The sequence below is a fragment of the Miniopterus schreibersii genome (genome assembly GCF_964146895.1).
Source record: "Miniopterus schreibersii genome assembly, chromosome: 18".
Taxonomy (NCBI): domain Eukaryota; kingdom Metazoa; phylum Chordata; class Mammalia; order Chiroptera; family Miniopteridae; genus Miniopterus; species Miniopterus schreibersii.
In genome coordinates, this window is record NC_138121.1 from 2,194,538 (window position 1) to 2,308,981 (window position 114,444).

At 48.1% G+C, this 114,444-nt stretch overlaps 8 protein-coding genes across 25 annotated transcripts in view; 4 read left to right on the top strand and 4 right to left on the bottom strand.

Moving 5' to 3' along the window:
* Positions 1–3,007, top strand: part of NLRP12 (NLR family pyrin domain containing 12) — a 15,207-nt gene extending 12,200 nt beyond the window's left edge. The window contains exons 7-10 of one of the 2 annotated variants that reach the window (XM_081118272.1): positions 9–179; positions 1,004–1,174; positions 1,610–1,780; positions 2,447–3,007. In XM_081118272.1, the coding sequence (XP_080974398.1) occupies positions 9–179; positions 1,004–1,174; positions 1,610–1,780; positions 2,447–2,534 (601 nt within the window). In that variant the 3' untranslated portion in view covers positions 2,535–3,007. The remainder of the gene's footprint in view (positions 1–8; positions 180–1,003; positions 1,175–1,609; positions 1,781–2,446) is intronic. The other variant, XM_081118273.1, reaches the window with a different exon arrangement.
* Positions 3,008–23,164: 20,157 nt separating this feature from the next.
* On the top strand, positions 23,165–28,652 carry LOC308547992 (cationic amino acid transporter 3-like; the record flags this gene model as incomplete). Its single annotated transcript, XM_081119013.1, has 11 exons — positions 23,165–23,537; positions 24,560–24,715; positions 25,866–26,043; positions 26,123–26,235; positions 26,400–26,622; positions 26,772–26,911; positions 27,011–27,113; positions 27,523–27,725; positions 27,923–28,089; positions 28,283–28,391; positions 28,537–28,652. 11 exons carry the CDS (start codon positions 23,165–23,167, stop codon positions 28,650–28,652), a joined length of 1,881 nt encoding a protein of 626 aa, XP_080975139.1.
* Positions 28,653–33,650: 4,998 nt separating this feature from the next.
* On the bottom strand, positions 33,651–56,362 carry ZNF331 (zinc finger protein 331). 10 transcript variants are annotated; one of them, XM_081118330.1, is made up of 6 exons: positions 45,827–45,967; positions 44,633–44,699; positions 38,927–39,288; positions 38,049–38,132; positions 36,675–36,801; positions 33,651–35,445 (listed from the first exon to the last, which is right to left on the bottom strand). In XM_081118330.1, the coding sequence occupies exons 4-6, from the start codon at positions 38,055–38,057 to the stop codon at positions 34,238–34,240; spliced, it is 1,344 nt and encodes a 447-aa protein (XP_080974456.1). In that variant the 5' UTR covers positions 38,058–38,132; positions 38,927–39,288; positions 44,633–44,699; positions 45,827–45,967; the 3' UTR covers positions 33,651–34,237. The 10 variants fall into 10 exon arrangements, with proteins under 10 accessions (XP_080974456.1, XP_080974457.1, XP_080974458.1 ...); XM_081118331.1 differs by having other exon boundaries at positions 44,360–44,699; XM_081118332.1 differs by lacking the exon at positions 45,827–45,967 and adding an exon at positions 45,411–45,595.
* On the top strand, positions 50,406–51,877 carry LOC308547637 (vomeronasal type-1 receptor 4-like; the record flags this gene model as incomplete). The annotated part of the gene is made up of 1 exon (XM_081118341.1): positions 50,406–51,877. Exon 1 carries the CDS (start codon positions 50,939–50,941, stop codon positions 51,875–51,877), a length of 939 nt encoding a protein of 312 aa, XP_080974467.1. The 5' UTR covers positions 50,406–50,938.
* A 72-nt stretch (positions 56,363–56,434) lies between the features above and the next one.
* On the top strand, positions 56,435–68,435 carry LOC308547620 (uncharacterized protein). 2 transcript variants are annotated; one of them, XM_081118289.1, is made up of 5 exons: positions 56,435–56,899; positions 57,683–57,825; positions 60,150–60,276; positions 64,325–64,398; positions 64,946–68,435. In XM_081118289.1, exons 2-5 carry the CDS (start codon positions 57,811–57,813, stop codon positions 66,899–66,901), a joined length of 2,172 nt encoding a protein of 723 aa, XP_080974415.1. In that variant the 5' UTR covers positions 56,435–56,899; positions 57,683–57,810; the 3' UTR covers positions 66,902–68,435. The 2 variants fall into 2 exon arrangements, with proteins under 2 accessions (XP_080974415.1, XP_080974416.1); XM_081118290.1 differs by having other exon boundaries at positions 56,476–56,899; positions 57,687–57,825.
* Positions 68,436–71,970: 3,535 nt separating this feature from the next.
* On the bottom strand, positions 71,971–84,164 carry LOC308547629 (uncharacterized protein). Of its 4 annotated transcripts, none has more exons than XM_081118315.1 (6): positions 84,046–84,164; positions 81,330–81,455; positions 80,374–80,500; positions 79,669–79,764; positions 77,092–77,165; positions 71,971–76,487 (listed from the first exon to the last, which is right to left on the bottom strand). In XM_081118315.1, the coding sequence occupies exons 2-6, from the start codon at positions 81,342–81,344 to the stop codon at positions 75,090–75,092; spliced, it is 1,710 nt and encodes a 569-aa protein (XP_080974441.1). In that variant the 5' UTR covers positions 81,345–81,455; positions 84,046–84,164; the 3' UTR covers positions 71,971–75,089. The 4 variants fall into 4 exon arrangements, with proteins under 4 accessions (XP_080974441.1, XP_080974442.1, XP_080974439.1 ...); XM_081118316.1 differs by having other exon boundaries at positions 81,330–81,493; positions 84,046–84,145; XM_081118313.1 differs by having other exon boundaries at positions 81,330–81,627; positions 84,046–84,145.
* Positions 84,165–85,688: 1,524 nt separating this feature from the next.
* On the bottom strand, positions 85,689–109,444 carry PPP2R1A (protein phosphatase 2 scaffold subunit Aalpha). Of its 3 annotated transcripts, none has more exons than XM_081118312.1 (16): positions 108,742–109,444; positions 108,398–108,529; positions 102,336–102,426; positions 100,163–100,263; positions 98,561–98,793; positions 97,405–97,552; positions 97,156–97,311; positions 94,910–95,024; positions 94,743–94,813; positions 94,331–94,465; positions 92,951–93,124; positions 92,609–92,669; positions 91,745–91,899; positions 90,648–90,790; positions 88,172–88,263; positions 85,689–88,014 (listed from the first exon to the last, which is right to left on the bottom strand). In XM_081118312.1, the coding sequence occupies exons 2-16, from the start codon at positions 108,473–108,475 to the stop codon at positions 87,998–88,000; spliced, it is 1,770 nt and encodes a 589-aa protein (XP_080974438.1). In that variant the 5' UTR covers positions 108,476–108,529; positions 108,742–109,444; the 3' UTR covers positions 85,689–87,997. The 3 variants fall into 3 exon arrangements, with proteins under 3 accessions (XP_080974438.1, XP_080974437.1, XP_080974436.1); XM_081118311.1 differs by having other exon boundaries at positions 109,347–109,394; XM_081118310.1 differs by lacking the exon at positions 108,742–109,444 and having other exon boundaries at positions 108,398–108,611.
* A 2,155-nt stretch (positions 109,445–111,599) lies between these two features.
* Positions 111,600–114,444, bottom strand: part of LOC308547640 (vomeronasal type-1 receptor 4-like) — a 6,474-nt gene continuing 3,629 nt past the window's right edge. The window contains exons 2-3 of one of the 2 annotated variants that reach the window (XM_081118345.1): positions 112,472–114,444; positions 111,600–112,360 (exon numbers count right to left, since the gene is read on the bottom strand). The exon at positions 112,472–114,444 is cut by the window's right edge and continues 53 nt beyond it. In XM_081118345.1, coding sequence (XP_080974471.1) covers positions 111,877–112,360; positions 112,472–112,818 — 831 coding nt within the window. In that variant the 5' untranslated portion in view covers positions 112,819–114,444 and the 3' untranslated portion in view covers positions 111,600–111,876. The other variant, XM_081118344.1, reaches the window with a different exon arrangement.

Sequence of the window (114,444 nt, forward strand, 5' to 3'; positions counted from 1 at the left end):
TTGAACAGGTTAAAGATATGTCACCTCACTGCTGCAGCCTGTGAAGACCTGGCCTCCACCCTCACTGTGAACCAGAGCCTCATGGAGCTGGACCTAAGCCTGAATGACCTGGGGGACCCCGGGGTGCTGCTGCTGTGTGAGGGCCTCAAGCACCCGCAGTGCAGACTCCAGACGCTGCGGTGAGTCCAGCTTTGCCCCCATCCTAGGAGTGCGAATGCACAGTCCTTGCCCTTTCTAAGTCGGCTCACTGGCGCCGTGCTCCCTCTCCTCCTCTCCTGACCTCCAGCTCCACCTGCCTCCTTCCAAAGATCTTCCTGCCCCAGGGCCTTGGCACCTGCAGCCCTTTCGTCTTGGAATTCCTTTCTGTTCTGCTGTCCTGTTTCACCCTGATAGCATCTGTTTTATCTGCTAGGACTCAAAATAAATGCTTCTTCCCCATGGACGCTTTCCACAACCCCTTAATAGTTTTATGATGCCATATGACCTCATGCTTTGCCTCAGCATCCCTTATCTAGATTTGTCACCGTGTGTCTGAGTGTGGTACCCCAAACGTCTGGGCTGTGCCAACTCCATAGTCCAACCCCTGTTGTAAGATCTGTCTCAGAGGTGCTTAAAAATACATAGTTTTACATTTATTTACTGATGAGAATGAGAGCTTCGTTGTCCCACATATTTATGTGTCATTGGTTGCTTCTTGCATGTGCCCTGACTGGGGATCGGACCCACAACCTTGGCGTATGGGTTCAACGCTCTAACCAACTGAGCCACCCGGCCGGGGCCTCTTTATTCTTAATACTGTTCTTCCCGTGTTCCTTCCTTTTTTCCGACTTTTTTTCCTCTCTCTCCCCCTGCTTGCCAGCTCCTCTCTTCCTCCCCCCTCGTTTCTCTCTCAGGGGCAAACATGGAGTCTCCTTCTTTGCACTGAGCACAGTGCCAGAGACAGGTGACCTTTTCCCGGAGGTGTCCCCGGATGTCAGCTGTGCCCTTGCACCCTGTCCCCCAGGCTCGGCATCTGCCGGCTCAGCTCTGCGGCCTGCGAGGGGCTGTCTGCTGTGCTCCAGCTGAACCACCGCCTCCGGGAGCTGGACCTGAGTTTTAACGACTTGGGAGACCGGGGCATGCGGCTGCTGTGCGAGGGCCTGCGACACCCCACCTGCAGGCTCCAGAAGCTGTGGTGAGCGGCGGGAGTCAGGACTGGCGGGGGGGCGGCCCCTGGGTGCCCGCATTTGCTTGTCCTTGCTTTTGATTGATTGATTGATTGATTGATTTGAAGGGAGGGAGGGAGGAAAGGAGGGAGGGAGGGAGAAACTTGGATTTCTTGTTCCACTTACGTAGGCATTCATTGGTTGCTTCTTGTATGCGCCCTGACCAGGGATGGAACTCAAAACCTTGGCGTGCTGGGACAACGCTCTAACCCACTGAGCTACCTGGCCGGGGCCCCTGAATGCCTCTTAAATGCCCGGCATCTCCATCTTAACCTGGACTGCTTTGGTTCTACCCTGTTTTCTTCTAAACTGGTCCCCTGACAACCACACCCTGGCTCCCCATGAGCTAAGACTTTCCAAAAGCAGCCCTTCCTGCTGCCTGAAGCACTCTTTACCTCCCACAGGCTGGACAGCTGCGGCCTCACAGCCAAAGCATGTGAGGACCTCTCCTCCACCCTGGGGGTCAACCAGACCCTGACGGAGCTCTACCTGACCAACAACGCCCTGGGGAACGCGGGCGTCAGGCAGCTGTGCCAGCGGCTGGGCCAGCCCGGCTGCACACTGAGAGTCCTCTGGTGAGAGCGCGGCCCTGGCTGGGCAGGAGGCAGGCCCCCGGCCTTGGTGCTGGGAGCAAAGGTCTATAGCTGAGACCCCCAGTTTGGGCAGACAAATCCTTCCCCCGTCGGCTCTTGTGCCTTTACCCTCTTCTGGCTGCGTGACCCTAGAGAACTCGCTGAGCATCGAGTCCCTCATGTCACCTGAGGTTAGAACGGAGTGAGAATGTGGAATCACTCTGCCTGACCTCAAACCCCATCACTTTCAGTTTTGTGATTATTTATGCAAATGATTCAACCTCAGCATCCCTGACTGTAAAATGAGAACAGATTATCAATTAAGTGAGGTTACACCAGTGAGGGACTTAAAATGGTGTGTGGCTTAGAGTGAGTCTGTTTCCCAGCGGGATTTGGTTTCAGATGAAGCAGTGGAAAGTGGATCTTTCATTTACCGATGAGAGATTTGCTGTCGCACTTATTCATGCACCATTGGCTGCTTCTTGTATGTGCCCTACTGGGGATCAAACCCACAACCTTGGGGTGTCGGCCCGATGCTCTAAGCAGCTGAGGACCTGGCCAGGGCTGGAAATGAAACGACTTCAACAGGGCAAGCTGCGCGATGTTCGATCTGTCACCTGGATGCCACAGTGGCGGCCTGGAGTAATGTTTCCCATGGTGCGCCCGCAGGTTGTTTGGAATGAACCTGAACACCATGACCCACAGGCAGCTGGCAGCGCTCCGCGGGACGAAACCCGACCTGGACATCGGCTGCTGACCGCTCGGCTGTGGCTCCTGCTCCACAGAAAGACCAGGCTCCAGGTTTCCTCGGGACGCGCCCAGGCAGAAGTCCTTTCTGTCTACGTGCCGTGGAGCTTGGAGCTCGAGGTTGGGGGATGGTGGTGCCAGGAGGGACCTGCGGGCCGGGCAGAGGCTTCCAGCCCAGGGCGATTTTGCCCCCCACCCTGTGGGCACTTGGCAGCGTCGGGAGAAATTGGGATGTCGGGAAACCAGGGATCCTGCTCGACATCCTAAATGCTTTGGGGGCCATCTTGTGTGAAGGGGGAAGATACTGCTTCTGCAGATACACGGTGGACATTCGTGCTCTAGGACAACTCCTAAAACTCGCCCTCCAAATCCTGGCCTCCGACCCCTGCTTTTAACAGCTGCTTCTGAACCAACAGCCCATCCCCGGCAGCTGACTGAACAGGAAACCTGACGCAGTTACCCAATAAAACCCGTGGGCAACTTTTCTTCGAGCATGCATGTTGGGAGGTACCTGTGGTTTCCGGGAGGGAGGTTTCCTGGTCTAGCTCACAGGGCGCGGTGCAAACCCCTCGGTTGGAGTCTCAGCATCAGCGAGAGGCCCAGTGGCCCCGGCTCGGAGACACCCACTGAGCCTTGAGCGAGGTTTCAATTACCCATTCCTGGGCCTCCCATCCACCCACCAACAAAGGACCAGCAGGGGAATTTAATGTTAATTTACCAAGACCCCACCCTGCAGTAGGTCCAGCAATGGGTGGAGGGGGGTTAACTCGAAACACCAGAGCAGGCACCGGGTGTTTTGGCTTAATTGATGTTCCTGACATTGGTTAATAGGTGTCAGGCGCGCAGCGCTAATGCAAGGCCCGTGACTTGCCTCGATAAGCACCTCAATGCAGTCCCGTATCCCTGTGCATGCCTTCTGGGCCATCACGTGGCATTCGGGAATGTGCCACTTATCTAGCTCAGCGGGATAGTTTAATCCAGTAAGTCCCATGTTTTCTCAACCACTCACTATCGTTTCCAGCTGCAAACCTCATAGCTTTAGGAAGCAGACTTGTATCTCACGGCTCCTGTGTTGTGGGGCGGGGCAAGAACTACACAAGCCACAGGGAGGAACCTGAGCACCAATTCTAGTGATGGGCCCAGAGGAACTTTCTTTGCCAGTCCCACGGGAGAGGCTTGGCAACTAGGGAGGGTTAAAGGCCCCACTCTTCACCTCCCCCCTTCCCATCCGCATTGTAATTACAAGACTTCTAACAATCCCATTTGTACTGGGCAAAAAAAAAAAAAAGTAATCACAGATGCATGGCATGAATTTTAAACTTTATTTGCTGTACGTAAACATTAAAAAATGCCGGGCTCTGGAACGCAGGAGCTGCAACGTGAAGGCGAGGTTATGCATTAATTACACGCATGGGGGCCCAAGGAAACTGGGGGCTGAAAACAATTGCAATTATTTAGGGCAGCACAGGTGGCAGGCATTCCTTTTTTTTTAAATATATCTTTTTTTGATTCCAGAGAGGAAAGGAGAGGGAGACAGAGAAACATCCATGAGTCCTTGTCCTTGATCGAGCCCACGACCTGGGCATGTGCCCTGACTGGGAATCAACCCTGATGGCCTGGATCCTAGGTCGATGCTCAACCGCTGAGCCACGCCCGGGCAGGCATTTCCCTCTTTAAACCCTTTTTCCAAACAGCCTCCTCGGTGCTTTTCTGAAACAGGGATACACAAAAGGGGAGCACTTTCCAGTCCGAAGCACGGTTAGTGCCCCCATTTTGAGTATCACGCTCCAGGTCTCGGAGCTCGTCTCCGGAGGCCGCGGACACTCGTGTCGGGTTTCCCATCGAGACTCTGCTAGAAAAGGCTGGAGGAATGGACAAGAGGGGCTGGGTGACAAAAGCAGGTTATAGTCCAAGCTACAAAAGTTCTAGTGTTAGTTTACATAGTTCCACGAGGGGAGAATCGGGGTTGGTTTGTCAGGCCCCTTCCCACCAGCAGACACTCGAGGCCATTCCTCGGGCTCCGGCTGCAAAGCCCCCTGACCTCACCAGCCTGGGGGCCCTGGTGTGCCCACCGGCCACACTCAAATGTCGCAGCACTTTCCGCCTGGCACCCGGAGAGTGCGTCCACATTTGAGTGCCGCCGGCTGAGCAGCGCCCCCGAGCTCTGGCCGGGTGGCCTGGGCAGGCCCGCCTGCCCCGGAGACCGTCCCGGGGACACGGCGAGGGCCAGGAGCCTTGTCGTCCGTCCGCAGCACCGTCTCAATCGGTGGAACTCAAAAAATGGCGGCACTTTCCTCTCACATCAGAAAGTGCCCCCACAGTTTGAGTTGCACAGGTCGAGGAGTCCTGGACGCCAGCGCCGGAGGGGACGCCTGCCGAGGATGCTGAACGTCGCCCGAGTCCTCGGGCGTGGGAAGCAGGGCAGAGGCCGAGCTACGAGGGCATTTAACCCGGGAGACCCCCCACCTCCGGGAGGAGGGGGTCCCAGTGAGTTTAGTGCACGGGCCCACGTCACCCAGGCGAGGCTGCTTTAGAGTAGTTGTCGTTTCAAGGTCGTGGCCCGAGGTTTAGCCTAAGTGACCCCATTTTGGGCCTGTTGTGTCCCCTATATAGGGACTTAGGAGTCCGAGTTACGGTCAATGCCTTGTCCTTACGGCACCAAGGATGCAGAGTGAACAGGGGGTCCCCACTCCCAAGAGACCCAGGGACTCGGGAGCCACCCCACTCGCATTGGTCCCAGGCCCAAGAGCCCAGGAGGGAGCAGGGCAGACACGTGGCGCATGGGCCAACTTACAGGGCTGGGCGAGGAAGGGACGAGATGAGGGGAGCGGGAACGGGGTGCTGGAAGGCGGGGGAGCCCTGGTGGGCCTTCAAAGGCCGGAGGGCTCCAGGGGATCGAAGGGGTAAAGTGCAGGGAGGCCGGGGCAGGGTGGGGGAAATGCAGGTGATACTCACAGGCCTCTAGCGAGGAGCAGAGTGGCGTCTCTTCCCAGGAACTGGGAGGACTGAGATTCTGGGCTCCTAAATAAGCGGAGGACCCATCCAACCCACCCCCACCCCACCCCCACCCCCACCCAACTCGGGGACAAGACCACTCCCCTCCCCACCTCCGCCCAGACCCACCCTGCCCCCTTTCGACTAGCGCTCATCTTGGTCAGACACAGCCTCACGAAATCTTTAAACTTTATACATTTTTAAAAGTTTAGAAGAATAAAAAAGTAAAAAATTTTAGAAAAAGCTTTAAAAGCTTAAACTTTAATGATTAGGACTCTCTCTCATCATTGATGTTTCTATCTCTCCCTCTCCCTTCTTCGCCCTAAAAGCAATGAAACTATCTTATAAAAATAAACACTTTAATGATTATATTGTTAAGGACAACCAAAAAAGCCCACACCACAATGGTCAGTGGTAAAAAGATTATACTGTTTATTGTGAAATAAACAAATTCTGTTGTTCCACCTGAAGGACCTAATTGTGAACTGGGGAAATGCAGGGAATTACCCACAAGAAAGTAACTCCGCCTCCTGGGGGAACTGTAACAAATTGTGCTTGAGCAATCATTTCAATATCATATCTATTATTTATATCTACTATTTATATCATATATATTATTATACTTATTGGGCAAATACGATACGAGATGCTTCGCTAGTTCCATTAGGTACAAGGGGTGACAGGGCCATGGGGTTTGGAGTCTTAAACAGGGTTTCGATGGGCGGGGGGGGGATTTTTTTCCTTCCCCAGGAGATAGCTGCCAACGTCGGTGACATGTTTTTAGAGAAAGAGAGAGAGGAACATCGACTTGTTTTCCACTCATTTGTGCAGTCGCTGGTGGGCTCGTGTGGGCCCTGGCCGGGGATCCAACCCACAACCTCGGGGTAGCAGCCGAGCTACCCGGCAGGGCTGTTGATGCATATTTTTGAGATCTGAGGCATTGTGGCAGTGACTCGAGTTCATGGGAGTTGCTGCGGGTGGTTGGATGAAATTTCAGAAAATATATAAAGTAACAGAAAAAAGCGGTTGTGTGGCAACACAGAGCGTGCTTTTGCCATAATCCCATTAACCTCCTGCTGTGCGACATTTTCCATCTTTATGCCTTTAGGATTACGTGTTAATAGTGAACATTTTGGGGAGCAACTTGGATAAGAGAGGTGGCCTCCAGGCTAGCACGTTGCCTCCAACAACACCTGTGCCTCTTGACTGAGACGTCCTGTGCTCGGCCTTGTTTTTCTAATAAGTTGCTTACCGGTTGGTTCTCAATTATTTGTCAGTTTTTTATTTGTCTCCTGTGCTTAGCTTGGGGTGGGGTGGGGGGCAAAGGCTTGTCTCGCTTGTTCCCTTGTGTCTCCCATCCCCCAAAACCAGCCCTGGGCCTGGCATGCGGTAAAGATGCATCCCTTTTAAGGATGACAAAGTTTATTAAGGCAACTGAATTAAAGGAACATTAAACAGAGACAATATTCAAAGATGACTTTTAAGTACATTTAAAGCCAAAGACCCAATATGATATTTTTCCCATGATTCCCAACATTGTACCATGTTGTGCTCCTCACACTTTCACTGTTTTGATTTCACAATTCTAAGCTTGGTCAGCTCTTTGCTGTTTTGGTCATTTAACCCGTAGAGTTAAGGTCACGAGTTAACATCTTTCTTAAATGCATTTTCCAGGGTACTTTTCCCCAGCTTTACTGAGTTATAGTCAATTTGTTAACTACTGGTTAACGTTAAGTCTCCAGTTAACATCTTTACTCTTTCACGAGCAATTTTGAAATTTTATTTTATTTTTGGCTCAGGACGGAAGGAATCAAACCCCAAAGACCCAGGACAGGAGATTTGCTGGCATGGGGGGGGGCGGCAAGGACAGACAGAAGGACCTTTGCTTCCAGGAGAATTCTCCCTGCAGACCTGAAAGGCCTTCATTTGCAAATGACTAGATCTCGTTGTCATTCCAATCAGCCCGGACTCCCCACCCTCCCCACCCAGGTTTTAGCATTATCGGGCTGGTCTCCATACCAATAAGAACAGGAATTTTTGTGCGTTTTTTAAAAAAAAAACCACCCGTGTGTTTTTTTTTGAAATCCTTTTATGCGCAGCATTCACGCCCATCCTTCTGGAGAACTTTTATCTACACCCCGGGGGCGAGCGGGTGATAATCCAGTTTCTGAAGTTAAGGGAATTCCTCCCTGTTATCTAAATTTACTGCTACCTGTGAGATTAAGGATTAAAGAAAAAAAAAGTGGAGAAAGATGCTTTGCAGGCTGGATCGGAAGCTGGTCCAGGGCACCTGGGTGTCCCGGGAGCCTCCTGTTTACTGGTGTCTGACACCTCAAGATTCAATACACATCACGATATGCCCTGAGCCCCCAACCTGCGCCCCCCGCAGCCTGCAGTCCTCAGTTTTGAGTGCCTCGAACAAAATAATAAAAGATAAAAAGAAAACCCTGACCCAGGGGGAGGTTACATGCAAAGGAGTGAGGCCACATCGCGATTTTGTTGAAGCACAAGAGAAAAAAAGGTCCCCGTGGTGTCCGTGAAAGGCCCAGTCTTAGGGCCGCTCCTGCTCTTTTAGGGAATCCAATCTATGGCACCCCCCTTGCTCCCCAACTTGCACGGGGGGCCCCCCCCAGAACCCAACCGAAGCCTGAATCCAGTGCCCTTGAGACGGCGCCCCCTGGCTCCCCAGGCATGTCTCCTTGGCCTGGAGGACTCACAAACCTAAATTGGTCTAAGTGGTTTAGGTCCCGGCCCATTCTCTCCCCATCCCCGGGCAGAGATGGGCTGACAAACTGGCCCCTTTAGCCTGAGGTCTGTTTTCACACAGCTGAGAATTTTGCCTTTTGAAGTGATTGGGGGGGAAAAAATCCCCAAAGAATAACTGACCTTTCATGACTCATGAACATGACACGAAATTCAAATTTCAGCGTTGATAAAGTTTTATTGGAGCACAGCCACGGGGATGCCGTACAAGTCGCCTGTGGCTGTCCCCTTGTGACAAATGCAGAGTTGGGTCATTTGTGACCCTGTGGCCTATAAACCTAAAATATTTGCTCGGAGGCCCCTTTACAGAACTCGCTGGCCGGCCTCTGTGTTAGGGGGACTGTGACTAGGCTAAGATGACACGGCCGCCTTGCTCGAGCCTCGAGTTTTTAAGCACTAGGTTCGATAGGATTTATAATTTTGTATTAAAACAATGTGGCTTGTGGAAGAGAAATTATTCTGACTCATTCTGACGCTCGTTAAAAATGGCAAGATGGACTTTACTCAAGGCTTGCAATGGGGGGAAGGGAGGCAAACTTGGACCTTCATGTTCTTAGGTGTGTTTTTTTGAGAGGGAGCGAGAGTGAGGCCTCGCTCTGGGGTTCGGCTGAGTCACCCATCCGTTGGCTGTTTTCTGCGTTTGCTGTTTCAGGTGCTTTTCCCCCAACACAGTGGACATGCCCGAGTGGCAGTTGGGGCGGCCTGTTCCTAACTCGTTCAGGGTCAAGACCCCCTGGGCAGGGGAGGCAGGTGGGGCTCAGCTGGCTGCAAGGAGAAGTGGGGCTCTGTGGCCGAAGAGGAGGGCGAGGAACTGGATGTCAGGGTGGCCCAGTTATTCGGGGTGGAGGGGCGACTGACAGCAACTTGTTACCAAGGGGGGCGATGTGGCCAAGACTGGGCTGGGCCGGCCAGAGGCCAGTGAGGGGTGAGGGCCACGCCCTGATTTCCTCCCTTACAAATCCACTTTTTTGGACCTTGGGCCTCACAGAAAGCTGATGGGGGTGGGGATGGGGCAACCTGACGGGAAATGGGGGCCCTGAGGCAGAAATTCCTCCCGCTCCAGGACTCAGGAAAGACATTTAGACCCTCATTCAGGCCAAAGAATGAGAGTGGCTGGGCCTCGTGGAGAATCCGTGGGCTCTCGCGGGCACGGGGGGCGGGCAGGTGGCCGCCTGCTGCGAAAGGCGGGTTCACAGGCTGCCGCCGGGGCCGGGGCCGGGGCCGGGGCCGGGGCCGGGGCCGGGGCCTGGGGAGGGAGAGGCTCCCGTTCACTGGGTTTCTCAGACTTCGCCGAGCCAGAGCGCGTTCCCCGCCCCCCATGAATTGTGAGACGGGGTGTTTTTACTTTAGAAGAGTTTTTTTCTTAATAAATCTCATTTTTTAATATAAGTTTAGATTTACAGAAAAAGTAGTTAGTACAGAGATTCCCTTTATACCTGTTCCCGGTCTCCTATTATTTATATCTCACATTAGTATGGTATGTTACAATTAACAAGCCAACATTAGTATTATTATTGTCATTATTAGCTACAGTCCTACAGTCCAGTTGATAGCTCCTTAGTGGTTTTTTTTTTTTACCCTAATGTCCTTTTTGTGCCCGCCCAGGAGGCCACAGTCCATTTAGTTGTCATGTTTCTTTAGGGTTCACTTGCTTTTGAGGGTTTCTCAGGCTTTCTTTATTCTTTTAAATTTATTGATTTTTAGAGAAAGAGAGACAAACATCGACTTGTTCCACTTTTGCATTCATTGGTTGATTTCTTTATTTTTAATTTTAATTTTTTGATTTGAGAGAAATCGACATGTTGCCCCACTTACTTTTGCACCATTGGTTGCTTCTTGCATGTGCCCGGACTGGGGAACCAGCACCCAACACCTGGTCTCTCTCTCTGGAGAGTCTGTTTTTAAATTTCCAGACTCCACTTTTACTGGGTATATTCAAAGTCTTGTGATACATGCACTTGCTCAACAAGTATTAGTTGAAATCAGCGATTTCCCAGGCCCTGATTCAGCAGGAGGAAATGGAGATCTAATCCCTTAGTGCTTGGGGTGCACAAGCAGGAGCCCAGAATTTGAAATGGCCAAAACCTATAGCAGTCAGGGGGAGGGGAGCCAGTCCAGGGGTAACTCCCCGCGATTTGGTAAGTTTTACGAAAGAAACTCTGAACGCAGGTCGGGAGAAAAGCATCTCTGCCCTTCCACCTGGGTCTGGCAGGCGCGGGCCTCAAAATTGACTGACAATGCGCCGATTAGCAGGAGAAAAGACGGGGCTTGTTTACACTGGCCCGAGGGACCTCCCGGTCAATGGGAGCCTGGACGGGCGGCCCGGAGAGAGGTTTTTACCCATCAACTTAACAAAAGGAGGGTGTTAGGGCTTCCCGGGGGCGGACGGAAGGGTCTCTGGGCCTTTCTGATGCTAAAGGCTTTGGGCCGTCGGTGGGCCCCAGACTTGCCAGGAAACTCACTCCGAGGGGGGCTGAGAGCTGCTGTTTGTTGGGGGGGGAGGGGGCGGCACAAATGAAGGAAGCTCAGCTAAGATGTCTTTCTTTTTTTCTTTCCCCCCCAAATTATAAGAGAAAGTTTATTTAGAAAATTACAGAGGTAGTAAAAGTGAGCCGTAGAAGGCATGGGCTAAGGAGACAAGTCACAGAGGCAGAAAAAGGGCCCTTGGAGCTTAGGAGAGTTCACCCAAAAGAAGGTAAAGAGGCCTTGCTCTGGGAGAGACACACGGAGAGCGAGCTAAGATTTCTTTCTGCATCTCCTGAAGCCCAAATGTTTCCGGGCTAAAGACAACAAAATATTTTTAACTGATTTTAGAGAAAGAGAGGGAGAGAGAGACATGGATTTGTGGTTCCACTTATTTCTGCATCACTGGTTCATTCTTGTATGTGCCCTGACTGGGGATCGAACCCACAACCTTGGTGTATCGGGGACAAGGCTCTAACCAACTGGGCTACCCGGCCAAGGCCAAAATAGTCTTTAAAACAGTTATACATGTTCCGTGATCATAAACAGTTGGTCTATAAAGAAAAAAGCTTAAGAACTAGTACAACTCTTATCATGACCGATATCATTAGCTCAGTGGTTAGAGCGTCATCGGCCTGAGCACCGAAGGGCTCGAGCCCCGGCCAAGGGCACGTACCTGGGTTGCAGGCTCCATCCCAGCCCCAGCGGGGGGGTGCGGGAGGCACCCCCTCGATGTGTCTCTCGCATCGACGTTTCTCTCTGTCTCTCCCTTCCTGCCTCCCTTCCACTCTCTAACCATCAGTGGAAAAATATCCTCGGACGCCGCGAGGAGACTAGACGTAAACGTGGAGGAAGAGGCATAACTCCCTGGGAAGACAGCTGCCTGCAGTCACCCAGACATGAGTCACGCGTGTAGACAGAGGGCTTCTATGTCGTGGTGAGGTCACTTCTACCCGGTGCTTGGGCAACCGTGGGCAGTGCTCCCCTTCCCGACATCCTGGGAGTGACTCCGGGATGAGTCAGACACATCGCTGGGATTTTTGGCTTCGTGGTGGCCTCCAGAAGGCTGTCTGTCTGTCTGTCTGTCTGGATGGATGGTGTGTCGATATGATGCCCCAACCAACTGAGCCACACTGGCCAGGACAATAGTAACTCTTACAGTTACTGTGGACAAAGAAGGGGCCACGGACTAAACCGGACAAGCTCAGGGGAGGCCTGCATGGCGGGCCCTACAAATTCAGAGGCCAAAAGTAGCCATAAAAATTCCTAAAATAGTGTCGGGGCCGAGGCCTGTAGCTTCCTTGACAAAGGTCAATCTGGACCTTACCTGAGCCTGTCCATTGTCTTGGTGCTTCTCCGAGAACATACCTTTGAGACCCTTTCGTAGTTCATAAGTGGGTGACTGGGTGCTCACACGCTCGTAAATTGTTTTAAAAATTAGGAACCAGGTAAATGTAATCAAATCTGTGATCTTCTTTATTAAAACATAGAATAAAAGAAAAAAAAATTGGGGAGATGCTAGAACCTACGTTCTCGCTCTTGGAAATTCAGAGGGCAGCATCTCAGTATCCTGCAGGGTCCGAGGAGGACAGAGTCAGAGACCTGCATGACTTCATTTTCCACATTCCTTTTAGAAATACTTTGGGGTTTTTTTGTCTTCCTCTGGGCGATTCTGCATCTTTAGAGACATCACCCTGGGGCAAGAAGTTTCCAGGGAAGCAGTCAGCACAGGTCGTTTGTTCACTCAGGGGCCAGGACAAGGGCTGTTTTAAGGTCATTGGTGTTTTAATAACCAAAGGGTCATATTTACCCAAAACCTACCAGTGTTTGGCCCGTTTTCTGAAGGGAGGACACGCAGCGTGGAAGATACTAAAGGAACCCTGGAGCTGGCTAAGTGGTGGCCACGGGTTTTGAACCCAGGACTCTGCCACAGGATCCAGCCTTGGGAAGGGGTTTGGTTCCCCTCCCTCCAGAAAAGGAAACGTCCCAGGGGCCGGCTTCGCTGAGCCTGGCTCGCCCGGAGCGCCCCCTCCCGGCGGGAGTGGGGAGGCGCATCTCTGTTCACGCCACCTCTGTGTGCGTGAAGCCAGCCCGGGTGGAGGTCATACTTGGTTTACTGACCTGCGTCCCTGAGGTCCTTTGTCTGAGCTCCCGCTGCTAGGAAACCGTGTCCTCTACCATCCCCTGCCGTTGGACGTCCCAGTCCTTGAGAGTCCACCTCCGGAAATAGCCACCCAGCAAACACTTTCCTACCCCCCACTGCTTCCCGGGTCCTGGGGCCCTGGCTGCGGTGTCGCACCCCGACCACAGACCAGTGTCCCGTGCTGTGGGCTCGCCCTACCTCCACTCCGGTCTCCCTGGGGGATTTTTCTGGAGCTAGACCAGAGCGTTCTTTTCAAAAGGCAAGTAATTATCTTGACACAAACGCAGCTAAAAAGTACCTTAATGGGCCCCAGTGTCCCTGAAAAACAATGACTTTTTCCCAGCGCTGCCTAAAGCACCTTGTCCCTGTTTGGTTTTCATTGTGATCCCTCTCGCTGGCTCCCTCATTAGATTGCAGCCCTGCCGCCTCTTTTTGTTTCTGTTCTCACAGAGGGCCCTCAACGTGTGATTTTCTTTGCCTGGAACGCTGTTTGCCAGCTGATCACAAGGCCAACCTCTGTGCATCCTTTTAAGCTCGCATGTGATTTTCTCGGGAAAAGGTTGTTCCCGACAGTACGAACTGTTCCGATTCTTTTGCACAATAGACCACAATTTCTGAAATGCGCAGAGGTGTCTATTACGTAGAGCTCGGCTTTTTTTCTTCTCCTTAAGGGAATGAAATGCTACAAACATACCGGGTATACGGAGTCGGGACCAGTCCCTGCTGCGACAGTCAGCTGGGAGAAAGCAGGAACGTGGTGAGCTGTCCTGAGAGGCTCAGGCGGCAAAAGCCAGACTGTGGGAGCCTCTTACTGGTCCAGCGGCTCAGGTTCTGCAGCAAAGATTATAAAGAAGGGGATGTAATATTCAGAAGGTCAGGGTGGGAGAGCATCGGAAAAGAAGGGAGTATTATTATTTTCTTCTTTTTTAAAAAAAATTCTCACCCGAGCCCAGCCAGTGTGGCTCAGTGGTTGAGCATTGACCTATGAACCAGAAGGTCATGGTTCAGTTCCCAGTCAGGGCACATGCCCAGGTTGCGGGCTCCATCCCCACTAAGGGGCGTGCAGGAGGCAGCCGATCAATGACTCTCTCATCATTGATGTTTCTCTCTCTCTCCCTCTCCCTGCCTCTCTCTCTGAAATCAAGAAAAAACATTTAAAAAAATAATAAAATAAAAAGAAATAAAAATCTTCACCTGAGGATATGTTGTTTTCATTGACTTGAAAGAGAGAGGAAGGGAGAGGGAGAGAGAGAGAAACGTCACTGTGAGAGCAAAACGTTGATTGACTGCCTCCTGCATGCCCCCTGCCAGGGACCAAGCCCATAACCCAGCCTGCAACCTGGGCATGTGCCCTGACCCCAAATGGAACCAGCAACCTGGTGCACAGGATGAAGCCCAACCAACTGAGCCACACTGGCCAGGGCTTTATTTATCGACTGATTTAAGAGAGAGAGGAAGGGGGAGGGAGAAGGAGAGAAACACTGATTTGTCGGTCCACTTATTTACGCATTCATTGATTGACTCCTGTATGTGCCCTGACCGGGGATAGAACCCACAACCTTGAGTTATCTGGGCGACACTCTAACCAACTGAGCTACCTGGCCAGGGTGAAGACATGTTATTCTTGAGTTCCCCGTCCAAGCAGTAGGACAGTGTTTGACAAGGGGTATTGCTCAAAAACATTTTTCTTAATCAGTTCACTAAAGAACAAACCTCAGCATCAATCCACATAGACATGACCTAGATATCGATCCACTCTCCCATTGGATTGATACTGGGTTGAGTTGATATCTAGGTCATGTCCAGGTTACTCACAGAACAAGGAGAGCCTTCCCGTGTAGAGCCAACCTGCAAAGGTACGCACAGGACAAACAGGGCTAGAAGCTGCTGCTGCTGCTGGGTAAGTCTCTTTTTAAAAAAGAAAATAAATGTTTGTATTGATTTTAGAGAGAGCGGAAGGGAGAGGGAGAGGGAAACATCGATGGGCTGCCTCCTGCACACCCACTACTGGGGATGGAGCCCCCCAACCCGGGCATGTGCCCTGACTGGGAATCAAACTGGTGACCCAAGTCTTGGTGCATGAACCAACGCTCAGCCCACTGAGCCACACCAGCCAGGGCTTGCCTCTTAACTTCAGATGAGGACACTCAATGTCTATTTGCTTTACCAGGATCAAGTCTGTAATCCAACTCTGGTGCTTGGGACACGGAAGCCACTTGGAGGTGAGAATAAAGCTGCCTGCACAGACGTTATAACGTAGTCTTCGAAGGTGTGGATGAGAAGGGGCCACATGCTAAGCCTGACGAGACCAGGGAAGGCCTGCATGGCGGCCTTGCAAACTCGGAGAACTAAAGTAACCACAATGGTCTGCAATTAAAACTTTAAAACTAAAAGCAGCTGATGGTGGGTAGTCACGTCCTAAGGCAGTATTTTGCCCTAACAAGGTTAATTTTCACCTTAACTAAGCCAGTCTGTTGTCTTTTGCATCTGAGATAGCAAACCCGATTAACATGCCTTTGCAAAACAAAGTAATTTCCTGTTTTTCAGGGCCCTCTAGGCCCGGAGCTGAGACCACAAACCCCGTCATTATTGTTGTTATCATGTTAATTGTTGACTGTTAACTACCCTGCACCTGCCTAAGTAAAAGGTGTATGTTTACCCTATTACTCCCCCCCTTGCATTTCTGGGAGAGTGTGGGGGGGGGCACCAATTGGTTACTCCCTGCATTCGCCCTGACGGGGCCAGGCTTGAGCCTGCAACTGAGGTGCTTGTCCTTGGCAGGAATCGAACCCGGCACCTTCCAGTCGGCGGGCAGATGCTCTAACCAGTGGGCTCGTGTAACCCGCTTGCCTCTCCTCTTTTGCTTGTAATACACAAAACTGTGCAAAACTTCCCTTCCCCAGAGCATCACCCCAATACTTGAGAGTCTGCCTCCCAGCGCGTGTGGACAGTTTGGCTCAAATAACGCACGAAAACCCGCACAGGTCTGGACGCTTGTCGCCGAGGCGGCCGCTGAGGCCCTGCAGCCGCGCTCGCTGCCCCCGCCGCCCCGCCCGCCATCAGTTCTGCTTTCCCGCGCACGCCCTTGAATTTGTAACGGCTGAGGCGATGGAAACGCGTATCATTAGTTCCCCGTTAGCTCTGAAACCCAGGGTCCTTGGTTTGGGTTAAATTTAGCTTTAAATCCTAGCTCTAGAAATTCCCCCTCTCCCTGGAGACCTAGACTTTCCCCAGATAATCAGCAACCCTAAGGCGGCAGAAGGCAGGAGCCCAGACCTGCCACGTGCTCTGTCCCTGTGGCCGGGCAAAGATAACACCTCGAGCAGGTGACGTGTCACCTCCCGGGTCTTGGAGCGAGCCTCTGGCTGGACCGTCGGGGTCGGGCTCCTGGGCATTGGCCCCTGCTCCCCGGGGGCTGCCAGGCTCCGTGGTCGCTCTCGCTGGGCTCCGGCAGCCTGGCGGGCGAGCTCTAACAGCTCCGCCTACCCTTGAAATCCTTTCTATGAGCCTGCCCATACTTGATCCCTTAGGGGTCGAAGGAGGCCATCGGCTTTAGCTAGTGAAGTGCTTGGGATATTATGCTTGATTTTGAAAAGTCAGAGTATTTAGTCCATTTGTTCTATTATAATGACCTGGGGCGGGTGAAGGGGGCCAAATATATGGTGATGGAAGGTGAGTTGACTTTGGGTGGCGGGCACACAGTGCAATATACTGATCTTGTAGCAGAATCTACACCTGAAACTTATATGATCCTATTAACCAATGTCACCCAATTAATTTAATAAAAAATACAACCCCCCCAAATTACTTGTATTTGGTCATTTAATTACATTTATTGGGGTGACACTGGCTAATAAATTCAAATAGGTTTCAAGTGTGTAATTCTGTAATACATCATCCGTATGCTGCATTGCGTGGTGCAGTCTCCTCTACCCTCCTTGTCCCCTCACACATACTACCCCTCTGGTTGGTTCCGTTATTTTATTTATTTTAATTTATTGATTTGAGAGAGAGAGAGAGAGACATCAATTTGTTGTTCCTCTTATGCATTCTTTGGCAGATTCTTGCACGTGACTAGGGATCGAACCCCTAACTTCCTTATATTGGGACAATGCTCTAACCAACTGAGCTCCCCTGCCGGGCCTGGCTTTTGTTGTTGTTGTTTTAATATATTTTATTGATTTTAGAGAGAGAGAGAGAGACAGAAGCATCGACTGGTTGCCTCCTGCAGGCACCCCGATCAGGGAACCGAACCCACAACCTGGGCATGTGCCCTGACCGGGAAGCGAACCAGCGACATTTTCGTGCAGGGGACAGTTCTCCAACCAACGGAGCCATGCAGGCCAGGGCTTGATTTTGTTTTTTTAAAGGTTGGGTTCAAGCATTTTTACAGTGTGACTACTGTGTGAATATGCTCCATGCAGAATGTGAAAGGTTGCTCACCCCAATTAACATGAGTAACCCCACAGCAAGAATTTTCTTGAAGCTGAACCAGCTTGTTCAGACTAAAATTCTCAAAATTTGCCTGGCGGGAAAACAGGCCCCTCTTGAGCCTCTGAGTTTTTTTTTCATGTGTTTATTTGTTTAATTGTTTAAAATATGTTTTTATTGATTTCAGAGAGAGGGAGAGGGAGAGAGACATCAGTGATGAGACAGAACCTTCGATCGGCTGCCTCCTGCACGCCCCCTAGTGGGGATCGAGCCCCAAAACCTGTGCCCTGACCCGGAATCCGAGCGCGATCTCCTGGATCCTAGGTCGATGCTCAACCGCTGAGCCACGCCAGCCGGGCTCTCTCTCTCTCTTCTTGTGCGCAAAAGTGTTCGTAAAAAAGAAAGAACACAAAACCCCTCAACCTTTTACTCAGACATTTCCTGGAAGATGAGAGGGTGGGGCCGATGAGAGAATATGCCTGGGGACCATCTGACATCACAGGACTGAAGCTCAGACTGTCATTGTTTCCAGCGTCTCTTAAATACTTTGTACACGCCCTGAACACTGATCCTTTCAGGAGTTTCTTGAATTCTCGGAAACCACCTTTTCAGGCAGAAAATGACGTCATCCCATTCTACACAAGGGGAAACTGAGGCTCTGGGAGGGAAAGTCCTGCCCAAGCCTGATCATGGAAGCCTTCTTCGGGAGTTCGGGGCTTAGCTTCTCCTTGGGCTCTTGGCCAAATGCTTTGTGGCCAAATAAAAGTATCTAATACAAAATAAAATATGGTAGATTCATGCAATAGAGTATTTAACAATTTTTTTAAAATTTATTTGAGAGAAAGACATGGATTTGTGGTTCCTCTTACTTATGGTTCATTTGTCGCTTGTTGTATGTGCCCTGATAGGGGAGTGAACCAGTAACCTTGGTGTCCTGGGACAATGCTCTAACCGGCTAAGCTACCTGGCCAGGGCCTTCAGACGACAGAGTATTACAGCCTGAAAAAGGACTTCTCGCCCTGGCCGGGGAGGCGCAGTTGGCTGGAGCGTCGTCCTGTGCACCGAAAGGTTTCAGGTTCGATGTTCGCTCAGGACACACGCCCAGGTTGCAGGTTTGATCCCCATCGATGGTTTTTTTCTCTCTCTCCCTCTCCCTTCCCCTCCCTCTAAAATCAATATGCATAAACTGGGGGGGGGGGGGGCGTGAGGAATGGAGAGGGGTCACTGGGAAAAAAAGGGAGCATCTGTAATACTTTCAATATAAAGATAAATTTTTAAAACTGCATATCAAATGAGGATTCAAAAATTTTTTAAAAAGCTGTGCAGTATTAACGTGTACTTGACATACCCCAAAACACATCCATCATAAGTGCACAATTCAAAGAAAAAGTAATCCTCACCTGAGGATATGCTTGATTTTAGAGAGACGATGGGAGAGAGAGAAACATCAATGATGAGTCACTGATCGGCCGCCTACTGGGGATCCAGCCCGCAACCCGGGCATGTGCCCTGACCGGGAATCGAACCCCGATCTCCTGGATCCCAGGTCAACGCTTGACCACTGAGCCACGCGGGTGGGCCGGGGGTGCTCCTTACATTTACATCGTGATGCCTTTCCCTGCCTGCACCCTCAGCTCCCCAGCAGACCGAGCTCCTGGCGGCATAAACCCGAGCCACTCATCGTTTATCTCCGTGGATGGCTGTGTAGCATGCCCCGTGCTTGCCCAATGCTTTTGATATGTGAACGAACAAACGCCAGAGATTTTTGACTCCCCTTCTTTCAGTTGGGGTCTGGTATCCTGGACATCTGCGTGCCTCAGGCCATGTGCACACTGTAGAAAGCTCAGCAGCCAGGGACGGCTTGGAATGAGTCACCTGGAGCCATGCCGACTGTGGTTGAGCTGAAAACTGGGAAGGCCCAGAAGGTTCAGGAAGACCTTTGACCTCTCCCACTCACTGTCCAAAAGAATGTAAGATAGAAGACCTGCTCCAAGAATGGCGATATCGCCAAAGATAAGTACAGTTTAGTAAAAAACTAGTGTGTGATAGGAAGGAACCTTTGGTCAAAGTCCTCTCTGTGTCCCATTGTTTTAAGACGGCACAGCAAACATTTTTACAAAACATTAACTCTTCTCATCCCCTATAAATAAATGGCCTTACTTCCCCTTGAGGTCCTAGATCTCCACTTCCCCATCCTTGGTCCAGAATGACATATATACCTAAGGTTGCCTTCTGGTTTTTGGAACCTTCATGCTTATGTCAATTCCTGTGCACACGTGTGTATTAAAACTTGATTTTTCTCCTGTTAATCTGCCTTGTGTCATTTTAATTATTCAGAAAGACTACCAGAGAAAGTTTCCCCATCCCTGACCAGGGTAAGAAGAGAGAAAGAGCGGGGTTGGGAGCAGGATCCCATGTTCTACAGCCCCTACTTCTGGCATCTTTGATGAAATGGATTTATGCATTTAAAAGTCTTAAAATCAGCCCGGCCAGGCGTGGATTAGCCAGTGAGCAACAACCTAGGATCCAGGAAATCAAGGTTCGATTCCTGGTCAGGGCACATGCCCGGGATGCGGGCTCGATTTCCATTTGGGGGCGTGCAGGAGGCAGCCGATCCATGACCCTCTCATCATTGATGTTTCTCTCTCTCCCTCTCCCTTCCTCTCTCTGAAATCAATAAAGATATATTAAAAAAAAAAAAAAAGTCTTAGAATCATGTCACCCAGCAATTCCGCTCCTGGGTATATACCCCAAAGAACTGAAAGCAGGTTCTCAAAGAGGCATTTGTATGTCCATGTGTATAGCAGCATTATTCACAATAGTTGGGAAGTGGAACCCAAGTGCCCATCAACGGAGAAATAGATGAACACCAGGTCCCCCCATACAAAGGAATTTCATTCAGCCTTAAAAAGGAAGGAGATTCTGACGCCGGCTCCAACATGGATGGGCCTTGGGTGTACTATGTTGAGGGAAATAAGCCTGACCCAAAGGGACAAATATTGTATGCTTCCACTTCTATGAAGTATCTAGAGCGGTGCAAGCCTTAGAGACAGAAAGTAGAATGGTGGGTGCCAGAGGCTGGGAAGGCTGGGCATGGGGGAGTCAGTGTTTAGCGGGGACAGAGTCTCGGGTTTGCAAAATGAGGAGAATTCTGGAGCGCAAGGATACAGCAATGGGTGTGCGTGCACTTAATACTACTGAATAGGACACTTTAAAATGGCTCGGGAGGCCCTGGCTGCTTTGCTCAGTGGTTAGAGCGTCCACTCGCAGCCCCCTGGAGTCTTGGGTTCGATTCTCCATCAAGGGCACGTAGCTCTCTGTTCAACAGGAGGTAACCAATTGACATATCTCTCTCACATGGATGTCTCCCTCTCCCTTCCTCTCTCTCTCAAAATCAATAAAGAATTATTTAAAAAATAAATGAATAAAATAGTTCAGGTGGAGATTTTTTTTTTTCTTCAATTTTTTTATATATCTTTATTGATTTCAGAGAGAGGGCAGCAGAGGGAGAGAGAGAGAAACATCAGTGACGAGAGAGTCAGTGGGGATGGAGCCCGCAACCTGGGCATGTGTCCTGACTGGGAATCGAACCTCGATCTCCTGGATCCCAGGTCGATGCTCAACCACTGGGCCCAGCCGGGCCAGGTGGAGATTTTTGTCACATGTATTTTACTATGAAAAGGAACCTTCGAGCGGTGCCCTGAGGGTAAACACAGAAGCCTCTGGCCTGATAGGATCACAGCAGCCTCCTGGGCCCTCCTGAGCCGCCCTGCCTACCCGGGGAGGGTGGTCTTGACGCGTTCCCAGCTCTGTTTTTAGAGATTCTATCAGCTCCAGCTCCGCCTGGCTTCCCTCAGACGACGGGCTTCTAGCCAGTGATCCTGGGGCTGCTCCTGCGGTCGGGTAGGACCGACGCGGGAGTGAGTTCCGGTACCTTAGAGACCTCGGCAACCGAGCGTGCCGTTAGCTACTCAGCCGGCTCCACTTCGGGGTGGAAAAGACCCATTTTCCAGATGAAAGAAGGAGCGGTGAGTTGTGTGTGTGTGTGTGTGTGAGAAGGGGTGAGGGTGGGGGAGGTTGGGTAAGTGTCCACAGGTTCTGAGGCTGGTTTGGTTTTCTAATTTTTATTTATAGATTCTTATTTTTATCTTTAGAGAGAGAGAGAAACATCGGTTTGTTGTTCCACTCACTCATGCACTCATTGGTTGATTCCTGTACGTGCCCTGACCGGGGATTGAACCCACAACCTTGGTGTAGGGGACGGTGCTCTAACCAACAGCAAGGAGAAAGGGAACCCCCAGCCAGGGCCCCCCACCTTCACTTTTTTTTCTTAACCCGCATCCTAGGATAGTCTGTTGCTTTTCAGGGAGAGTGGAAAGGAGAGTGAGAGAGAAACAGAAAGAAACATATCGATTGGTTGGATTGGTTGCCTCCTGCACACGCCCGGACCAGGCCGGGGTCGAGCCTGCAACCGAGGTACGACATGCCCTTGGCCTGAATCGAACCCGGGACCCTGAAGTCCGTGGGCCGGCACTCTAACCGCGGAGCCATCTCTAAGTGCACCGTTCAGCAGCATTGGGTCCATTTACACTGCTGTGCAAGCAACGTCCAGGGCCCTCATCCATCTCACCCGACAGAAACTGCATCGTCGCTGGGAAACAATCACTCTCCCCTTCCCTCCCGGGCCCTGGAACCACCACCATTCTCCTCTTAGTCCTTTTTCCCCCAATTACAGTTGACATTCCATTCACATTAGTTTCAGGTGTACAGCAAAGCAGTCAGGCATTTTTATAACTTACAGAGTGACTCCCCCCGTGAGTCTGGCACCCCTCTGACACCATACATAGTTATTACAATATTATTTTTATCTATCAATTGATTTTTTAAATAGTTTTTAAAAAAACTCTCACCCGAGGAGACATTTGTTTCTTTTAGAAAGAGAGGATGGGACATAGAGGGAGAGAGAGGGAGAACCAGTGACTGGGTGCCTCTTGCACCCCCCCCACCGGGAACGAACCCCCAACCTGGGTATGTGCCCTGACCGGCAACCGAACCCACGACCTTTTGGTTTACGGGACGACACTCCAACCAAGCGAGGCACACGGGCCGGGTGACGATATTACTGACTGTGTCCCCGTGCCGTCCTTTATATCTCCGGGACTCTTCCGCGACTGCCACTGGGCATTAATCCCTTGTCTTTGTCACCCCCCCCCTCAGTCTCCTTCCTGTTTCTATGAATTTGACAACTCTGGGTAATTCATAGGAGCACAAAGGTTCTCAAGGTTCGTTAGCGCTGTAGCCTGGGCCAGAATTGCCCTCCTTTTAAGGCCTTCTTGGTCCTGGCAGAGGGGTGTGGTGAGGAGACATCCCAGGCCCGGAGTCTGTGCCCCCCGAGCCAGAATGAAGTCGCCCCCCCCCAGGCAGCTGGGGGGCCCTTCTCGTCGGACGCTTCCTCTGAGCTGGGCTAGAGTCTCTCCCTCCCTACAAATTCCATCTCTTCCCGCCCCAGCTCCCAAGTCCAAACCCATTTCACTGCAAAACCAAACCAACCAACCAACCAAAAAAACGAGAGAAAGCGATCAGGGTGCCGGGTCCTTGGCGGGGAAATCCGAGGCCTGCGAGCCCTCTCATCGCCCAGCCCCGGGCGGGAGGAGGTAGTGATAACGGTAATAATATTCCCCTGGGGCCTGTGAAGGCGGGAGCGCAGAGCGCGGCCTGTGGCTCCTGCAGAACCAGGGGGCGGCAGGCTGTGCCCGCTGAGCCTCGCGGCGGGCGGGGTGCGCGCTCTCCACTGCTCCCGTCTTGTTTTCTCGGCGACCCAGGCCTGCTCCCCAAGCCCACCGAGGATGCTGTGCCAACACGTGTGCCAGTTCGGGCAGAAGCTGGTTCGCAGGAGGCCCCTGGAGCTGAAGGAGGGCCCTGCCAGCGGCCTGGCCCGTTGTCTCAGCGCCCTGGATCTGGTGGCCTTCGGTGTGGGCAGCACCCTGGGCGCAGGCGTGTACATCCTGGCTGGGGAGGTGGCCAGGGACAAGGCTGGCCCGGCGATTGTCCTCTGCTTCTTGGTGGCTGCTGTGACTTCCGTGCTGTCTGGGCTCTGCTATGCGGAGTTCGGGGCCCGGGTGCCATGCTCCGGGTCCGCGTATCTCTACAGCTACGTCACGGTGGGACAACTGGGCGCCTTCATCAGCGGATGGACGCTCATACTGTCCTATGTCATAGGTGAGGTGGCGGGGCCGCTGTTGGGGAGACGGGGGCTTAGGAAAACCGGAGGGGGTGAGGGCGCTCTAGATCCTCATTCAAGAACACTTGGTTCTATCACCCACCTTGTGAGGGGAAGTGGGTAACTGTCAGGGGAACCCCCAAGCTTGATTCCACTCAACTCTGTCCTGCCTTCCTTAAACAACTGCTCCAAGAACCAGGGAGAAATGCGAGCTGTGGGAACTGGGGAAGAATTCCTGGGGGTGAGAGAGAGACATGCTCCCCAAGGCCCATCTCCTCAGCACTGGGAGGTCTCTGCTCAGCCGTTGGCTTCCTGAGATTTCCCCTGACCACCCAATTTATAGTGCCAACCCTCATCTCCCAGTCCCCTCCGTCCCAATGCCCCGCTTTCTTTTCTTGCATAACATTGATCTGCTCCTAACATTTTCAATAGTTCCCCTGTTTTGTGAGACATCTGCGTCTGCTCTCCCCACCCCACGAAAATAGGAGAACCTCTGAAGCTCTGGCCTGGTAGCTGAGTTGGTTAGAGCGTTGTTCTGAACACTCCAAGGCTGCAGGTTCCACGTTTCTGTCTGTCTGTCTCTGTCTCTCTCTCCCCCTTCCTCTCTCTAAAATAAATAAATGAAAACAAATTTTAAAAAATTGTTAAGCCCTGACCCGGGTGGCTTAATTGGTTGGAACATCACCGCGTGCACCAAAAGGTTGCGGGTTCCACTCCTGGTCAGGGCACACACCCAGGTTGCGGGTTGGAGCCCCAGTTGGGGCGTGTGTGGGAGGCAACCGATCAACGACTCTCTCTCACGTCCATGTTTCTCTCTTTCTCTCCCTCCCCCACTTCCTCTCTAAAAAGAAATCAAGAAAAAACAAAACTAGAAAAAAAATAAAAGAGAATTTTTTAAAAAGCAAGAGAAAAAGAAATGAAACTCTTTGAGATTAGTATTTTGCTTGTTTTTCCCAAAAATATATCCCATGGTGCCGACCGGGGGCGCAGATGGTACATGACTGTGACTTCTGCCCTGCAGGGAGTGCCAGTGTGGCCAGGGCCTGGAGCTCGGCCGTGGACAGCCTGACTGGGAACCGCGTCTCCCAGGCGCTGCGGGGCAGTGTGCCTCTCCACGCGCCCCACCTGGCCAGCTACCTAGACTTCTTCTCGCTGGGCCTGGTGCTGCTGCTCACCGGTGAGGCTGGGGTCGGAGGCAGGATGGAAGAGTGGGGCGCGGAGGGGGAGCTGGGGTGCGAAAGGCTTGGTGGTGCAAAGGGCTGGGGGATTAGAGAACAGAAAGGGGGGGTTGGTGGGAGAGACGGAAGGCAAGATGTAGACCATTGTTTCCCACCCTTGGAATGCTTGCCGTTTTGAGCTGGGTCATTTTTTGGTGTGGAGGACTGACCTGTGCAGTAGGGTTTCATTTAAAAAAAAAATCTTCGTAGGATATTGATGCGAGTGCCGCCCAGGCCCTCAAACGGGACAATCAGAATGTCTCCAGACGCTGCCATGTGTCCATTAGGGGACAACGTCGCCTCCAGCTGAGAACTATTGACTCAGACAAACAAGTTTCTTCCTCTGTACTGAGACCAAAGTTTTATTTTTATTTACTTATTTATTTTTACTTTTTAAAAAATATATATCTTTATTGATTTCAGAGAGGGAGGAAAGGAGAGGGAGAGAGAGAGAGAAACATCAATGATGAGAGAGAGTCATTGACCGGCTGCCTCCTGCACGCCCTGGACTGAGGAGGGAGCCTGTAACCCCGGCATGTGCCCTGACCGGGAATCGAACCACAATCTCCTGGTTTCTAGGTTGATGCTCAACCGCTGAGCCACACCCAGCTGGGCAAGACCAAAGTTTTAAAAAATTATTTTAATTAAAAAAAAAAAAATTTGAGCCCTGGATGGTTTGGCTCAGTGGTTAGAGTGTCGGCCCCTGGACTGAAGGGTCCCGGGGTTCAGTCCAGACAAGGGCACTTACCTTGGCTGCAGGCTCGACCCCTGGCCCCCGTCGGGTGCGTGCAGGAGGCAACCAATTGATGTGTCTCTCTCACATCAATGTTTCTCTCGCTCGCTCGCTCGCTCTCTCCCTCCCGCTCTCTCTGAAAAGCAATGGAAAAATATCCTTACATGAGGACAAACCCTTCCCCCCAAAATAATGAAGTGTGTGGTTCGGTGGCCCTTGGCGCGTTCAGTGCTGTGCAGCCATCCCCTCGCTCTCCCCGAGAACACTGGCATCGCCCCAAAAGGAAACCCAGTGCCCGTCCACGGTCCCTGCCATCGCCCCTGCCCCGGCCGCTGGAGACCAGCAGCCCGCTTCCGTCTCGCCCTGTCTCCCCGCAGGCCTCCTGGTTCTGGGAGCCAGGGAGTCCGCCCTGGTTTCCAAGATGTTCACGGGCCTGAGCCTCCTGGTGCTCAGCTTCGTCGGCCTCTCGGGCTTCCTTAAGGGAGACCTGCGCCACTGGCGGCTCACGGAGCAGGACTACGAGCTGGCCAAGCTGGCGTCCAACGGCACCTCCAGGTGGGCCGGGGGCCGGGCGATGGGGGCACGGAGTCGGGGGCTGCGGTCTTGACCACAGACGCACCGTCTCTCCCCACAGCCTGGGCGCCCTGGGCTCCGGGGGGTTCGTGCCTTTCGGCCTTGATGGGATCCTCCGAGGAGCAGCGACGTGCTTCTATGCATTCGTGGGCTTTGACTGCATCGCCACCGCGGGTAACAGGGCCGTGCTGCTCCGCTTGGGGTCTGGGCACCATCTGGGCTGCCCTTGGGCGCAGGGCGGGTGGAAGGCTCGCCGGCCCTCGGGGATTTCTGAGGACAGGATGCTGTGCCCTCGCCCGGGCGCGGGTCTCTGACCCGCAATGCCCCCCGGCCCGCAGGGGAGGAAGCCCGCCACCCTCAGCGAGCCATTCCCCTGGGCATCGTGCTCTCGCTCTTCATCTGCTTCCTGGCGTATTGTGGCGTCTCGGCGGCCCTCACCCTCATGGTGCCCTACTACCAGATCCACCCCGGCAGCCCCCTGCCCCAGGCCTTCCTGCATGTTGGATGGGCCCCTGCCAGATACGTCGTGGCTGCCGGGACCCTCTGTGCTCTGTCGTCCAGGTCAGTGTGGGCAGCTCTCTCCTGTTGCCTCCGGGTTCCCAGGTATCCCGGCCGTGGATGGAGGATGGGGGGGACCCCTCGCCCCGCAGAGGCTCGGCTGCAGGCCCCCGTGCTCTTCAGAGCCTCGCACGTTCCCTTTTCTCCTGCAGCCTCGTGGGCTCCATGTTCCCCATGCCTCGGGTGATCCTGGCCATGGCAGAGGACGGGCTTCTTTTCCGGGGACTTGCCAGGATCCACCCCCGAACACGCACCCCCGTCACAGCCACCCTAGTGTCTGGGACTATCGCAGGTGAGGGACAAAGCCCGGCCCTTTTCGGGCGGATTTCCTCAGCTCGGATATTTCCGCGGCGTCTCACCCTGCCCGCCCCTTGTCTGCCCCGCGCCGCAGCACTGATGGCCTTCCTCTTCGAGCTCGAAGATCTGGTGGATCTCATGTCCATCGGGACCCTGCTTGCGTACTCCCTGGTGGCCTTTTCTGTGCTTGTCCTCAGGTGAGACCCCGCTGCATCTTGAATGAGGGGTCTTGAATCAATGGGTATTTTTTTATAATGTCTTTATTGATTTTAGAGATAGAGGAAGGGGGAGAGAGAGAGAGAGAAACATTGATGTGAGAGAGAAACATCCATCAGTTGCCTCCCGTAGGCACCCCCACCAGGGACCGAACCCACAACCTGGGCATGTGCCCTGACCGGGAATCGAACTGGGGACCTTTGGGTGCACAGGACAACGCTCGACCGGCCGAGCCACACTGGCTGGGGCTGAGCCAGTGGGCACTGAAGGGGTGGCTGCTCCTGGTGGCCTTCGCGAGGCCCCGTCCGTGCACCGCTACACTCGGGTGGGGAAGAGGCTGGGCGGGTGGGCAGCGGCCGGGTGGGTGCTCCCTTCGCACCTCCGACCCAGGTACCAGCCAGACGAGACGTCGAGCAAGAGCAAGCGAGCGGAGGTGGAGATAACCGAGGCAAAGCTTGAGCTCGAAGCAGGGCCTCCGGAGGCCGTACCGGCAGCGGGGATCGCGAGGACCCTGAGGAGCCTGCTTAACCCCGGGAGCACCGTCCCCACCCGGCAGTCCGGCCGCGCCGTCTACGGCTGCGCCCTGCTGCTAGGTGAGCGTGGGCTGTCCCCTCGGCCGGGTCCGGAGCCGGGGGGTCAGGTGGGAGTGTGTGCCTTTGGAGGAGTCCGGGACATACCGCCCCGCCGTGATGTGGGCAGTTTTGGGGGTGGGGTGTGCCCCAAGTTCTTGACACATTTGGCTTCTGAAGTTGGACCTGCTGTCCAACCCGACCCGACCTGGCCCTTGCAGCTCTTCTGCTAACCGTCCTGAGCCTGATAGTGGCCCAGTGGCCCAGCCGTCTGGTCTCTGGAGACCCAGTGCACACAACTGTGACTGGGCTGCTGCTTCTGCTAATTTTGGGGATCACAGTCATCATTTGGAGACAGCCCCAGAGCCCAACTCCTCTTCACTTCAAGGTAGGTGACTCGATGCTCCCAAACTACCTTGAGAGAATGAGCTCTGCACTCTACTCGGGAACACCCCGAGGGACACCCCGTATGAGCAGCACTGACTGCACAGCCCGGAAGGACGGGAGCCTTCCTTCCACCCAGCGGGGCCATCTTTCGAGCACCTGTGGTGTGTTCAGGGACGAGCTGACTTTGCCCACAGGTCCCTGCGTTGCCTGTCCTCCCACTGATCAGCATCTTTGTGAATATCTACTTGATGATGCAGATGACCTCTATGACCTGGGCCCAGTTTGCCATCTGGATGGTGATTGGTAAGTGGCTTTCTGGGGAAAAGAGGCCTCTTGGGTGACTGAACCCAGCCTTCTTCCTACGACTTTCCCCCCAAAACTGTCTCAGGTGCCATAACAGGAGGCCTCCTGAGCACTTGCCTTCCTCATGGTCTCATTTCCGTCCTAGGCTTTGCCATATACTTCGGATATGGGATCCGACACAGCTTGGAGAACACCAGTGATCAACAGCCACCAGCCTCAAGCTCTCAGACTCTTGACAAGAACACCTCTAGTGCGAATTAGTGTAACCACAGGAAACAGATGCTGCGTGGGCTCCCATACGCTGCACATATCTTCTGGTTTAATGGAGACTGTGAGCCTCTATGAAGTGCGAAGGTGGGCTGCATTTAGAGCCCTGGCTCTACTGCCAGGACATGCCTTTAATGTGGTATAATTTTAATGTAAACCTTTAAAAGTATGATATACGTAACAGAAAAGTGCATGCTTTTTACATGTGTGGGAAGATGAATTTTCACAAAGAAACGACAGGTGACCAGCCAGCAATCAGAAGAGGAGATAAAATACTATTTGCACGTAGAAGAGCCCTCTTGTGCCTATTTCCAGGGAAGGCAGATTGCCATATGGGCAGAAAAGACATGTTTCAACTATAAATTGTGTCAAGAGTCGCACTTTACGTTTTTAGATTTTTAATTAGAAAAGATTTTCATGCCAGGCCGGTGTGGCTCAATGGTTGAGCATCAGCGTAAGATCCAGGAGATCAAGGCTCGATTCCCGGTCAGGGCACATGCCCCAGTTGTGGGTTTGATCCCCAGCAGGGGGCGTGCAAGAGGCGGCCTATCAATGACTCATCATTGATGTTTCTATCTGTCTCCCTCTCCCTTCCTCTCTCTGAAATCAATAAAGACATATTTTTAAAAAAAAGAAAATAAAATTTTTCACAATGACGGTTAACATTCTATATTCCATTAGTTCCAGGTATACAGCATGGCGGTTAGACATTTCTATAATTTGTGAAGCGACCCCCGACGCCGTGCATAGTTATGACGGTGCTGTTGACTGTGCTCCCTGTGCTGTACTTTCACATCCCCGTCACAGTTTTGCAACTACCAATTCGTACTTCTTAATCCCTCCACCCTTTTCACCCAGCCCCCAGTCTCCCTGCCACCGGGCTACTATCAGTTTGCTCTCTGTATCTGTGAGTTTCTGTTTTGTTCACTCGGTTATTTTCGTTTTTCAGATCCCACATGTAAGCACTATCACACGGTATTTGTCCTTCTCTTGTCTGACTTATTTTACTTAGTGTAATACCCTCTGGGTCCATCCATGGCGTTGCAACATTCTTTGTGTCAAGGGCTGCACTTTAAATATTAGGACATGGGTAGGTTGGAAGTAGAAGAAAGAAAAAAAGACAGGTCATACAGACGGTAACAGCACCCGGCTGGTGTGGCTCGGTTGGTCGGAGCGTCGCCTGGCGCAGCCAAAGGTGGCGGGTTCGATTCCCGGCCAGGGCGGGTGCGGGAGGCAACCCATTGACGTTTCTCACATTGATGTTTCTCTCACAATCAATTTAAAATAAATAAAAGAAAGCTGACACAGCTGCATTAATATCGTACAAAGTAGACTTTAAGAAAAAGAATTACAGCTGATAAAGTGCATCATTTCATTCTGATAGAAATGATCATCCCCCCCCCCCCCCCCCCCGTTTCACTGAGATATAATTGACAGGAAACATTTGTGTCAATGACCTTTTTTTTTTTTTTTAAATTCCTCACCTGAGGATATTTCTCTATTGCTTTTCAGAGAGCGGAAGGGGTAGAGAGACGCATGGGTGGGTTGCCTCCCCTGCACACCCGGGCCAGGGCTGGGGATTGAGCCTGCAACTGAGCGAGGTGCGTGCCCTTGGCCAGAATTGAACCCGGGACCCTTCAGCCCGAGGGCCGACGCTGACCACTGACCCCGACCAGCCCGGGCAATGCCCACTTTCCTTCAGGTTGCTGCCCCGACTCAGCCCTGCTGGCGCCGAGCTGAGCTCCTCACTTCAGAGCAGCAGCCTTGCTGGGGGGGGGGGAGTGGTCGCGTGCTTGTTAAGAGAGTGACAGCTGGGCGGGACGAAAAGGAAGCTAAACTGGAAAGACAAGACAAGGTGATGTCCCCATGGGGACGGGAACTCGACTTTCAGATTTGTGGACGTGGAGGGTGGTGGTGAGAAAGCAAAGGGCTGTCAACGCTGTGGGAACGAGCCACTGCGGCAGGCGGAGAACGGAACCACCGCGGGGATGAGTCAAGAAAGCGAGGGGCCAAGTTATTAGATGACTTTAAAAAAATAGGATGAAATTACAGGGTCAGAAAACATTAATTAGTGGAGACCGAAACCTGGAGTGGCAGTTGGGTGGACACCACCTGATTCATCCTTCTCAGCACCCTGATGTGGGAACAGCCCCACTGGGCTATGATAGGCAACACTGCCCACAAAATACTCCCCACCCATTGCTTTTCAGAGAGAGCGGGAGGGAGAGAGAAACACAGATGTGAGAGAGACACATCGAGGGGTTGCTTCCTGCATGCGCCCCGACCTGGGACAGGGATGGAGCCTGGGCACGAGGTACGTGTCCTTGGCTGGAATCAAATTCGGGACCCCTCGGGCCACGGACCGACACTCTAACCACTAAGCCAAACCTGCCAGGGCCATAAGATACTTTTGAAAAGTTGAATCACAATGTAATCAAGGCTCTAGATCAGCTATCAGCTCATAGAAGACAGTAAGGGACAGTCACTTATCAACGGAAAACACCAGTCAAACCTAGACTGTGGGCAGTTCTCCAGGAAAAGGGTGTGCTGACTGTAACAGACGACACGGCCCGAACCAGAGAGTTAATAGCTGCAGGTTAAATATTCACTGAACTCGAGTCTGATGCTGACATTTGGAAGAAAAAAATCTCTTTTGCCAGAAAGAATACATGTCATACCACTCATTTTTGTTGGGTGTGATGATAATGGTATTTGGGGTTGTTTTTAAAAAGTAAGATTTTGGATGCGCTTCAACATACCCCGCCCCCCAAAGAAAACATCCTGTTTGAATGTGATTTAGAACCAACTGTATACAGACAATAAATGACCACTGTGAAAAATGTGGAAATGGTTAATCGTTGTAAATTGGAAAGATGTGTTCCTATATAAAGTGGTTCCAAGAGGTCACCAGCATCTCATACCGTAATGGGTATACGCCCCGCAGACATGGATTTTGGGTTTACTACAGGGGCCTCGGGGGTGACTTTGGCTCCACTGGTCTCAGTGAAGTTCTGCAGGTGAGCCAGCTTGCAGCGGGTGGGGGACTTCACAGGTGCTGGGGGAATCGGAAGAGGCAGATGACCGCTGCAAACGTGGCCTTAAGGAGAGTTTCCAGGATCGACTCCTGCGCCAGTGGGCCTGGGAGACTCCAGTCTGCAAACCTGGGGAAGTGCGGGGGAGACTCCCTTCCCGATGCAGACTGCAGGCCGGATGCTGGTGTGGTCAGGACCCCTGCGCGCAGCCTCTGCCTAAAAACTGTTAAGGCAGCAGAGCCCAAACTCCAGGCAGAGGTCTTGCAGTTTTGTGTGAAACCTGGGTCCGCCTGAGGCTAAAGGCAGCCGTAGCTCTGCAGGGGTCAGTCACTTCCCATTCTCCCACCCCACCCTCTTTGGCTACTTTGTTGGGTGTTTGTCCTCGAACCCAGTCCTAACACAACTCTTCTATTTCCTCCTGTCGATGACCCCTGTCCCTCCAGGCAGTGTCCCTGCTCCTCGGCTGTGCCCACCAGAGGCCTGCCCACTACTGCTTGTGTCTGCACAGCTCCAAGTTTCTCAATATCATCTCCACCATGCTCCCCACATTCCGCCTCCCTCCTCACACTTTCCGTTCTCTTTATGGTTGAGCATGTTTCAGGGTCCCTCCCACGCTGTTCAAATCCCCAGCTCACCCCTAACACCAAGGTGTATGTGACCCAAGGACTAACCGGCTTTAACTGAAATGTAACCCTGGCCTAGAGGTACACCAAACGTAAACCCTGCTTCAACCCGATTCTGGATCCTTGGTCAGCCTTTATTGTGTTAACTTTTCCAGTTTTGGCTGGAATTCACCATTATGTTAGTTTCAGGTGTGTGCCAGCCTTTACAGCCCACTCCTCTGGGCCGAGGCCACACCCCCTCCCGCCCACAGGTTCTCCCACAGCTTAGCGCCCACCCTCACCCTAGGCTAGGCTCCCAGCTCGGGTCCTCCAGCTGCTCCCGGACTCTCCTCCAGCTCCCAGGACCAGCCCAGAGAGCCAGCCTTTCCTTCCTCAGGCTCTCAGCCTACCAGCCCCTCCCCCGGCTCTTCAAACTCACTCCCTAGTCCCAGCCCTCCCCACCTGTGTTTTCAGATTCCCACCTGGGGCTCTAGTTCCTTCCCCAGCCTAAACCACTCCCTTCGCTCAAGGGCTGACACCTAGGATCGCTCAGGTCCAACTGCTCTCCGGGACACTCCCTTGCCCTGAGCGTCGCCTCCATGTCCCAGCTGTGGGACCTCCAGGATGCGGAAGGGGTACAATGTGCTGGCTCAGTTCCTTCCTGAACAAGGTATGTTAGAGTACCCAAGAGACCGGCTCATGCAGTTTTAATTTCAGCCGTCTGTTGGCCGTCTAGTGACACACAGAGCAGTTTACTTGGCATTTCCTTGATGGGAAACAATGCTGAACACAATTTCATTACTTACTGGCCACCTGGTGATCTTCTCTTGTTCCGGTTATTGAAGTCCTCCCTGTACTCTTTATTTTTATTAAAGTTTTTTTTTTTTAAATTTATTGATTAGAGAGAGAAACATGGATTTGTTACATGTATTCACTCATTGGTTGATTCTTGTATGTGCCCTGACCAGGGACTGAACCTGCAACCTTCGGGGAACAGGACGACACTCTAACCAACCGAGCTCTACCCGGCCAGGGCTGATTTGTCTGGTCACTGGCTTGGGGCATTCTTTATATTTTCCACGTGAGTCCTTTGTCAGGTGTAGGTAACTCTCCTCCAGTCTGCGTCTTGCCTTTTCACTTCCTTCATGGTGCCACCGAAGAATGGAACTTTGTACTTTTGATGAAGTTCAACTTACTAACCTTATTTTACATTTAGTGTCTTTCATGTCCTAAGAAACACTATGGGCCCCAAGGTTGTGAAAACTGTATTTTCTTGTAGAAGTTTGATAGTCTTGTCTGAACTGTCACCCCCACAGGGGATCTTCTTGTAATAATTCATTAGTAGCAACACTGACAGGAATGATACAGAAACAGCAACAGCTACCATTTATTGAGAGCTTACGCAATATTCCAGAAACACTTTCAAGGCGTTTACATGTACGAACTTGTTTAATCACCACAACAGCAGTACTAGGTAGTTATCCTCACAAATAATGCACAGGGGTAAAAGCTAATTTTCCCAGTCTCACAGGGAGTCAGGAGGTGGGATGATGGTGGTGGTGATGGCCCGGAGGGAATGTGCCACGATGAAAGGCTTTTGCACGTATGTTGCATTAGCAGGTACTCCCCAGGACGGATCTCAACTGAGACTGAAAGGTGCTGGACACCTTCTATGTATCCATCAAACCAACCCACTCAGTAAAAAAGTTGCCTACACTGAGTATGTTGTAATCATGGAGGGAAGATGGTTTCTCTAGTCTCCAAATTTGCTTCTAACCTGACTATCCTGATACTTTATAAGGAGTGACCAGCGAACAGTTTATGTTAAATCACATCATGAATTTTCCTCATGTGGTGAAAGAAATGAATGCTGTTTAGAGGCCTCCGAACATTCTTTGTATTCAGGTTTGTCAGCAGTGTGAATTCTCAGGTCCTCTAAAATGGTTCACGTGGTCACAGGCCTTTCCACAGTCCTTACACTCATGATGTGGGTTTTCACATGCTGTGTAAGTTGATGACTGTGGCTAAAGGCTTTCCCACATTCTTTACAGTCATAGGGTTTTTCCCCTGTATGAATTCTCTCATGTTTCATGAGGCTTGACCCATAAATAAAGGCCTTTCCGCATTCCCTACATTTATAAGGCGTTTCACCAGTGTGAATTCTCTCATGCTGCGTAAGGTGATAGCTACAATTAAAGGCCTTCCCACATTCCGTGCATTTATATGGCTTTTCACCAGTATGGATTCTCTCGTGTTTAACAAGGCTCGAACCCCAACGAAAGGCCTTCCCACACTCCTTGCACTCATGAGGCTTCTCACCAGTGTGAATTTTCTGATGCTGTGTAAGGTAATTTACGCGTGTAAAGGCCTTCCCACATTCTTGACATTCAAAGGGCTTCTCACCCGTATGAATTCTTTTATGTTGAGCAAGGCTCGAACCACAGATAAAGGCCTTCCCACAGTCTTTACATTCAAAGGGCTTATCACCACTGTGAATTCTCTTGTGCTGAATTAGTTTATACAGGCGGCTGAAGGTCTTCCCACAGTCTTTGCATTCATAGTCTTTCTCACCAGTGTGAAACCTCTGATGCTGAGTGAGCTCGTCCCCACGTCGAAAGGCCTTCCCACAGTCTTTACACTCGTACGGCTTCTCGCCCGTATGAATCCTCCTGTGGATAACGAGGCTCGAACCCCAGCGAAAGGCCTTCCCACAGTACTTACACTCGTAAGGTTTCTCACCAGAGTGAATTTTCTGATGCTGAGAAAGCTGATTACCCCAACGAAAGGCCTTTTTACATTCTTTACACTCATAGGGCTTCTCACCAGTGTGAATTTTCTGATGTTGAGCAAGTTGGTAGCCACGACTAAAGGCCTTCCCACATTCCTTACAGTCATAGGAATCCTCCCTATTATGAAGTCTCTGATGTGATCTCACAGAGGTATTTCTGCGACCAGCGGGCTTTCTCACAGAGCTGATTTTCACTTGGTTGATACTCCCCTCTGGAGGGCCCTGCGCTCCTTCCGACTCACCTTCGCACACCCAGTCAAGGCCAAGGGGCTTCCTTTTCTCAGCTGAGTTCCTTTTGGAAAAACGTTTCTCACAAATGCCCTTTTTTGTAGGTAAATTCTTGGTTTCATATGGTGACTCCAAGTCTAGAAGAAAAGAGAGCACCACGTTTGTTTCCTTTTAGGGAAACAAAGCAAATAAACAGGCCTAACTACAAACCGAAAGCTTCTCCCACAGAGTAAACATGAACCAACCAGACCCGAGTTGGAATGTACAGTCCACGTCTGCTCCCACAACGTTACTGGCGAACACTGAGGACTGGCTGTCAGCCCACCCATTTCCTGTCAGCTGATACGATCAAGCAAAAGACATTAGAGGGGAAACTCTCAAAATGAAGATGAAAAAGAGTAGTTTGTAGGCATTGTGATGACATACCTGGGGAGCCCAGGAAAATCAAATTACAACCACCTGAAAGTAAAAAATCACAGAGACTTCAAAAAAGAGAAAGAAGTAGAGAGCAAACACGTGGACCGGACAGGGAAGGAGCAGGTCTTGTTTTAAACTTTTGAAGGCCTCCTCCCTGGAGGAGAAGAACATGGCAGCTGACAGTACAGACTCTGGGCCGGAATTCTCACGTTCGGCTCCTGTTCCGACTCCTCCGGCGACCACGTCCTCTCGCCCCAGGGAACTCATCTACAAGTCAGGCTCAATCATCGTGCCTATCTTACAAGCTTGTGAGAATGACATGAAATGTATTTATACACACACTCACACGCAGTGCCTACAACAGTGCCTGGTGTACAGCAAGCACAATATCAGCCATAAATATTATGGTTGTTATTTCACTAACAGAAAAATAAGACATTTCCCGAGACAATTACAAGACACTATAGTCTAATGTTTAACTCAAAGTTCATGGATTTATAACTTTCAGCCTCACTTCAGGCACGTGTGTCAGAAGTGAAATATGCTCAGTTTGGTTTTACATGAATTCTGTTTGCTCAATCCACCTCTACAGAGAAATCAAGTCGCTCCAGAGCACAGGCAATTTGGGTATAAACACTAATATCACAGTATGAAGCTTGGTTTCCTTGAAGATGGTTGTGAAATGAATGTTCCAGAATTCTAATTCATCCTTTGCTCATGAAGAGAGCAGGAACTACGGGAAGGGCCAGATGAAGGTGGGAAGATCACTGATGGATGACAAGAGGAAGGTGTGTGATGCCCCCTTTCCAACTCGATAAAGCTCAACAAGCATTCCCTGGGAACAGGAAGAAAACTCAACTTGTTTCTTGAAAGACAGTCCTAAAATCCACAGTGGAGGGGGCCAACACTCGGGGAGCAGAGGCTAAGCTACACGATGCAGGCAACTTACCCAGTGAGACCAAGTTACTATAGTTCTCCAACATCACCTCCCAGTACAGGTCCCTCTGCGTCGAGTCCAGGCAGGCCCACTCCTCCTGAGAGAAGTTGATGGCCACATCTGAGAACGTCACCATACCCTGAGAACACAAACCCACATGTCCCTGATGAAACAGAAGGGCACAGTTTCAAGATGAAGGACAGGAGAGGAAGGGCTACGCTCTGGGTAGAGTGGATACAGCGCGCACACTGGAAGCCTGGGATATGGCTGTGCCAAGCAGAATCCCTCATGTTCCTGCAGAGAACACCAGCTACACTGTGGAATTCTTAGGCACACCAACCTGTCGGAGCAGGGATAAAACAGTCCGAGGTTCCCTCCCATTGCCTCGCACAGAGCTCGCCACATGCCTGCCTCACATCCTCACATCCTCAGCAGGGGTGGACTGCTAGAGCATCTTTTGCCATTTGAGGGGAAAGAAAAGAACTCCTCCAGTTTTGTTTTGGAAATGTAACATATGATCTTTTATCTTTGAAAACAGGGCTGGCATATTTGAGTGTTTTCAAGCCTCCAGTTCACCATTTTGCCAGGTTACCTTTTAAGCAGCCTTCCTTTGTAATGACAAAAACATTAAAAAAATTCCATTATAATCATCACGGGTGGATTAGACTTAATTATTATAATTAGACACTTAGGTTGGACAAAATGACTAAGGTTCTCCCCAGTTCTTGGGAGCATGTGGTCATCTATTCCTCCGTGCCGGACGCTCTTATCTGTGACCACCACTACCCCTGCCTGTCCTTTGTTCCTGATTGACAGGATACTGGTAGCAAGTGATGCAGAAGCACAGAGGTCTGGCAGTTCTGTTCAACAACAAAAGTGACCTCTTGGGTTCCTGGCAAGAGCAGGATCGCTGCTGAGTCCACAGGCCTCAGTCACAGCCCTACCGGATTCTAACAGCCTCATAAAGCTTGGGCTGTCACCACACACTAATCCTGGGACCAACAAGTATGAACACTCCCTCTTATCTGACTGGAAGCAACATCAGTGGAGAATCTTCATTTTCTCCTGTGCTCAAATGGGTCCAACATCTCCAACTAATCAAACCACGGACCCGACTAAAATCTTTCAAGAGACTTTCTCTCTCCATTGCTCCAACATTCCTGTTGACAAAAAAAAACTGAGCACGAAACCGAATAATTAGCTCCATATTAGTGAACATGGGCCACAAAGGCAGGCGTGGTGTCAGTCACCATTCATCGGCACGGGGAGAACTGGGAACGTCATCAGATGGGGCTCACTTGGGCAGGAGGCTTCGGGGTAATTCACAAAAACAGCCACAGGACGGGAACATCACATTGCAAGAAGGAAAGAGAAATACACACTTACGTGGGCCATAGCTTTAGAATGAAGAACTGAAGAGTTGTCTAGGGGTTTCCTTCACCGAAGATACAGAGTCCAGAGAAACCAGAGCTGGACGAAGAGACAGAGGCATTGAAGTCAGTGCACCGTGGTCCCCAAAGTGACATCATACAACCTTTTTGCTCCTCCATCTTTGCTTCCAAAGAGCCCCCAGCTCAATCCCCAACACCCCCACACAGACAATGCACATCAGGAAAAAAACAAGCGCTCCCGCGAACTCTAGGAAACCCAGTGGCACAGAGTGGAACAGAGGAGTTTTATTTATATTTTGCCTTGAATTCAGACCCAGACATTTTAGCAAGAGGATTTCTGGCCAGCTCCCTGTTAGGGGTTAAGTATTAAGAATTTGGCCTTGACCAAACAGAAGTCCGGCCTTTGTCCTCAGCTTCTGAGAAGTAATCTGCATCATACTTGATAGGAAGGTCCTTGTTTTGGGTACCAGCTGGCCATACTACATCCTAGGATGGGGCTGGCCATACCCAAGAGTCTTTGGGTGGAACTGGCCACACCCAACAGTCTTAGAGTGGGAGCTCTTCATTCTAGAAGGATCAACCACGTAATTTGGGATGGGGATTTTGGGTCATGGGGTATCAGTTGAACTGGAGACTGAGGTTAACATCTGAGCAAAGAATCAATCAATCATGTCTATATTGGTGCTCTGGTGAGTTTCCCTGGCTGGCAATGCGCTGTGTGTAGTCATTTGTTGATGCCAGCAGGGTAACAAGTCCTGGCTCCTTGGGGAGAAGACAATGGAAGCTCATGTTGTGAACGCCCCTGGAACTCACTTTATGCGCCTCTTTCCTTGGATGATGCTAATCTGTACCCTTTCCCTGTAATAACCATACCCTTGAGTAGAATATCTTCCAGTGAGTTCTAGGAGTCCTTCTAGTCCTGAATCATTGATCCTGAGGCTGGTTTCAGGAAAGTGAAGGTGGTCTTGGGTGAAGACTGCCCCCTTAAACCTCTAACTCTGCGCAGGAGGACTGTGATCTGGACCTGAGTGGGTGTGTTTAGGGTGCTCAGCCTCATTCTGAGTCCATCCTGCTCCTTCCAGTCACACAGTTCAGGGTGAGGAGGGGCTGCATCATCCAAACTCGAGTCTCTTCGGGCCTCTAGATAGGGTGATGTGGGTCAGGACATGGCAGGTGGACAGGAAGGAGAAGGAAATGCCCAGGCAGCCTCAGCACTCCGCGTCCAGAAGAGCTGACTGCGTAAAAACATGCAGACTATCAATGTGGAACATTGATGTTAGTGGTTATTCAGTGCTAAGTTGGAAGAAATACTTAGACATGAAGAATATTTCAGACACATCGTCAGTAGGAAAATCAGGCTAGTAAAACAAGAGGATACATTACAGTTGTAAAATTCTATATATGAACATATACACACACACACACACAAACACACAGACACTGATACATCATAAGACATCAACAGAAAGGGAAACAGAAAAATAAAAATAGAAGAGAACATCCTGGAAAATTACATATCCCTTGCACAGAAAAGAGTTAACATAGCGGGTCTGAACCTGCTTGCAAGATTAGTCCTTGGCTGGACTTCCAGCATTCCCCCCATTCCCTAACTGATAACCGTGGCTCACGCTCCTGGAATTTTTGTATGTGTCAGGCAGATGATGCCTATGTGACTGATGCGGCATAAAAACCTTGTGCTCCCTGGCTGTGAGTTTCCCAATAAACACTGTGTGTCGTTGGAACTTGATGGCGGAGGGCTTAAGCACGTGCTGTGTGACTGCACTTGGAAGCTTGCGCCTGGTTTCTTCCAGCGTTTCCTGTGCGCCTTCCCCTCTGGTGACTTTGCCCTGAACCTTTTCACTATAATAAATCTTAGCTATGGGTAGGGCGATGGGTTGAACCCTGAGTCCATCTAGAGAGAATCACTGAACCTGGCGGTGGCTTTGGGGACCCCGGCACACCCTTTGATCTTGAGTTTCTTTTAAAAAAAAAAAAATCTTTATTGATTTCAGAGAGAGGAAGGGAGAGGGGGAGAGAAACATCAATGATGAGGGCGCCATTGATTGGCTGCCTCCTGCATACCAACTGGGAATTGAGCCCGCAAGCTGGGCATGTGCCCTGACGGAGAATCGAACCTGGTCTCCTAGATCCCAGGTCTATGCTCAATCGCTCAGCCACGCCAGCTGGCCTTAAGTTTCTTCTTTTTGTATAAGTATACCTCACTGGGTATTTACAACCACGCACTGGCTTGACATATAAACGTGTGCATTTATTTCTTTTAAATTTATTAAGGGGAATTTAGACTCTCAAAAGATAAAAACAAAGTTTCATCTTGAACTTGCAGAAAAAGCTCAGATAATTTTTGGATTATTTTACTTAGTAACTTTTCCTTATTTCCTTTCACTTCCTAAACCAACTCTTTGATGTCTACCTATGCCCACATATGTTGGAGTCGTGAATGGACACAATGACCAAAATTCCAAAGGATGTCTTAGATGCTGGCGCTTGTCTCGATGCTGCTTGGTTTTATGTCCTGATGGGTGGGTGAATTGTACTTCTGAACTTGTCCTTTTAGCCATGGTGTCCTGCAGACAACTGCTAAATCAACTGACCCTGTTAGTCTTCACTTTGCACCAAACATTATTAGAAAAAATATGTAAGGTATGAAACTTACAAAATAAATTCTATTTATCTCTGCAAAGAGCCTGCACATTCAGGATTGTTTGGTCATGACCTGACGTGAGTGGTTACAGTGAGAACGATGCCATTCTTAGCACCTGTCAGGGCATATCACCTGCAATTCGCCACAGGCATAGACCACAGGCTGCCTCCTGCTTCTTCCATTCAGTTACCTTTCCTTGCCAGATTATAAGCAATGGACAGGTAACGGTGTCCCTTCAGTGATTCCAGTACTAATACCACAGGGTCAGGCACATAACAGGCACTTAACAGAAGTATGATTTTGACTCAAAATTCCACTTTCTGGAATGTATCCCAAGGAAGAAGCTATAATAGTTCACATATATAGGGTTTCCCCCCAAAATGTATACACACACTTTGAATAATTATAAAGGCAGTATTTATTAAAATACATTTCATTTTTAAAATTGAGCTATCAGCTGTTCAAGTGTGTATACATTTTTTTGGGGACACCCTATATATACACAAGAATGTTCAGAGAAATTTTTTACGGTACAGTTTTTTTACTGAAGTAATTGTAGATTCATGTGCAGTTATAAGGAATAATACGAAGGGATCCTGCGCACCCTTCCCCAGCGCACCCCAATGGAACACCGTAGCAAAGGTACAGCACAACATCACAACCAGGGCGTTGAGACTGACATGATCCATCAATTTTATTGATTTTCCAGAGAATTATTTATTTTATTTTATTTTATTTTATTTTATTTTATTTTATTTTATTTTAATTGTTGAAAGTATCTGAGAATTCTTTAAAAATGAAAAAGTAGAAATAGAAATATCTCACAGTAGAGGACAGATTAAATAAATTAAGGTCTGCTATAATGGCATATGTTTATTAATAATGATACTGACTTAAGTTGATAAAGGAATTTAAGACAAATCACCAAGCCATGAAGGTCGGTTTTAAAAGGTATGTATAACGTGGGAGGTGAAATTAAGAATACAGGCCCGTGGTCTGACTTTCAGGATTTGAATCTGAGCTCTGACAGTTGCTAACCTCAGAGTGTCTGTTCCCCTACAGGTAAGACGGGGGTAAAAATAGTACCTACCAGGTATGACTGTCTCAACTATTAAGAAGAGAACCTACATAAAGCACAATAATATGTAACAATTATGCAATACACGTTAGCTGCGATTTCTGAAGATCAATAATGTCACACACCCCTAGACTCATTTTTATAAAAGAAACTCAATCCTATTTCGTCCCCAAAATATGTGATTCTCACACCTGCTGTCTATATAATCCATGCTAACTAAAAACTTTCAGAGTCTCTTAAGAATGAAATTCTTTTTAATTAACAATATTAGAAGAAGAAAAAAAGATTCTGAGTCAGGTAAGAAGGAAAGGTTCCCTCCCCACCAGCAAAAAGAGGGACACTCATGATCCTGCATCAAAAATTCAGCTGAAACGATGCCAAATTGAGAACATTAGATACCAAATTAAGAACATTACCGAGAGCCTGAATCTTGTCTTCTGTGGGATATGGAAGATTTATGTGAACATTTTTAACTACCGTCATCTTATACTTTTTTCTCATATCTGCCCCTGGAAATGTCACTTCTTCAGTCCATATCTGTAATGTGTCAGTGATCACTGTCATCGTCTGTGAAAGAAATACTAAAAGCCTAGAAAGTCTGATTTTGAAAGTCTCTCTTTCTTGATTTGTAGCCATGGGATCAATTTCAACTGATGTATCTCCTATCCTATAAGGGGTAAATATATGGGAAATTTTTTCAAAGCAAGAAGGGGATCATAGGCACACCTCTCCCCTCCCCACAAGCAGACAGGCATAACATGACCCATGGATCCCTTTTACAAACTAAGACCTGAAGAGTCTGGCTTATTTACATGATCAATTAGCAGAATTCAATGCTCTAGAAACAAAACCATACACACATGCTTAGAGCAGGAGGGGAGGACTGGAAACATGTACACTGTAATATCAATAGTCATTAGCTCTAGACCGTATCGTCACAGGTAAGTAATTTCAGTTTCTTCTTTATGAGCTCCTTAGGAAATTGAATTTTTTTTGCAGCAGGCCTGCATTAATCCAATTTAAAAAAATATAACCTAAGGCAGTCCCAAATTAAAAGGCCCCCCACAGTTATGGGGGTTGAGTGTGATATTGTAGTCATTACGGGAAAGTTGAATGAGTAGGCCTGTGGTAGACAGAACAGCTGTCTCCCAAGATGCCCATGTCCTAATTCTGTAAACTGTGAAAATGTTTCATTACATAGCAAAGGGGAGTTAGGTTGCAGATGGACTTAAACTCACTAATCAGCTGACCCTAATATAGAGAGATTATCCAGAATTATACAGGTGGGTCCAATGTAATTGAAAAAGTAGATGAGGGGTGTCAGAAGGAGAGAGGGAAAGATCTGAAGACAGAAGCCAGGTCAGAGGGCTGTGACCTGAGAGGGCTTGTCTTTGCTGGCTTTGAAAATGGAGGAATGGGCTGCAATTCCGGGAACGCGGGCAGCTTTTGGAAACTGCAAAAGGCAGGAAAAGAGTGCCCCCTAGAGTCTCTGAAAAGGAACGCAGCCCTGCTAACTGGTTTTGCCCGGTGAGACACCATTTTGGATTTCTGACCTCTAGGACTGTTAAGATAACAAATCTGTGCTGTTTTAAGGCACTAAATCTGTGGCAATATGTTACAGCAGCAAAAGGAAACTGTTACAAGACCCCCCAGTACTGAAAAAACAGGTGACAAACCAATATCACCTCCCTGATCTTGAACAAAGGCCTTTCCCTGTGTCTCAGAAATACTATCAGGCCCTGAGTACAACAATAGGGGAGAACATCCTGCAAAATACCTGACCAGTACCTCTTAAAACTGTCAAGGTCATCAGAAACAAGGAAAATCTGGGAAACTGTCACAGCCAAGAGGAGCCTAAAGAAACACGACAACGAATTGTAACGTGGTCTCCTTGATGGGATCCTGGAACAGATGAAGATGATGTAAAAACTAAGGGAAATAAATAAAGCATGGACTTTAGTTCATGGTAATGTATAAAAGCTGGCTTATCCGTCACAACTAATGTCCCATACTAATGTAACTTGGTAATAGTGGGGAAACTGGGGGCAGGGTACCAGGGAATTCTCTGTATTAAAAATCCTTTGGAATTTTTCTATAAATCGAAAACCATTCCAAAAAAATAAAATCTATTGAAAAAGAACACGAAACAGCTATATGTAGCCCACAAAACATAAAATACTTAATATATGACCCCCTATGGAAAAAGTTGACCAACCTGGGCTCTAGATCCAAAACTCATATCCAGTATCCATTGCTTTTCACAGTTCATACAAGATGCAACTAAATAAGCTTAAACTGTCAGTCAGACCTCAAAGAAGACCTGGCTAATACGACTGAAAAAAATCCCTGCCTTTATGACAAAGACCTTTGCTCGAACCCCAACTCTCAAAAGCCTCACAAGGCTGTTTACTTTGTCATTTACTGACTAAAACAATCAAACCTTCTCCTTTTTGTGCTCCGAAAGTCAGGCCTGTGAAAAGACTGAAGATGTCTAGTGTCTGATTCCACCTAAGGACGAATAGCCTCCTTCCCACATCACACTCTATAATAAATCGCAAACACTCACCTCCCAGTAGTATTCTACACCATCAGATTCTTAGAAAAAAGCACACAGGAGGGTGTGAACAACTGGCCAAAAGAACAGGTGAATGCTCACCAGAGAGGGTGGGTCAGTGGGGAGTACACTGGGGACTACACCTGCACAGCCCTGTCACACTTCTTGGGAAGGAATTACTGGGATAGGTCACTGTTAGGGGGGACATTTCGGGCCAAGGAAAGCAAATATTCTTAAGCCCTATAACCAAATCACTTTCTGAACAACAGCAAAACTCATCTAAACCTTGATTTTAAGATGTGCAATGATTCTTCTCCCTCCTGGGGATGCGATTTTTTCTGGAGAATCTGGCCTGGGGGAGAGAGAAGGAAAGAATGAGACACCAGGTCCTTTCTGGAGCACAGGCCACATCAGAACATACCTTCCCAGGCCACACGGGTCCCCATGTCACATCTACAACCAACCAGAAACAAGGGGGAACTCGAACCTGAGTATTTCAGAGATTCCTGGGGACCAGGCTGTAATGACCCAGGTTTTGTCACTATATAGCCGTTCACTCCCCCGCACCTGCCAAGTCAGGGACCTCGCCCCTGCAAGAGAGCAACCTTATTCCGGAGGCCTTTCCCTCCTGTCACTCGAGTAGTCTCTATGGAGAGCACTTTAAGGTCTAAAATTGTCATCTCAGGACCACAGTCCTTCTTGCTGGTCATTCCCATTTCATACAGGGTTCAGGCTCTGACTCCCCCTTGGGCCACTGCGCCTAGGCAGCAGGTACCACATGGCTGGAGGGTGAAGGCAGAGGGGCAGCAGCGACATCACAGCTACAGGTGTCCCCCCCTCCCCATGGCCCCGCCTCCGGGGCTCGCTCAATCCCGCCGCTGTCTCAGCCAAACAATCGCACTGTCAGGAGAATCACCTCGGCCCTGTCACACCCACGGACACTCACGTCAGAGTCACCGTGCGGGGCCCTGACCACCCACAGAGGAGCAAAGGCACGTCCCGTAGCCATGGAGACGCGTCCTGGCCCTGCCACCCCGGCGAAGCCCACACGCAGGTAACTCACACAGCAGAGTCCCCGAGTGACACACAGCCCGGCCGCGTGGCCCCCCCACAATCACGCGCAAGTGCGTCATAGCCACGGAGATGGGGTCCAGCCGCGTCCCCCCACAGACGCTCCCACGCGCGCGTGTCACAGCCACGGGGACGGGGCCCGCCGAGTCACCCCCACACACAATCACGCACAAGTGCGTCACGGCCGCGGGGACAGGGCCTGTCAACTTCACTGACGCTCCCGCGCACCTCAGCCCCGGGGGCGCGGCCCGGTCCTGACACCGACACACACGCGCGCACTTCTCTCCGCAGCCGCTCCCGCAGCTACGGGCCGAGGCCGCTTCAGGCCTCCCCGCCAGGGGCGTCTCGCTCACCGCCACCCCCCGCCGCATCCCGCGCCGGTTTCCTCCGGCGACGCTAACAACTTACCGCTCGGGGCCGAACGATCAACCGGGCGTCGGGAGGGGGCGCAAGGGCTGAGGGTAACTTCTGGCGGCGTCCTGGGAAGCCGGCGCCTAAAAACCCCGTGCGTCAGACGCGCGTCTCCCGGCCCGCACCGCGGGGCGCGCCTAACGACGCCTGCCCCAGAGGCCTCTGGGAAATGTAGTCCAGAATCCAGGCACCCGCGGAGGTGGAAGCGGCTCAGGTCCCAGCATGCAACTCTACAAGGCCCGAAGGAGCTTTGCCGCAGAGACTTCTGGGAAACGCAGTTCCCGTCCCGGGAGCCCTCGGGGCTGGAAGCCGGGCCTACAGAAAGCATCCTGCCTCGCCCTCTAAAGAACCTCTGCGCCCCAGAATCCGCCGGGGGGCGGTTGGTGGTGGGGGTGGAACGGCTGACGGAGCGGCAGAATCTGCACATGCCGGGAGCCCTGCCCGCCGTTCAGGTTTCTCCAGCGCGAAATTCCCCACTGCTCAGGGCAAAGGGCCAACTCCTGGGAAATGAAGTTGTGCCAGGGAAGGAGTCCCCAAAAGAAAAGGTGGGAGTCCTGCGCTGTTGCTTCCCACGCGCATTTCGGACCCTTTCACAGGAGTAGCCAGATAGCAATCTGGGATATTACTTTGGACTTGAAAAACATGGGTTTGAACTGCGCGGGTCCGCTTATCCGTGGGTTTTGCTTTTTTGCTTCCAGGGATTCAACCAACCAATTTGGATCTGGTTGGGAATTCGAGATGCAGAGATCTGACCGCATGCATTATACTATCCCCTTTTATATGAGGGCCTTGAGGACTTGAGCATCCATGGATTGTGGTATCCTCAGAGGTCCTGCAACCAATTCCCCACGGATGTCCAGGGCTGGCTGTAGTTTTAGTTTTTTTTTTGGGGGGGGGGTGTCGAAAGTTATACAGATTTTCAATTGTACAGGGTCTGCAGCCCTAACCCTCGTGTGTTTTTCTTTTTAGGGTTAACTGTAAAAGAATTCCTAGTCCCCATCTATTATGAAGTGGTTGATTTTAAGAGTAAATGATAATTTTCCCTTAGATTTTTTATTTATTATTTAAATTCTGCTTTTCTAATTGACATTCCTTTTACATCCATTAACTGGTATGTTTTTATAAAATAAGGCTTCCCCTTATAAAGTATAACTATGTGGTTACATCTGATATTGTGCCTGGCCGGGCGTGGCTCAGCGGTTGAGCATTGACCTAGGATCCTGGCGATAGGGGTTCGATTCCCCGTCAGGGCACATGCCCGGGTTGCGGGCTCGATCAATGACTCTCTCATCACTGATGTTTCTCTCTCTCTCTCCCCCTCCTTTCCTTTCTCCGAAATCAATAAAGATATATTTAAAAAAGAAAAAGTTTAAGAAATGTGGGATCAAATTTAAACCAAGTTTGAGGATACAGGAATGGAATAAAGATGCCCCCCCTGCAATGGGAAGAACATTTCCCAGGGGGGGGTATTGGGGCTGTAAGCGCACCACCACTAGCAGTCATGGGAAGAGCCTTGGAATGAAAGAAACAGGAGGTTGCAGAGGACACGCAGCCCGTCACCTCGCCCGGAGCGGAGGAGGGGCCAGGGGAGAGGCAGGTCCCGCCCTAGGAGAACGCGAAGAGTGGGGTGGTGTGCGCGTGTCGCAGGAGGGGTGAGGTCTGCAGACTCCCCCGACCCGGGGGAGCGCGCGGCGCCTGGCGCTGCCCGCCGGGGGTGGGCACCTGCGAGGGCGGCGAGAATCCACGTATCCAGTGAGGGCTTCAGCCGGCGCAGGGGTGGGCGAGGAGGGCCGCTGAAAGGTTTCAGGCGGGAAGACGACGACGCAGGTGGCGTCCACACCGCCGCGGGGCAGCCAGGCGGCAGGGCTCCGCCTCCGAGTGATTTTAATCCATAACGGAAGCTGATCCCAGGGCTCGGGACGTCTCACGGCGATACAGGGCCACGCCACGAGGGGGACGGGCGGGCGCGAGAATTTTAACGTCCGTAGCGGCCCCCACACCCGAGCTGTGCAGGTTTGCGGACCCGGAAGCCACCAGGCGCCGGTGTGAAGGAGACAGACTGAGTATCCCTCAACGGAACGTGACCTCCAGGGCTCCAGATCAGCTTCCGGGTCTGCGGGAAACTGCGCAGGCGCAGGCGCAGGCGCAGGGAGGTGCAGGGGGGCGGGGCCTGCACTGCGGAGCGGGAGAGGGAAGCTCGTGGGAAAGCGGTTAAGCCAATGACCGGACTTGGCCTGGAAAGGGGCGTGTCTACCACCCGCCCCGCCCCCAGGGCCTTTCCTATTTGCCCCAGTGAACTTGATCATCTAGGCTCCCGCGCGTTAGAATGTCCTTCACGTGTTTAGGGGCACGGTTGCTTCCTGCCTGTTTTAAGTAAACGTTTTAGATAAAAGCTTAGGGTGGTGTGGACCCCTTATATTTGGAAGCCGAGATGTTTTCCTTTTAATAAGCTGAAACTGGTTTAAGTGAAAAACTTTTTTGCCTGGGGTGGCTGAGTGGTTGAGCATCGACCTATGAACCAAGAGCTCTTGGTTCTATTCCCCATCAGGGCACATGCCCCATTGTGGGCTTCATCCCCAGTAGGGGACGTCCAGGAGGGAGCCGATCAATGGTTCTCATCATTGTTTCTATCTCTCTCCCTCTCCCTTTCTCTCTCTGAAATCAATTTCAAAAAACAAAAAACCCCACCTTTTTGCCACCAGGCAAAGACACGCTGTGATTCCTGCAGAGGCGCTGAAGAGTGATAAAGAATTAGATTTTGCATAGAAGAACTCAGGGAAGCAGATAGCTCAGGAAGGCAAGCATGCTACACTGCCAGTCCCTCATCGGCCAGACCTCAGCAGGTCCTTCTCTCTCATGGGAGACTTTGTCTGCTTCCAGGGATCAGGGAAAATAAAATGTGTCTCCTAACCTCATCTCCTTCTTTGTAGATGTTCTCTAGATACTTGTAATTGTTTCCTATAATTGGTAATTGGAACAAAGTTTTCCAAAAATATTCTCAGCTCCCAAGCTTGTTAGTGCCAGTGCTGCTACAGGTGAAGTGATAATTGCAGTTCCCAGGGGAAGCGAGGTCACAGAATCACAACCCATATCTGAGGGTCTGGCTGCCTCCCTCTCACATGTACTAACAGTGCTGACTTCACCGTGCGTCAGCATCCAGGCAGTGGGAAGATGTCGGTGAGTTTTCTCTTGATCAATCTGAGAGGTAGAGTCTGTAAGGGAAGGTGTTGTATCTGGAGTCTGGGTAAGTGCACATACTGGACAAAGACAATCTTCTGTGAGTGAACCTGGTCCAGCACCAAAGCCACAGAGTAAGGGGGAGGAATTCCTGAGGCTTGAGCTGAGTGGGTAAAAAGAGATGGTCCTAGACCTGCTCCAGTCCCTGACGGCTCCTGATGTGATGTAGTGCAGTCCTCACTGACATTCATTGTTGTGTTTTATCCAGCGATTGTGAACTCTGATTTTTAACATGCTTAATGGCTGGAGTTCTGCAGTAAATCTCTGTTCAGCCAACTTTGTGGGAATCACAGACATAATTTTCAGGTTTCTAGAGGTGCACCCATAATAGGTCCATGCTTTTAAATCTATAGGAATCATCAGATCCTGCAAAGAAATTGTGTCTGAGAGCTGTTACTGAAATAAAAATATTTTTTCTGACTGAGTATATTATTTGCTAAACATATTTAATAATTGTGTATATGTTTTCTATGGAGACATCTTTCCCACTTAAAGAAGCAGCATTTAAAAAATATAACTTTAAAACTTTCAGACAGTATTTTCAGACTCAAATACTGGGTGTTCCCAAAAAACGTATACACACTTAAACAGCTGATAGTTCAATTCTGAAAATAAAATGTATTTTAATAAACACTGCCTTTATAATTATTCAAAACGTGTGTATACATTTTTTGGGACACTCTGGCATTTCTGTTGCTCTTAAATATTATATTAATCGAATGCAAGTATGCCATTTACACAATACTCAAGTGTTTTGCCTTATGTGTCTAGTATGTTAATCTTTCATACAAATCTTGCCTTACTGCTAAGAATCTTATTTAACTCAGTTATTAATAAGTAGGTATGAATGTGACCTAAAGTTATTAATAATTTTGTTTCTACAAAGCACTGTTTCTGTGACTTATGTAAGTGAACTTTTTTCCTGGGATAAAGCAAATGAGTCTTTGTTGCCATGCTAAAATTGCACCATTCTTGCACTCATTTAACCCAACTTGTCATGGGGCAGGTACCTGCAGTTTTATTTTGCAATTAATACACCTGCTTTCTATGAAGATCTCTAAAGCTTTATTCAAAGTTTATATTTGCCTATAGAATAAACCTTCATAAATAAGTGGACACTTGACGTTATCAAAATTTTAAAATAAAATACCACAAATGGAAATCAAAATGACAGGGTTCAAAAACAACTGGTTTCTTTGAAAAACACAGGTAACTAGTAGGTTATTACATTATAGATTAAATGCACTGTCTTTGTTACCAGCTCAGCCAGGAACAAATCCTAACTCTGCTCCTAACCAGTGTGTGAATGTAGACGAAACTCAACACCTCTGCGCTGATGTGGTACTCACCTTTGTAAGAAATGCCTCTTGAGCTTATGAGGGATAAAGAAGTTATTTTATGTGTGGTCTTGTTTGTTTTTTAAAAAAATATCTCTTTATTAATTTCAGAAAGAGAAAGGAAGAGAAAGGGAGAGGGAGAGAGAGAAACGTCAATGACGAGAGTCATTGATTGGCTGCCTCCTGCACACCCCCGACTGGGGATCAAGCCTGCAATCCAGGCATGTGGCCTAACTGGGAATCCAACCTTCATCTCCTGGATCATAGACTGATGCTCAACCGCTGAGCCATGCTGGCCAGTGTGGTCTTAGTAGCAGTGATTCATACTTTGAAAGTGTTCTTTAATGGTTACACATTCAACTTTTAGAGGCTTCTAGATGACAGAAAAACTTTAAGTCAGTATTTCAGTAAGAACTGCTGGTAAGTGGAGAATATTGGGGTTCAGCTGACATGATGCGTGTGGCTTATGCCTCATATTCCCATGCAGGGTCCTCTCTAGCTCAGAAGAAAATATCGGTCACTGAGAACAGACAGCATGGCCACCAGGGATCTGGTCGTAGGAACAGTCTTCTTACTACACACTGTTATTGGAGTCCTGGGGAATTTCTCTCTGCTTTACCATTATCTCTTCCTTTATTTCACTGGGTGCAGGCTGAGGCCCACAGATTTGATTGTCAACAACCTGACTGTGGCCAACTCCTTGGTTCTGTTCTCTAGCGGAATCCACTATATGATGACATCTTTTGGGTGGTATGGCCATCTCAGTGATTTTGGATGTAAATTTTTCCCCTATGTTCGCCAAGTGAGCAGGGGTGTGTCCATTGGCACCACCTGCCTCCTCAGCATCTTCCAGGCCATCACCATCAGCCCCATGAACTCCAGGTGGGCAGAGCTTAAAGTGAAAGCTCCCAAGTACGTCACCCCTTTGATTTTCTTGTACTGGATCCTGCAAATGCTGGTAAATGTCATTTTTCTTATGTTTATGTCTAGCAGTTTGGGCATCAAAAACAACACAAATGTAAAAAGTTTTGGATACTGTTCTTCTGTTCGTCACAGGAAAAACCAAGACTTATATGTAGTGTTGTTAATGTCCCCTGATGTTCTGTGTTTCGCACTCATGCTCTGGGCCAGCGGCTTCATGGTCTTCATCCTGTACAGACACAAGCAGAGGGTCCAGCACATCCACAGGGCCCACGTCTCCTCTGGAGCCTGCCCTGAGTCCAGAGCTACCAAATTCATCCTCCTTCTGGTGAGCACCTTTGTCTTTTTAAACACCCTTTCCATTATCTTTCTTCTTATTGTATCTGTTTTAAACAGTACCAGCCAGTTTCTCTCCAACATCAATGCATTAATTACTCTGTGTTTCCCAACTGTCATTCCCTTTCTGATCATGAGCCATGATTCTAGTGTCTTGAGGCTGAGCTTTGCCTGGATAAGGAATATGAAATCTCCTAACCTCATGAGGAATATGTAAATTGTATGTATCTCAATTAAATGTAACTTAAATTGTTATTCCATTAAATTGTCTGTAAATTTGGTGTTTCGCACTAAATTTTGCAGAAACGAATGAGGCATAGAATTGTTAAGAAAAGGCACATGGCCCAGCCGGGCGTGGCTCAGGGGTTGAGCATCGACCTAGGATCCAGGCGATTCGGGTCGATTCCCAGTCAGGGCACATGCCCGGGTTGTGGGCTTGATCCCCAGTCGGGGGCGTGCAGGAGGCAGCCGATCAATGACACTCATCATTGATGTTTCTCTCTCTCTCTCCCTCTCCTTTCCTCTCTCTAAAAAAAGATCAATAAAGATATATTTTAAAAAAAAGAAAAAAAGAGAAAAGGCACATGAATGAGGATCGGCCTGTGGCAGGTCACTGCTGAAGATGGCCATGCTGGAAGGAAATGCAGTCCATAAGGAAAGCTTGTGGGAGCTAGTTCTGACCTTGTACATGACAATGCTAGAGAGGCTGGGGTAATTTATTTCAAATATAATATTATGAAGGGAAATGAACATGTTCAACATATTTTTCAGGTAGAAATGACCAGATTTAACTGGAGTGGGGAAAAAGAGAGCAAAAAAGTACATTTCACCTGATTTTTAAACCACATCTGGTGAGTGTGACAATTTTAATAGACGGGAATTGCAGGACATTGCAACCCGTAGAAGGCAGATGTTTCCTCTGAAGATGGAAATGGATGCTCATGTCTCTAAAATGATGACATCAGCTCATGGTGGGGGTGTCCATGAAATCTGGAGCACTGTAGGCAGGGCCATTCGAAAGGAAAAACAGGAATCCATTCTCTGTATGTGGAGTTTGTGGCTCGTTGATTTTCAAGGAGTTAAGTGGATATTTTATCAATTTTAATATGTTTTTTAAAAAATTGATTTCAGAGAGGTTAGGAAGGGAGAGGGAGAGAGAGATAGAAACATCAGTTCTGAGAGTCATTGATTGGTTGCCTCCTGCAGGATGCCCCCTACTGGGGATCAAGCCCACAACCCCAGCATGTGCCCTGACCCAGAATTTAACTCTGACCTCCTGGTTCTTAGGTTGACACTTAACATGGGCTGGGCACTGTAATTTTAAATTTATACTGAATAGGTCTAGTAAATATGCGCATTCACCAGTAACTGGGAGTAAACAAATACACACTGCTGGGGCATGGCTTAGCGCTTGATGGACATCAGCCAGCACAGGTTAAAACTGCTGCAGGAAGTCATGCCACTGGACAACAGAACCAATTACCGCAGGAGATGCTTGTGATTACATGCTAATCATTCACCTAACATTGTTTTCAAGTGGTGACACTTGTATTTAAATATGTAGACTATAGTTGTAGATATTTCATGTTTATTTATGTCAGGGAAATTACTACTGTGTTTTCTTGAACATACCTAGTCTCTCAAATTTGTTAAAAATAATAATGAATTAATAACAAAAAAACCACACCTGCTACTTTAATTACAAGCAAATCTTGTTTCAAAGCATTTTGAAATTAACAGGGTAAAATTCACATATGACATACAGACCGGAAATTTTACACGTTAAATCCGAAGTCCATTAAATCCGGGTCCCCAAAATTGAGGTTTTACTGTTTAAGTAAAATAATATGGTATTTGTCTTTCTCTGACTGACATATTTCACTTAACATAATACAAGCATTTCTAAACCTGGAAAGGAAACTTTGGGCGCAAAACAAGGAAAAGCTCAGGGCCCTCCCCAATACTATCTTCCCATGGGTTGCTATTTTTGCTTTCTCATTGTCACTGCGCATGCCTGGCCTCTCATTGGGCCACACCCTCTGTTGCTAATCTCTAAGGAGACAACGCCACCTTAATGTCCCTTTTCCCAATATACAATGGGAACATATTTTTTTGGTTTGATACTAGAAATTTCATACATTAACTCCGAAAACTTTTTGTTGTTAATTTACCCTTGTCACCATTCAGTGGGAAGGATGGAACATCGTTCAGTGTTTGGTTTGCATATCAAAACTGATCGGCACGTACACTAAAGTGTTAAGAGATTCCTTGTAAAATAAGAAATATTTTTAGGGCAAGCAGGATGGACTTTCAGATGGTGAAATAAATGGCTTGAGAGAATGGGGAATGGTGAGGGAGTTAATGTGTTAATGTGCTTATTGAGTGGGTCTGGCATGATGGTACCCACCGATGGTTTGAGCCTTCAGCTGGTATAAAGAAAGGGACCACTTGAGCTGTATTATCAGTTTGCCCAGATGGGCAGAACACAGAGCAGCTGTAGTGAGGCTTAAAAGATGTGAATGGTCAAACATCAACAAATGGAGCCACGCTTTAATAAGACTCTGAATGTTTACTCTGGAAACTGCTGAATTGTTGGTTGGAAAAGACTCTGATTTTGCCCCCTGCTAATACTTTATTATATTCCATTCCTTTTATTTTGCTGCACAGGCGAGTTCCATTGCAGGACATGGTTGTTGAAAATGCTTATTAACTACTATTTGTATACTTTGCATAGGATAATTTTTAAAAAATAATGTTTTGTCTATTTTATTATATAAAAAACATTTCTAAACTAGTTTACTCAAAGAATAAATTTCCAAAGGATATGAAAATGTTGACTTTAAATTAGGGGAGGAAGCAATATGTGTCATGGTTCATGTTGAACTATTACTTTATTTTGTTTGTTTTTTTGATCTTCATCAGAGGCTATTTTTTCCATTGATTTTTTAAAGAGTGGAAAGTGGGGAGAGAAAGTGAGAGAGAGAAATCGATGTGAGAGAGACACATCGATTGGTTGCCTCCCACTCGCACCCAACTGAGGCCATCTTTTTAGGCAGACCTTTGCCAGCAGGCAGCTTTTTCCTGGGGGTGGGGGAGCAATTGCCCCACCCATTAGAAAACCTCTGGCCCCACCCTGTGGAGTTTTATGCCTTGCGGTAGTCTACGGCCTGAGGCTCATTAAGAGACTCAGATTAATCTGCCTACTGGCAGAAGCGGATCTCTGGGTACTTTGAGTCTTTTCCTGATCTGCTTCTGGACCCCAGCCTTGGAAAAGCGGACTTTGGCGTGCATCTTGGTCCTTTCCAAATGCATCAAGCCCCAACAGTTAACCACAAGCTGTGGATTGTTGATAGCTCCAAACAAGGTACTCAAGGCCAGTCATAAACAGTGTCTGACATTGGCCTGCACTAGAGACCCTCCAAAAACACTGGGAATCCTAGCAGACCTAACTAATATACAGAAACAAACCCAAACACACAGCCAAATTGGGAGACAAAAACCAAACCCCAAATGAAAGAATAAGAGAATTCTTCAGAAGAAGAGCTAAATGAAATGGAGATAAGCAATCTATCAGATACTGAGTTCAGAATACTGATTGTAAGGATGCTCAACAGCATGAGAAAATTTATGGAAACTATGAAGAAAATTAAGAATGACATAGCAGAAATAAAGAATACATTGGAAGAAATAAACAGCCGATTAGAGGAAGCTGAGGATCTGATCAGATCATCGAATTAGAAGACAGGGTAGAAAAAAAATCACTCAACCAGAGATTCAAAATAAAAAAAACACACAAAAAATAGGAGGACAGCTTAAGGGAGCTGGGGGACAACTTGAAATGTCAGTTTACAATAGCTAAGATCTGGAAACAGCCCAAGTGCCCATCAGTAGATGAATGGGTAAAAAAGCTGTGGGACATTTACACCATGGAATACTACGCAGCTGTAAAGAAGCAGGATCTCTTACCCTTTGGGACAGTATGGAGGGACCTGGAGAGTATTATGCTAAGTGAAATAAGCCAGGCAGAGAAAGAGAAGTATCCCATGATCTTACTCATATGTGGAATCTAATGAACAAAATAAACCGATGAACAAAATAGATGCAGAGACATAGAAGCAGGGAACAGACTGAGGCATCTCCGAGGGAAGGCAGGGGTGGGTGGGTGGGTGGGGAGAGACTAATCAAAGAACATATATGCATATGTGCATAACCCATGGACACAGACAATAGTGTGGAGAAGGCTTGTGGGGGGGAATCAATGGGGGGAAAAAAGGACATCTGTAATACTTTCAACAATAAAGATAAATTTTTAAAAATAACAAAATAAGGTGCAAAACTGCCCTTACCTGGAACATGATGTCAACTTGTTGAAATTTTGCTGCCCGCACTTGTCGACAGTTTGGCTCACGTAAGCTCAGGAAAATCCTCTATGGGTCTGGACGTTTCCTACACGGATAGGAAGGTGTTAAACTATAACGAGCTGGGCAATGTGTTTAACCGGGAGTTAAACCGCAGTCAGCATACAGCTAAGAGGCACCTTAAGGATTCAGCGCGCGTGGCTCCCTGGAGGGTCCCCATAGTAACAGTTTTGGAAACCAACGGGGCAGAATTTAGGGGTCGCGACGCGGGCCGCCCAGGCGCGAGGCCAGGCGGGTCCCCCGGCCGCAGAGGGGGCGCAGCGGAGCCGGGCGCCCGCGCGCCTGCGCGCTCCCCGGCCCCGCCTCCCGCGGGCGCGCCGGCCGCCACGCCCCCTGGGAAGCCCCGCCCCCGCCCCGGCGTTGCCGAGCATGCGCGGTTCCTCGCCGCCGCGGAAGCGGCTCCGGCGGAGCGAGGGCGGCGAAGCTGCTCCGAGGCGGGCCTCTGCGCCTTGAGGCTGGTTCTCAGCCGCCTCCCTCCGCCGTCGCGGCTGAGGGTTCCTGCAGGCGGCGACGTCCGTGTCGAGCCCCCGCTCCCGAGCCTCGGGCAGCGGCGAGTCCGAGTCGCCGGGGGACGCGGCGCGGAGGCGGCGGCGCGTCAGCGTCGGAGGAACCTGTGAGGCCCGGGGACTCCGCCCGCCGCGTGGTTTCGCCGCCTCAAGCCCTTCCCTGGGCAGCGGTCCACCCCGCGCTGCCCCGGCCTCGGTCAGCGGGTTCCGGCCCTTCGCGCCCCTCCGCCCGCCGCGCCGCTTTCGGCCCAGACACCCCGGGTCGCGCCCGGGCCTGGGGGCCTGCACCCCCGCCGCCTGAGGCCAGACCCCCAGGTAATGACAGGCCTGAACCCCAGGAGAGCGCAGCTTCCATGGGGCGCGACGCGGGGGGGGACGCGGTGTCCCCAGGGGAGGGGCGGGGACGGCGGCAGGACGGGCTGGGAGGGGGGCCGGCGGCGGAGACGGACCGACAGGTGCGGGGAGGGAGGTCGGGAGGGTCCGCGACGAGGGCCACGGGGGCCGGCGGGGCCGCTGCACAGCGACGGTGGAGTGAGAGCCCCTCGGGAAGGGAGCCGGGGAGGAGGAAGGTGAGAAATACTGAGGGGGGCCCGAGAGAGGAAGGACAGGGGACATGGGGAGAGGGGGCCCGGTGAGCAGAAGCGGGGGCGGCAGAGGCCGAGGCCTAAAGACGGAGCGCGGTCGGAGGAGGAGAGTTGGGGGAGCGAGCGCAGGGACCGGCGGAGCCGAGGGAGAAACAGCCCCGAGTCGGCCGGCCGGGGACGGGAAGGGCTGTAGCAGGGGCCGCAGAGGGACACGGGCCTCAGGGGAGAAAGGCGGGCGGGTGTGGGGTCGGGGCGTCCGAGAGATCAGGGGGAGCGGCTGCGGGAGAAGCAGGTCTCAGGGGTTCCCGGTACAGGTGTGGGGGGGGGTAGAGAACCGGGAGAAGGGCGGAGCGGAAAGGAAAGGACGACAGTGCAGGGAACCGGGAACAGTGAGACCGAGCAGAGACGGCCCCACCCGGTGACTGCTGGGCTCACGGTGTGGGTGGTGAAGCTGTGGAATATGGGCTCGTGGCTCCTGGACCTAATTTACCATGAGCCGGGTTGTTTTACTTAGACAGATTGGACTGTGCGCTGTGAGCGCGCGAAGAAGCTGTGCGGACACCTTTGAAGGCATCTTCTGTGACGCCCCAACATACCCTCACCGGAGGAGACGACCCGCACCGGGAGCAGGGCCGGGACAGCATGGCTGCTGCTCAGGTAAGAGGTGTGTCCTGGGTCAGAGGCTGCGGCTGCTTTTCCTCTGACGTTGGTGGTTTTAGAACCTGCCACCTTTCTCCCTCCACTTCTGCTGTTCCTGCCTGGCAGGTGGTTTTCCTTTGCTTATGTCATTCCTTTTGGTCTTAGGATTGTCAAGGTCGGCAGTTTACAGGCTTTTCTCCTTTGTCCCAGAGCCGTTTCTGTAGCCTCCTTATTCAGACTCCCCAAGGTCAAGAAGCATCCCTTCCTTTAGTTAATGACTTTCAACTGCAGAAAACATCCCTTTTGTGACAGATCAACCTTGGAAGGCACCCATGTCCAGCATGACCATTGGGATGGGGTTCAGAGGCTCAGGTATCAGTAAAGTAGGGAAATGTAGCATCAGCTCTGAAGATCAGAGATAAGAAAATGCACATTTTTCTGCTCAGAATAGCTCAGACTGCTTTGAAAAGTAGAAGAGACTTGCTTACTAGATTGGTACGAACTACTTGCTATTTAAAGGTATTAGCAGCTCACTGAGCATGAGAGGTACATGTGGATTGACATTTGCAAAAGTTAATGTTTATTTGTGATCATTTTCTCATAATTATTTCTTTGTGTATTTTTGCCAGTAATGTTACAGCTCTGAGAACATGTCCTTCCATGTGCTTCAGTCACCTGATACCCATTGTTCCAGTCCACCCGATGTTCACTTGGCCGAGCTGCTCTCTTCACTAGAGTTTAATAGTTTCCTTTTTATCATTAACAAGGGTTTAGAAAAGATTTATTGAGAGATGTGCAAAGACCTTCACATTTCATCTGGAAACTCCCCTCTTCTTCTTAGCTTCTGTTTGCTTAGTAAAATGAAGGTTCTACTTTTATTTCCTACAGATCATTAGCTTTTGACGTGGGAGTGTTAACCAATCAGGCCTTGTTCCTGTACATTTTCTTTATAGTCTACATTCATATCATGGACACACTCTACATGATCACTTTTTGTATCTTCTAGAAGGTTTCCAAGATTCATATTATTAATGTATGTTCAGTTCAATTAAATTTCTATAAGGTAGCATTCCACTAATGATACATATAAAGATTTTCAAAGGAATGAACAACTCAGAAACAAAAGGTAGCCATGGCTGGTGTGGGTCATCTGTCTCAGGTCTGATTCCTGGTCTGGTGAGTGTGGGGGGCAATCAGTTGATGTGCCTCTCTCACACTGACTTTTTTCTCTTTTTTCCCCTCCCTCATTCCCTTACTTTCTCTCTTCCTAAAATTCAATGGAAAAAATATCCTCAGGTGACAGTTATAAAAAACAAACAATAGTTCTAACTTCCTTTCTGTGATTGTGTGAGTTTCTTTCCTTTTTGTGTTTATAAAACACAAAAGGTATTCATAAATAGATTCATGAGATTTACAGAATCTCAAAGTAATCTTGATTTTATAGTTCTGATGTGTTTGTATAAAAATATTAAAAATATTTCAGCTGTTTTTTCTTACTTGCATGTCTTTTTTCTCAGTTACCCAAACTGCTATGAACATTCATGAGGTTTGTTTATGCATATTATTTAATCCTCACCTGAGGATATTTCAGAGATAGTGGAAGGGGAAGAGAGAGAGAAACAGGGATGTGAGTGTGAGACACATCCATTGGTTGCCACCTGCACATGCCCCGACTGGCTGAGGATAGAGCCAGCAACCGAGGTACATGCCCTTGACTGGGAATCGAACCCGAGACCTTTTAGTCCGTGGGCCAACACTCTAACCATTGAACCAAACCTGCTAGGGCTTTTAAAAAAAATTGTAGATCAGGTTTGGAGTAAAATTGAAGGTTTACCTTTTATTGTATGTTTAACAAAATATTCTGATATCAGAGGGAGAATAATCTTGTTCTAAGATTACTCATAGTAAATTTTCAAATAGCATTGTGGTTCCTATGTGTCCCATTTTATGAGAACTATAAGTTGCAGTCTATTGCCTGCATTAAATTTGAAGAAGTACTTACACTTGCAACTCACCATGACATTTCCAGCTGAGAAATACACACAACTGACCCTGAATAATACACATACAACACTCAAAAGTGTTGTATGCCTGTGTTGATGCCTTAATTTTAAAGTTTATTTCCCTGAAAAGTAAAGTCTCTACAGTGGGTTTGTGGACATGTATCATCCTCATTTCTGTGTTAGAAAACATTACAGAATGTTACTGGGTCAAAATGATCTTATTGGATGATTCAGGATACTCCTCTAGGTAGAAAATCACTTCCTCTAACACTGTTTTCATGTTGGGTGACATTATGAACTCTGCTTACTATCCCTTGGTAAATGTGTCCTTTCTTTTAGGGACCGCTGACCTTCAGGGATGTGGCCATAGATTTCTCTCAGGAGGAGTGGGAATGCCTGGACCCAGCTCAGCGGACACTGTACATGGATGTGATGTTGGAGAACTACAGCAACCTGGTCTCCCTGGGTGAGGATGACTTCCTTTTAGAGTTTCTACTCCACCCACAGGGTTTTGTTTCCTTTATTACTTTAACATCTTTTAGGGGCTTATGCTTTCTATGGTAGACTTCCAGATTCTTGCTCTAAAGGAACAAATTGGGGGTTTTCTGTTGTAGTAAAGAAAGGCTTTGTTATGTGAATTAGGAACTCAGTGTCTGAAAGCTTTACATGTTTTCTAGTCTAATTAAGGTGCTATCAGAAAACAGTATCTTGGAAAATCATTTTCTGGAATATTCTAATATTTGACCATGTCTTCTTACCAGAGGGCAAACTGGTTTGGAAATCCGAGAATCTCTTTCAAAACTCGTTACTTTCTCTAATAAATAGGTCTTACTGTCTTTAAGCCAGTCCTGCTCATCTTTTCGGAGCAAATGAAAGAGCACTTGGGTCATGGCAGGGTAGCTCAGCCGGTAAGACTCATCTTGATACGCCAAAGTTTTGGGTTCGATCCCAGGTCAGGACACATATAAGAAGCAACCAGTGATTGCATAAATAAATGGAACATCAAATCCATGTTTCTCTCTCTCAAATCAATCAATAATATATTAAAAAAAGAAAGTACACTTGGATGTGAACAGAAAAAAGAAAATGTCTCTTCACTAAGGTAGATGGGAATGAGAAAGCAGATGACACAGGTGAGAGGTCCAGAGGTCACAGAGGAAGCCGGACCTTAACGTTTGGTTTGGGAATCTGTGTTTCAGTGGAAAGGATTTTGAGAAGCCTAGGTTTATGTTTGTTGCTGTCATAGGGTGAAAGCTTGTTTCCAACAGGTCCCATGCACCTGAATTCTCTTGGAACTCTGCTTCTGCTCCAGTGACTGCCATCATCACATTAGCAGTAACAGGCAAAGTGTTCCTCTTGTACTGTGAATGCTCCTCTTCCATCGCTTTGGGGACCTGGCAAAATCTGTGCATGTTCCTGAGGAATTGTGTGTTAAAGTGTTTTTTTTTTTAATTTTGTTTTTATCACATGAAAGGAGTTTATGAGGGAAGTTGTTGAGATGCTGTAATTTGGTGCAGAAATCCCAGGACCACTGAAGACAGGTGTCATAATTCTCTTGTTTGTAATTTCTAATCTTATGGAGGCATCAAACAAGACCCTACAAAGTTCAGACTTAGTTCTGTATCTGGTAGTTTGCTTGCCTCTATTTCAGTTAGTTCTGGAGATTTTTCCTTTTGTTGCATTTATGACCTGTTTTTTGGTCTTCTCATTTGGCTGCTTCTTTTTGTTTGTTTCTATGTATTAGGTAGAGCTGCTCCATCGGCCGAACTTGGTAGAGTGGCCTATGTAGTAGGTGTTCTGTAGGGCCCAGTGACTCAGCCTCCCCAGTCACTCAGTTGCTGCAGGCGTGTCATATGTGTGGGTTGTGTTCTCTGTCCTGTTATTGAGCCCTGATTGCTGTTCGAACATTACTAAAAAGGATAGACCCCCAGGCAGATCAACTTCAAGGACCAACTGCAACTACAAAAGACAAGTAGCAGTGTCAGGACCAAACCTAAGTAGCTGAACTTGCTGAAGTGGTGCTTGTGTATCCACTGGGTCAACCCTTTGAATGTGTTTCCCGTGGAAATTGTAGGGTTGTAATGCAGTGTGGTATGAAGCCGTCTAATAAATGTGCTGGCTCTGGGACCTTCGAGGGGGTGTGGGCCAAGGTCAGTCACTTCCTGTGCCCTGCCTGGGGCCATGTGGTACAAACTACAGAGCAATCTGTAAATTGCTGCCAAGTCTCAAGCATCAAATAGAATCAAGCATCAAAGGGTCATGGTTTCTATTCCCAGTCAACAGCACTTACCTGGGGTTGGGGCTCGTGTGGGAGGCAACCAGTTATGTTTCTTTAACATTGATATTTCTCTCTCTCTTACCGCCCCTCCCCCCTTTTGCCCTTCTATTCTCTCTGAAAAGCAATGGAAAAAAATATATCCTGTGAGTATTAACCTAACAGAAAGAAAGAAACACAAAAAACCCATGTACTAGAAATCTATTATTTTAAGCAGTTGTACCTGTATAGTCCAGTCATATTAAGTATACTTTGTTTGTAGTGCATCTGATCTCTCAAAACCTCCATCTTGCAGAAATGGCTCAATATGCATTAAACCACAACTTAGTATACATTAAAGTTCCACAAGAGAAATCAAAGTGATTTCTGTTTCATTATTAGAGCACAACAAATTTTTATGTTTGTGTATATTTTAATTTATTTAAAAAATATGTCTTTATTGATTTCAGAGGGAGGAAGGGAGAGTGAGAGACATAGATCGAAACATCAATGATGAGTCATTGATCAGCCTCCTCCTGCACTCCCCCTGCTTAGGATTGAGCCTACAACCTGGGCATGTGCCCTGACTGGGAATCGAACCATGATCTCCTGGATTATATGTTGATGCTCAACTGCTGAGCCACGCCAGCTGGGCTGTTTATGTATATTTTTACTTGGACAAGAAGTCTTTATATGTTCATATGTGTTAGTGTTGTGTAGAATCTTAAAAATACCTCTACAGGGATGTTTTTGGAGCGTATCTTATAGGGCAGATCTAATAATGAGAAGGTCTGATAATGAGAAAGTGTGTGAGCTGGAAAAGGTTTTTTTCTCCATTGTTGATTATCTGTTTTGTGAGATACAGCATTCTTGTTGAATAGTTATTGTCCTTTGATCAGTTCAGTATTTTATTTCATGTTCTCCCCGCCCCCCCAAAAGGTTTCTGCTTAGAATCTCACTGATAGTCTTAGAGGAGCTGTCTTTTCCATGAGAAGTTATTTTTTATATGCCTCTTAGGGTAGTATTTTGGGATTCATGATATTTTCATTGTTTTGTTTTTTCCTGTTCTTGTTTTTATATTCATTCTACTTAGAAATCAGTGAGCTGCTTGCATTTGTATGTCTCTTTTTTCTCCAGTTGTTAGAATCTTAAATTGTTAATTTTTTATATAAGCTATCTCTTTTTGCTATTCTGTCTTTATTCCACTTACATGCAGAGTGGTCGATTTGTTAGTCTCTTTTGAATCCCTTAGGTTCTCTTCATTTTTGCTAGCTTTCCTTTATAGAAATTTTTAATGAACTATGTACATGGTTTTTGATTCTTCAACTTGGTCACGTCTGTCTTTGATTCTACTTTATTTTTTAATTCAGGTGTTGTGTTTTTCAGCTTCCCATTTTTGTGTGTGTGTGTTTTACACTCTTTCTTGTATTTTTATTTTGGTCAAATAAAGTTTTCCTGACATTATATGGTTGTCTTTTTTTTCTACTTTCTATTTTAAGATATTTATTTTCAACTCTTTTTCAGGTAATTAACATATTACCATGAATGTAGTGCCAATTTGATTAGATTTTTTTTTGTTTTCCTAATGGGACACTTTTTCTGTTTCTCTGTATGCCTTGATATCTTTTGTTGAGGTTCAGGAATTAGAAACAACTAGGCTTTACAAACTTGCTTTCCATAGGAGAAAACAAATAGTAATCACCTGTGATAGAAATTCTAATTTCTCTCAACACTGTTTTCAGTATCTGTATTATTGGTTCTTTTGTGTAATTTCCAAGTTTAAAATATTCTCTGTTTCTGTCTCACAGCCGTGGTATCTTTTCATACTTTGATATATGTCTTCAGTTTTGCAGTCTTTGTGGTGTTTGAACAATTTCTGATTGTTTCTTTGTGGTAGCCACTACAGTGGATTCACCATGTACTGCCATTCTTTTAGTACTCTGTGTCATGCACAAGAGAAACATGTTCCTCAAGGTGCTTCAAAACAGCGAGATCATTGGATACACAGTGCCCTCATCTTTATCTCTTCAGAGAAGAAACTGGGAATTAGGAGTTTTCTTATAATATTGACATTATGTGCCAGGGGTTTTGAGCAGGTATCGTTAGCAGGAGTAAGCAGCTTTTTGTCCCTTTTTTGATATGACTTTTCAGCATTGTACTTCACTTGCTTTGGAGTACTCCAAATTTGGTCAATAATTGCTGGTAAGTTCAGAGTACATTCATTTGAGTGTCAAAGCTGTGAACGTTTATTTTCTTTCAGCTGTGTCATCTGAAAACAACCAGGCCTTTTTGGGAAAGCCAGGATTACAGGATTTATTCTCTGAAATAATATCGGTAAGATATGGAAGGTGTGGCTTTGATAATGTACACTTAATGAAAGCTTTGCAATGTGAGGGAGAGTGTGAGAACAAAATTCTTGTTACTTAAAGGGATCAAGGATATTCTGCACTTGGGAAAACGCTCTTTAAAGTCAGTTATATTTGCACATCATTGTGTTTGTGTGAAGGTCGAAAACAACGTTTTACTGTTATAGATTCATGAAAAGGAAATCTGGAAAAGCTAGGAACACATAATTTGTGGTGTGAATAATCATTTGAATTGTTCAAAATGTCGGGTGGGATTAAACTTTCAGTCAGATATTATTTGTAAAATTTAGAGATTTATAATGTACCTATAAAGTTTAAATGTGATCAGTTTGGCAATCTTTTAAACAAGGAATCATTATTTTTCCTCTGGCATTTACTGTTTTTCCGTAAACTTGTATTTTTCCATATAACCATCATGGTTTAATAGGTGTGGCCAAATGATTTTTATGGAAGTGTACATGTTTAATGAAATTGTAGCTGTCACTAAAAGTCTTTCTGTCTTCCATGATCACCAGAGATCATATAATGGAGACAGAAGTCATGAATGGCGTGAACACTGGAAAAGCTTTGAGCAAGAGTCAAATCCTAATAATTATCAGATAAGTCATCTTGCAGAGAACCATTATAAAAGTGGGGAAATCTTAGACCAAATGTTACATCACAATATATGTCAGGTTATCCATATTGTGGAGAAGACAGACAAAAGAAGTAAATGTGTCAAATCTTCTAAGAAATCTTCAAATTGCACTGAACAAGAGAATATTCATACTGTGGTGGAGGCTTACAAATGGAATCCATGTGGTAGAGTCTTCAGTCAAATATTCAATCTAAATAGGCTGAAAAAAATCCATACTGGAGAAAAAACTCATAAGTGTAAAGATGGTGGTCAAACACCAAATTGGCTTTTAGGTTATACTCTAAATCATAGAACTAATACTGTAGAGAAGCCTTACAAATGTAGAGCATGTGGCAAAACCTTTAAATGGCATTCATGCCGTATTGTACATGAGAGAATAATTCATACAAGGGAAATACTTTACAAATGCAGGGAACATGGAAAATGCTTTAGTCAGTCCTCAAAGCATACTCAACGTCAGAGAATTCATACTGGAGAGAAGTCTTATAAATGTTCAGAATGTGGCAAAGCCTTTAGCTGCCATTCAAAACTGACTCGACATCAGCGAGTGCATACTGGAGAGAAACCATACAAGTGTAGAGAATGTGGCAAAGCCCTTAGCTCGTCCTCAGCCCTTACTACTCATCAGAGAATTCATACTGGAGAGAAACCGTACCAATGTAGAGAATGTGGCAAAGCCTTTAGCTGCCATTCAAGATTTACTCAACATCAGCGAGTTCATACTGGAGAGAAACCATTTAAATGTAGAAAATGTGGAAAAGTCTTTAGCTGGTCCTCAACTCTAACTACTCATCAGAGAATTCATACTGGAGAGAAACGTTATAAATGTAGAGAATGTGGCAAAACCTTTGTCAGCCATTCAGATCTTGCTAAACATCGACGTGTTCATACTGGAGAGAAACCATACAAATGTAGAGAATGTGGCAAAGCCTTTAGCTTCCATTCAAAATTGACTCGTCATCAGCGGGTTCATACTGGAGAGAAACCATACAAGTGTAAAGAATGTGGTAAAGCCTTTAGATGGTCCTCAGCCCTTACTAGTCATCAGAGAGTTCACACAGGAGAGAAACCATACCAATGTAGAAAATGTGGGAAAGCTTTTAGCTGCCATTCAAGATTTACTCAACATCAGCGAGTTCATACTGGAGAGAAACCATACAAATGTAGAGAATGTGGAAAAGCTTTTAGCTGGTCCTCAACGCTTACTACTCATCAGAGAGTTCATACTGGAGAGAAAAGTTATAAATGTAGAGAATGTGGCAAAACCTTCATCAGCCATTCAAATCTTACTAAACATCAAAGTGTTCATACTGGAGAGAAACCATACAAATGTAGAGAATGTGGCAAAGCCTTTAGCCAGTCCTCACACCTTACAGGCCATCAGAGAACTCATACTGGAGAGAAGCCTCATGAGTGTAGAGAGTGTGGCAAAGCCTTTAGCACGTCCTCCACCCTTACGGCACATCAGAGAGTTCATACTGGAGAGAAGCCTTATAAATGTAGAGAATGTGGCAAAGCCTTTAGCCACTCCTCAGCCCTTACTTGCCATCAGAGAGTTCATACTGGAGAGAAGCCTTATAAATGTAAAGAATGTGGCAAAGCCTTCTGTCAGTCCTCAAAGCTTACTGTCCATCAAAGAATTCATACTGGAGAGAAGCCTTATAAATGTAGAGAATGTGGCAAAGCCTTCAGGAAGTCCACAACCTTTACTGACCATCAGATAATTCATACTACTGGAGAGAAGCCTTATAAATGTAGAGAGTGTGGCAAAGCCTTTAGCCATTCCTCAACCCTTACTGCACATCAGAGAGCTCATACTGGAGAGAAGCCTTAAAAATGTAGTGACATAGCCTTTAACCAGTGTTCCTGCCTTACTGTACAGCAGAGGGTTCATACTTGAGAGAAATCTTACAGATGGGAGGAGTGCTGAAAGTCCTCTACCAGCACTGAGGACTTAACATCACATAATTCATACTGGGAAGAAGCCTGAAAAATGTGGAAAAACCTTTAAAAACCATTCATGTAGCAAGGAGCCTTGAACTGACACTACTCTCTTCTGCAGTTGCATGCACTACACAACAGCTTAAAGGTCAGGAGTAAATGCAAGTTCCTGACATGACTTCAGCTGCTGTAAGCAAGTCTCCCTTGCTTCTCAGGGCTTTCACCATGTATAGCCCTTAATAAGATCTTTGCATACCTTACCAAATCTTGTTTTTGGTTAAATTTGAACAATCTAAACTCCGCTCCAAAATTCCCAGGCACTGCACTCGTGTAATTTACTAAAAGCACATTTCCTGCATCCTACTACTCTCTGCCCCATCTTGTTTTCATTCTCTCTACAAAAAGTCAATGGGAAAAATATCCTCTGGTGAGGATCAACAAAAAGAGAGAAAATAGAATTGGTCCTCCCTCATAAAAATTAATACTTTGTGCACTGAAGGAAACTATCACATAAGTGAAAAGAGTCTACCAAATGGAAGAAAATATTTTAAAATCACAAGGGTGTAGTTTCCATAATACTTGACAAATTCCTACAATATCACAACAAAATACAACCCCCCAAAAAAGGTGGTCAAAGCACTTTAATAGACATTTCTACAAATGGCCAAACACCAAATAAAAAATGTTCAAGGAAATTAGTCCTTAAGTTTTTTTAAATCAAAACAACATATCTTTTTAATACCAAGACAACTATAGTAAATCAGAAAATAACAAGTGTGTAAAGATGTGGAGAAATTAGAATTGACACATTGTTGGTAAAATGGTACAGCTGCTGTGGAAAATAGTGTGGCAGAGCCTTAAGAAATTAAGCTGTGGGGGGTGTTCTCCCTCTTCTTCCCCCACAGGCATGACCTAAACTCTAAGGGACTCCATGAGACTTACAACCATGGGAGCAGTGGGCAGTTGCAGCTCATCCTGGGCTATCCCCTTTAACCTGTCCCCAAGGCCCCCTTTTCTCACCTTAGTTCAGTTTTCCATGGCTTTTCTAGAGAGCCCAAGCAGCCTCACCTAAGCTCTCCCCTGTTGCTTTTTTGTATCATAGGACCTTCCTTGTTTCACTGCCCCCAGCTTTAATAAACATACTTTCAAAAAAAATAAAACTGTCCTGCTAGGGTAGCTCAGTTGCCTAGATCATTGTCCCGATACACCAAGGTTGTGGGTTCAATCCCTGGTTAGGGTACATACAAGAATCCACCAGTGAATGCATAAATAATTGAAACACCAAATGTTTCTCTCTCCGAAAAAAAGAAAAACTAAGCTGTGGTATCCAGTATTGCCACTCCTGGGTATCTGGCCAAAAGTTGAACAGAGGTATATAAACACAAAGCTATACACAAAAATTTCCAGAAGCACCATTACCATTAGTCAAAAACTGAAAACAAGTGCTCTCCCTCAGGAGCATGCCCATGCCTTCCCTTTCCCTTATTCCTCCCCCCTCCCAGGAGTATTAGTATTAGCATTAGCTTCCTCACTCCCAAGCTCCAAGGGCCCTTCCTTTGCCTCTATAACTTGTTTCACAAGCCCATTTCTTCTTGAAATTCTACTTCTGTGATTTTTTTTTTAAACTGAAAAGACAAAAACAAAATGTCCAACAAATGAAGGCCTAAATAGAATGTGATATGGTCATACAATGAAATATTCAGCCATAGAAAAGGAATGTAGTCCTGATTCAAACATCATAGATGAACCATTGTTATACGTGAAAAAGCCAGACACAGAAGGATTCCATATATATATATATATATATATATATATATTCCACAGTAGGTAAACCCATAAAGATGAAAAGCATTATTAGTTGTTTCCATAGAGATAATGTTTCCCAAACACAGCCTTTTATTAAATCCTCACCTGAGGACATGCTTAGGAAGGGGGAGAGAGAAACGATGTGATAGAGAAACATGGATCAGTTGCCTTCCATATGTGCCCCAACTTGGGGTTGAACCGGCAACCAATGTATATACTCCAGCTGAGAACAGAACAGGCAACCCTTTGGTGCACAGGGTGATGCTCACCCAACTGAGCCACTCCAGCCAGGCACCACTGCCTTCTCTGTCTACTCTCACTTTACACACATAGAACAGACTAATCTCTCGAGAAGCTGGCAGGTGATTTTCACTGGGAACAAGCAGTATTTTTGTTGAGATAGGAGAGTTGGATGTAAGGCACTCAGGTGCTGTTCCTGTTTCCTCTAGTGCTGCTGGAAATGGGGTCTTGGGGCAGAAACCTCAGTGGTGGTTTAAAAGCCAAATTAGTGGGCTTTTCTCACACCTGGGAGGTATAATGTCTGAGCGTGGGTCCCCAGCACCTGTCCTTTATGAAATCCTCACGTGTAAATCCTCACGTGTAAGTACATGGACATTTGATGAGCAATCTTAGCAAAGACCTTGTCATCCTTGACTTCCCATTGGAATCCTCTGTGTGGGTTTTGGAACTACCAGCTCCTGTGGCCCACCCCCAGAGGTCCTGTCAGTCTGTGGCAGGGCCTAGCATCAATGTCGTCTTCATAAAGTGGCCCGGGGCCTTCTACAGCAAGGCCAGGATTAAACAGTGGGGAGACCACAGGCACATTTCTGAGGCCCTATAACAGGGTCTGCCCTACAGGGAAGTCTGCTCTGCGTATGATTTGATAGGGGAGGGTTAATCTATCACCACACTTCCTAAACTAGCAAATACACATTTGTCTCTAGGAGGAAAGGGCACAAAAAGATAAAGGGGACCCACTGCCCTAGTCAGTTAGCTCAGTGGTTAGAGCATCGGCATGCAGACTGAAGGGTCTTGGGTTTGATTCTGGCCAAGGGCATGTACCTCGGTTGCAGGCTCGATCCCTGTACCCAGTCAGGGCATGTTTGGGAGGCAACATGGATGTATCTCTCCCACTCTCTGAAAAAGCAATGCAAAAAATTTCTTGGGTGAGGATTTTTTTTAAAAAAGGGGACACACATTTTTCTTCCCTGTAGAAACTCCAAAAGGGCATAAATTTTCTCAGGCCCCAGAAGCAATGGAAAACGTGAGACCATGCAGGACTAAACCGGCCAGGGGGAAGTTTCTCGCAGCAGAGGGGAATCATTAGAAGATTCAGGAGCAAGATCGGAGTGGGATAGGAGAGGTTCCTCTGCCAAAGAAAGACGCCTGGGCTTCTCAAAATCATTTCCATTGAAGCAGATCTTCCCAAACCGCCTCCAGGGACTTAGGGCCTCACCCGTGTCACCTGCTCTTTATTCCCACCTACCTGAGCGGGTCGCTACTGTCTCCTCTCTCTTCAATTCTCAGGGCTTTTTCCTTTGCTCCAAAAACGTGACCAGGTATGGATTCGACACAATGACACTTGTTTCTTAGATAAAAGAATGTGACTCTCGCTGGGGACTCAAAAAATTTCCAACCCAAGACACAAGATGGCGGCGCAGGTAACCGCGGTACCCGCTGCCTCCCAAAACCACATCAAAATCGCAACTAGAACGCAGAACCACCACCATTCAGAACCTCCTGAAATCCAGCTGAACGGAAGTCCCTTAACTAGGGATTAAATGAACGCGTCAAGACCACCAGAGGGGCTGAGATGCGGCGCGGACTCCCCAGCCGCGGCTGAGGCCCACGCCCAGGTGCAGCAGGTGAAACCCGGGAGGTTAGTCTCCCGAGGCTGTAAGCGGGGCGCGGGGACGGGCGTCGGGCGAAGGGCTCTAGGCCGGGAAAGCACGCGGCCGGCGGAGCCCCGCGGCCCCGGGAGAGACCGCGGGCGGGGCGGCCTGTTTCCCGGGACAGCAGCCGGGACCCGCCCCCGGCAGCGACGCGGTCAGGGCACCTCGCGGGGCCGGACTCACCGCTGCAGGAGGCGCAGGCGCGGGGCTCGGCGCCCGCAGTGCCCCGGGGCCTCGGGCGCGCCCTGAGCGGATCGGGTTTCAACCAGAAAGACCGAAGCTAGAAAGGCAGGAGCAACCTTCCTACTCCGCTGCCGCTCCGGGCCTGTGAGGAACTGCGCGTGCGCGCTGCCTGCAGGCGGTCGGGGGCGTGTCCTCGGCCGAGCACCTCCCGCAATGGGCGGGGGGGGAATAGACACTGGACGCAGCGAATGGGAGGGGAGGACGCGGCGCCGCGGGCGGGGCCTGGCCTCGCGGGCCCTGCTGGGGCGTCTCCACTTGCCCTCTTCTGGATTCCGCTGTTACCACCGTGTCCCGCGGAGCAGGGCGCCTTCCCGCCTCAGTGTAGGGTAAAGGCTTCGAGTGTGAGCCACTTGTGTTGGAAACGACGTTGCTTTCCTCTCAACAGTTGGAAAGGTTAAGTCAAAAGCTAGTTTTGCAACGCAGGGCACACAGGTCCCCCCAGGGAGGCTGGGGTAACTCTACAAAAACTAGGATCCCAGTGAGGGACTGGATATGGGGAGGGGGAGGGATCCAGGGACATTTCGGCGATTAGAATGTAAGCGGTTTTATTAAACAAGAGCTGCAATTGTCTGTGTAAGGATTGAGAACGAAAATGAAACACACACTCTCCCTGGTCGAAGAGGCAGTCTCATAAGGGCAGCCAGCAGCGCTTCCTTTTCTATTCCCCATTCACTAGGGAGGCCAAGACTCAACAGGGCTCAATTCCAGAGTCCTTCAGAGGGACACGACCTGGGATGTGATGCGTGGACGACTAAGACGTGATCATTTAGGACAAGAAGCATTGCTTTAAAAAGAGAAGTAACTTTTAAAAAATTATTATAAATTGCGATGTTAAAATAAATGTTGTCCTGTACCACACTGGAGATAAATTATTTTGAAATACCTGAGATAAACGTCTTCGCATCATACGTCAATTATATCTAAATATTACGTAATTTCAAACACACTAATGCCATCCTGATATTTTTCAAAAATATGGACAATATTCACATTCAAAAGCAGAGGGTTCAGCATGAAAGTATGAGTTGTGGGCTAAATACTGTGATAAATATGAAATATTCACCAAATTGTGGTGTTATTGCATTAGAAAAATTCTAAACTACTGATTGGAACCTACAAAGCCTTGCATAGCTGATGTGGGAAGGGGAAGAGCATGAGATGCTGTAGCCATAGCACTTCAAAGGAGAATGAATGTGATGTCTCTAGCTGAGAATACAAATGAAGAGAAAGAAACAGGAAAAAGGAAATGAAACAGAGACTTGATTTTCCTGAGGTCAGCTGGTAGTGCAGCCTGGGAATGCTGTGATCTCTCCACACGCAGATTTCATACCAATTCAGCATCCTGGTTATTATTCATCTCCTACTTGGTACTACAACATCACTGCTATTGGAATATTCCTCTTAATTACAGAGGATTTATTACAGAGATAGCACTGTCCTGTGTGTTTGTTCACTTCATGTAAATATAAAATCAACACACTGAAGTATGATGTCATGTTTTCAGCTGAACACACTGGCAGAGAAGTGAAAATAATTTTGATAACATCACTGACACAAAGCAAGTATTATTTTAAAATGTTGATAAAACAGTGTTATTTCCTAATACAGGAAAAAATAAAATGTGCTAAACAAAATTAAACTTCAGTGCTCCCTATGAAATTACCTCCACTTTCCGGGTGATTTCTCGATATCACTAAATTCTGTAAAAAACATTCTTAAAATCGCTGAGCAAAATATATGAACATTATTTCATGACCTATGAAACAAGGAAAATTTATGGTTGGTTTTACATGAAACAGAGGAATGTAAAGACAACAACTTCAATGTGAGTTTCTCAAACCAAGAGCCAAGAGTTTGGGGGGAGAAAAATGTACAGAAATGCAATGTACAGAAATCCATTTATATTCTAAATCTGTGAGGTTTCTAGTTGGCTATTAAGTAATCAAATGTTTAAATTACATATTTCAATCCATTATGTTCCTATCCTTCTGAAAACATGTGTACACACATACACATTTCTTTCTTCTTCAATCCTCTTATTCCTACACTGTATCTTTAAGTTACTATATGTACATATTTCACTTCTGTGTATCAAACCATGTATTTTGTTTATGTAGGCTCAGGAAAAAAATATGTGAAAAAATATCTAGGCTCCAAAGTTAAAAAGAATTTCCTAATTATACTAGTTTGGACTTTGTTAAATTAGTAGCATTTGTTAAGCAGAGTACTTGGTATTGGATGGTGCGCAGCAGTTACACAAGACTACAAGGGAAATTGAAAGAGACAAGTCATGTAAGGAACTTATATTTACTTGTGCCTCTGTGAGCTGTTGTCTAGTACACACAATTCCAGGAGAGGATAGTAGCAGTTCAAGGCACGTAGCAACAGAAAATAAATGCCATGCAGCAATATCATGATGTAGCTCAGCTGAAATCTCAAAAAGCCTGAGGCCATCTCTATTGTAACTATCATAATGTCTCAGTAGGCACAATAATAAGAAAAATATAAAAATTATGGAGAAATCTTCACATCATTTAATGTTTAAGGCCACTGGGAAAATGGACTGCTAATGAAGTAATTGCATTGCATTAACAAACAGTATAATGTTACCTATAACCTTGAATAAGGTTGGATATGTGAACACATTCAAACTCATTCAGCTTTGTTAATTAAAATAATATTAAGTTCACACATAGTCTAAATCAAGCATGACTAAACCTCTGTGTGATTATTTGTCAAAATACACATGACAGACTTTCAAGATGGGTTCCTGTTCTTGTGACATAATGACTGAGAGCTGTGCTTTTGTTGGTTCTCAGAATGGAAGTTATTTAGTATACATGGATGTACAATAATTTCATGCTCTTAGAAATGAGTTGCCTATACTTTCTCAGATATCCCTGATCTCGTTTTTGTTTCAACCACATCAACTAATGTTCATCACTTCTACGTATGGCTACTATGAAGCTATATCAGGATTTTAATAAACTGCTCCAATATGTTCCTTAAACAGTAACTGGTAAACGTACTTAAAATTCACAATGTTCCACTGTCATAAACTAATGCAAAAAAAGGTGCTCTTCACGGTGACATGCAATAACATTTTAAGTCAACCACAAACACTATCTCTGTTTAGATTTTCTTCGTGCATTACAATGTCCTCAATCGTGCATGGAAAGTTAAATGAAACCCACCAGCTCACAGATCTTTAAAAAAAGCAATATTCAACCTCATGATTTCACACACACACTAAGAATAACAACTCAGGACTATCAACTGATATGAAAGTGGAATCACATTTACATTTCCTTTTCAAAACATCTCAAATATTGTTCATAAAAAAGACGATATACTGTAACTGATTATACATATGGAAACATCCATCCCTTGATATTCTGAAGCATAATAAAAGTACTTAACTCAGTTTTTATTTTACTTTACCTTTTTATTTTTAATTCTCACCCAAGGATATTTTTTCCATTACTTTTCAGAAAGTGGAAGGGAGAGAGAGAGAGAGACATCGATGTGAGAGACACATCGATTGGTTGCCTCCCACACGTGCCCCAACTAGGGCTGGGGATCGAGCCTGCAACTGAGGTACGTGCTGTTGGCCGGAATCGAACCCAGGACGCTTCAGTCCAAGGGCTAAACCTCTAACAACTGAGCAAAACTGTCTAGAATCCTTTGCCAAATTCTTTACCTTTGTTAGTCCTCTGCCCAGTATTAATTATCAGGCGCTGAGTAAGATCTGAATGAAGATAAATATCTGAGAACATGTGTTATATTTGCAAGGCTTCATTCTCTGGTGCTCACTGAGGCTTGAACAATGGCTAAATGCTTTGCCAAATAACTTACATTTTTACTGTTACACTCCAGCATGAATTCCCCAATGTTGAGCAATTCTTGAGCACAGGTTAAAGGCCATGCCGCATTCTCTACATTTTTATGGGATTTTCTGGTTAAGATACTACTGCTGATTAAAAGCTTTGGTACCTACACTAGATTTATAAGGTTTCTCTGCAGTAGGAACTTTCTCAGGTTGAGTAAGATGACAATGGTCATTAACGGCTTTGTGACATTCTCCATATCTGTAAGGCTTCTCTCGAGACTGAATTACCTGGTATCTAGTGAGATTCCTTCTCAAGCAAAGACTTTACCATACTCCTTACAACTGTAAGAAGTTTCTCCAGTATGAACTCTCTGATGTACAGTAAATTTTGAACGCTGGGTAAAGGCTTTGTCACATTGCCTACATTTATAAGGCTTCTCTCCAGTATGAATTCTACGATGCTCAGTAAGGGCTGAGGAAGAGCTAAAGGCTTTGTCACATTCTCTACATTTATAAGGTTTCTCTCCAGTATGAATTCTCACATGTCGGGTAAAACACCACAGCTGTTTAAAGGCTTTGGCACATTTTCTACATTTATAAGGCTTCTCTCCAGTATGAATTCTCTGATGTTCAGTAAGAGTTGAGGAAGCACTAAAGGCTTTACCACATTCTCTACATTTGTAAGGTTTCTCTCCACTATGAATTCTCTCATGGCGGGTAAGACACCACTGTTGTTTAAAGGCTTTGGCACATACACTACATTTGTAAGGCTTCTCTTCAGTATGAGTTTTCTGATGGTGAATAAGTGTTGAGTGGTAGATAAAGGCTCTACCACACTCTATGCATTTGTATCGTTTCTCCCCAGTATGAACTCTTCTCTCATGTTCAGTAAGATATGAAAGCCATTTGAAGGCTTTCCCACATTCTCCACATTTGTAAGGCTTCTCTTGAGAATGAATTATCTGATGTTTAGTAAGGTATGAATGCCAAGAAAAGGCTTTTCCACACTCCATACATCTGTAAGGTTTCTCTCCACTATGAATGATCTGATGATGAATAAGTTTTGAGGAGTGATTAAAGGCTTTGCCACACTGTCCACATTTGTAAAGCTTTTCTGCAGTATACATTCTCTGATGTTGAGTAAGTCCTGAGCGCTGGCTAAAGGTTTTGCCACATTCTCTACATTTATAGGGCTTTTCTCCAGTATGAATTCTCTGATGTTCAGTAAGGTTTGAGGACTGGCTAAAGACTTTGCCACATTCTCTACATTTGTAAGGCTTCTCCCCAGTATGAATTATCTGATGTATAGTAAGACTTGAAGGCCAATTAAATGTTTTACCACATTCTTTACATTTGTAAGGTTTTCGTCTAGTGTGGCTTTTCTTATGTCTATTTAGATTGACTATTTGACTGAAGACTCTCCCACACTGATTACATTTGTAAGCTTCCTCCCTGGCATGAATATTCTCTTGTTCAGTATGATTTGAAGATTGCCTAAAAGATTTGACACATTTACTTTGTTTTTTCTTCTTCTCCACAATATGAATAATCTGATGTCTATTTTGATTTGACATTTGGTCAAAGGCTTTTCCACCTGTAAAATGGTTCTCTGGAAGTTGAGTTCTCTGATGTTTATTAGGATTTGATTCTTGGTTAAAGTTTTTCCAGTGTTCATTACACTGATAACTTCTGTCTCCATTATATGATCTCTGGTAATCATTGAAGATAGAAAGACCTTTAGTGACAGCTATAATTTCATTAAACAAGTACACTTATTCCCAAATAACTATTCTTTGATACATATTAAACCATGATGGTTGTATTAAAAAATACTACCAAGCTTATAAAAATTATAGACCTTGGAATACAAAAACATTATTTCACGGAGGAAGAAAAAGGATTCCTTGTTAAAGAGATTGCCAATTTGATTATATTTAAATTTTATATGTATTATAAATTTTTAAATTTTTAGATATGATTGACTGGAAGTTCAATCCCACCCTACATTTTATGATTATTTACATCACAGATTATGTGTTCCAAGAGGTTTCTTTCCAAGAATTTATAACATTAAAAAAAGTGTACTGGGTCTTCAATTAGAAGCACATTGATCTGCAAATGTAACTGGCTTAAAGTGAGAGTATTCTCAAATGTGAAATATCTCTTACCTCTTTAGGTTAGAGTAATTTTATTATGAATAATTGTCCCAGGTTAGCTCTGTCCATATTAACATCTTTTTTCTTGTCATACTTTCTCAAATTCCAAAGCTTTAATTAAGTGTACATTCTCAAAGCCACAGCATCCATATCTTACCAGTAGTATTTTTGAGAATAAATCTTCTATTCCTGGCTTTTGCAACAAGGCCTGATTGTCTTCAGATGACACAGCTGAAAGATATGAAATAAATTTTCAGTTATGACACTCAGGTGAATGTACCTTGAACTTACCAGCAAATATGGACCAAATTACATTTCTGAGTACTCCTAAAGCAAGTTAGAAGTCCAAAGTAAGCCCAAGAAAAGTACAGTGAGGAAAATTTATATCAGAGAAAGATGGAAAGTTGCTAATATTTACCAACTAGAGCTGCTCAAACCCCTTGACACACAATGGCAGTATTATACGAAAACTCCCAATTCCCGGTTTCTTCTCTGGAGAGAGACATAAGGATACTGTATGTTCAATGACCTTGCTGTTTTGCAGTGTCTTGAAGAACATGTTTCTCATGAAACAGAGTGCTAGGCGAATGGCAGTACATAGTTTATGCATTGTAATGGCTTCTTAAAAAAACACAATGGCGAGTAATTGTTTAAATATAACATAGACTGTAGCACTAAAGATAGATATCAAGGAACAAAAGATACCATGCGCTCTGAGGAAGAGACAGATAACACTTTAAATTTGGAACTTACACACACAAAAGAATAAAAAAATACATGTCTCCAAAACAGTTTTTGTTTGTTGTTTTGTTTTAGAGAGTGAAAAAGGGAGAGAGGGAGAGAGAAATATCCCAAGTATCGAACCCACAACCTAGGTATGTGCCCTGACAGGGAATCGAACCCGCAACTTCTTGGTGTACAGGATGATGCTCAAACCAACTTGGCCAGGCCATCAGGGACACAAAGCTGTTCTGACAGATACTGGCATTTCCAGCACAGGTGATTATTTGTTTTCTCCTATAGAAAGCAAGTTCATGAAGCCTGGTTGTTTAGAATTCCTGAACCTTGAAAAAAGACATCAAGAGATATCTTGATAAAAAGAGAAACAGAAAAACAGTGTCCAAAAAAAAAAATCTACAGAAGTTGGTATTTCATAAATGGAAATATATTACATGAAAAAAAAATTGAAAATAACCACCTTAAAATGGAATAGTAGACAAAACTGGTAACACAGCATCAGGAAAACTGTTCATGATCAAAATAAAACTGCAACGAGAAAAAGTGTATGAAAATAATCCAAATAGAAATGGGAAGCTGAAAAACGCAGGGGGACAAGACAGGAAGAGATTAAAACAAAGAACTTACATACTCATATGCATAGCCCATGGACACAGAGGATAATGTGGCGAAAACCTGGCATGGAGTAGGGGCTCAGTGAAGGGGGGAAAAAGGGGGGGATTGGGGGACATCTATAATACTGTCAGCAATAAAAATATATACATTAAAAAATATATAAATAAATAAAAATACACTAGAATCACCAACAAATGATATGACCAAGCTTAAGAACCAAAAAACTTGTACATAGTTCATTAAAAATTTTGATACAGGGCCCTGGCCTGTGTGGCTCAGCTGGTTGGAGTATCATCCTGTACACCAAAAGGTCACGGGTTCGATTCCCAGTCAGAGAACATGCTCAGGTTTCCAGTTCAATTCATGGTCTGGGCACATGCGAGAGGCAACCGATCAATGTTCCAGTCTCACATCGATCTTTCTCTCTCTCTCTCTCTCTTTGAAATCAATTAAATAAATAAATAAATAAAATAAAAAGACAGCTCCTCTAGGATTATCAATGGGTTTCTTAGCAGAAACCTTATGGGGGGAAAAAAGGAGCATGAAATAAAATGCTGAACTTATAAAAGAGTAAGAACTATCCAACAAGAATACTGTGTCTGGTAAGACAAGGTATCAACAATGAAGAAAAAAAGGCTTTTCCAGCTCGAAAACACTGAAGACTTTCTCACCATTAAACCTGCCCTATGCAAAATGCTTAAGAAAATCCTTCTAGAGGTAATAAAAATATTCTAAACAACACTCATTTTTAGAAATACTGTTTTGGATATGTCTTTCTAGGCATAAGAAAGAAGTAAAATAAATAAATAAACATACAAGACTACGACAAAATAAGTTTATGCAAAGGAAACCATTAAAAAACAAACAAACAAACAAAAACCTATTGTCTGGCTTCAGGGCAAATGCCGCAGGGGCAGCTTTCTTCCAGACAGAAGTGCTGGCAGAGTCCACTGTTCCTTTGAGGCCTCTCCTCAGTAGAGCGAGAGGGCGGGTGCGATATCCAAGTCTCCACCAACCTGATGATCACTGTAGCCCTTCCTGGTGATTTCTTGAGACCTCATCCCACTCAGCTTGAGAGCCCACCCACGCTGTTTCCAGTGGCATTTCCATACAAACGGCCTCTCTTGCCTCACACTTTAGTTTCCTAAAATCTCTCAAAACAAAACACATCTGGTCTATACATGCTCCATACCTCTCATTAAGTGTCCTGCCTCTCCTTTTCTGTCTCAAAAAATAAACAAAAAATCTTAAAAAAAGGGAAGAACATTCGAAAATGTCATATCAGCACATCTGAAACTGAAAGCAGAAATGTGACAAAGATCTAATCAGAAAGTGAATACACATATGACACAGTGTCACCTGCTTCCCCATTTCCACCTACCTGGATGGATGGATATTGTCTTTTTTCCATTCACATCCCAGGACTCCTTCATTTGCTCCATAAAGGAGACCTGGACTGGCTTAGAGACAGCAGGACCTGTTTATCAGAAAAAAGAACGTGAGTTTTTGTTTGTTTTGTTTTTGTTACTCCTCACTTGAGGATATTTTTTCCACTGATTTTTTAGACACAGTGGAAGGGGGGAAGAGAGCCAGAGAGAGAGAAACATCAATGTGAGAGAGACACATCAATTGGTTGCCTTCCACAAGGACCCCAGCTGGGGCTGGGGATCGAGCCTGCAACAGAGGTCCATGCCCTTGGCCAGAATAGAACCCGAGACACTTTAGTCTGCAGGCCGATGCTCTAACCACTGAGCCAAACCCGCCAGGGCAAGAACATGAGTTTTGATATTCTCCAAATCCAGTTAGCACTTAGGTGAGAAGATGTGGTAGAATATTAGAATATTCTACAAAATGATTTTCCAAAACACTATTTTCTGATAGCACCTTAATTATTCTAGACAACACGTAAAGTTTTCAGACACTGGGTTCCTATTTCACGTATATCACAAGATGTTCCCCAATTTGTTCCCTGAGAGCAGGGATCTGAAAGTCTACCATACAAAGCAAAAGCTCCCAGGAGATGTTATCCTAATGAAGGAAAAAACCTGCTTGTAGAGAATGAACTCTGGAAGGAAGTCATCCTCACCCAGGGAGACCAGGTTGCTGTAGTTCTCCAACATCACATCCACGTACAGTGTTCGCTGCGCTGGGCACAGGCATTCCCACTCCTCCTGAGAGAAATCTATGGCCACATCCCTGAAGGTCAGTGGTCCCTAAAAGAAAGGACACATTTACCAAGTGGCCACAGGCAGAGTTCATAATGTCCCCGGGTCGGGACACATACAGAAGGCAACCGATCAATGTTTGTCTCTCACATCAATGTTTCTCTCTCTCTCTCTGTTTCCAGTAGCTGAAGGTCATTAATTCAAGGTAGGAATTCTCGCTTCCTCTCTCTAAGCATGTCCTCAGGCGAGGATTAAAAAACAATAACAAAAACATTAGCTTTTGCAAATGTCAATCCACACATACCTCCCACGCTCTGCAACTCTAATAGCGCATTTAAACAGCAAGTCTGCTTTCCAATCTAGGGAGCAAGTCTCTTCTAACTACTCTTCTTTGTCAGAACTTTCTGAGCTATTCTTACACTAATGCGTCCTGGTTAAACATGCATTTTCTTACTCCTGATCAACAGGGCTGATGCTGCAGCCACATGCACCTAACACCTACATTTCCCTTCTTCACAGACACCCAGGCCTCCGACCCCCTCCCCATAGGGATGTTAGACATGGGTGCCTTCCCAGGTTGATCTGTCACAAAGGGCACGTTTCCAGTAGCTGAAGGTCATTAATTCAAGGTAGGAATTCTTCATGCCCTCAGAGAGCCTGGACAGAGAGACTGCAGAGAAGGCTCTGGGACAAGGGAGAGAATCATTCTAAAGAACTGACCTAGACAATGACAAGAACATAAGGAAAAAAATGAGTAGCTGAAAACAACCTCACTAGGCAGGAAAAGCAGAAGTAGGGGATTGAAAGTGGCAGGTTCTAAATCTAAATGTTAGGAGGAAAAGCAGACACAGCCTGTGACCCCGGACATAGCATTTACCTGAGAAGTAGCCATGTCGTCCTGGTCCAGCTCCTCTCTGGATTGTTTTTTCAGGTGATGATACGTTGAGGAGTCACATCTATATCTCGAGAATGTGCCTTCGAAGCATCAGCACAGCCCCTTCATCTGCTTCCAGCACAGATAGTCAGAAAGACCTGGAAATGCTGAAAGGGCCACCCTCTCCTGTCCTTTGTCATAGGAAAGATTCAGGAACAACGAGCTCCTATGTGGAGACCAAGCTGTGAGGTTTTTTCTTCTGTCTTCATGTGTCTCTCCTCCCATAGAGGTGCACAAATTCCTACAGCAGTGAGAATGTGCGCTGCTCTCCTAACCCCCAAGCCCAGCAGAGCACCCTGTTACCTCTGGTGAACAAAGCCTGCTCCCCACTCTCACAAATGCATCCTGGAACCCTCCTGCTAATCCCTGGGCTCACCTTTTAATCTCCTGGAGCACCTCAGTAAACAATGATGCCCCACCCAGAGCAGCTGTCCCACTCTATGGGGAAAAGGGCACCTGATGTCATTTCTTAAAACTCCTCAGTTGATCTGAGAAGGACCCAGAAGGGAACAGTTTAGCTTTAAGAACCATGTAGATCCTTGGGGATCAGGGCCCCACTCTAAGTTATGGTTCTGCAGGTCTGCAGTGGGTTCTGCTTGTTCCTCCACCATGAAATGACAAGTGAGGGCTCCCCATAGGGTTAGACCACAGGAGTTACAATGACAAGTCACAGTGACATGAAGTACACTCTTTAAAAATAGCTTCCTTCAGAAATGAAATGACCATCCAGAGAGAGATCGGCAACGCCACATTCCCTGCAGCATTAGTCACCATAACCAAGACTGATACAACCTAAGTGTCTACCACTGGACGAATAAAGAAAAAAATGGGTATATATGTAAATATACATACCTATAAATATATACTTTTACCTATAAGTATAGCTGCCAGATTTAATTTTTAAAATTTTTATTTATTGACTTTAGAGACAAAGGGAGAGAGAGAAACATCGATTTGTCGTTCCACTCGTTTATGCATTCACTGTTTGATTCTTGTATGTGCCCTGATGGGTTCAAACCTGTAATCTTGGCATATAGAGACAATGTTCTAACCAACTGAGCTAAAGGGCTGGGGCAGGTGCTTGATTTTAAATTTCCACATGTACACAGGGTGGGACAAAAGGAGGTTTACAGTTGTTTGTATGCAAAAAGTATGCAGGTTGTGATTAGTACAATAGCTTTATTAACTCTTGTGTTTTGTGTACTTACAACTGCAAACCTACTTTTGCCCCACTCTGCATGGTATACTATATATATGTAGATAAGGAATAGTATGTGTATATATATATGGAATACTATATAAATATCCATATACTGCATATGGAATACTACGTATATATGGAATACTACTTTACATAGAATATACTATATATAGTATAATATAGAATACTATGTACATACATATGAAACTGAGCAATAAAAAGAAGTCCTGTTGGTTGCATCATCTGAATGGACCTTGAGGGCATTACGCTAAGTGAAGCCGGACAGAGAGACACATACTACATGATCTCACTTATATATAAAAATCTAAAACGCAATCTCAGAAAGTGATGGGATTTGCGGTTGTCTCATGCGGGGTACAGGAGGCCATTGGGTGATGGTGGTCAAGATGCAAGAACTGCCCGGCCGGGGGGCTCTGTTGGGCGATCCTCCTGCGAGGGCCGGGGCGCCACAGGTCTGATTCCCGGCCGGGCACACGCCCCCTGGGCCGTGGGCTCAATGCCCCGTGCGGGGCGCGCGGGAGGTGGCCGATCAATGTTTCCCTCTCCCTCTCTCTTCCTCTCTGCCTAAAAGTCGGGAAAGGAAGGAAAAAGGGAAGGGAAGGGAAAGGGAAGGGAAAGGGAAGGGGAAGGGGAAGGGGAAGGGGAAGGGGAAGGGGAAGGGGAAGGGGGAGGGGAGGGGAGGGGAGGGGAGGGGAGGGGAGGGGAGGGGAGGGGAGGGGAGGGGAGGGGAGGGGAGGGGAGGGGAGGGGAGGGGAGGGGAGGGAAGGGAAGGGAAGGGAAGGGAAGGGAAGGGAAGGGAAGGGAAGGGAAGGGAAGGGAAGGGAAGGGAAGGGAAGGGAAGGGAAGGGAAGGGAAGGGAAGGGAAGGGAGAAAGAGAGAGAGACAGAGACAGAGAGACAGAGAGAAGAAAGAAAAGAGAAAGAAAGAAAGAAAGAAAGAAAGAAAGAAAGAAAGAAAGAAAGAAAGAAAGAAAGAAAGAAAGAAAGAAAGAAAGAAAGAAAGAAAAAGAAAGAAAGAAAGAAAGAAAGAAAGAAAGAAAGAAAGAAGAAAGAAAGAAAGAAGTTCCTGGGATGTAAAGTGCAGCACGATGACAACTGGGCTCCTCCTGGGATTCGAACGTCTCATGAGTGGGGGAGGGGTCCTCAGGGCGGCGGGGGGTCTGCAGGTCCCCGGGCCCGGGAGCCATCCGGGGTCTTCGGGCCACGAGCGGCGAGGCGGGGGCAGCGGCGCAAAGGGTTTGGCTCCGTCGCCCGAGCCGGTCTCCCGAGGCTGTAAGCGGGGCGCGGGGACGGGCGCCCGGCGAAGGGCTCTAGGCCGGGGGAGCCCCGCGGCCCCGGGGAGACACCGCGGGCGGGGCGGCCTCAGTTTCCCGGGACAGCAGCCGGGACCCGCCCCCGGCAGCGACGCGGTCAGGGCACCTCGCGGGGCCGGACTCACCGCTGCAGGAGGCGCAGGCGCGGGGCTCCGGGCGCCCGCAGGTTTCCACCCGAAAGACCGAAATCAGTCAGGACCGCGGAACGCGCCGCGCTCCACAGCCGCTTCCGGGTCTCTGAGGGACTGCGCGTGCGCGCTGCCGGAAAGGCGGGACCAGAGCGCGTCCGGGGCCCAGGGCTCCCAGCCGCGGGCGGGGCGGAAAGCGGAGGGGGCGTGGCCACGAGGTGCTGGGCCTGGACCGCTCCTTGCTCTCCCAGCTACTTATTTTCTGGAATTTTGGAACCTGCTGTATTTCCATCCTGTCCTGTGGAGCAGGGCGCCTTCCAGCCTATTTTAGTTCAGTTTAGTTTTTAAATATATTTTTATTGATTTTAGAGAAAGAGGAAGGGGGAGAGGGGGAAGGGGGGAGAGAGAGAGAGAGAGAGAGAAAGAGAGAGAGAGAGAGAGAGAAACATCAATGATTAGAGTCATTGATCCGCTGCCTCCTGCACGCCCCTCTAAGGGTGGAGCCCTGACCAGGAATCGAACTGCGATTTCCTGTATCTTAGGTCAACGCTCAACCGCTGAGCACCGCATGCGGGGGCCCTGCCTATTTGAAGTTGATGTTTCCACCCCGCCAGCATGGCTCAGTGATTGAGCCTCAACTTACGATCCAGGAGATCGTGGCTGATTCCTGGTCATGACACATTCCGGCCTCCTGGAGCTCGACCCCCAGCAGGGAGCATGCAGGAGGCATCCCATCAATGGCTCACCATTGATGTTTCTCTCTTTCTCTCTCCCTTCCTGTCTCTGAAATCAATAAAAAAAATATATATTTAAAAGTTGATGTTTCTAACAGTTGAAGGTAAATGCTTAGAGTTGTGTGCACTGTGTATATTGAAAACTGAGATGTGTACGTTTTAATTGGTGAAAACTATTTTTGCTAAGGTGGGGAGAAGGTTGGATCCAGGAACAAACGTCACTTCCAATTAGGATTTAATTCATGGCAGCGGTATTTACAATAGCCAAGATTTGGAAGCAGCCCAAGCGCCCATCAGAGGATGAGTGGATAAAAAATGTGGTACATTTACACAATGGGCCGTAAAAAAGGAAATCTTACCCTTTTCGACAGCATGGATGGACCTGGAGAACATTACGCTAAGTGAAGTAAGCCATTCAAATGAAGACAAATACCATATGACTTCACTATTATGTACAATCTAACGAATGAAATAAACAAACAAAATAGAAACAGGCTCATAGATACAGAGAACAGACTGACAGCTGTCAGAGGGAAGGAGGGAGGAGGGGCTCCATAAAAAAGGTGAAGGGATCAAGAAAAAACACACCTCATAGAATGACAGCAGTATGGCGATTAGCAGAGGAAAAGTGGGGTGGTCTGAGGTAGATGAGAAAGGGGGATAAATGGTGATGGAAGGAGGCTTGTGTTGGGCTGGTGAACACTATACAATATACAGATTAGGCATCTAGGTTAACACGCCTTTGCACATAATCTTAACTACCCTGTAATGCAAGCTCCTTGTGGTCACTCCCAAGAGAACAATCTTTACTGTTTCTTCCTCCACCTTCAAGTAATCTTCCTTACATTCCCTCTGTAACTGAAATCCAGTTTGTCGCCACAAAAGCCAAACTCGTGAGACAGAGGCTGGTGAAAAAAGAAAAGAGATTTATTTGAGTGCTGGCATCTGGAGATGGTGGGGGACTTCACAAAACACATCTTAACATCTCAGTGCAGGCAGAGGTTTTTGTAAGGAGGGTGAGGAAAACCAGAAGAGATCAAGAGGAGGGTGTTGAAGAATTCTCCCTGTGCAGCCAACACAGTCCATTCCAATGAGGAACTCGAAAGCAGTCAAGTGACGGTCTGGTGAGCATCACCAGGGTCTTCCTCATCCTGGTTTTACGTCTGCAAGTCAGCAAATTCCCCAGAGCTGGGATGGCAGGAGGTCAGAGTCTGCATCTTCTGAAGCTAGTTCCTAGGATTCTTACGCAAACATGCTGTTTATCTACAAGCTACATGAGTCAGAGCCAGCATTTACAGAAACGTCGAAAGAATGGTGGGGTGCGTTACACTCCCCACTATTACACCTCCTTAATCTCAAATGCATAAAAAGAAACTGCAAACTGTTATTCTAGAAAGCATTCATCTCAGTCTGTTGAGATCTTGCTTGTACATGTATCCCCTTTTTGGCTAAAATAACTTTTTATAAAAAACACACCTCAAGAATGACAGGTTTGGACATTGTGATATTGACAACACACATACTTTTAAGACTTCTCTTTGGGATTTATTTACAGATGTTTAAATAATGCTGTTACCAGACAGCAACCAGTACGGGAGCAGGCCTGCCTCTGGCAGGCCGTAGTGTGGGTACTTGACTTCATGCAGGAAAGATTTTGAGAGTATGTTTATTAAAGCTGGGAACATAGGAAACAAGGAAGGGCTTAGGATAGTAGTAGCAGGAGACAGACTAGGCGGGGGTCTTTTGATTCTCCAGAAATGTTATAGGAAAGTGAGCCCTAGGCAGGCCTGCTGTCAGCTCAGTGTAGTCAGAGAAAGTGGGGCCTTGGAGACAGGTTCAGGGGGTAAGTCCAGGGCAAGATGCCACTGCCCACTGCTCCCCTGGTTGGAAGTCCCGTGGGGTCCCTTAAGAGTTTAGGAGATGCGTGCTTATGAAGGAAGAAGAGGGAGAAGGAAAAGGCATGGGTGTGCTCGGGGAAGCGAGAGCACACAGTGGGTCCTTCATCTTGAGGGTTTAAAGGCTGGGAGTTTAGGGGAGTTCTTAGGGGAGGATCTCAATAGAATATTCATCAGCTTTTCCAGGTGTCTTGGAGAGATGGAGCTTAGTGGTTGCTTTTCACTGAAACATAATTCACATAACCATAAAATTTTTAGTGTTCAGTGGCTTTTAGTATATTTACAAAGTTGTGCAAACATCACCAATTCCAGGAAATTTCATCACCCCCAAAAGAATCCCCATATCCATTAAGCAGTGACTTAACATTGCCCCATCCCTCCCCAGCTACTAATGTACCTTGTCTCTACAGATCTGCCTGTTCTGGACATTTCACATAAATGGAATCCTATAAAATGTGGCCTTTTGTGTCTGGCTTCTCAAGCATAATGTTTTCCAGGTTCATCCACGTTGTAACAATATTTCACTTTTTTTTTTAATATGTTTTTATTGATTTCTGAGAGAAAGAGGGAGAGATAGAAACATCAGTGATGACAGAGTCACTGATCGGCTGCCTCCAGCACATGCCCTGCTGGGGATCGAGCCCACAACCCTGGCATGTGCTCTGACTGGGAATCAAACTGCCATCTCCTGGATCACAGGTTGATGCTCAACCACTGAGCTACGCCGGCCGGGCTATTTCACTCATTTTTATGGCTAATATTCATTATATGGATAAACATTTTATTTGTCCATTCGTCAGTAACTAGGGCTTCCCCAGAGAGTGGGCAGAGACCATGGCCCTGACACAGAGCCCCCTCCATGCTAGTGACTAAGACCAGAGGAACAGCTATTTCTAGACCTTTATTTCTCTGTGAAAAGGGAAAAAGAGAGGAATAAAATAAAAACGGCACTGTTGACACAAAAAAACCACTGAAGGGGAGAAAGGAAGGTGGAGAAGTAGATGGGGCAGGGGGTCCCTATTATAGCAGCAGGAACCAGTGACCTGGGATGCTCACCTCTCTCCCCCTTGGGGGGAGTGGCTACCCCATCCTCCCAGGGTCACTGCCCTGTCCCACCTTGTGCTCCCCCAGCCCCTTGGGAAGTGGACAGTAAAAAGTCGAATTCCCAGGCTGGGGAGAAGAGGAACCGTGCTGGGGTAGGGGCCTGGGGTCAGACCATGCACAGGGAGTGACAGCCAAAGGCCCCCCATTGTCTCCCAAAGGAGGGAACTTGGGTGGGGGGGTGGACACCAGAGGCCGGCGTTGGCTCCTCTTCCAGCATCAGGCGAGAGACAGAACTGGAGGAATAGGAACAGGTAGGAGTCAGAACCACAACAAACCCTCTGCCCACAACTGCTCCTGCATCTCCCCCTGCCAAGAGCCACTGCTCCCAGGCCTAGGAGCTTCCTTGCACACCACCCTCCCGATGGGGTCCCCGAGTTCTCAAAGCCTTACCACTCAGGGCTTCCTGGGCAAAGTACTTGACATCCACATCCTGGTCCTGGGTCAGCTTCTCTAGGATGGGCTTGACTTCACTCTGCAGTGTGCTGAAAGAAGGGGAAGGCAGGGGAAGGGTAAGCCAGACAGAGATGGGGGCCCAAGGCAGGCAGAGGCACAGGCAAGAGGTGCACACAGACACAGGCACACACTGGAATTAAGAGGTCTCTGGGCTGAGGCCCAGAACAGGTACAGGGAGGTTAGACAGTCTGGGCCAATGGGGCAGAGAATCACAGAACCCACAAGTCTCTGAGGGTCAGCAGATGGATGCCTTTCATTTATTTAACCTATTTACTGAGGCCTACCAGGGATGAGATGTGAACACAGAGGTAAATCTAACACTTGATTCCTGCCCATGAGGAGCTAGGGCTAGGAGGGAGACGGAGCCAACTGATAAGGAAGAGAGGGGCACATGTGCCCCTGGAGCCCAGGAGAGGCATCTGCTCTCCTGTGAGGGGGCCCATGGGAATCTGTCTCATTGACAGTCCATCGTTTTGGGAAATGACAATGGACTTCAGAGAGGCACTAAACGTGTGAGGTTTTGTCCTGGAACAGACACAGAAAAAGACATCGGAGAGGCAGGCATCATGTGTCCCCTTCCAGGTGACAACTCCTCTCCTTCCCCCATATATCCTCACCTTTTTAAAAAAAAAAATATCTTTATTGATTTCAGAGAGAGGAAGGGAGAAGGAGACAGAAACATTAATGATGAGAGTCACTGAGCTGCCTCCTGCACGGCCCCTACTGGGGATTGAGCCTGCAACCCAGGCACATGCCCTGACTGGAAATTGAACCGTGACCTCCTGGTTGAGCCACGCTGGCCGGGCTATCCTCACTTCTATCATCTAGATCTGCTTTAGCTATTTTTTAACTTGATATAAATGGAACCACAGGACACATTTTCTTGGGTCAGGCTTCTCACACAACAAAATGGCGTGATCCATGAGAGTAAGCTACGTTGTCAAGTACAGCAGGAGTCTCTTCATTGCTCAATAGTCTTCCTTGTAGGAATAAACTACAACTTACCCACAGTACTGTTGATGAGCAATGAATCAAGCTACCACAAACGTTCTGTTAGAAATAAACACTCATTTCTTCTGGATATATACCCAGGAGTGGAGGTGCCGGCTCACAGGGTATACCTTCACTAGATTCCACCAATTTTCAAAGAGACTGTACCCATCTACAGCCCCACCTGCAATGCAGAACTGCAGCCCATCTACCAACACCGACAACTCTGAGCTTTTCAAAGCTTAGCCATTCTGGGGTGTGTTTTCATTTGGATTTTCCCGATGGCCTGTGGTGTTGAGCATCTGGTCATATGTTCATTGGCTATCTGGAGTTCTTTTTTATAAGTGCCTGCTCAAGTCTTTTTTTGCCCATCTCTTTGGGTTTTCTTTGTCGTAGTGACCTGCAGGATGGTATTCTAGATAAGGTATCTTGTCAAAAATACGTACTGCAAATACCTCCTCACGGTCAGTGGTTTGCTATCTGACTCTTGCAATGTTCTCTCGGTAAGGTTCCTCATTTTATGAAGGCCGACTTACTCATCCTGTCCTCTGGTGAGCTATTTAACAAATCTGTGCCTCGGTAGGTCTTGAGTACATTTCCTGACGCTTTCTCCTAGGATCTTTATTTTTTTATCTTTCTGATTCTCATCAGTTACCTCTAATTTTTTAATGCACTCAGGGGGAGGTTTTTTCCCCACATGCATATCAAACTGACCCAGCCATCTATGAAAAACACCTATGTTACCCCCTTGAACTGCAATGGCACGAGCTAAGTACAAGCGGGTCTGTCTGTGCCCTTGGTCCTGTTCAGGGGCTATTTGAATACTGTGCCAGCACCTCACTTTTTCATTACAGCAGCATCATATAGTCTTGGTACCCGGTAGTGTAAGTCTTCCAACTTTGTTCTTTAGGGTTGCCTTGGCTTCTCACATCTCTACAATTCCACATAAATTCCAGAGCCAATGTGTCCGTTTTTCACTAAAGAACCTGCTGACTTTGAATGAGGTTATACTGAACCTATCATGAATTTGGGGAATCATCCCATTCAAAAATATCATATATGTCTTCTTTAAGTTCTCAAAGCAATTTACACATCTTTCACTAACTTTATTCCTGGGTATGTAAAGGTTTTGGTGCAATTATAAGTTACACAGACAGATTTATTTTTTAATTTCACTTTCTAGTGATTTGCTGCTAGTATATAGAACTGCCGTCCTCTCACCCCTCCCACTCTGTGAGGTAGGCCATGTGAATTCTCATTCTACATTTGAGGAAACTAAGACCTTGAGAAAAGATCAGCCATGGTCACACAGAAAGTGAAGAACAGTGCTGGGTCTCAAACCCTAGGCAGTGTCTTCAAAGGGCAAAAATTAAGATGCCCAGAACTTGCCCCACCAGTGTGTAAGGGTGGGCGCAGGCCTCACCTGTTGTCCAAGATGGGCCCTATCTTCTGCAGGGACTTGGCCACATTGAAGCGAACGTTGGCGACGGGGTCCCCAGCCATACGCAGCACCGTGGGCAGCATGTGCTTGGTGGTGATGTCCTGCCCACAGACCTCAGAGAGCACCTGGGGTGAGTGGCAGAGGGATGATTATCTAAAGTTAATAACTAACTCCCATTTCCCCCTTCCTCTGACCAGGCCACCTTGGTGATGATCACCAGGCCTGAGCAATATGGGGACTCTGAGCCCAGAGTTACCCACCTTGAGGACAATTTATTCTCCTGAGGCTCCCATCTCCCCAACACCCTCCTAACACCACTGTCTCCCTGCCCTGGTGGTCCCAGGCCCATCTCTTACCCTGACTTCCCTTCATTCTCTGGGGATGGGCCTTGATTCCTAACCCCTGGGATCCCTTCCTTAGCTCAGTGGTCTCCAAGGTGAGGCAGGGGCAGAAAGTATCTGAACGTATAGTTATAATTGTTTTTAAATGTTATCCTTTCATTTCTAGCTACGTGTATGGTTTATTGAAACGACTGGAGAGAACTTGCTCTGTTCGAAGCCCTTTGCATGTACAACCCTTATTAGCACACCCTGATGAACAAGGTACTGTGACTGCCAACATGGATCCTTTCCAGGTGAGAAAATTCGAGCACTTAGCAGTCAGGCTCGTTTCCCAAGGTCCATAGCTAACACGTGGCAGAGTTAGAATTCAAAACTAGGTCTGCTGCTAGAGCCAGCACACTTCCCCATTCTGCCATAAACAAACATACAGACACATCTGTGGGAAAGGAGAGGGTGCCCAGAAAGGTTTGGCTATCACTGCTTCAGTGGGCCAAGTCTCCCTTGTCCTGGGTTTTCTACCAGGCAGGTACCCACTCCCAGAGGCCCTGTGACTCTGACGGGGAGGGAAGAGTGGCAATCTCCAGCCTGCAGTTCCCCAGGGACTCATCCCTGTGACCCAGATCCCCACCACTTCACCACTCCCAAGCCAGGTGTCTCCCTTGGAAGACCCCTCACCCTCCCTCTCCGAGGTACACCTAGTTCCCAGGGACAGGCTGGTGGGGAGGTGGAGGTGCTCACATTGATGCAGAAGAGTGTCGTCATGCGGTGCAGGTAGTTGGGATCCCCAGACATGGCCAAGACCTTGGGGATGATAGTGGCATGGGCCCACTCCTTCCCAAACTTCTCCACCAACTTCTTCAGGTTGCTGGTGGCTGCCTCGCGGATGGCATAGACTGCAGGAGGATGGTGGGGAGAGGGCAGGGCTTCAGGAGGTGAAGGACTGATGTGTGCAACAGCCACACTCACTATTGCCTCCTAAGCAGCACCTAAGTTTCAGGCTGCAAGTGACCCAATAGCTCCAAGAGGAGGAAAGGGCTCACTACGTGCTAGACGGGGGCTTTTCTTTTCAGGTAGTATCCTCTCAACAGCCCCAAGACACAGGTTCCATTATTGGCCTCATTTTACTGATGGGCCAAAGGGTTTAAAGCAGTGCCGTGCCCAGGCAAAGTGTTTAGTACTCAGTACCTGGAATGGTGCCTGACACAGACAAATGTTAACTTTTACTCTTACCAGTATTAGTGAAAACAATGAGCAAGGCGATGGCCCTAAAACCCCAGGACAAGAAGTCCATGTTTCACAGGAGAGTGGTAGGTGACTTGCTTAAGCTTCAACAGCCAGGAGGTGACATTCAAACCAGGGCTGTCTGCTCGGTGGCTCCTGGACTTTCTACTATACCAGGCAGCCCTTGGGAAATGTGTTATATCCCCCTCCTACCACACCTCTCCAGGATTCTAAAAGCAAGAGAATTGGCCCCCATCTGAGGAGCATCTGATGCACAGGAGAGTGACTCGAGCGTCCCCACAGCCCGCACCGGCCCCAGCCAATCTCCCACCTGTCTTCCTGAAGCCCCTCCTTCTCCTCCAGCCCACTGGAGCTACTCACCATGATCCACGAGCCAGGCCATGCACAAGGAGTTGAGTTTCTCATCAAAAAACTCCACCCCCTGCAGGAGAAAAGGAGGTAACAGATGGAGGGAGACTGGGGTAGTTTCCAGCAAACCCCCAAGGAAACCGCCCCCACCCCCAAACAGACAGACAGACACACACTTCTCAGCTTCACCTGAGGAGCTCCTTTCCCTTCTCTTCCTAATCGAGTTCTGTTCCTCTCACTCCCCAGACAGTCCTCACAGCCTGCAGTTACAGGTCACGGCACGTCACACTGACTGTCACTAGCCCCTGGCAGCTCCTCCCCAGGGCAGCGTGCATGGCCCGACTCCTCACTCACCAGCTGCCCAGCCAGCAGGGGCATGTACTCAATGATGGCCAGCCGCACCCGCCACTTGGCGTCCTCAGCCAGTTCCACGATGGCAGGGAGCAGGGACTGGGACAGCTGCCGGATGCCGATCACCTCATTCACGCAGTCCAGGTTGGAGATGATGTTGAGCCGCACCTCTGGGCACTGAGGAGAGGAAGGGAGAGTTCTGAGAGAAAGTGCTGCATGTGGAGACCCAGGACAGGGTGAAAGGAGCTCAACCACACCAACTCTGAGGACCCACTACTGCCCAGACCCAGCTCCCAGTGCTGGGGACACATTAAAGGCAGACAAAAACAAGCAAGGTGGGTTATTAAGTGAACGCAGCTTTCCCTTATTTAAAAATTAATTCATAACAGCAGCACAAGAAATGTTGAACCATTTTGTAGGACTTGCAGGAATCACAATGCAAAAATATGGAGCCCTGGAAAAAGCAGACACACAATAAACTGACTGTGCTGTTTGCTCGCTGGGGGCCCTTTGGCACAGGATTTAATCATTCCGGATATGGAACTATGACATGGAAACATCTAGCTTCAAAGGCTGGGGGAGGTTATTTGAGTGCCTGCCACAGGGTCTGATCCACAAAGGGCTTGATACGTGGGAGCTTATCATGACAACCTCTGTGACTTTCACTCTCTGCCAGCCTCTGGGCTCTGCGAGGAGCACGTCTCATTCACCCTCTGTCTCCGTACCCAGCAGGCTCTGACCCACAGCAGGTCTCAATACATCTCTGCTGAAAGAATGGCACTGGAATAAAGAAGTCTTTTGAACTGCAGGCTGATAGGTGCCCTCTTCTGGGCATCGCTCTTACAGGACTAGGCCTGCTGCTGTTCAGTCCCTCCCTTCCTGTTGGTTAGGAGGTGGTAAAAATCAGAGCAGCTGACATAGACCTAGAGGGTACTGAGGGCTAACCACCTGGTGTAGGCCCACCCACCTCTGAACTGTGGTGACAGAAATAATTCTCTGTCTTGTTTAGGCCACTGTATTTTAGGGTCTCTATTAAAGCGTCTTAGCCTGTACTGTACTAAATATGAACACATCACAGCACCTGTACTATCATGGGATCATGGGATCACCCATCTGTCTCTCTCCACTGCCAATCTCTGAGGATCAAAGCTGTCAGTCTTTTTTTGGTACCCTCAGAGCCCAGGAAAAGGGCTAGCACAGAGTAAGGGCATGGAAGACAACTGCCTAATAAACAGACGAGTCCACTGTGCCCACAAACATTCCACTCATCAGAGACTGGGGTGTCTGCTAAGATCCTAGGAGATTCCTGGCCAATCTGGGAAAACAGCTGACCTGCCAGTCACCTCTGCAAACCCGAGTTCAGAGCCTATCCGGCGCCCTCACCTCATCCTTCAACTGAGCCAGGAAGAGGGGTAGGAGGTGCTCGATGGTGTTATCTTTGCCCAGGATGGGAGAGAGGCCCATGATGACTGAGGCCAGGGCCGATTTGACATGCTGGTTGGCGTCTGACACCAGCTCCTGGGAGGGAGAAGGAAGGGACAGCCAGGGGGTTAGTGCCAAGTACACTCCAACTCCTACAAAGCCTGAGCCGCAGCCTGCTTTTCCCCTTGTCACTCACAGAGCAGGGGACGGCTTAGGCCTCCCTTCAGGGTGCCCAATGACTTCAAACCCAAGGCGGCCCGGTCCTAGAAGGCCAGGAATTCAGTTTGCAAATGGCTGTCCCTCAAGCCCAATATCCACTCCTTTTTTCTGGCAAGCTCCAGTCTGCTCTGTTCCTCCCACTGAATCCTGTTACCTTGATGCAGGGCAAGATCTGGGTCATGATCACATTCTCCCGACAGTCAGATGAGAGGTTTTCACAGAATTCTGTGAAAAGGGGAGGGGGAGGTGAGATCTATGTTCTGGTTTGACCTCCAGCACCGTGGACACCCACCCACTTGTGTTCTGGTCGCCAGCACCAACCTTTGACCTTGTGGGAGGCTGCGGCCCTCACCTCGGCCTCACAGTCTTTCATCAGGTTCTGGAAGGCGGGGACCAAGTCCGTCTTGGTGATCTCAGGCCCCACGGCTTTCTGGAGCTGCAGAAAGGGAAGGGAGAAGAAAGTGAGAAGGCTTGGCAAGTACTCTGAACGAATGAGACCAAAATAAAAGTTAAAGGCACTAGAATTAGGGGCAAGAGTACGACCCTTAGAATCACTGCCAACATCTAATCCCCACACCACAGACTGACTCCGGGCAAGTCCCTGAACCTCTGAGCTGCAGCTTCCTCACTGTGTGTTGGAGGTGGGCCGGGAAGGACAGTGGTCACAAGCATGGGTCTGGAGTCTGACTGTCTGGCTCAAATTCTTCCTCTTATCAACTGAGTGAACTTGAACAAGTCACATTATATCTCAAAAGCAAACTACTGCACGGTGGTGGTGGTCTACATGAAAAATAAGGAGACCTCCATACTGCTCAGGCTACTTGGGTTGGGTTTTCTGTTACCTGATCCAAAAACATCTTGATGATACAGCAGCTCTGGCTGTTTAATTTATGTACTTCTGTTTCTATTTTTCAAAGACCGGTTACCAGAAGCACGTTTGTAATTATAGGGGAAGAAGGCATGCTAGGCCCTGCCTGTCCCCTGGCACCAGGGTTCTACTAAAAAGCTGGGTCTTGAAGACCTGGCAGGAAGCGGGGTGGTTCCAGGCTCAGAAGGAAACAAACAAGTAAAGACCTTAAAGGGCCTAATGTATTCTTGTATTCACGTAATAGATACTTAATAAGTGTCTACGTGTGCCTAGCACTGCTTTAATGGCCTAAAACCCCCGCTCTCACAAAGCTGAGCTTTCATCTAACCCCACTGTCAACCCATCCATGCTGTGCAGGAGCCAAGTAAGGAAGGAGCCCCTTTCACTGTGGCACTGAGGTTCCTGGCAGCCACAATCACACAGCCACATTGTGCTAACATTTTCACAGGGAAAACAGATAGTCCTGGGAAATGTCATCCTAGGGCTCCGAGTCCTTCCAGCAAACGCCAGGGGAAATACTTACAGAAACAGAGAGCCACGGGGAGGACCAGCACTGAGGCCTCTCTGCTCGGGCCCTGCCTGTCTGTCCAGCCTTCTCTCTGAAGGGCCCCCAAGAGCCAGCCCTGATGTTCCTGCTTGCGCTTGCTTTCCCCTCTATGGGCCCTCTGGCTACATCAGTTCCCATCTCTGCTCTCACCCACCCATGTTCTAGAACCAGCTGTGGCATCACCTCCTCTTCTCAGTGTCCACGCCCCATGTACATGTTTCGGCCCCGGCACCTGTGACACTTGACTGAAATTTATCTCCCTCCAGGCTGCCTGTTCTTTGATGGAGGGAATACACTGAATTCCCAGCATTCCCAGCGCCCAGCCAAGAGCTGGTGCTCAGCAAGCATGGTGGTGGGAACAAAGCAAACTCAGGTCCCATGGAAAGAGCACTGTCCTAGGAGTCGGAGATGTGGGATCTTATCCCTGTTCTGTCTGCCTGGTGGTGTTACTCTGACCAGTCAAGCTTTGGGCAGCGTGATGGACTAAATCCCTACCAAGATTCATATGTTGAAATCTTATCCCCTCAGGACCTCAGAATGCGATGGTATTTGAAGACAGAGTCTTTAAAGAGTTAATTAAAGTGCAGTGAGGTCATTAGGGTCAATCCAAAATGAATGGAGTCCTTAAACGAAGGGGAGATTAGGACACAGACATGCCCAGAGGGACCACCATGTGAGGACACAAGGAGAAAATGGCTGTCTTCAAGCCAAGGAATGAAACCTCAGAAAAACCACCCAGCTGACTTCAGAACTGGAGCCTCCAGAACTGTGAGGAAATAGAGTCCTCAGTGTGTGGTGCTTTGTGAGTGGACCCAACAAACGCACTCAGGCTATGCCATCCCTTTTGTCCAAAGAGAGAAAGTTCGATTAGGTCAGGAATGCATACACGCTACCCTTCTCTGCCCATGGCTCTCCCCCACAGAACCCCACCCCTAGAACCCTTCTCAGTGTGGCGTTTTGAGCTGCCACTATCAACCAACCAGGTTGGCACATACAGTGAGGTTCAATGGGATGATCAGAGGTCCCATTGCTCAAACACTGGAGATTCCACTGGGAGGAGCTAAAACCCCAGCCCCTGTAGGTGCCCCACCCCTCAGATCTGAGAGCCTCAGTTTCCTATGTGCGAGGCACTGTCAGCAGTCCCTCACCTACCTCTGTGAATTTGTCAGCCACCATGTATCGGACGCGCCAGGATTTGTCCTCAGCAGCCTGGCGCAGGGTGGGCATCACCAGGGCTTCCAGATCCTCCTGGGGCAGGAGCTGGGCGATGTTCACACACGCCTCCACCGCCAGCAGCCGCACTGAGTCCTAGGGAGAGGATGGGGGCAGGAAGAGGGCAGCAGAGGATTCACTTTCTGACGCAGGGTCCGCTAGAGGGAGGGGCTGGGAAGCAGAACCCACCTGCTCGTCAGAGGCCAGGTTGGAGAACATGGGGATGATCTCACTCTTGACATTGTCCAGCTCCAGCACCTTGGCGAACTCCCCCAGCTTGGAGGCTGCGGCCCGCCGCACCATGGGGGTATCATCTGAGCACAGGTTCCGGAAGTACCTGGGAGTTGGGATGAGATCAGGCTGAGGAGGAGGAATCCCTGGGACCTCAAGGCAGCAGGCAGCATGGCAGCGAGGAACAAACAGGTTGCAGTCACCCAGGTCCTGGCTTTGCCTGGTGACCTTTGGCAGGTGATGATACCTCTCTGCGTCTTCCCTGCCCTATACAATGAGCTGACAGTGACAGAACCATCCCACAGGGTTGTTGTGAGGTTTAAACGAGTTCACATGTGTGAGCACGTAGCAGCCTGTCTGTAAAGAATGGGGGGTGCTGGTTACATTATAATGACCACGTAAAACTGTGTAGCTGAAATGTTGGTCTGGGCCACAAAGGTTTTACTTTTCAGCAGTGACTTCTCCTATTGGAGGTGTGGGGTGCCGGGCGCAGATCTCTAAGTGTGTGTAGGTAGCCGTCCACCAGTACTCTGGGTAAGGGCTCAGGACTGGGCTTGCTACTCAAAAGTTTGTGGCAATGGTGGGTGGATGGGAGTCCAGAGGGAGGAGAAAAACACACAATAACGGCAAACCCTCAGCCAATTAAAACCGTTTTCATTCATTCTTCCAGAAGGCAAGTCTTGCATGCAAGGAAATCCCTGGGGTACAGGCCCAGGGGTTGGAGAGTGGAGGAGGCCGAACCGAGAGAGACAGTGCACCTGCTGCGGGTTCTGGACCCAGGGCAGGCCTAAGATTGCATCAAGCATCACTTGCCATGTGCTTGTATGTGCCAGATTCTGTTTTAAGCACTTTATATGTGGTAATTCTCTTAAATCCTCACAAGAACCAATGGGAGGAAGGAACTGTCATCACCTCCATTTCCAAAATGAGCAAGAGGCAGGGTCTGGATTAGAGGAGACCAGGCCCTTGGTAACACAGCTTCTCCAAGGACTGGGAAGGGGATTGGGAGAGCTCAGGGGTGTTTGGGACCTGGGGAGGCCTCAAGGGGCTGAGGCATGAGAAGCAGACCAGGCTGAGGGGGAGGCTGAGCTTCAGGGGCCATGGCGGGACTCACTGTCGAAGTTCAGCCTTGACGGCACTGGACACGCGGGGGTAGCAGACAGAGAAGAGGCCACAGGCTGAGGTGCGGGAGGTGAACCAGTCGCCGCCCGCCAGCCGCTTCACCAGTGGCACAAAGTGGGCCTCCAGGTCGGAGGGCGAGTGCTCGTGAGAGATGGCCCGCAGGGACTCCACTGCCTTGTCCCGTACCACTGTCTCCTCCACTGTGGCCAGCGACTCCAGGGGTGGCTGCAGCACAGAGCACGGGGTCACGGGACAGCTCCCTCCCCACCACCCCAGCCCTGGAGCTGCACCCTGAGTGCTCCATGGAACCTGCTGGGGTCGCCCCATCCCAGCCTCCATGCAGCTGCCTTCCCTGAGGAAGTACAGCATACCTCCCCAGGCCTCCCCCAGCACACCCTCAGAGTCAGACTCTAGGGGAGGGCCCAGAAGGTGCAAGGTCAGGAAACACCAAGGGATACTTTGGCACAATGAAAGCCCACTGTCCTGGGGCCTGGCTGTGAACAATAGAGGGCGGGGTTCTCAAACTGAGCCCAAGCCGCAGAGGGAGGGGGAGAGGCCTGAACTTCCTAAAATCATCTATTGTATCAGGAAGAGAGGGCCCAGACCCTTAAAGGGATCCACCATTCCAACAGGCTAGGAGCTATGGATAAAGAAATAATCCTAGGGCAGCTGCACGGTCCCTGTGAAATGAATTCTATTTCATCACTGCTGAGACCGGGGCCAGCCCAAGTCTGACACCCCTCTGGGATCCCACAGCCCACAGTCCTTGTTCGTGTGTGTGGAATGAACACATTGCACAGTGACCATTTTCCTTTTCCCATAACTTGTCAAAATCCAGGTTAACTGCCTCCTCCTCCAGGAGGCCTTCCCTGACCGCTGCCCCAACCCATCTAAACTGGGTTAGGTGCCTCCTCCAGGTTCTAGGGGCCCAGCTTCCTTCCTTCCTAGCTCTGAGCATCCTGTGAAACAACTAGGAGGACAATAGGGGTCCTTCCTTCTCCTCTCCCAAACAGCAGTTACTGTCGTATCTGATGCACCTCTGTGTCCCTGGCCATCACCAAGCACTGGGTCAGACAGGCAGGCAGTGGGGTAGGGGCCCGGGGAAAGAGTCAAATGGACACACCTGGAATCCCAGCTCTGCCACTTACTAGCCCAGAGATTGAGCACCTTGGACAAGATGCTCAACCTCTGAGTGCTCCAGTGGCTCAGCTATAAAACGGGAACCCTCCCTACCCCAAAGGGTAGACATGACCACATAGCACCATGACAACAGCAGCTCACACCTATTAGTAGTTACTATGTGCCAAGCACAGTGCTAAGGGCTTCTTAAGTCAATTATAAAGGCAGGTGTTAATGACTTCCACTTTCAGCTGAACAAAGGATAACACAGAGAGATTAAGTAATTTTTACAAGTCACGCAGTACATCACTGGTAGAAGCCAGCTTGACTCCTAACCTGAAGCCCTGACTTGCTGGATTAAAGTATATGTCCAAGGCCCATTTGTTCTGACAAGGTGACCCCCAGCACCTCCTATATTCTCCCCTCCCTGATTCCAAGGGGAGGGGAAGGGTACTTCCCCACCTTTCTGACTCACCAGCAGGCAGTGCACGTACTCTGGGCCTCCGACCAGCGTGGTGAAGGTTCCCAGCTGTTCCGCCAGGGCCAAGAGGACCTCATCCTCATCGTAGATGGTGTCTGTGGGACCAGAAAAGACTGTTCCAGTCCCACCCAAAGTCTGACCCCAACCCTTTAGTAACCCAAGCTGGGAACAATCAGCCTCACTCAGCTTCCTCAAACTATGGGCACTCACAGCCCCCATCCACCTGGGCTAGCACAGAGATCAACGCATCGGCTTGGGTCGGATGACAAAGCAACCACATCCCACTTCTACCCCTGACTCGTGTGGGATGCAGGGTAAGTGAGACCACCTCTCTGAGCCTGATTCTGCACCTGGAAAATGGTACTCATTGTCTCCACCTCTCAGTGAGGGTCAGTGAGGAGCAAATGGTCCACGTGAATGTGGGCAGAGCCAGCAAATGGGAGCTTTTGGCTCTGGTCCAGCTCCCACCCTCAGCACAGTTGTCTCTGCCAGAAATGTCTTTCCCTTTGGCCTGAGAAACTCCCTACCCTCCAGACTCGGTTCAGCTACCGCTTCTTGCAAGAGTTCCTGACTAGACCAGGGTGGGTCCCTTCTCTGGGCTCCCACCTCCATGCCACCTTTATCAGAGTCTTTGTCACAGGAGTCCAGGGCTGGCTCCTCTCTGTGCTCAGTTCCTGCTAGAGAACAGCACAGTGGGAGCCCAATTCCAGTTTGCAGAAATACCGAAAGTGTGAGGAGAGAATGCTCTGTCCTGATGCTAAATCCAGAAGCCTTTCTCCTCCAGCCCCATCCTGTCTTCCCTGAGGCGGCGGGAACTGCTGACCCCCAGGCAGAAGAGACTAACATCCTTAGCATGTATGCCAGCGTCAAAGCTTCCTGAGTTTAAGCTAGGCCTGTGGCAATCCAGCTGGACTACATTTCCCAGGCTCCCCTGCAGCTGGCATGGCCATGTGACTATGCTCTGGTCAACGGGGCGGGAATGGAAATGGTGGGTTTGAGCTCTGGGTCACCTCCTCATCACAACCCTCTCATGGTGCCATCATCACTGCCCCCATCTTGTGGGGCTACTCCTCTTTTCTGTACTTGAAATGTCAGGTCCTAAAGCAGATATCAAGCTACTCTCCTGTCTCAGGGAACCTGCATTCTGAGGTCTTTGCAACAAAACCATGGGGTGTGCTCGGTGTCATGTGTGCAGACGCCAACTGTGTGACTCTTAGGCTTTAGATGCAATTTTAACTAGTATAAAGTTGTAATGAGAATAATGGTAATGGGAAGAGAGGATTTTCTAGTAATTGGTGTCAGACTTTGTCCTAAGCACTGTGCCTACATCTCACCACCAGGAGTGCCCAGGGCAGGCTCCTCCTTAACAGTTAAGCGGCACTTACCACATGCTGGGCACCATCACAGCACTTTACACGTGATCTTATTTAACCCTCCTGTCAGGTTATATTATACCCCCTTCACACATGAAGAATCGGAGGGAGGCGGGTGTGAAATACCTTCCCTGAGGTCACAGAGCTAGAAAGTGATAGAGCTTGGATTTGAACGCAGGTAGTTGGGACCTGGAGGCATTAACCAAAGCTGTGAGTTTGGAGCCAGCATGACTAGTTAATATCCCAAGTCACTTCTTAACTGTATGACCTTGGGCAAATAAATCACTTCATCTCATCATGCCTCAGTTTCCACATCCAGAAAATGGGGGCAATCTTACCTACCACAGGAACTGCTGTGGGGTTAACTCAGATAATGACGATGACTTGTATTTACTGAGCACAGGCACTGGTCTGGGACTCTAGGTGAATGAACTCAATACTCACAAGAAAAGGTTTAGCACAGTGCCTGCCAGGTGGCAGGATACAATAACTATTAGCAATTATTATTATTATATGCTCCTCCCCATTTTATACATAAAAACTAGTCTAAGTCATTCAGCTTCTAATGGTTGGAGCTGCAATTCACACCTGCCTGCAGACCCCTGTCCCCAACATTCCAGATCATTCCCTCAGAGGACTGCACACTGTCCTCAGAGTCCCTGCTCACCCACAATGCCCAGCACAGGGCAGACACTTACAAATGGCCCGTTAAATCCACAGTGAGCCCCCTTACCCAGCAGGAACCACCCCAACAGTCCCCAGTCCACCCGGGCCCCAGGAGTGCACCTCATTACCTGTAAGGAAGGGCAGAAGCTCACTGCGGGTCCTTTCCACCCCGAGAGCCAAGGCGATGGTGGACAGCTTCTTGATGCTGTTGAGGCGAAGCTAATGAGAACAAAAAAAGGAGGGAGAATGTTAGCAAGCCCAGACTTAAGAGAGTCTGACAGCGCTCAGAACTGTGTGTGTGTGAAGATGCCAAATAATAACTTGGCAAACACCTACCAAGTGCCTCTGTTACCTTGAGTCATTAAGTTAGCTGGGGACCAACTGCCTCAGAAAAGCAGCTTTTAGGTCTTACTGAGGTGACATCCACTCAGTGGTACTTTCCAAGACCATTCTGTGGAAAACCACACCCAGCCTCCCCCTGCCCATTCCCCAGCTCTCTGCTCGGACACACTACACATCATACTGCAACAGCGGCAGCCACATCACAGCACACTTACTCTGTTTGCTCCCACACTCAAGTCTTTCAACTCATGATAACCCTGAGGTCAGGGTTATAAGCCTCTTTCTACAGAGGAGGAAACAGGCACAGGGAGCAAAGTACCTTCTAAGGGTCAGTGCTCAGATGGCATGGAGCAGGGATTGAGGCCCAGGACTGTGGGCTAAGAGTGATGATCATGGAACAGCACTATAACAACATTGCTATAAAAAAGGGAGTAGTGTTAGCAGTAGTAATAATACCACTACTGTAACGGGCTGAATAGTAGCCCCAAAAAGACATGTCCCAGTCCTGACCACAGTACTTGTGTGAAGACAGGGTCTTTGCAGATGTAATTAAGTATCTCAAAATGAGGTCCTCCAGAATTTTGGGGGCCCCTGTGTAATAACAAAGAAACACATATCCTGGCTTCTGGCACAGAGCTCCTAACGCCCTTATAGTTTCCTGAGTGACAGGAGCATCTTTTGTTCTAATGAGGTGACTGGGTGGGCTCCTGGATGGGGGCTGGTCACCTGAAAAACCAAGCCATGATTACAACCCTGGACCTTTCAGCCACACCCTCCATTCTCCAGAAAGGGGCTGGAGACTGAGCTAATGATCATGTCTACACAATGAAGCCTCCGTACAAATCCCCAGTAGTAGGGGATTCAGGGAGCTTCCAAGTGGGTGAACACATCTAAGCACAGGAAGGGTGACACACCCCAACTCCACAGGGACAGAAGCTCCTATACTCTTGACCTTCCAGACCTCGGCCTATGTGCCTTTGCATGTGACTGCTCATCTGTATCCTTTACCACATAAGACACTGGTAAATGTATTTCCCCGAGTTGTGTGTGCTGTTCTAACAAATCATCAAATCCAAGGAGGGTGTCAGGGGAACTCTAATTTGTAGCCATGTCAGGCAGAAGTTGCGGGTAACCTGAGGACATGCCACTGGTGTCTGGAGTGTGTATGTGTGGGAAGCAGTCTCATGGGACTGAGCCTTTAGCCTGTGTGGTCTAACTCGTTAGTGCCAGAATTGAATTGAACTGAATAGTAGGGCTCCCGGCTGGTGTCACAGAGAGTTGCTGGGTGTGGGAAACTCCCCTCGCATCTGGTGTAAGAAGTGTTGAGTGTGACAATGTGCGAGAGTAAGAGAGATACACAGGAAGAGGGAGTTTTCTCTACAGAGCCCTAAACCCAATGACAGTGTCCTTAGACAGAAAAGACGACACAGAGACACACAGAGGGAAAGGCCCGGTGAAGACGGAGGAAGAGACTAGGGGATGCACCCACATGCTAGGAATATAAGCACCCCGACACCCCCTTTCCCCACTGTGGAAAGAGACTCAGAGGGTCAGAGACACCAGCCTAGGTGAGCATGGAGACAATGGGGACTCCGAGCCAGCTGTGATGGCACAGCTAACTGTGAGTTCCTCCCCCCCTTGTTTCTGCATCTTGACAAAGGGGCCTCCCATCCCTAGCTCACATGACCATCACCAGAATGCAATGAGATCATATGTGTGACAGTGGAAGGTGGCACGCTCATGAGTAAGCCACTTCTCGACTGTGTCCCTGCAGCACAAAAGCAGCCACAGAACCGAACAACATGTAAACAAACGGGTATAACTGTCCCAATAAAACTTTATTTGCAAAAGTAGACAGTGGGCTGAATGTGGCCATGAGATGCAGTTTGCTGGCCCCTGTACTAGTCTTTCAGTGTTCTGTATGTCTGAAGTCTCCCATAATAAAATATCAGGGGGAGCGGTGACTTAGCTATTTCTTTCCTTTGTCACCTTCAAGCTGGGTCTTTGGGTTCTTCTGACCACTGGGCTATGGGGAAAAGTGCACATGGGCCAGGGCTACAACAGGTGAGCAGCAGCCCTGAGGACAGTGAGATGTGGCAGAGACTATCATCACCTCATATAACGCCAGTAACAAGAGCAGCTGACATTTATCGGATGCTTACTATGTGCTTGGCAGCATTCAAGGGCTTGACGTGGATAATTAACAAATTTAATCCTTAGAACTCTACTCTGAGGTAGGTATTGTTAGACAATGATGCACAGAGAAGCTGTCTCTTGCTGGAAAGCAGCAGAGCCAGGACCAGAAGCCAGGTGCCCGACCCTTAATCTCAACATCATGCTGTCACTCAGGGGAGATGCCCAAGGGGTGGGCCTGTGAGAATCAGGCCATCTGTGCCACGGTGGAAAGTCCCCTTCCTTCCACTGCCATCCTTGGAGATTCTGGTTTGGCTTTCATTAAGAACATCTGCTGGTTTCTTCGGCATAGACAGCCCCATAAACACTTATGAAAAGCAGCACGGGGTGGTGCTTTGGAGCAGCACTACCTGCGTTCAAGGCTAAGCTGCTTTGCATATTACCTGTGGGATCTGGGGCCACACTCTCTACCTTTCTGAACCTCAATTTTCTCACCTGTGAAATGGGATTATAATACCCACCCTCAGAAAGTAACTGTGAGTACAAAGTGACATAATACTGGGAACACCTTAGCACCAGAGGTAGATCAATAATGGCAGCATCCTGGTTTTGTTTGGGCACCAAAAAGGGCACGAGTGGCAGCTGGCCAGCTGTCCACCAAGGTCTCTTTTCCCTTCTCCCATAATGACAGAATAAAAACAGCAGATATGTCCATGGTACTTACCATGAGCCAGGCCCTATTCCTGGTGTGATGTTTTAACTCACTTGATCCTCTCAACAACCTCATGAGCTAAATACAGGATCACTTATTTTATGACAGAGAAAACAAAGGCACAGGGAGGTTAAGAAACCTCACACACTCCTGGGTGGCAGAGCTGGGATCTGAGCCCCAGCCAGCTAGCTCTTAACCAGTAACTACCAACAATGTGTACTTCAGCTTTATTGAAGGGAGGGGGGCGTCCACGGACCCCTTTAGCAGGTCTAATAATGACCACAATTTTTGAAGCAGAGGTGACCATAAACAACGCTACAAGTATCCGCAATGGATGAAATGAGATAGGAACACTGTCATGATTTCCACTAGTGACAGAGTCACAGGTTTTGCTAACGCTACTTATATTATGCTCTTGGAATATAATAGCAGGGAGGTTAGTGAAAATAAAGATGTTACTCTTCTCATCCAAATTCATGGACCTGCCTTGGAAATACAGATGGGCCTCAGGTTAAGAGTTTCTGCACTGGATATCCTACTGCTCCTTAACCCCTGGTTTTCAGCTGTGCACTTGGCCCCTACCCTGCCCCACCCCCAAGAAAAGACATTTCCAAATCACTTCTGCATCTGGATGTTACCATGAGAGTAACATCTGGCCAATGAAATCCAAGTGGGAATAGCATGTGTGACTTCTAGGGAGTGTCCTTAGGAGGAGATTGGGCCACAGCCTTTTCCCCTCCTTTCTGTCTGGAATGGAGCTATGATGGCTGGGGCTTTTGCAGTCATCCTGGGACCTTGAGGTAACCTGGGGATGGGGAGGGTAGAATGGAGGACATGGCAAGCCTGGGACCCTAACACCACAGAGTGCTATACCAGCTTAGACTGCCACCAGACTTTTTGATCGTGAGTCAGAAATAAACGTCAAGCTCATTTAAGCCTCATTTATTTCGAGTTTTCCTATTACTTAGAGCCAAACTAATCCCAACCAACTCAGCACATAACCTAGTTCTGGACAAAGAGACATAAGAACAAGTCAGCTGAAGAGCTTCCAGGAAAAGATTTTCCTCCTTGACAAAAGGGAAGACAGGAAGAACCTCTCTGTCCTAGAACGGCCCCTGCTTTTAGCAAGGACTTAATGGCAGCAGATGCTGCAGCAGGAAAGGACACACTCTGACCCAATTCTATAATATCCCTAATAGTAACGGAAAAGGAACTCGTTACTTGTTTCAACAACTACTGGTTGGGTTCTCTGTAACATTTCAGATAGAGCAGCTATTACTAATTTTAAAAGTGCTTGCTATGTATGAAGCTCAGGATTTTATACATGTTCTCTTGTGTGTGCTGCCCAGACAGCCTTGTGGTTCCTTCCCTTGCCACCTCCTTCAGGTTTCTGCTAAACATCACCTTCTCAGCAAGGCCTCCCGTGATCACTGATGAAAACTACACTCTCCACCTCTCTTTATTTTTCTCCTTAGCACTTATTCCCATCTAACAGACAACACATTTTACCAACTGTCTTGTTTATTGTCTGCTTCTCCTCACTACAAGGTAAGCGCCTTGAGCCCAGGAGTTTTTGTCCGTCTGGTTCCATGCTGCACACCTGTGCCTAGAGCAGTGCCCTACACAGAATAGAGGCCCCCAAAATATTTACTGGGTCACTATCACAACATCCTGTTTCCTTCCCATCACATCTCACACATGCTGTTAATGTATTCAGCTCTGTTCCACATCGGTCTCTTGTGTAACAACTGATGTCCCCACTATATCCCCAGCACCATACCTGACCTTTGGCAGGTGTTCAGTGAACAAATGAGTTCATACAGCAGCCCTATGAACTGGACAATTAGCTCCATTGGAGAGGAGAGGAAACCAGGGCTCAGTGAGCTGAGCTAACCTGCTGGGGTCAATCAGCAAGTGGACAACCCTGCTGGCCCTACAACCGCAGCCTGGTGACCCCAGAGCGGGAGTGATATACCGGGAACCTCAGCGGCTGGGCCCAGGGCCACCGGCTCAATTTTACAAACAGGGAAATTGAGGCCCAAAGGGCGGATGGGGCCTCTTCAGACACCACTCCCCATAATTACAGCTAACATTTATTGGGCTCTTACAAGAGGCCAGGCACCGCTCTGTTATACGTGCATTATTAACTCGTTCGGTCCCTCACCACCCACCAAAGAGGCTGGGACTCTAATTATTATTAGCCTACATTTTATGGAAAGCAGAGGCCTAGAGCAGTGAAGCAACCTGCCCAAGGTCACACGGCGGGTGGGAGATGGAGCTGGGTGCACCAACCGTGGGCTCCTAACTCTCCATCCCTAGCCAGCCGGGCTCGGGGGCCTGCGCCTCCCGGTCCCACCCACCAGAACTGTCAGCCCGTCTGGGACACTGCCCACGCCCCGGACCATGCAGGGTCCCAGAAGCCGAGTGGGGTTCCCCCGCTAAATTCGTCCCTAAATTTAGCAAGTTCTCCCTTGAAGGTGGGGTGTCTTCGGGCCCCCCAAAAAAATGAACCGGAAAAGAGGGAAGAAATTGGGAAGGCAGCCTTCACCTCTCAGTCCCCATATGGGGAGTCGAGCCCACTGCGCTGAAACCCAGAAAGGAGAAAACCCTACCCCGGTCTGACAGACCAGGCGACCCTCCCCCTCTCGGGCCCAACCCCAAGGGGCCATTCAGCCGCCGCCGCCAATGACCGAGCCCTCCCCTCACCCCAACCCGGCCGGCCGACCCCCTGGCGGGCCGCGGCCTCCCAGGCCCCGGGCCGCCGCGCGCACTTGGGCAGGCCCCCTCCAGGTTCGCCCCCGCTCACGCCCTCCGCTGCACCCACACCCCCAATCCAGGGCGCCGTCTCATCCAGCCCGAGGGCCCGGAGGGATGAGAGCTGGGCGCTGATTGGCCGCCGCCCCCTTCCGCCACTCCCAGCGAACACCGAGCCTTCTCCGCGAGGGCCCCTGTGCCCCCAGGTCCGCCAGCCCGCCGCCCCCAAGTCTCCCGTGGCCTCCGGACCTGAACATCCTCGTTGCGGAGCTCGTCTATGAGCACCGCGATGGGGTAGAGAGAGTCGTCGCCGTCAGCCGCCGCCATCTTGGCTCCGTCTGGTTCCTGTCAGACTGCGGCCAGCGCCTTGCACAATCCTGGCTGGGGAGGGGCAGAGCCGGGAGGAGGAGGAAAGGCGAGCGTGGGGCCGCCCGAGCCACTTTACAGGGGCTGCCCCTCGGTCATTGCCCGCCCTACGCTGGGCCGAGCCCGTGTTTCTTTGGTCCGGACAAATGAAGTCCCGCCCACTGCCCATTTGCTATTGGTCGAAGGCCTGCCGGAACCAAAGCGGGGGCAGAAACGGAAGTACGTACTATGTCAGCGACCAACATTGCACCCGCCTACGTCGCTACTAACGACGGCCGAGATGAGCAGTCCTTTCCAGCCAATGATGGGCGGGATTGGGAGGAGTCGCAGCCTGCCCTTCTGCGAGTCCTGCCCCGAGCTTCTGCGCCTGCGTCTCTGGGAATGCGGGCGGTCACGCCGGGAACCGAGGCCGCCTGCAGGTTTAGGCTCGTGGAGCCTGCGCCGTGGGCTGGCTGCCGGGGGGCAGCTGCGCCTTTGTGCGTGGAGCATGCGTTTTTGATTTATGCCGTATTGTGGCGAGGCCCAGAGACGGGTGGCGACGTGCCTTAGTGCCTGGATTAAGCAAGCCGCTCGGGCTTGTCTTCGAGACCCCCGCGCTTCCGATTCTCTAGGTACATCTCCTACCTCCCCCCCGTCGCACTTGGGCGCTCCTGGAAAATCAGAGCCGGCTGAGCAGCAAGCACATGAGGCTTTTCCATGCCAACAAGCCTTTGCCCAAACCCTACCTCCCACTTGGAGAGCTTTTCGTATTCAAGTCTCAGATCTTCAGGTTTAGCCCTCAATCCCCCAGAGACAAATCATCCCTCCTCTTTCGCTTTGTCTTTAAACTTACATCCGAGTAGCTGCGGCTGTGACTGCCTTGGAGCCTGTCTCCTCCCACAAACTGGGAGCGGGGACGGGACAGACTAATTTGTGCTCCTAGCTTCACTCAACACAGCCCGCCCCCTCCCGCCCACCGACCGCAATCTTAGGACAACCCTAGCTGAGGGAGTTGGGAGATGAGAAGGGGAGACCTAGGGTGCTCCTTCCCCCTTTATTCTGCCACTTGAAGGGCAATCCTGAGTACGACAGGTCTGACTAGCCCAGGCATCTTTTCCAAAGAACCTCTACCCAGTGTAGTTGGGAAACTCCCAAAAAAGGGGGAGGGGAGTGTTGCATAATTCAATCCTCGACCTTCATATTCCCAGGAACACCCCCACCCCACCTGCTCATCTAGACTACGGTTTTTCCTACTTAAGGGTTCAATTTACATATCTTAAAATTTCACTTGTCAATTATATCACAAAAAAGCTGAACAAAAAAAATCACAAGTGTGCCATGCAGAGGTAGCCTTTGCATCAGAAATAGGCTTAATCAGCCCCTTGATTCTGGCCAGATTCTCCAAGAACAGACCCTTACCATGAGCATCTAAGTGAGTGATCCAGACAATTTCAGCACTGCAATTAGGGTCCACAGTTCACAGCCCCAAAGCGGGGTGTCCTTAATCTGCCAGTCTGCAGTTTTCCAAGTGGCACACTAAACAGCTAGACCACTGGCAGCAGTCCAGGTGCCTGAGAGCTGACCAGTGAAGGGAACAACCACATCTCAGTGCACAGCTGGCCCTGAGACTAAACAGCCACAGGGCCCATGGGACATCATTAGGTTTCAGCTTAAACCACCAGTGAACCAGGCCCTGCACTGGGGACAGAAGTATTAATCATGCTCTGTAGACCGTGATTGTTAGCTATAGATATAAGAAATATTAATCATGTTCTGTTAACTGTGATTGTTCTAATTAGAAAAAGCACTTTCTAATCTGGCTGGGAGTTGTACGCCCAGGGACATGGGAGTTGATTTTGGAGTGCCTATCATCATGGAAAGATTAACAACCTTATTGCAGAAACAAAGGAGTCCCAGAGGCACCCCACCAAATTGCAAACCCCCAGCCAGCATCCCCTCCACCTGGAGGCGCCCCACTCTTTGGCAACCCCCAGCCCCTATTTGCATTTCCTGTGCCGGGTAAACCATTATTCCCATTCTTGTTCCTTTTGCCCACTTCCCCATGTAATCTGTCCTTCTACCCAACATAAGGAACTGGCTTAGGGGGTCTGGGTTAGAGCAGATTTTCTGTGAACGAATCCCCCTGTTCAAATATGTTTCAACCTTGTCTCTTCTTAATTGGCTGAAGTAGCAACAGGCATCCCGAACCCACTGTGTCCGGTTTCAAGAGGATTGGGGTTCCTAGTACCAGTGGCTTTGGCTACAGTGTGAGCTTAAAATTTCCACCATAAGGTGATCTTGGGGAAAGGCATGTAATAATAATAGACCCACTGATGTTTAATAAGCATTCGCCTTACTAACTATAGATAAGTTTCCTTACAGACCCCTGGGAAATGGAGGGTGAAACAAGGCTGTGAAAAGATAAGCTGCCTCACTCAGAAAAGAAGTACATTTTGAGAACAGACCAAGGACAGGATAGGCTATGATTTGGTTGCTGTGCCTGGACTCTGACCTTCCTCTGGGAGTTTGCCTCAGGAATGGTGGCCATTCTCCTGTCCCAGGAACAGGCTGAGCTGTTTGTAACATCATAGATTAGCCACCTGGTTATCGGACTTTGAGCTCCTGAAGTCCGGACTGCACCTCCAGACCTCTTTTTGGCCAACATGCCCCAAACCCTCTTCACAAATGAGAAACGTTGGCCTTCACCAGGTCCCAATGCCAAGCAATGCACGTCTTTTGAAATTGTTACACTTCCATGATGTAGTTTAAACATCAGCTAAAATGTAATTTCATGCTCTCCTTTGCTCCACTTCAGTTAAATCTGGCCATTTCTACTTGAATATGTGTGAACAAGTCATCCCTTTATAAGATCGTTTTTCAAATAAATGACCACTGGCTCTCCAGCGGTGTCAAGTACAAGATCATAACTGGCTTCCACAGGCTCCCCTCACGTGCCACATGTCCCTCCAGCACTGCCGTCTTCAGCTTCGGCAGTGGCCCGCCACAGGCCCATCCTCATTCATGCACCTTTTCGTCCAACTGCAGGCCTCACTCATTTCCAGACGTGCTGGGATAGATTGAAGTCGCACATGCGGGGATTCCTACATAATATCCAGGTTGTTTCAGAACCTGATGTTTATTATGGCATCAATTCTGAACCCCTCCACGACAAACATTAGGAACACTTCAGTTGCATAAGTATTTACATGGCAGTTATCTTTACATGGCATTAAATTATAATTACTATCCCAAGTTATTGCTGACTTAGAAGAAGATGTTTGCCATGTCCGTTAGCATCCTGGGATAAGACACTCATAAAGGTCCTTGGGACTCTAAGGCGGATGAGTGAATTACCAAATGAACATTGTGCATATACATACAATTTACATATTTCTCATAATGTTACAGGATTTCATATTCCTTTTCCAGGCAAAGTTCAGCCTGGAGAAACGGTGGTCACGGCTCATGATCAGAAAGGGACTGAGAGATGGGAAACTCAGAGAGAATATTTCACTGATGGTCAAGATGAACCAGCCGGGATCATTTAAAGTAGCTAAAAAAATATGAAAGATGGTGGAAAGGGTGTTTAAAAAGACAAAGGTGCTCACCAGGAGCAGGATGGACTTGGTAGCTCTGGACTCAGGGGAGGATCCAGAGGAGACGCGGGCCCTGTGGATGTGCTGGACCCTCTGCTTGTGTCTGTACAGGATGAAGACCATGAAGCCGCTGGCCCAGAGCATGAGCGCGAAACACAGAACATCAGGGGACGTTAACAGTGCTGCATATAATGCGTCTTCGGTTTCCTTGTGACGAACAGAAGAACAGTATCCAAAACTTTTTACATTTGTGTTGTTTTTGATGCCCAAACTGCTAGACATAAACATAAGAAAAATGACATTTACCAGCATTTCCAGGATCCAGTACAAGAAAATCAAAGGGGTGACGTACTTGGGAGCTTTCACTTTAAGCTCTGCCCACCTGGAGTTCATGGGGCTGATGGTGATGACCTGGAAGACGCTGAGGAGGCAGGTGGTGCCGATGGACACACCCCTGCCCACTCCGCGTACATAGTTATAAAATCTGCACATAAAATCAGTGAGATGGTGATACCACCCAAAAGATGTCATGGTAAAGGTGAGTCCATTAGAAAACAGAACCGAGGAGTTGGCCATGATCAAGTTGTTGATAATCAGATCTGTGGGCCTCAGCCTGCACCCAGTAAGATGAAGGAAGAGATACTGGTAAAGCAGAGAGAAATTCCCCAGGACTCCAATAACAGTGTGTAGTAAGAAGACTGTTCCTACGACCAGATCCCTGGTGGCCATGCTGTCTGTTCTCAGTGACCGATATTTTCTTCTGAGCTAGAGAGGACCCTGCATGGGAATATGAGGCATAAGCCACACGCATCATGTCAGCTGAACCCCAATATTCTCCACTTACCAGCAGTTCTTACTAAAATACTGACTTAAAGTTTTTCTGTCATTTAGAGGCTTCCAAGGGTTGAAATTGTAACCATTAAAGAATAATTTTTAAATATGAATCACTGCTATCAAGGCTACACATGCAGCAACTTCTTTATCCCTCACAAGTTCATGAGCAGGCAATATTAGGATGGCCACAGAAACAATCATTAGGTTTTATTCCAGGAACAAAAGTACTATTATATGAATCATAAAAACTATGGGACAGAAAAATCTCATGCCTAATAAACAGTGTATGGTACAATCAAAATTATTACTAACTTCAGATCATATACATATCTATTAAGATCTAGGTTAAATTAAATAATTAGCAGTAAGGCTACATTTGTGTTAAATATACAAGACACATGGAAAATGAATGGTAAGACAAAAAACTGTATATTATATAAACATGTTTTTCTGAATTGGTACTCTTTTAAACAAGCAGAAATATCACAAGATACACCTGAGCCTGAAGGTGATGATTGAAATTTATAAAGTTATATTTCTCTTAAATGCTGCTTCCCTAATTTTAAGCGGGAATAATCTCTTCATAATCAATAGAGACACAATAATTGAATCTATTAAGCCCAATATACACCCAGAGTTAGAGAAAACATTTCTACTTCAACGAATGCTCTCAGACACACTTTCTGCACAGGGTCCGATGACTCCTATAGGTTGAAAAGCATGGAGGTATTACAGCATATCTCTAGAAACCTGCTAATTCTGTGATTTCTGTAAATTTTGCTGAAAAGAGATTGACTTCAGAACTCCAGCCCTAAGCACATTACAAATCCAGGATCATGGTTGCTAAACAAAACCATGACTGTCAGTGAGGACCACACTAGGTCACATGAGGAGCCGTCAGGGCCTGGAGCAGGTCTAGGACCATCTTTTTTTACCTGCTCAGCTCAAGCCTCAGGAATTCTTTCCCCTCTTTTTGTGGCTTTGATGCTGGGTCAGGTTCACTCACAGAAGATCCCCTCTGTCCAATATGTGCACTTGCCCAGACTCCAGATAAAGCACCTTCCCTTACAGACATTACCTCTCAGATTGACAAAGAGAAAACCCACGGACTTCTTCTTGCTGCCTAGAGGCTGAAGTCATCCTGAAGTCAGCACCTCATCGGTAAAAGTGGGGGGGAGGCAGCCAGACCCTGAGATATGGGTTGTGAATGTGTGACTTCAACTCCCCTGGGAACTGCAATTATCACTTCACCTGTAGCAGCACTGGCACTAACAGGCTTGGGAGCTGAGGATATTTCTGAAAACTTTCTTCCCAGTTGGAATTATCAAGAACAGCTCGAAGTTTCTTGACAGCATTTCTTAGGAGATAATTGGACTGTTTATGAGAAGCTCCCTCCACCCGGTGATTGCTGGAAGAAGACAGGATCTCCCATGGAGGACAGAAGAAAGTGCTGAGTTCTGACCCCTGAGGAACTAGGTTGAGTCTGCGTGTCTCACTGCGTGTTCTGCTTCATTGGGAGGT

What these genes read in the sequence shown, in the direction of transcription:
- PPP2R1A (XM_081118312.1), bottom strand. Translation starts at nt 108,475, where the DNA reads ATGGCGGCGGCTGACGGCGACGACTCTCTCTACCCCATCGCGGTGCTC. An exon ending in TCCGCAACGAGGATGTTCAG is followed by an intron (nt 102,427 to 108,397) that starts GTCCGGAGGCCA and finishes TGTTCTCATTAG; the next exon opens with CTTCGCCTCAACAGCATCAA. An exon ending in TGGCTCAGTTGAAGGATGAG is followed by an intron (nt 93,125 to 94,330) that starts GTGAGGGCGCCG and finishes TCCTCTCCTCAG; the next exon opens with TGCCCAGAGGTGCGGCTCAA.
- ZNF331 (XM_081118334.1), bottom strand. An exon ending in TAGTAACTTGGTCTCACTGG is followed by an intron (nt 35,446 to 36,674) that starts GTAAGTTGCCTG and finishes CTTTTCTTCTAG; the next exon opens with ACTTGGAGTCACCATATGAA.
- LOC308547629 (XM_081118315.1), bottom strand. An exon ending in CAGCAACCTGGTCTCCCTGG is followed by an intron (nt 79,765 to 80,373) that starts GTGAGGATGACT and finishes TCTGATAAACAG; the next exon opens with GTCCTGCTGTCTCTAAGCCA. An exon ending in GACAATATCCATCCATCCAG is followed by an intron (nt 77,166 to 79,668) that starts GTAGGTGGAAAT and finishes CATATCTTTCAG; the next exon opens with CTGTGTCATCTGAAGACAAT.
- LOC308547620 (XM_081118289.1), top strand. An exon ending in CAGCAACCTGGTCTCCCTGG is followed by an intron (nt 60,277 to 64,324) that starts GTGAGGATGACT and finishes ATTTTCTTTCAG; the next exon opens with CTGTGTCATCTGAAAACAAC. An exon ending in TATTCTCTGAAATAATATCG is followed by an intron (nt 64,399 to 64,945) that starts GTAAGATATGGA and finishes CATGATCACCAG; the next exon opens with AGATCATATAATGGAGACAG.